General features: G+C 40.1%; 7 protein-coding genes across 27 annotated transcripts; 2 read left to right on the top strand and 5 right to left on the bottom strand.

Moving 5' to 3' along the window:
* The first annotated feature begins 28,538 nt into the window (after positions 1–28,538).
* Positions 28,539–44,113, top strand: spag1b (sperm associated antigen 1b). Of its 7 annotated transcripts, XR_014117065.1 has the most exons (20): positions 28,539–28,659; positions 29,059–29,214; positions 29,330–29,489; positions 30,896–31,003; positions 31,101–31,174; positions 31,302–31,414; positions 31,592–31,697; positions 32,403–32,533; positions 33,633–33,739; positions 33,996–34,125; positions 35,007–35,312; positions 36,285–36,384; positions 36,688–36,840; positions 37,900–38,036; positions 38,284–38,425; positions 39,513–39,639; positions 41,882–42,061; positions 42,307–42,373; positions 42,553–42,636; positions 42,788–42,927. XR_014117065.1 is itself a non-coding variant. In XM_035530903.2 (19 exons), the coding sequence occupies exons 2-19, from the start codon at positions 29,069–29,071 to the stop codon at positions 42,929–42,931; spliced, it is 2,694 nt and encodes an 897-aa protein (XP_035386796.1). In that variant the 5' UTR covers positions 28,539–28,659; positions 29,059–29,068; the 3' UTR covers positions 42,932–44,113. The 7 variants fall into 7 exon arrangements, 6 of the variants coding, with proteins under 6 accessions (XP_035386796.1, XP_081553035.1, XP_081553037.1 ...); XM_035530903.2 differs by having other exon boundaries at positions 42,307–42,636; positions 42,788–44,113; XM_081696909.1 differs by having other exon boundaries at positions 42,307–42,656; positions 42,788–42,923.
* A 1,034-nt stretch (positions 44,114–45,147) lies between these two features.
* On the top strand, positions 45,148–46,406 carry malsu1 (mitochondrial assembly of ribosomal large subunit 1). 2 transcript variants are annotated; one of them, XM_027005901.3, is made up of 4 exons: positions 45,148–45,515; positions 45,679–45,803; positions 45,942–46,023; positions 46,110–46,406. In XM_027005901.3, the coding sequence occupies exons 1-4, from the start codon at positions 45,233–45,235 to the stop codon at positions 46,259–46,261; spliced, it is 642 nt and encodes a 213-aa protein (XP_026861702.2). In that variant the 5' UTR covers positions 45,148–45,232; the 3' UTR covers positions 46,262–46,406. The 2 variants fall into 2 exon arrangements, with proteins under 2 accessions (XP_026861702.2, XP_026861701.2); XM_027005900.3 differs by having other exon boundaries at positions 45,149–45,515; positions 45,631–45,803.
* Positions 46,407–47,918: 1,512 nt separating this feature from the next.
* Positions 47,919–55,415, bottom strand: khdc4 (KH domain containing 4, pre-mRNA splicing factor). Of its 2 annotated transcripts, none has more exons than XM_027005934.2 (14): positions 55,268–55,415; positions 54,247–54,418; positions 53,889–54,020; positions 53,314–53,393; positions 53,057–53,109; positions 52,781–52,944; positions 52,116–52,327; positions 51,970–52,030; positions 51,800–51,857; positions 51,496–51,695; positions 50,914–51,045; positions 49,428–49,537; positions 49,188–49,276; positions 47,919–48,556 (listed from the first exon to the last, which is right to left on the bottom strand). In XM_027005934.2, the coding sequence occupies exons 1-14, from the start codon at positions 55,294–55,296 to the stop codon at positions 48,333–48,335; spliced, it is 1,716 nt and encodes a 571-aa protein (XP_026861735.1). In that variant the 5' UTR covers positions 55,297–55,415; the 3' UTR covers positions 47,919–48,332. The 2 variants fall into 2 exon arrangements, with proteins under 2 accessions (XP_026861735.1, XP_081552808.1); XM_081696682.1 differs by lacking the exon at positions 55,268–55,415 and adding an exon at positions 55,116–55,241.
* A 2,365-nt stretch (positions 55,416–57,780) lies between these two features.
* zbtb7b (zinc finger and BTB domain containing 7B) lies at positions 57,781–79,101 on the bottom strand. Of its 5 annotated transcripts, none has more exons than XM_035530461.2 (4): positions 65,419–68,506; positions 62,003–62,997; positions 61,382–61,910; positions 57,781–58,258 (listed from the first exon to the last, which is right to left on the bottom strand). In XM_035530461.2, exons 1-3 carry the CDS (start codon positions 65,479–65,481, stop codon positions 61,391–61,393), a joined length of 1,578 nt encoding a protein of 525 aa, XP_035386354.1. In that variant the 5' UTR covers positions 65,482–68,506; the 3' UTR covers positions 57,781–58,258; positions 61,382–61,390. The 5 variants fall into 5 exon arrangements, with proteins under 5 accessions (XP_035386354.1, XP_035386355.1, XP_035386356.1 ...); XM_035530462.2 differs by lacking the exons at positions 57,781–58,258; positions 65,419–68,506 and adding exons at positions 76,064–76,160; positions 78,760–79,101 and having other exon boundaries at positions 58,268–61,910; XM_081696628.1 differs by lacking the exon at positions 57,781–58,258 and adding an exon at positions 58,269–60,370 and having other exon boundaries at positions 65,419–68,505.
* A 3,806-nt stretch (positions 79,102–82,907) lies between these two features.
* Positions 82,908–97,689, bottom strand: LOC113574794 (uncharacterized). 2 transcript variants are annotated; one of them, XM_081696756.1, is made up of 10 exons: positions 97,532–97,686; positions 95,592–96,085; positions 91,688–92,006; positions 91,443–91,553; positions 91,083–91,244; positions 89,325–89,543; positions 88,521–88,667; positions 87,244–87,484; positions 86,866–87,030; positions 82,908–86,777 (listed from the first exon to the last, which is right to left on the bottom strand). In XM_081696756.1, the coding sequence occupies exons 2-10, from the start codon at positions 96,029–96,031 to the stop codon at positions 84,286–84,288; spliced, it is 4,296 nt and encodes a 1,431-aa protein (XP_081552882.1). In that variant the 5' UTR covers positions 96,032–96,085; positions 97,532–97,686; the 3' UTR covers positions 82,908–84,285. The 2 variants fall into 2 exon arrangements, with proteins under 2 accessions (XP_081552882.1, XP_035387065.1); XM_035531172.2 differs by having other exon boundaries at positions 95,592–97,689.
* An 11,070-nt stretch (positions 97,690–108,759) lies between these two features.
* On the bottom strand, positions 108,760–122,575 carry cyp11c1 (cytochrome P450, family 11, subfamily C, polypeptide 1). Of its 5 annotated transcripts, XM_081696223.1 has the most exons (11): positions 119,784–122,575; positions 119,495–119,564; positions 117,028–117,226; positions 116,378–116,533; positions 115,000–115,214; positions 114,314–114,517; positions 113,892–114,121; positions 113,448–113,614; positions 113,193–113,271; positions 112,467–112,706; positions 108,760–112,281 (listed from the first exon to the last, which is right to left on the bottom strand). In XM_081696223.1, exons 2-11 carry the CDS (start codon positions 119,505–119,507, stop codon positions 112,141–112,143), a joined length of 1,644 nt encoding a protein of 547 aa, XP_081552349.1. In that variant the 5' UTR covers positions 119,508–119,564; positions 119,784–122,575; the 3' UTR covers positions 108,760–112,140. The 5 variants fall into 5 exon arrangements, with proteins under 5 accessions (XP_081552349.1, XP_026861730.2, XP_081552347.1 ...); XM_027005929.3 differs by having other exon boundaries at positions 119,495–122,575; XM_081696221.1 differs by lacking the exons at positions 119,495–119,564; positions 119,784–122,575 and having other exon boundaries at positions 115,066–115,214; positions 117,028–118,380.
* A 127-nt stretch (positions 122,576–122,702) lies between these two features.
* clk2b (CDC-like kinase 2b) lies at positions 122,703–134,053 on the bottom strand. 4 transcript variants are annotated; one of them, XM_035531174.2, is made up of 13 exons: positions 133,861–134,052; positions 132,537–132,748; positions 131,843–132,092; positions 129,371–129,461; positions 128,713–128,779; positions 128,462–128,578; positions 128,143–128,309; positions 126,629–126,723; positions 126,140–126,269; positions 125,939–126,021; positions 124,286–124,365; positions 123,836–123,926; positions 122,703–123,540 (listed from the first exon to the last, which is right to left on the bottom strand). In XM_035531174.2, the coding sequence occupies exons 2-13, from the start codon at positions 132,746–132,748 to the stop codon at positions 123,364–123,366; spliced, it is 1,560 nt and encodes a 519-aa protein (XP_035387067.1). In that variant the 5' UTR covers positions 133,861–134,052; the 3' UTR covers positions 122,703–123,363. The 4 variants fall into 4 exon arrangements, with proteins under 4 accessions (XP_035387067.1, XP_035387069.1, XP_035387068.1 ...); XM_035531176.2 differs by having other exon boundaries at positions 129,371–129,458; XM_035531175.2 differs by lacking the exon at positions 133,861–134,052 and adding an exon at positions 133,475–133,818.
* Positions 134,054–144,179: the final 10,126 nt, after the last annotated feature.

The following is a 144,179-nucleotide window of genomic DNA, read 5'->3' as shown; positions in this document are numbered from 1 at the left end:
AAAGAGTATGTGAAGAGAAAATGACAAAGTATATTGTGTGCTATGCTGAATGGACATTTATGTTAAAACGCTGAAACTGCATATTTCATATTATTCAACAATGGCCATATGTTCCTCAAACATCTTACTTTATTCAGTGGTGCTGATGAAGTCCCAAAAACTTCAAAGAGCTGTCTGCTTGCTGTTTTCTGTATTAGAGGTAGACCCAAACCATATATGAAGAGAGACTAAGATACTTTAAATTTGTGAAAATTCATAGCATTCATTGAGATTATTCATAAACATATTTTTCATAAATGTTATATTGCAATTAATAACTTTCAGTACCTTTTTTTGGTCTTCACAGCCTCCGCTTTCTTAACAATGCACTGAGGTCCAAGAGGTGGACTCATACAGTATATGAAGAGAAAATGCCAAATGACCATTCAGAATAGCACTTGCCATACTTTAAATAGTTGATAATTTTTTTTTATCAACTAACATTTAGTAAAGCACATTTATGTACATATCATGTTGTTATTGACTCTCTTTGATTAACTTTCTTCATCATAAAAAGCTGCCTGTGTCCTATAATCATGTACTAATCATGTTCCAATTCCAATTCAGAATCCAAAATCGGCACTTTTATACATGCTTATACAGTCACACACACACACACACATACATACATATCTATACACAGACTCACACATTGTTTTGCATCGGACTAGTGCTGAAGTCAAACCTCACACAAGTAAACTATGCACTCCTGTTGTAGTCTTGCACATTATCCTACTTGCTGCTAGAGTACTGTACTAAACCAGCACTGTACTCTGAACTTTTCTGGCTGATACTGGTGACTGCTATGTTCAGTGTAGCATGTCACTGACTCCTATGCCCAACTGACTTTACATATTCCCAGTACTGTGTACTGCACTAAATAATTGCATTGTCTACTCATTTTGTATTTGTCCTGTTCTGTATTTATTATTGTTTATTTAATGACATTTTTGCAATATATTGGACTGTTTGCACTTGTGTTGCATGTTGTCTGTTGCACTGTTGTTTTGTGTTGCACCATGGTCCTGGAGGAACATTGTCTCGTTTTTGTTGTGTACTTGTATATAGCTGAAATGATAATAAAAGATTTTGAACTTGAACTTGAAATAGTATGTCAAGACAAAGTGCCAAATGACCAATGGGTAATTAATGTCTTCCTTACCTATTTTGTATTCAAGGTCTCTGATACAGTTTTCATTTTTACAAGCTTCCTATTTGATATACTGATCTCACTGAGGTAAAGTTAGCAGAGACCTTGGAGATAAGTCATGAAATCTATCAACTTCTCAGTAATGAATATTTTGCCCTCAAATCACAAATTGTATTCGACAAATTTACCTTTTTTGATTTCACAAGCGTTGAGCTTTCCATCTTGAGGTTCTTGATGTGGACTCAAGCAGCATGTGAACAAAACATGAAGAATGGTCATAGAGAATTGCACTTAACTTTGTAGAGGGCATTCGGAACTTTCATAGTATGATTCACTACTCAAGAATCATGACATTCTGATTACCTTTGCTTTGGCGTCCCAAGGTTTCTCCTTGCCCACTACGTTTCTGGAGTTGGGCTCAAAGAGTATGTGAAGAGAAAATGACAAAGTATATTGTGTGCTATGCTGAATGGACATTTATGTTAAAACGCTGAAACTGCATATTTCATATTATTCAACAATGGCCATATGTTCCTCAAACATCTTACTTTATTCAGTGGTGCTGATGAAGTCCCAAAAACTTCAAAGAGCTGTCTGCTTGCTGTTTTCTGTATTAGAGGTAGACCCAAACCATATATGAAGAGAGACTAAGATACTTTAAATTTGTGAAAATTCATAGCATTCATTGAGATTATTCATAAACATATTTTTCATAAATGTTATATTGCAATTAATAACTTTCAGTACCTTTTTTTGGTCTTCACAGCCTCCGCTTTCTTAACACTGCACTGAGGTCCAAGAGGTGGACTCATACAGTATATGAAGAGAAAATGCCAAATGACCATTCAGAATAGCACTTGCCATACTTTAAATAGTTGATAATTTTTTTTTATCAACTAACATTTAGTAAAGCACATTTATGTACATATCATGTTGTTATTGACTCTCTTTGATTAACTTTCTTCATCATAAAAAGCTGCCTGTGTCCTATAATCATGTACTAATCATGTTCCAATTCCAATTCAGAATCCAAAATCGGCACTTTTATACATGCTTATACAGTCACACACACACACACATACATACATATCTATACACACACTCACACATTGTTTTGCATCGGACTAGTGCTGAAGTCAAACCTCACACAAATAAACTATGCACTCCTGTTGTAGTCTTGCACATTATCCTACTTGCTGCTAGAGTACTGTACTAAACCAGCACTGTACTCTGAACTGTTCTGGCTGCTACCGGTGACTGCTATGTTCAGTGTAGCATGTCACTGACTCCTATGCACAACTGACTTTACATATTCCCAGTACTGTGTACTGCACTAAATAATTGCACTGTCTACTCATTTTGTATTTGTCCTGTTCTGTATTTATTATTGTTTATTTAATGACATTTTTGCACTATATTGGACTGTTTGCACTTGTGTTGCATGTTGTCTGTTGCACTGTTGTTTTGTCTTGCACCATGGTCCTGGAGGAACATTGTCTCGTTTTTGTTGTGTACTTTTATATAGCTGAAATGATAATAAAAGATTTTGAACTTGAACTTGAAATAGTATGTCAAGACAAAGTGCCAAATGACCAATGGGTAATTAATGTCTTCCTTACCTATTTTGTATTCAAGGTCTCTGATACAGTTTTCATTTTTACAAGCTTCCTATTTGATATACTGATCTCACTGAGGTAAAGTTAGCAGAGACCTTGGAGATAAGTCATGAAATCTATCAACTTCTCAGTAATGAATATTTTGCCCTCAAATCACAAATTGTATTTGACAAATTTACCTTTTTTGATTTCACAAGCGTTGAGCTTTCCATCTTGAGGTTCTTGATGTGGACTCAAGCAGCATGTGAACAAAACATGAAGAATGGACATAGAGAATTGCACTTAACTTTGTAGAGGGCATTCGGAACTTTCATAGTATGATTCACTACTCAAGAATCATGACATTCTGATTACCTTTGCTTTGGCGTCCCAAGGTTTCTCCTTGCCCACTACGTTTCTGGAGTTGGGCTCAAAGAGTATGTGAAGAGAAAATGACAAAGTATATTGTGTGCTATGCTGAATGGACATTTATGTTAAAACGCTGAAACTGCATATTTCATATTATTCAACAATGGCCATATGTTCCTCAAACATCTTACTTTATTCAGTGGTGCTGATGAAGTCCCAAAAACTTCAAAGAGCTGTCTGCTTGCTGTTTTCTGTATTAGAGGTAGACCCAAACCATATATGAAGAGAGACTAAGATACTTTAAATTTGTGAAAATTCATAGCATTCATTGAGATTATTCATAAACATATTTTTCATAAATGTTATATTGCAATTAATAACTTTCAGTACCTTTTTTTGGTCTTCACAGCCTCCGCTTTCTTAACACTGCACTGAGGTCCAAGAGGTGGACTCATACAGTATATGAAGAGAAAATGCCAAATGACCATTCAGAATAGCACTTGCCATACTTTAAATAGTTGATAATTTTTTTTTATCAACTAACATTTAGTAAAGCACATTTATGTACATATCATGTTGTTATTGACTCTCTTTGATTAACTTTCTTCATCATAAAAAGCTGCCTGTGTCCTATAATCATGTACTAATCATGTTCCAATTCCAATTCAGAATCCAAAATCGGCACTTTTATACATGCTTATACAGTCACACACACACACACACATACATACATATCTATACACACACTCACACATTGTTTTGCATCGGACTAGTGCTGAAGTCAAACCTCACACAAGTAAACTATGCACTCCTGTTGTAGTCTTGCACATTATCCTACTTGCTGCTAGAGTACTGTACTAAACCAGCACTGTACTCTGAACTTTTCTGGCTGATACTGGTGACTGCTATGTTCAGTGTAGCATGTCACTGACTCCTATGCCCAACTGACTTTACATATTCCCAGTACTGTGTACTGCACTAAATAATTGCATTGTCTACTCATTTTGTATTTGTCCTGTTCTGTATTTATTATTGTTTATTTAATGACATTTTTGCAATATATTGGACTGTTTGCACTTGTGTTGCATGTTGTCTGTTGCACTGTTGTTTTGTGTTGCACCATGGTCCTGGAGGAACATTGTCTCGTTTTTGTTGTGTACTTGTATATAGCTGAAATGATAATAAAAGATTTTGAACTTGAACTTGAAATAGTATGTCAAGACAAAGTGCCAAATGACCAATGGGTAATTAATGTCTTCCTTACCTATTTTGTATTCAAGGTCTCTGATACAGTTTTCATTTTTACAAGCTTCCTATTTGATATACTGATCTCACTGAGGTAAAGTTAGCAGATACCTTGGAGATAAGTCATGAAATCTATCAACTTCTCAGTAATGAATATTTTGCCCTCAAATCACAAATTGTATTCGACAAATTTACCTTTTTTGATTTCACAAGCGTTGAGCTTTCCATCTTGAGGTTCTTGATGTGGACTCAAGCAGCATGTGAACAAAACATGAAGAATGGACATAGAGAATTGCACTTAACTTTGTAGAGGGCATTCGGAACTTTCATAGTATGATTCACTACTCAAGAATCATGAAATTCTGATTACCTTTGCTTTGGCGTCCCAAGGTTTCTCCTTGCCCACTACGTTTCTGGAGTTGGGCTCAAAGAGTATGTGAAGAGAAAATAACAAAGTATATTGTGTGCTAAGCTGAATGGACATTTATGTTAAAACGCTGAAACTGCATATTTCATATTATTCAACAATGGCCATATGTTCCTCAAACATCTTACTTTATTCAGTGGTGCTGATGAAGTCCCAAAAACTTCAAAGAGCTGTCTGCTTGCTGTTTTCTGTATTAGAGGTAGACCCAAACCATATATGAAGAGAGACTAAGATACTTTAAATTTGTGAAATTCATAGCATTCATTGAGATTATTCATAAACATATTTTTCATACATATTATATTGCAATTAATAACTTTCAGTACCTTTCTTTGGTCTTCACATCCTCGGCTTTCTTAACACTGCACTGAGGTCCAAGAGGTGGACTCGTACAGTATATGAAGAGAAAATGCCAAATGACCATTCAGAATAGCACTGGCCATACTTTAAATAATTGATAATTTTTTTTTATCAACTAACATTTAGTAAAGCACATTTATGTACATATCATGTTGTTATTGACTCTCTTTGATTAACTTTCTTCATCTTAAAAAGCTGCCTGTGTCCTATAATCATGTACTAATCATGTTCCAATTCCAATTCAGAATCCAAAATCAGCACTTTTATACATGCTTATATAGTCACACACACACACACATACATACATATCTATACACACACTCACACATTGTTTTGCATCGGACTAGTGCTGAACTCAAACCTCACACAAGTAAACTATGCACTCCTGTTGCAGTCTTGCACATTATCCTACTTGCTGCTAGAGTACTGTACTAAACCAGCACTGTACTCTGAACTGTTCTGGCTGCTACCGGTGACTGCTATGTTCAGTGTAGCATGTCACTGACTCCTATGCACAACTGACTTTACATATTCCCAGTACTGTGTACTGCACTAAATAATTGCACTGTCTACTCATTTTGTATTTGTCCTGTTCTGTATTTATTATTGTTTATTTAATGACATTTTTGCACTATATTGGACTGTTTGCACTTGTGTTGCATGTTGTCTGTTGCACTGTTGTTTTGTCTTGCACCATGGTCCTGGAGGAACATTGTCTCGTTTTTGTTGTGTACTTTTATATAGCTGAAATGATAATAAAAGATTTTGAACTTGAACTTGAAATAGTATGTCAAGACAAAGTGCCAAATGACCAATGGGTAATTAATGTCTTCCTTACCTATTTTGTATTCAAGGTCTCTGATACAGTTTTCATTTTTACAAGCTTCCTATTTGATATACTGATCTCACTGAGGTAAAGTTAGCAGAGACCTTGGAGATAAGTCATGAAATCTATCAACTTCTCAGTAATGAATATTTTGCCCTCAAATCACAAATTGTATTCGACAAATTTACCTTTTTTGATTTCACAAGCGTTGAGCTTTCCATCTTGAGGTTCTTGATGTGGACTCAAGCAGCATGTGAACAAAACATGAAGAATGGTCATAGAGAATTGCACTTAACTTTGTAGAGGGCATTCGGAACTTTCATAGTATGATTCACTACTCAAGAATCATGACATTCTGATTACCTTTGCTTTGGCGTCCCAAGGTTTCTCCTTGCCCACTACGTTTCTGGAGTTGGGCTCAAAGAGTATGTGAAGAGAAAATGACAAAGTATATTGTGTGCTATGCTGAATGGACATTTATGTTAAAACGCTGAAACTGCATATTTCATATTATTCAACAATGGCCATATGTTCCTCAAACATCTTACTTTATTCAGTGGTGCTGATGAAGTCCCAAAAACTTCAAAGAGCTGTCTGCTTGCTGTTTTCTGTATTAGAGGTAGACCCAAACCATATATGAAGAGAGACTAAGATACTTTAAATTTGTGAAAATTCATAGCATTCATTGAGATTATTCATAAACATATTTTTCATAAATGTTATATTGCAATTAATAACTTTCAGTACCTTTTTTTGGTCTTCACAGCCTCCGCTTTCTTAACACTGCACTGAGGTCCAAGAGGTGGACTCATACAGTATATGAAGAGAAAATGCCAAATGACCATTCAGAATAGCACTTGCCATACTTTAAATAGTTGATAATTTTTTTTTATCAACTAACATTTAGTAAAGCACATTTATGTACATATCATGTTGTTATTGACTCTCTTTGATTAACTTTCTTCATCATAAAAAGCTGCCTGTGTCCTATAATCATGTACTAATCATGTTCCAATTCCAATTCAGAATCCAAAATCGGCACTTTTATACATGCTTATACAGTCACACACACACACACATACATACATATCTATACACACACTCACACATTGTTTTGCATCGGACTAGTGCTGAAGTCAAACCTCACACAAATAAACTATGCACTCCTGTTGTAGTCTTGCACATTATCCTACTTGCTGCTAGAGTACTGTACTAAACCAGCACTGTACTCTGAACTGTTCTGGCTGCTACCGGTGACTGCTATGTTCAGTGTAGCATGTCACTGACTCCTATGCACAACTGACTTTACATATTCCCAGTACTGTGTACTGCACTAAATAATTGCACTGTCTACTCATTTTGTATTTGTCCTGTTCTGTATTTATTATTGTTTATTTAATGACATTTTTGCACTATATTGGACTGTTTGCACTTGTGTTGCATGTTGTCTGTTGCACTGTTGTTTTGTCTTGCACCATGGTCCTGGAGGAACATTGTCTCGTTTTTGTTGTGTACTTTTATATAGCTGAAATGATAATAAAAGATTTTGAACTTGAACTTGAAATAGTATGGCAAGACAAAGTGCCAAATGACCAATGGGTAATTAATGTCTTCCTTACCTATTTTGTATTCAAGGTCTCTGATACAGTTTTCATTTTTACAAGCTTCCTATTTGATATACTGATCTCACTGAGGTAAAGTTAGCAGAGACCTTGGAGATAAGTCATGAAATCTATCAACTTCTCAGTAATGAATATTTTGCCCTCAAATCACAAATTGTATTCGACAAATTTACCTTTTTTGATTTCACAAGCGTTGAGCTTTCCATCTTGAGGTTCTTGATGTGGACTCAAGCAGCATGTGAACAAAACATGAAGAATGGACATAGAGAATTGCACTTAACTTTGTAGAGGGCATTCGGAACTTTCATAGTATGATTCACTACTCAAGAATCATGACATTCTGATTACCTTTGCTTTGGCGTCCCAAGGTTTCTCCTTGCCCACTACGTTTCTGGAGTTGGGCTCAAAGAGTATGTGAAGAGAAAATGACAAAGTATATTGTGTGCTATGCTGAATGGACATTTATGTTAAAACGCTGAAACTGCATATTTCATATTATTCAACAATGGCCATATGTTCCTCAAACATCTTACTTTATTCAGTGGTGCTGATGAAGTCCCAAAAACTTCAAAGAGCTGTCTGCTTGCTGTTTTCTGTATTAGAGGTAGACCCAAACCATATATGAAGAGAGACTAAGATACTTTAAATTTGTGAAAATTCATAGCATTCATTGAGATTATTCATAAACATATTTTTCATAAATGTTATATTGCAATTAATAACTTTCAGTACCTTTTTTTGGTCTTCACAGCCTCCGCTTTCTTAACACTGCACTGAGGTCCAAGAGGTGGACTCATACAGTATATGAAGAGAAAATGCCAAATGACCATTCAGAATAGCACTTGCCATACTTTAAATAGTTGATAATTTTTTTTTATCAACTAACATTTAGTAAAGCACATTTATGTACATATCATGTTGTTATTGACTCTCTTTGATTAACTTTCTTCATCATAAAAAGCTGCCTGTGTCCTATAATCATGTACTAATCATGTTCCAATTCCAATTCAGAATCCAAAATCGGCACTTTTATACATGCTTATACAGTCACACACACACACACACATACATACATATCTATACACACACTCACACATTGTTTTGCATCGGACTAGTGCTGAAGTCAAACCTCACACAAGTAAACTATGCACTCCTGTTGTAGTCTTGCACATTATCCTACTTGCTGCTAGAGTACTGTACTAAACCAGCACTGTACTCTGAACTTTTCTGGCTGATACTGGTGACTGCTATGTTCAGTGTAGCATGTCACTGACTCCTATGCCCAACTGACTTTACATATTCCCAGTACTGTGTACTGCACTAAATAATTGCATTGTCTACTCATTTTGTATTTGTCCTGTTCTGTATTTATTATTGTTTATTTAATGACATTTTTGCAATATATTGGACTGTTTGCACTTGTGTTGCATGTTGTCTGTTGCACTGTTGTTTTGTGTTGCACCATGGTCCTGGAGGAACATTGTCTCGTTTTTGTTGTGTACTTGTATATAGCTGAAATGATAATAAAAGATTTTGAACTTGAACTTGAAATAGTATGTCAAGACAAAGTGCCAAATGACCAATGGGTAATTAATGTCTTCCTTACCTATTTTGTATTCAAGGTCTCTGATACAGTTTTCATTTTTACAAGCTTCCTATTTGATATACTGATCTCACTGAGGTAAAGTTAGCAGATACCTTGGAGATAAGTCATGAAATCTATCAACTTCTCAGTAATGAATATTTTGCCCTCAAATCACAAATTGTATTCGACAAATTTACCTTTTTTGATTTCACAAGCGTTGAGCTTTCCATCTTGAGGTTCTTGATGTGGACTCAAGCAGCATGTGAACAAAACATGAAGAATGGACATAGAGAATTGCACTTAACTTTGTAGAGGGCATTCGGAACTTTCATAGTATGATTCACTACTCAAGAATCATGACATTCTGATTACCTTTGCTTTGGCGTCCCAAGGTTTCTCCTTGCCCACTACGTTTCTGGAGTTGGGCTCAAAGAGTATGTGAAGAGAAAATAACAAAGTATATTGTGTGCTAAGCTGAATGGACATTTATGTTAAAACGCTGAAACTGCATATTTCATATTATTCAACAATGGCCATATGTTCCTCAAACATCTTACTTTATTCAGTGGTGCTGATGAAGTCCCAAAAACTTCAAAGAGCTGTCTGCTTGCTGTTTTCTGTATTAGAGGTAGACCCAAACCATATATGAAGAGAGACTAAGATACTTTAAATTTGTGAAATTCATAGCATTCATTGCCATTATTCATAAACATATTTTTCATACATATTATATTGCAATTAATAACTTTCAGTACCTTTTTTTGGACTTCACAGCCTCGGCTTTCTTAACACTGCACTGAGGTCCAAGAGGTGGACTCATACAGTATATGAAGAGAAAATGCCAAATGACCATTCAGAATAGCACTGGCCATACTTTAAATAATTGATAATTTTTTTTTTATCAACTAACATTTAGTAAAGCACATTTATGTACATATCATGTTGTTATTGACTCTTTGATTAACTTTCTTCATCTTAAAAAGCTGCCTGTGTCCTATAATCATGTACTAATCATGTTCCAGTTCCAATTCAGAATCCAAAATCGGCACTTTTATACATGCTTATACAGTCACACACACACACACACATACATACATATCTATACACACACTCACACATTGTTTTGCATCGGACTAGTGCTGAAGTCAAACCTCACACAAGTAAACTATGCACTCCTGTTGCAGTCTTGCACATTATCCTACTTGCTGCTAGAGTACTGTACTAAACCAGCACTGTACTCTGAACTTTTCTGGCTGATACTGGTGACTGCTATGTTCAGTGTAGCATGTCACTGACTCCTATGCACAACTGACTTTACATATTCCCAGTACTGTGTACTGCACTAAATAATTGCACTGTCTACTCATTTTGTATTTGTCCTGTTCTGTATTTATTATTGTTTATTTAATGACATTTTTGCACTATATTGGACTGTTTGCACTTGTGTTGCATGTTGTCTGTTGCACTGTTGTTTTGTCTTGCACCATGGTCCTGGAGGAACATTGTCTCGTTTTTGTTGTGTACTTTTATATAGCTGAAATGATAATAAAAGATTTTGAACTTGAACTTGAAATAGTATGTCAAGACAAAGTGCCAAATGACCAATGGGTAATTAATGTCTTCCTTACCTATTTTGTATTCAAGGTCTCTGATACAGTTTTCATTTTTACAAGATTCCTATTTGATATACTGATCTCACTGAGGTAAAGTTAGCAGATACCTTGGAGATAAGTCATGAAATCTATCAACTTCTCAGTAATGAATATTTTGCCCTCAAATCACAAATTGTATTCGACAAATTTACCTTTTTTGATTTCACAAGCGTTGAGCTTTCCATCTTGAGGTTCTTGATGTGGACTCAAGCAGCATGTGAACAAAACATGAAGAATGGACATAGAGAATTGCACTTAACTTTGTAGAGGGCATTCGGAACTTTCATAGTATGATTCACTACTCAAGAATCATGACATTCTGATTACCTTTGCTTTGGCGTCCCAAGGTTTCTCCTTGCCCACTACGTTTCTGGAGTTGGGCTCAAAGAGTATGTGAAGAGAAAATAACAAAGTATATTGTGTGCTAAGCTGAATGGACATTTATGTTAAAACGCTGAAACTGCATATTTCATATTATTCAACAATGGCCATATGTTCCTCAAACATCTTATTTTATTCAGTGGTGCTGATGAAGTCCCAAAAACTTCAAAGAGCTGTCTGCTTGCTGTTTTCTGTATTAGAGGTAGACCCAAACCATATATGAAGAGAGACTAAGATACTTTAAATTTGTGAAATTCATAGCATTCATTGCCATTATTCATAAACATATTTTTCATACATATTATATTGCAATTAATAACTTTCAGTACCTTTTTTTGGACTTCACAGCCTCGGCTTTCTTAACACTGCACTGAGGTCCAAGAGGTGGACTCGTACAGTATATGAAGAGAAAATGCCAAATGACCATTCAGAATAGCACTTGCCATACTTTAAATAGTTGATAATTTTTTTTTCATCAACTAACATTTAATAAAGCACATTTATGTACATATCATGTTGTTATTGACTCTCTTTGATTAACTTTCTTCATCTTAAAAAGCTGCCTGTGTCCTATAATCATGTACTAATCATGTTCCAATTCCAATTCAGAATACAAAATCGGCACTTTTATACATGCTTATACAGTCACACACACACACACATACATACATATCTATACACACACTCACACATTGTTTTGCATCGGACTAGTGCTGAAGTCAAACCTCACACAAGTAAACTATGCACTCCTGTTGCAGTCTTGCACATTATCCTACTTGCTGCTAGAGTACTGTACTAAACCAGCACTGTACTCTGAACTGTTCTGGCTCTTATCGGTGACTGCTATGTTCAGTGTAGCATGTCACTGACTCCTATGCACAACTGACTTTACATATTCCCAGTACTGTGTACTGCACTAAATAATTGCATTGTCTACTCATTTTGTATTTGTCCTGTTCTGTATTTATTATTGTTTATTTAATGACATTTTTGCACTATATTGGACTGTTTGCACTTGTGTTGCATGTTGTCTGTTGCACTGTTGTTTTGTCTTGCACCATGGTCCTGGAGGAACATTGTCTCGTTTTTGTTGTGTACTTGTATATAGCTGAAATGATAATAAAAGATTTTGAACTTGAACTTGAAATAGTATGTCAAGACAAAGTGCCAAATGACCAATGGGTAATTAATGTCTTCCTTACCTATTTTGTATTCAAGGTCTCTGATACAGTTTTCATTTTTACAAGCTTCCTATTTGATATACTGATCTCACTGAGGTAAAGTTAGCAGATACCTTGGAGATAAGCCATTAAATCTATCAACTTCTCAGTAATGAATATTTTGCCCTCAAATCACAAATTGTATTCGACAAATTTACCTTTTTTGATTTCACAAGCGTTGAGCTTTCCATCTTGAGGTTCTTGATGTGGACTCAAGCAGCATGTGAACAAAACATGAAGAATGGACATAGAGAATTGCACTTAACTTTGTAGAGGGCATTCGGAACTTTCATAGTATGATTCACTACTCAAGAATCATGACATTCTGATTACCTTTGCTTTGGCGTCCCAAGGTTTCTCCTTGCCCACTACGTTTCTGGAGTTGGGCTCAAAGAGTATGTGAAGAGAAAATAACAAAGTATATTGTGTGCTAAGCTGAATGGACATTTATTTTAAAACGCTGAAACTGCATAGTTTATATTATTCAACAATGGCCATATGTTCCTCAAACATCTTACTTCATTCAGTGGTGCTGATGATGTCCCAAAAACTTCAAAGAGCTCTCTGCTTGCTGTTTTCTGTATTAGATGTATACTCAAACCATATATGAAGAGAGACTAATATACTTTACATTTGTGAAAATTCATAGCATTCATCGCCATTATTCATAAACATATTTTTCATACATATTATATTGCAATTAATAACTTTCAGTACCTTTTTTTGGACTTCACAGCCTCGGCTTTCTTAACACTGCACTGAGGTCCAAGAGGTGGACTCATACAGTATATGAAGAGAAAATGCCAAATGACCATTCAGAATAGCACTTGCCATACTTTAAATAGTTGATCTTTTTTTTTATCAACTAACATTTAGTAAAGCACATTTCTGTACATATCATGTTGTAATTGACTCTTTGATTAACTTTCTTCATCTTAAAAAGCTGCCTGTGTCCTATAATCATGTACTAATCATGTTCCAATTCCAATTCAGAATACAAAATCGGCACTTTTATACATGCTTATACAGTCACACACACACACACATACATACATATCTATACACACACTCACACATTGTTTTGCATCGGACTAGTGCTGAAGTCAAACCTCACACAAGTAAACTATGCACTCCTGTTGCAGTCTTGCACATTATCCTACTTGCTGCTAGAGTACTGTACTAAACCAGCACTGTACTCTGAACTGTTCTGGCTCTTATCGGTGACTGCTATGTTCAGTGTAGCATGTCACTGACTCCTATGCACAACTGACTTTACATATTCCCAGTACTGTGTACTGCACTAAATAATTGCATTGTCTACTCATTTTGTATTTGTCCTGTTCTGTATTTATTATTGTTTATTTAATGACATTTTTGCACTATATTGGACTGTTTGCACTTGTGTTGCATGTTGTCTGTTGCACTGTTGTTTTGTCTTGCACCATGGTCCTGGAGGAATATTGTCTCGTTTTTGTTGTGTACTTGTATATAGCTGAAATGATAATAAAAGATTTTGAACTTGAACTTGAGATGGGCTCAAACAGTATTTGAAGAAAAATGATAAATACCAATTTAGTCACTATGCATTTTGGAACATAATGCCACTCTGTATCAAATTGTATTTAATAATCTTACCTTTTTTGCCTTCATAAGCTTTCTGCTGTCCAACTTGAGTTCTTGCGGTGGTCTCAAGCAGTATGTGAAGAGAAAAGGATGAAAGGCCATTAAGAATAGCACTTAACACTCTAATTATGTATTATGGATTTTCACTGTACGAATCACTCTTCATGAATTTTGACATTTTCCTCACATATCAATTTATATTTAACAACTTTGATGACCTTTTCTGTCTTTACAAGCTTTGCATACCGAGTTACTGAAGCAGACTCAAAATGTGAAGCATCAGAGTTAGGCTCACACAGTATGTGAAGAGAAAATGACCAATGACCAGACTTAAAAGCACATAACATAATGCAATTCAATATTCTTTTCATTTATAGTGCACAATCACTTCATGGTAATTAACATTTTTCCTTAGAAAATCGAATCAATGACTTACATGCCTTTTGCCACCTTCACAAGTTTTCTGCGTGACATACTGAGCTACTAGATTTGTAAGAATGATAGGAGAAAAAAAATCACAAATCATTATTTAGAAAAGCACATATCATACTGTCAATAACTTTATCAGCAGTTCTGTTAAATAACGTAATGCGCTTCCTAGTCGGGTTTCTGTTCTACAGGATTCTACAAGTGACTCCTAAAGTAGATCAACAACATTATGTCATAATGTAGAACTTTAATTCTCTACCATTCTAATCAAACAACATTAATCAAATTGTAAAACAATTTTCAGTGCGCCTGGAAGTCATTTCATTGTATCAGGAGCCTTCTTCCACAGGATATTTAACATGTGTACAGTGTTTATAGCAGACAGAGGAAGACTGTTTGAACTATTAATATTACGACAATTATGACATTTGTGTAATAACCATGCTTTCTCTCTCTAAGTAGTCCTTCTCTTAATGAAAAATGTAACTGTTTTCCATTATATAACTGTGTCCTTTGTACTGTTTTAAGAACATTTTCCTCTCATTTAGAAATATGCGGACTAAGGGGTCAGGTGAAATTAATCTGATAGAGATGTTCCCACCTATTATGGATTAAAAGACAATTATCCCCTATCCCCAAATATCAATATCTCAATATGCTCCTGAGTTCCAGTTGTTTTATCTCCCTCTTTCTTTATTTACTATAGTGTTGTAAGCTAATTCGAGGTAAATGCCTGACAAAGTGTCACGATCAGTCCCGCCCAGGTTCCGTGTTCAGTGTTTTCCTTGTCGTTTGTGTTTTTTAGTTCTGTTCCTTAGTTTCGTTTTCTCCACCCCTTGTTTGATTGCTTGCACCTGTCCCTCATTTCTACCTTTGGTTCTTGTATTTAAAACCTGTCTTGAGTCCTGTGCTTTGTCTGTTGATTGTTAGGCTTCATTGTCTTTATGTGTTTGGTTGTTTCGGTGATTTTGCAAGCCATTAAGTTTGTATTCTGTGACTTTGTGTTATCTTAGCCTCTGTATTCTCCAGTCTTTGTTATAGCCTGCTTCCCGTTTGCTTTCGTGTACTTTTGCTTTGTGTTTCCTAGCTTTCGTGTATCCTAGCCTTTGGCTTGTTAATCATGTATCCCTGTATACTCAGTGTTGGTGCTTTGACCATGGACTAATCACCACTATTCATAAAGCATTATTCATAAACATATTTTTCATCCATATTATAATGCAATTAATAATTTTGAGTACCTTTTTTTGCTCTTCACAGCCTCCGCTTTCTTAACACTGCACTGAGGTCCAAGAGGTGGACTCATACAGTATATGAAGAGAAAATGCCAAATGACCATTCAGAATAGCACTTGCCATACTTTAAAACGTTAACACATTTTTTTTATCAACTAACATTTAGTAAAGAATATTTATGTACATATCATGTTGTTATTTGACTCTCTTTTAACTTCCTTTATCTTAAAAAGCTGCCTGTGTCCTATAATCATGTACTAATCATGTTCCAATTCCAATTCAGATTCCAAAATAGGCACTTTTATACATGCTTATACACAGTCACACACACACACACACACACACACACACACACACACACACACACACACACATACATACATACATATCTATACACACACTCACACATTGTTTTGCATCGGACTAGTGCTGAAGTCAAACCTCACACAAATAAACTATGCACTCCTGTTGCAGTCTTGCACATTATCCTACTTGCTGCTAGAGTACTGTACTAAACCAGCACTGTACTTTGAACTGTTCTGGCTGCTACCAGTGACTGCTATGTTCAGTGTAGCATGTCACTGACTCCTATGCACAACTCACATTACATATTCCCAGTACTGTGTACTGCACTAAATAATTGCACTGTCTACTCATTTTGTATTTGTCCTGTTCTGTATTTATTATTGTTTATTTAATGACATTTTTGCACTATATTGGACTGTTTGCACTTGTGTAGCATGTTGTCTGTTGCACTGTTGTTTTGTGTTGCACCAAGGTCCTGGAGGAACATTGTCTCGTTTTTGTTGTTTACTTGTCTATAGCTGAAATGACAATAAAACCTCTTTGAACTTTGAACTTTAGATGGGCTCAAACAGTATTTGAAGAAAAATGATAAATACCAATTTAGCTACTTATGCACTTTGAGTACAAAATGTGAAAACTCATGACATCAGTCACTATGCAGTTTAGAACATAATGCCACTCTGTATCAAACTGTTTTTAATAACGTTACCTTTTTTGCCTTCATAAGCTTTCTGCTGTCCAACTTGTGTTCTTGCGGTGGTCTCAAGCAGCATGTGAAGAGAAAAGGATGAAAGGCCATTAAAAATAGCACTTAACGCTCTAATTATGTATTATGAATTTTCACTGTACGAATCACTCTTCATGAATGTTGACATTTTCCTCACATATTAAATGATATTTAATAACTTTGATGATCTTTCCTGTCTTTACAAGCTTTGTATACCAAGGTAACTGAGGCAGACTCCAAATGTGAAGACAAAATGCCAAAAGACCAATCAGAAGAATGCACAACACTTTATAGCTGCACATAATGAACAATCACTTTATTTCCTGTTTTATACTGACAAGCAGCTTGGTACAGTAATTCAGTTGGACTTAAATAGTATATCAAGACAAAGTGCCAAATGACCAATGGGTAATTAATGTCTTCCTTACCTATTTTGTATTCAAGGTCTCTGATACAGTTTTCATTTTTACAAGCTTCCTATTTGATATACTGATCTCACTGAGGTAAAGTTAGCAGATACCTTGGAGATAAGTCATGAAATCTATCAACTTCTCAGTAATGAATATTTTGCCCTCAAATCACAAATTGTATTCGACAAATTTACCTTTTTTTATTTCACAAGCGTTGAGCTTTCCATCTTGAGGTTCTTGATGTGGACTCAAGCAGCATGTGAACAAAACATGAAGAATGGACATAGAGAATTGCACTTAACTTTGTAGAGGGCATTCGGAACTTTCATAGTATGATTCACTACTCAAGAATCATGACATTCTGATTACCTTTGCTTTGGCGTCCCAAGGTTTCTCCTTGCCCACTACGTTTCTGGAGTTGGGCTCAAAGAGTATGTGAAGAGAAAATAACAAAGTATATTGTGTGCTAAGCTGAATGGACATTTATTTTAAAACGCTGAAACTGCATAGTTTATATTATTCAACAATGGCCATATGTTCCTCAAACATCTTACTTCATTCAGTGGTGCTGATGATGTCCCAAAAACTTCAAAGAGCTCTCTGCTTGCTGTTTTCTGTATTAGATGTATACTCAAACCATATATGAAGAGAGACTAAGATACTTTACATTTGTGAAAATTCATAGCATTCATCGCCATTATTCATAAACATATTTTTCATACATATTATATTGCAATTAATAACTTTCAGTACCTTTTTTTGGACTTCACAGCCTCGGCTTTCTTAACACTGCACTGAGGTCCAAGAGGTGGACTCATACAGTATATGAAGAGAAAATGCCAAATGACCATTCAGAATAGCACTTGCCATACTTTAAATAGTTGATCTTTTTTTTTATCAACTAACATTTAGTAAAGCACATTTCTGTACATATCATGTTGTTATTGACTCTTTGATTAACTTTCTTCATCTTAAAAAGCTGCCTGTGTCCTATAATCATGTACTAATCATGTTCCAATTCCAATTCAGAATCCAAAATCGGCACTTTTATACATGCTTATACAGTCACACAAACACACACATACATACATATCTATACACACACTCACACATTGTTTTGCATCGGACTAGTGCTGAAGTCAAACCTCACACAAATAAACTATGCACTCCTGTTGTAGTCTTGCACATTATCCTACTTGCTGCTAGAGTACTGTACTAATCCAGCACTGTACTCTGAACTGTTCTGGCTGCTACCGGTGATTGCTATGTTCAGTGTAGCATGTCACTGACTCCTATGCACAACTGACTTTACATATTCCCAGTACTGTGTACTGCACTAAATAATTGCACTGTCTACTCATTTTGTATTTGTCCTGTTCTGTATTTATTATTGTTTATTTAATGACATTTTTGCACTATATTGGACTGTTTGCATTTGTGTAGCATGTTGTCTGTTGCACTGTTGTTTTGTGTTGCACCATGGTCCTGGAGGAATATTGTCTCGTTTTTGTTGTGTACTTGTATATAGCTGAAATGACAATAAAACCTCTTTGAACTTTGAACTTGAGATGGGCTCAAACAGTATTTGAAGAAAAATGATAAATACCAATTTAGTCACTATGCATTTTGGAACATAATGCCACTCTGTATCAAATTGTATTTAATAATCTTACCTTTTTTGCCTTCATAAGCTTTCTGCTGTCCAACTTGAGTTCTTGCGGTGGTCTCAAGCAGTATGTGAAGAGAAAAGGATGAAAGGCCATTAAGAATAGCACTTAACACTCTAATTATGTATTATGGATTTTCACTGTACGAATCACTCTTCATGAATTTTGACATTTTCCTCACATATCAATTTATATTTAACAACTTTGATGACCTTTTCTGTCTTTACAAGCTTTGCATACCGAGTTACTGAAGCAGACTCAAAATGTGAAGCATCAGAGTTAGGCTCACACAGTATGTGAAGAGAAAATGACCAATGACCAGACTTAAAAGCACATAACATAATGCAATTCAATATTCTTTTCATTTATAGTGCACAATCACTTCATGGTAATTAACATTTTTCCTTAGAAAATCGAATCAATGACTTACATGCCTTTTGCCACCTTCACAAGTTTTCTGCGTGACATACTGAGCTACTAGATTTGTAAGAATGATAGGAGAAAAAAAATCACAAATCATTATTTAGAAAAGCACATATCATACTGTCAATAACTTTATCAGCAGTTCTGTTAAATAACGTAATGCGCTTCCTAGTCGGGTTTCTGTTCTACAGGATTCTACAAGTGACTCCTAAAGTAGATCAACAACATTATGTCATAATGTAGAACTTTAATTCTCTACCATTCTAATCAAACAACATTAATCAAATTGTAAAACAATTTTCAGTGCGCCTGGAAGTCATTTCATTGTATCAGGAGCCTTCTTCCACAGGATATTTAACATGTGTACAGTGTTTATAGCAGACAGAGGAAGACTGTTTGAACTATTAATATTACAATTATGACATTTGTGTAATAACCATGCTTTCTCTCTCTAAGTAGTCCTTCTCTTAATGAAAAATGTAACTGTTTTCCATTATATAACTGTGTCCTTTGTATTGTTTTAAGAACATTTTCCTCTCATTTAGAAATATGCGGACTAAGGGGTCAGGTGAAATTAATCTGATAGAGATGTTCCCACCTATTATGGCTTAAAAGACAATTATCCCCTATCCCCAAATATCAATATCTCAATATGCTCCTGAGTTCCAGTTGTTTTATCTCCCTCTTTCTTTATTTACTATAGTGTTGTAAGCTAATTCGAGGTAAATGCCTGACAAAGTGTCACGATCAGTCCCGCCCAGGTTCCGTGTTCAGTGTTTTCCTTGTCGTTTGTGTTTTTTAGTTCTGTTCCTTAGTTTCGTTTTCTCCACCCCTTGTTTGATTGCTTGCACCTGTCCCTCATTTCTACCTTTGGTTCTTGTATTTAAAACCTGTCTTGAGTCCTGTGCTTTATCTGTTTATTGTTAGGCTTCATTGTCTTTATGTGTTTGGTTGTTTCGGTGATTTTGCAAGCCCATAAGTTTGTATTCTGTGACTTTGTGTTATCTTAGCCTCTGTATTCTCCAGTCTTTGTTATAACCTGCTTCCCGTTTGCTTTCGTGTACTTTTGCTTTGTGTTTCCTAGCTTTCGTGTATCCAAGCCTTTGGCTTGTTAATCATGTATCCCTGTATACTCAGTGTTGGTGCTTTGACCATGGACTAATCACCACTATTCATAAAGCATTATTCATAAACATATTTTTCATCCATATTATAATGCAATTAATAATTTTGAGTACTTTTTTTTGCTCTTCACAGCCTCAGCTTTCTTAACACTGCACTGAGGTCCAGGAGGTGGACTCATACAGTATATGAAGAGAAAATGCCAAATGACCATTCAGAATAGCACTTGCCATACTTTAAAACGTTAACACATTTTTTTTATCAACTAACATTTAGTAAAGAATATTTATGTACATATCATGTTGTTATTGACTCTCTTTGATTAACTTTCTTCATCTTAAAAAGCTGCCTGTGTCCTATAATCATGTACTAATCATGTTCCAATTCCAATTCAGATTCCAAAATAGGCACTTTTATACATGCTTATACACAGTCACACACACACACACACACACACATACACACACACACATACATACATACATATCTATACACACACTCACACATTGTTTTGCATCGGACTAGTGCTGAAGTCAAACCTCACACAAATAAACTATGCACTCCTGTTGCAGTCTTGCACATTATCCTACTTGCTGCTAGAGTACTGTACTAAACCAGCACTGTACTCTGAACTTTTCTGGCTGATACTGTTGACTGCTATGTTCAGTGTAGCATGTCACTGACTCCTATGCACAACTCACATTACATATTCCCAGTACTGTGTACTGCACTAAATAATTGCACTGTCTACTCATTTTGTATTTGTCCTGTTCTGTATTTATTATTGTTTATTTAATGACATTTTTGCACTATATTGGACTGTTTGCACTTGTGTAGCATGTTGTCTGTTGCACTGTTGTTTTGTGTTGCACCAAGGTCCTGGAGGAACATTGTCTCGTTTTTGTTGTTTACTTGTCTATAGCTGAAATGACAATAAAACCTCTTTGAACTTTGAACTTTAGATGGGCTCAAACAGTATTTGAAGAAAAATGATAAATACCAATTTAGCTACTTATGCACTTTGAGTACAAAATGTGAAAACTCATGACATCAGTCACTATGCAGTTTAGAACATAATGCCACTCTGTATCAAACTGTTTTTAATAACGTTACCTTTTTTGCCTTCATAAGCTTTCTGCTGTCCAACGTGAGTTCTTGCGGTGGTCTCAAGCAGCATGTGAAGAGAAAAGGATGAAAGGCCATTAAGAATAGCACTTAACGCTCTAATTATGTATTATGAATTTTCACTGTACGAATCACTCTTCATGAATGTTGACATTTTCCTCATATATTAAATGATATTTAATAACTTTGATGATCTTTCCTGTCTTTACAAGTTTTGTATACCAAGGTAACTGAGGCAGACTCCAAATGTGAAGACAAAATGCCAAAAGACCAATCAGAAGAATGCACAACACTTTATAGCTGCACATAATGAACAATCACTTTATTTCCTGTTTTATACTGACAAGCAGCTTGGTACAGTAATTCAGTTGGAGTTAAATAGTATATCAAGACAAAGTGCCAAATGACCAATGGGTAATTAATGTCTTCCTTACCTATTTTGTATTCAAGGTCTCTGATACAGTTTTCATTTTTACAAGCTTCCTATTTGATATACTGATCTCACTGAGGTAAAGTTAGCATATACCTTGGAGATAAGTCATGAAATCTATCAACTTTTTAGTAATGAACATATTGCCCTCAAATCACAAATTGTATTCGACAAATTTACCTTTTTTGATTTCACAAGCGTTGAGCTTTCCATCTTGAGGTTCTTGATGTGGACTCAAGCAGCATGTGAACAAAACATGAAGAATGGACATAGAGAATTGCACTTAACTTTGTAGAGGGCATTCGGAACTTTCATAGTATGATTCACTACTCAAGAATCATGACATTCTGATTACCTTTGCTTTGGCGTCCCAAGGTTTCTCCTTGCCCACTACGTTTCTGGAGTTGGGCTCAAAGAGTATGTGAAGAGAAAATGACAAAGTATATTGTGTGCTATGCTGAATGGACATTTATGTTAAAACGCTGAAACTGCATATTTCGTATTATTCAACAATGGCCATATGTTCCTCAAACATCTTACTTTATTCAGTGGTGCTGATGAAGTCCCAAAAACTTCAAAGAGCTGTCTGGTTGCTGTTTTCTGTATTAGAGGTAGACCCAAACCATATATGAAGAGAGACTAAGATACTTTAAATTTGTGAAAATTCATAGCATTCATTGCCATTATTCATAAACATATTTTTCATACATATTATATTGCAATTAATAACTTTCAGTACCTTTCTTTGGTCTTCACATCCTCGGCTTTCTTAACACTGCACTGAGGTCCAAGAGGTGGACTCGTACAGTATATGAAGAGAAAATGCCAAATGACCATTCAGAATAGCACTTGCCATACTTTAAATAGTTGACAAATTTTTTTTATCAACTAACATTTAGTAAATAACATTTATGTACATATCATGTTGTTATTGACTCTCTTTGATTAACTTTCTTCATCTTAAAAAGCTGCCTGTGTCCTATAATCATGTACTAATCATGTTCCAATTCCAATTCAGATTCCAAAATCGGCACTTTTATACATGCTTATACAGTCACATACAAACACATACATACATGCATACATACAAACATACATACATACATACATACATACATACATACATACATACACACACAGACACACACACACACACACACACACACACACACACACACACACACACACACACACACACACACACATACATACATACATATCTATACACACACTCACACATTGTTTTGCATCGGACTAGTGCTGAAGTCAAACCTCACACAAGTAATCTATGCACTCCTGTTGCAGTCTTGCACATTATCCTACTTGCTGCTAGAGTACTGTACTAAACCAGCACTGTACTCTGAACTTTTCTGGCTGATACTGTTGACTGCTATGTTCAGTGTAGCATGTCACTGACTCCTATGCACACCTGAATTTACATATTCCCAGTACTGTGTACTGCACTAAATAATTGCACTGTCTACTCATTTTGTATTTGTCCTGTTCTGTATTTATTATTGTTTATTTAATGACATTTTTGTACTATATTGGACTGTTTGCATTTGTGTAGCATGTTGTCTGTTGCACTGTTGTTTTGTGTTGCACCATGGTCCTGGAGGAATATTGTCTCGTTTTTGTTGTGTACTTGTATATAGCTGAAATGACAATAAAACCTCTTTGAACTTTGAACTTGAGATGGGCTCAAACAGTATTTGAAGAAAAATGATAAATACCAATTTAGTCACTATGCATTTTGGAACATAATGCCACTCTGTATCAAACTGTATTTAATAATGTTACCTTTTTTGCCTTCATAAGCTTTCTGCTGTCCAACTTGAGTTCTTGCGGTGGTCTCAAGCAGTATGTGAAGAGAAAAGGATGAAAGGCCATTAAGAATAGCACTTAACACTCTAATTATGTATTATGGATTTTCACTGTACGAATCACTCTTCATGAATGTTGACATTTTCCTCAAATATTAAATTATATTTAATAACTTTGATTATCTTTCCTGTCTTTACAAGCTTTGTATACCAAGGTAACTAAAGCAGACTCAAAATGTGAAGCATCAGAGTTAGGCTCAGACAGTATGTGAAGAGAAAATGACCAATGATCAGACTTAAAAGCACATAACATAATGCAATTCAATATTCTTTTCATTTATAGTGTACAATCACTTCATGGTAATTAACATTTTTCCTTAGAAAATCGAATCAATGACTTACATGCCTTTTGCCACCTTCATAAATTTTCAGCGTGACATACTGAGCTACTAGATTTGCAAGAATGATTGGAGAAAAAAATCACAAATCATTATTTAGAAAACCACATATCATACTGTCAATAACTTTATCAGCAGTTCTGTTAAATAACGTAATGCGCTTCCTAGTCGGGTTTCTGTTCTACAGGATTCTAGAAGTGACTCCTACAGTAGATCAACAACATTGTGTCATAATGTAGAACTTTAATTCTCTACCATTCTAATCAAACAACTTGAATCAAATTGTAAAACAATTTTCAGTGCGCCTGGAAGACATTTCATTGTATCAGGAGCCTTCTTCAACAGGATATTTAACATGTGTACAGTGTTTATAGCAGACAGAGGAAGACTGTTTGAACTATTAATATTAGGACAATTATGACATTTGTATAATAACCATGCTTTCTCTCTCTAAGTAGTCCTTCTCTTAATGAAAAATGTAACTGTTTTCCATTATATAACTGTGTCCTTTGTATTGTTTTAAGAACATTTTCCTCTTATTTAGAAATATGCGGACTAAGGGGTCAGGTGAAATTAATCTGATAGAGATGTTCCCACCTATTATGGCTTAAAAGACAATTATCCCCTATCCCCAAATATCAATATCTCAATATGCTCCTGAGTTCCAGGTGTTTTATCTCCCTCTTTCTTTATTTACTATAATTAATTAATTTGTGTTGTAAGCTAATTCGAGGTAAATGCCTGACAAAGTGTCACGATCAGTCCCGCCCAGATTCCGTGTTCAGTGTTTTCCTTGTCGTTTGTGTTTTTTAGTTCTGTTCCTTAGTTTCCTTTTCTCCACCCCTTGTTTGGTTGCTTGCACCTGTCCCTCATTTCTACCTTTGGTTCTTGTATTTAAAATCTGTCTTGAGTCCTGTATTTTGTCTGTTGATTGTTAGGCTTCATTGTCTTTATATGTTTGGTTGTTTCGATGTTTTTGCAAGCCCATAAGTTTGTATTCTGTGCCTTTGTGTTATCTTAGCCTCTGTGTTCTCTAGTCTTTGTTATAGCCTGCTTCCCGTTTGCCTTTGTGTACTTTTGCTTTGTGTTTCCTAGCTTTCGTGTATCCTAGCCCTTGGCTTGTTATTCATGTATCCCTATATACTCAGTGTTGGCGCTTTGACCCTGGACTACTCACCACTATTCATAAAGCATTATTCATAAACTTATTTTTCATACATATTAAATTGCAATTAATAACTTTCAATACCTTTCTTTGGTCTTCACAGCCTCAGCTTTCTTAACACTGCACTGAGGTCTACAACTCTGATTCTGGATTTGCCCTGAATAACTCTCACTCTTTATTCTACTTCATTCACATGCTCACCTCTGGGTGCCAGCCCTGAGCTTTTCTTTCTATAGATAATTCTGTAAAGATTTATATTTCTCAACCTGTTAGCTCACATAGTAACTGCAGGTCTAATTTCCTTTGTAAGAGATGTAACCAGCTTTATAAATACAGCTACATTTATAAGGCTTGCTGATCAGTTTGTTGAACACCTTCACACCATCAGAATTAAATATTTCTTTTCCAGGGACAAGGCATTTCAATTACCAATGAAGGTCCATGGCATTCAGTTGAATATTGAGGACATCTGATGTCTGTTCAAGGTTCTGTCGGAAAGTCAGTGTAACACATAATGCCCTCTATACTTGCCGTAAAGCAGTGTAGAATAAATCAAAAATATACACAAATATTCTCTTTACCAGCATGAATTTCATCAGCAAGCAGAATGCCAGAGCTTGTGGTCAGAGGATAGAGGATTCCTTCCTGCTAGACTCTGCAACTGCATGCCCACTAACTCACACAGATGGCTTTTCCTCATCACCCAGAATGTTTTGTTTGCTTCATAGTTTCTTTTCAGGTAATTAATTGTGCTTCTCACTGAATTTCCTTTAGTTTCTCACCCGAAAACTCAATTAAAAAATGGCTTGAAGTTGTATTATCAAACAAAATTGACTAATAATAGTCAACCTCTTTTTATAGTTTTGTTTAATATACTGGATTTGCTGGTTTTGTCTTTCATATGCTGGTTTGTCCATGTCCTAGTACATTTTTATTTTTTATAATGGTCATCATGTTGCCACCAATGGGGTCTCCTCCCTATAATCCTGTCCTCCTCTGTGGAACAGCAGCCTTGCTTAGCGGAGCTAGTGTTCTCCTCTTCAGACTCACAGTCCACCTTTCCTTAGCCACATGCTTAGTTCCTCTTCACCCCGAAGGAATTACAGATGTTAGTTTAGTAGTGTAACGTGTAGTTTTGACTCAATGAGGCTAACGCGCTCAGTGGAAAGGAAAAAATATAAAATAACACCTTTAGCGGTGAGAATACTACACTTTAATACTAACAAACAGAGCAAAAAGAGAGCAGTACAGTTTTGGCCGATTATATTAAGTCTGCAAACATTATTTTGAGGGAAATCTCTCCAGAGCATGAAAGACAAGCCCCTTCTCGTCCCTGGTCTATCTGCTCTTTGTTATAATGGATAGGTTGGGGAAACATCAGTCAACCCCAAGTCATCTGATTGGTCAGTTCACTCAAAGGCTGGTCGTTCTACCCAGAAAACTGGCCCGCAAAATAAAAGGATGCTGGGAAGTCGAGTCCTTTACACTCAGTATAAATATAATAAAACAAAACACACAATAAACAGTAAGGAGTTTTCCTTTTTTAAGGTCCTTACACATATGTAAACTATTAATATATTTAAAAAGTGAACAGTAACACAGCAGTGTTACTAAAGAAACAACATTTGGTGTTCCAAAAGATATAAATGAGCCAATAGACGAGCTCATAAAACTGCATAAGGGTTAAGGGCCTTGTATAGTCTAAAGCCTAGACATTCAACCCATATCAGCTATTTCATTGGGTAGGGAGATTAAATTAAAAAAATGTTTTCCCTTTTCAGTAAAGTCTAGTACTGCCCTTTCATGGTGAATGTTTTGAGTATTTAGTGCTACGAATAGGGCAGTAGTTAAGGTACTATTAAACAGAAGGTTGCCAGCTCAAGTCCCACCTCTGCCTAGTTGCTTCTGTTGGTCCCTTAAGCAAGGCAATCTCAAGTTCTCAAATTGTATTCAGTCATAAATGTAAGTTGTTTTTGGGTAAATGTAGGGAAGTAACTTTATGCCAGTGATATCGCTTAAGCACTTTACCATATCTGCTATAGTTTCTTACTCTGGGTCACTATGTGGTATGGCAGAGTGTTTGTTGCATCAAGCAAGCCACAATAAAGTGTCATTCCTTCTCAGGGGTGACCACACACAGTTCACTTGGACACTGAACCAAGTATGGCCTATATTTTTATATCAGTCCTGTCTCTAGTCCTGCAGTGGGAAAGACTGTAAGATGTGGAGGATGTGGAAAAAGCAGCTAGGGGTACCCTCTGCCTTCAAGAATGTAACCCTGTGTTAATCAGAGGGGAAGAAACATGTGATTAGAAACAATGACATGCCTTGTGCAAACTTGTTGAGGTCTACAATGTATCAGATTATGTGTCAATTATTATTAGTCCATTGATGACTTATTATTTATATTCATAACTATTACTGCTAATAGAGAAAGAACGTATATTGTGAAATAAAGTCTTGAATTGCAAGAAAACGTTTGTAATTGCCTGCACATTAATGGAATGGAAATATTTTTAATAGACCAACAAACAGCCAAACAGCCCCCCCCCCCCCCCCCCCCCCGGCTTTCTGGAATACCCACCAGAAGGTGGCTTTTGTTTTGAAATTCGTTCTTACGATCTCTTACCGTAATCCACAATATATACACTCTAAACCTAACCGCAAAACAGCGTGGGATTTATCTTGATCGTGATTTCCAAAGTGTAGGTTGGCTTAGGATAAATGCTGGACAAAAATGCAAGAAAGAGGTGAATAAAGAAATGACTTGAAATAGTCTGTAAGAATAATGTGCATTTTTCTGTCTTTCCCTTTGCATTATTGCATGAATGCTATTAAATAGTCTATATAATACCTTTGTTTCGTTCTCTGCTGTCTTTCGGACTATATGTAAAAGTAATGTTTCTATGTGATTTGTAATAGGAATTAAAAATTAAAAATAGGCTATAGCGTCCAAGTGGGCTGTAAGAAGTCAATTATAGACAATAGCATAATTGCATTAACCATTCTCATAAATAAAATCAAATGTAGCTGTAACGAGGACAACATATATCAAAGTGAATGAAAAACATTGTATGATTTCAGGCTAATACATTTAAAAACGTGATGAAAGTTATCTATAAGTGCTTTTGTAACTCAGAAACCGGTACGTTCCGCCCATCTGGAGTTGCCATAGAAACGTAATGCGTCGGCAAGGATATAGTTAGATATCTTAGATAATCTTAGTCAAGTTAGACTTCTTTGTTTGGGGAAATTAATCTATATTGCAAAGCTCTTTTATTTACACACATGTTTGTGTAAACTCGGTAAGTTTAATGTCCATATATAGACATATATCGATATACCCTACACTTATTCAAAAGCTTTAGCTGTTCTTAACTAGCTAGCTAATTAACTAGCTAACTAAGGTAGTTAGCATAGCTAGCGTCAGTTAACTCATTTGGTTAACTAGCTAAGCTAGCTAGATATGTTATGTAACTAGCTACATAGATGCATCGTTTCCTGGAAAGCTGTTTCTCCAGATCGCCTGGTGATCCGGGGGCTTATTGTGCTTTGGTTTAGAGTTTTAGTGCAATAATTATCCGTATGTAGCTAGCCATCTTTTAAAATTTGACTAAACAGGAACATCTTACGAAAATCTTTGGGTATAATACTTTAGCTTCCTGCCTGTATATCTTCAGATCTGGCTTTTCTCATGCTGCTAGGATAGGTAGAATGAGCTCCGAGGCTGTGTCCTGTCTCCTCAATCAAGAGTCAGCCTTTACCAAGAAACAAGAAGTTCCTGTCGAACATCTCGACTATGGCTACATTGAAAAATGTGTCGACCTTAAGTATTTGGAGAAGATACTAAAGGTTCTTAGGTACTCGGTTATCTTTCTGTTCTGCCATACCTTAACTAAATTGACTCCTGCATATCAGGGTTTTATTTTGAGTATTTGATGATTGTTTTTTTTTTTTTGTATTATTTGCTCTCAGGTCAGGCAAAGAAGGTATATATCCTCACCTGATTGAATTTTGTGAGAAGCACATAGAGAAACTGGATCCCAAAAGTCGCACCCTAAGGAAGCAGAATGCTCCAGCTACAGCTGCTAGTTTCTCTAAGGATGAATGGAAACAGATCACTGATGACATACAGGTAAATATTGTTAATTTGGACACCATTTGTCACTTAAGGTCTAATGTGTAAGGTCAGCCAGCTAGTAGTACATTATACTGAGTATTAAATAATTGCCAAATAATTAAAAGAACACTGTAGCATTTCAACACTCTGCCAACCACAAATGTAGTATATGGTTGATTACTATGCACAAAAACTGTAATGCATTTCCCTGATATCAGAAAAGAATTTTACTTACTTGAAGCACAGAATTTAAATCTTAATCATTTTTGTTTGTGAGAGGTGCTTAACTGGCTGCAGAAAGAGACAGTAATATAGTGGTGTCAGGTGTATGAATATGGATTATCCGGATGGCTTCTCCATTTATTTGAATGATTGGCCAGCAGAAGACTGGTTGTCGCACAGGAGTGGCTGTAAACCAGTCAAATGCAATCATCAGGTTGATCACCCAGATATCCCATATGGTTATTTTAAGTCGCATGAGGTTGGGGACTACTGTTGTACCATAATAAACTTGCCTTAGCCATCGTGCAAGTTTCCTGACCCATAGTTAACGTCAAGTCAGTATGTCAAGGAGCAAACTAAATGGCCAAAGTTAGTGGCTGGATATCTTTGTATACATTGTGGAAAAACCCAGTGTCTATACAAAAGAAAAACTCAATGCATGCATCTTCACACATACAAATTTGTACTTTGCAGTCATATCCAGGACCTGAATAACAAGATTTGTCAGATGTTTTTTGTTTATTATGGACTGACATACTGCCAAATTAGTGACACAGACATAAAGTCCAGCTATACAAAGGCTATTATAAACAAGTCAAACTACATACTGCTGATGAACTGCACTTGTATTCATTGTTATTTTCATTGTTTAATGTACTTTTGAACAATGTAAATCACTAAAACTAATGCTACTACTATCTAGGTGTATGTAAAAACGTTTATAGGTCTATTTCATGCTGTAAAGTAAACCAGTCTGTCCATATCATAACTTGTAGCCATAAACATGTGCATTTTAACTCATTGTCTTTGATGACTGTAGTCTATAAAATGAATGTCTTTTTTTCCATTCCTATTCTGGCATCCAACAGCACAAGGAGACATTTGTTTGGTTGTTATTCAATGGCATCTCTCATTTTACTTAACTTGTTTCTGCTGTTTTTTTGCCACCACAATGCATGCACATCTGCCAGTGATGTAACCTTGACATCCTCTCAAAATTGTTCTAAAGATAATGTTGTTGTGTTAGCAGTGTATAAGGCCTAGTTTTTGAATAGGGCTCTTCATTGATCATTCACTGTGAAATTTATTTCAAGACTTTTTATCTGCAATTAAAACTCTGGCCCTAAAATGAGGCTTAGGCACGTGTTTATCACATTTAAAAACTGTAGCAAGGCCCTATGAAACCGCTCTTTTTATAGATGTGGGAGACAGACATCAAAGTAAACGAAATAGACCTCAGGCAGCCACCCTTATTCAGTAATTCTGGAAATATCCCACCAGTGCGAGGATATAACTTCTCAGTTCAGGTAAAATTATGATGATACTAATTATGAAAAACAATTATATATTACTAATGTTTGAAAAAGTATAATGAGAACTATGATTTACCATACATTTCCACAGAAAGCATCCAATGCTAGAATACAAAATAATTCAAAAAGGTCACCTCTCCCTCAAACATACAAGGACTGGGACAAGTAAGTCTGAACTAATTCTGCACCTGTCTTTAGGATTGGAAACATGATTGGAAAAACATGCATGTAAAGGCACAATGCAAAATGTTATCAAGTATTTATTTATTTATTTATATATTTATTTTCCCAGATTTGATGTTGAAAAAGAGTGTGCTAAAATTGATGAAAGTGTCACAAAGAATTCTTTTCCTGCCATTGTCAATCACAGTCTGCCAAACATCAAAAGGATAATTGACACAACAGGTGGATTTATATATAATTTAAAAAAAATATTATTTGTTTAATTGTAATTTGTACAGGAGAATAGTTGTTACCACACAAAAATTAGATATTATTTCACCCTTTTGTTCCCTTAAATATGTTTTTACATCATCCTCTTGTTAAATGTGAATGATGAAATGTTTTGTTTACATACTTCAGCACTCACACGGCAGGAGAAAGCTGTTTTAGCACACCGTGAGAAGGACAAGGGCAATGATGCTTTCAGAGCAAGTGATTATGAGGAGGCTGTGGCCTTCTACACTAGGTGAGCTTAAGTCATTTCGAGTTCATTATGAGAGGCTTCTTTAGATTAAATGAACACTTAACAGACTTTCAGTAATATTCCAATGATGTAGCAATACTGAAGCATCTGAATACATTCAGTATTAATGTTTATACTCCAATGAATTCAGTTGTTTGTTTGTTTTTTTTACATTATTTGGAGCTCAGTGGTTAAGGTACTTGACTTGTAATCGGAAGGTTGCTAGTTCAAGGCCAACCACTGCCAATTTGCCACTGTTGGGCCCATGAGCAAGACCCTTAACCCTCAATTGCTCAAGTAAATCTGAACAAGTTCATATCTGTAGATGTTAAACTGAACATGTAACAGGTATAATATATTCCATCTTATCATACTCAACAAGCTGTTATAGACATGCTGTTAACATTCTGTAACTAGATTTTAACTATATTTTGGTCAGGATTAGAGCTACCGTGAGGGTTAGGATTAGGCTTGAGGTTATAGTTAGTTGGAACAATTCAAAGGTCAGACACCAGCGATCTGAGGTAAACCTTTAAACTTTTGAGTAAACTTAACTGCAATTGTTTCCAGACAGTAATTTATGGCAATGTTACACATCATGATTATCAATCATCTATAAAGGACTATTCAGCATAGTTTTACCTCAATTCCTGCTTTGTTTTCCATAATTGTGTTTTGTGTGGTACTCCTGGTGTGGTGTGTCATCAGAAGTGTGTCCTTCCTGCCAACGGCTGCAGCCTATAATAACCGGGCCCAGGCGGAGATCAAACTGCAGCGATGGCATGATGCAATGAGCGACTGTGAGAGGGTGCTGCACCTGGAGCCTGAAAATACCAAAGGTGCCTATGTGCTACAACACCATCAATAAAGTACAGGGTCAGAGGTCATGGCTCTGCACCACCTTTCAGCACTGCTCTTCAATGATGTGTCCTTTCCATGGGTCATGTATTTGTGAGCTTAAACAGTAACACTGGGCTCTGACTGGTAACAGTAATACTGGGCTCTGACTGGTAACAGTAACACTGGGCTCTGACTGGTAACAGTAACTCTGGGCTCTGACTGGTAACAGCAACTCTGGGCTCTGACTGGTAACAGCAACTCTGGGCTCTGACTGGTAACAGCAACTCTGGGCTCTGACTGGTAACAGCAACTCTGGGCTCTGACTGGTAACAGCAACTCTGGGCTCTGACTGGTAACAGCAACTCTGGGCTCTGACTGGTAACAGTAGCACTGGGCTCTGACTGGTAACAGTAACAATGGGCTCTGACTGGTAACAGTAACAATGGGCTCTAACTGGCAACAGTAACTCTGGGCTCTAACAAAATAACAAAACACCAACTTGTGAGATACACTAAGGACATCATTTGACAAAAAGAAGACAAAACAAAGAACATGCAACAAAATATTCACTTAAATAGAAGTACTGAGTACAGCAGTACATTTAACAAATAACAATCAGTGGTCTATATCATAGATTATACAAGATAATATTTTGTGTATACTAACTTTTAGTGCTGCTGTAGCTGTAGTGTAACAGTGTGAATGTCCCATAGCTGTGTGTGACACTGCGAATGTCCCGTAGCTGTGTGTGACACTGCGAATGTCCCATAGCTGTGTGTGACAGTGCGATTGTCCCTTGGCTGTGTGCGACAGTGCGATTGTCCCTTGGCTGTGTGCGACAGTGCGATTGTCCCTTGGCTGTGTGCGACAGTGCGATTGTCCCTTGGCTGTGTGCGACAGTGCGATTGTCCCTTGGCTGTGTGCGACAGTGCGATTGTCCCTTGGCTGTGTGCGACAGTGCGATTGTCCCTTGGCTGTGTGCGACAGTTAGAATGATCCCTAGCTGTGTGCAACAGTGCGAATGTCCGGTATATGTGTGTAACAGTGGGAATGTTCCGTAGCTGTGTGTAACAGTGCGTTAACTGGTTTGTTGTGAAGCTCTGCTGCGCCGTGCCACTGTGCACAAACACCTGGGGAACCTGCTCATGGCCCATGATGACCTCACTGTTGTGATGCACTTGGAGCCACACAATGTGACTGCACAGGTGGGACTCTTCCCACAACACTATCTACATCATAGCTTACTGTCTGTTTAATACTCTGTAGATCATAGTTTACTGTGTTTCATACTGTCTAGATCATATCTTACTGTGTTTAATGCTATCTAGTCCATATCTTACAATGAACTGAATGTGTGCCTGAAACTGTGCTTTACATAAATAACAGTCATATATTCACTATTCTGAAAGGGCATTTTAATCTGTGTTACAGATGTTTAGGGTTAATATGATTGTTTTACAGAGTCTCCTGAGGGATGTCAGTAAGAACATAAAAGTCGACATGCAGGACAAACCAAGCAAGAGCACAAAGCTTCTCATCCAAGAAGTGGAAGAGGAAGAATATGATGAAGATGAGAGAGAAATACCAGATAGTAAGAGATAACATATGATAATGATGATCCTTTAGAAGCTACTTCTCACACAGGCCAAAGCATATTTTAGAATTTTAACGGAATTTATGCTTTTGTTAGTGAAAATATTTTCAAATATTTCAGATAGGTAGAAAGGGAATATTTCAATCATAAAGATATCATTGGATCTGGAAAAGGTCATTAGCATTGGAGAAACTCACTGGCACAGGCACATGCAGAAGTAAGGGTCATGGATGTCACTTTCCGTACTTAGTGGGAATCTATTTCCTAGAAACATAATTTGAACCTAATCTATCAAACTTTTCTAACTCTAACCCTGTTCTGACCTTGTTCTAACCCTGACCTTGTTCTAACTCTAACCTTGTTCTAAACCAGTTCTAACCCTAACCCTGTTCTAACTCTGTTCTAACCTTGTTCTACCCCAACCCTGTTCTAACCCTAACCTTGTTCTAACCCTGTTCTAGCCTTGTTCTAACAATTTTCTAAACATAACATTTTCCATTTCCATTTCCATAACCGTGTTCTAACCTTATTCTAATCTTGTTCTAACCCTGTTTTAACCTTATTCTAACATTGTTCTAACCCTAACCTTGTTCTAGTCCTGTTCTTTTCTCATATTAAGCAAGTGTGGTAGGGGCCTGCATCACTGCAGTGTTTAAGTTACACCATGTGATTTTCACCCCTTTATTTGAAATTGTTCCTGGAACTCCATTTGCAAAATGCCTCTCTTTAATCCCCTGCTGTTATATAATTATTCCAGACACTCTCCACCCCTTTATCGTAAATGTATTTCTCTCTCTCTTTCCCTCTCTCCCTCTCCCTCTATCTCTTTCCCCTTTCCATCTCCATCTCTCTCTCCCTTCCCTCTCTGCCTCTCTCAGATGATCAGACTGTTGTTCAGGAGGCAGTAAGAGGGGACATGGGTTGGGACAGACAAAAGGTGCAGGCAGAGGGAGTGACAGAGACTGTGAAGGAGGAGGGCCTTACCAGTGACACCACAGCTCAGCAGGATGGCAGCAATATGACTGTCCCTGCTTGGGCCACAGCAGAGCGGAACTGTGTACCTGGAGCGCTCCCTCCAGTAGTGGCCCAGCTGAAGAGTGAAGGGAACCAGCTTTTCAAGATTGGACAGTTTGTAGCTGCTCTGGAGAAGTACACGCAGGCAATTAAAAAGTTCACAGAAGCAGGTACACACACACACACACACACACACACACATCCAGATCTGCCCTGGGATATGCTAGTATTACTCTCAGACTGTCATACACACAAACATACCTACACATGTTTACACGCACACACGCACCAACCCACCCACCCACTTACAGCATTTAGCCGACGCTTTTATCCAATGCGACTTACAATTCTGACGGAACACAACTTGAGCAATTGAGGGTTAAGTGTCTTGCTCAGGGGCCCAACAGCAGCAACCTGGTGGTGGTGGGACTTGAACTGGCAACTTTCTTTCTCTCTCTCACACACCCTCACCCCCTACCTTCAGATGCATTTGGATATGCTAGCACCAAGTCTCTACCTCACACACACACATACATACATATATATATATATATATATATATATATATATATATATATATATATATATATATATATATATATATATATATATATGCGCGCACATAGCCATGCATACACACACTCACACATATAAAAACACAGACACACATCCACACACACACATGCATGTGCACATTCACATACCTCCAGATCTGCTTTTTGGATGTGTTGATACTGAGTCTCTACATCGTACACGCCTATAACAACAAGTGCACACACAGCCATGCATAAACACACACACACACACAGAGACAAACATGACCATATGCACACAAATACATGCATACACAGACACATATGCACACACACATAGATCTGCCCTTGGTGCGGTTATGTTCCTGCACTTATAATTTAACATTTGGTCTTATTTTCTTGCCAGGGCATGTTTCTAGAGAAAAAAATACGAGTGAGAATTCTACTTCCATATTCTCTAGTGAAATAGACTTCCATATTCCCTATAGAGATGGACTTCCATATTGCCTAGTGAGATAGACTTCAATGTTCTATTAACCTTGCAGCTCCTGGTTTCATCCTGCCTCCTTTTGTTTCCATTTATCTCTCCTTATCCATTTTCCCTTCTAGGCCTCAGCAGTCCAGAGGATCTGTGCATATTGTACTCAAACAGAGCTGCCTGTTACCTGAAGGGTGGCAGCAGCTCTGACTGCATAGCAGACTGCAACAGGTGAGTGCTTAGCTGCACGACATGGACCAAATACTCTAACCCCTGACCCCGGTCCTCTTCTATCACATCCTTCCCAACTCCTCACTCTAACCCCTGACCCCTAAACATATGCCCATAATAACTATTAGCCACAATAAACCTGCTCATAAATATGAGCCATAATAAATCTTCCCATAATAGCTATGAGCCTATAACTATGCATAATAACTATACATAAATGCTTCTTAACCCTGTGAGGCCCCAGTGGAGTACCAGTTCTCATTTGAGTTTTGTCTTATTCTGTTGTGTGGTTCTTTGTCTCAGAGCCCTGGAGCTGCAGCCATTGAATGTGAAGGTATTACTGCGCAGGGCGATGGCATATGAGTGTCTGGAGTACTACCACAAAGCCTACATGGACTACAGAAACGCCCTGCAGATCAATAGTAGAATTCCTGTTGCCCACAACAGCATCAACAGGTAGAGCCCTCCCCTAACACAAACACGCACGCACGCACAAACACATCACAGCCCATGAATTACAGACACATCCCACACACACATCATAGCCCAAGAATTTCAGACACATCACACACACAAACACACACACACACATTCACGGCCCAGGAATTATAGACACATCACACACATATCATGGCCCACAAATTACAGACACAACCCACACACACACACAAACACACACACACACACACACATCACAGCCCAAGAATTACACACACATCCCACATACACACACACACACACGTTCATGGCCCAAAAATTACACACACATCCCACATACACACACACACACACACACACACCACAGCCCATGAATTACAGACACTTCCCACACACACATTATAGCCCAAGATTTTCAGACACATCACACACACACACACACACACACACACGTTCATGGCCCAAGAATTACAGACACATCCCACACACATACACATATTATGGCCCACAAATTACAGATACAACCCACATACACACACACACACACACACACAAATAGGCACATGCTACACATACATCATGGCCTGCTTCACCCATCACAGCTCTCACAGTCCTCACACACACACACACACACACACACACACACACACATAAAACATGTCACAAATATAGCCATTTTTAAAGTAAAATGATTATGGTATTATGTATATATACTGGTAATACTGTATTATGCATTAATACAGTATGGGTAATAGAGTATTTTATTTTGGATTGTGAAATTTGAATTACAACCTTATGAACTATCTACTGCTGCTCTCAAATGTAAATAGCTAAATAATGCTAAATAACTACAGAATATTCCACAATAATACGAGTAAATATAATTTTCTAAAAGGATTTATATTAACTCACTTAATAAAAACATATATATCAGCAATACCTTGTAGATGCATAGTTAGACTATAGTCCAAGATTCCTTTTAAAGTAAACTTTTGAAAAAGTAAAGATTTGTATGTCAATTGCACATTTGTTCTGTATATTTGTGTGTGTGTGTCTGTGTGTGTGTGATTTGTAAAGGATTACTCGCTTTCTAGCAGAGATGGATGGTCCTGACTGGAGGCAGAAGCTGCCAGTCATCCCACTGTTGTCCAGGAGACAAGCTCCACCCTCTGCACAGTTAGTGACTTGCACACAAGGACAAACACAGGAGGCAGGTCAGTATCTACACATCACATACACCACACACACTATATTATCTCTGTCTTGGAGTGCATGGCCATAACCCACCTACTGATAATAAATATTATTATATCTGTGAAAAGTTGCATATTACTCGGTATGCAGGAAAATATCTATTTAATATGTTTAGAACGTGTTCCATTATTATTGACTTTAAAAATGCAGCAGTTGGTAAACTGAAGCTGTTGGACTGCTGAGATTAAGACTGAGTATGTGTTTCAGCCAGGACAGCAAAGGAAAGCTTCACTTCCATGAAGAAAGAAGGAGATGAGTTGATGAAGAATGGCCATTACCAGGAGGCAACAGTGAAATACAGCAAATGCCTTCAAATCCAAGCAGATGAATGTGCTGTTTATACCAGCAGGTACAGTTTAACGTCAAAAGAAGAATTTAATCCCGAAGGTATTAGTATCTCATATGTAGAGATAAAGAATTTTGAACTGTTACATTGGGTTTTGAGCTGTCAGGGTGCTTATTATACTGGTTTTGCAGAATAGTCAGTGTAGTCTGGAAAAAGATCAGTGTTCCTTTGCATCTCTGTCTTAGAGAGAATGTAGCAGTTCTAAACACCTTTTCTTTCATTTCCTGCTTTCATATACTGGACAATAATTTGAGTTAAATCAAAGTATGATGACAAGCAGGTTACAAAATTATATATGAGAGAGAGAGGGAGAGATTTAGTTTATATAGGTCTATACATATGGGAAAATGCATTACTAATAATCAAATTTAAAGTATCAAAAAATAAATAAAAATATAAGAATACAAAGCCACCACTTTAAAAACTAATAATTAAATGCTAATAATGCAAATGTGCTACAGCAACACAGGACTGACTTGATGGACCTCACTATGCATATCATGTTTTAAACTCAGCTGACACTAAGTTTAGCATTAGGGTTAAGGTAACTGTCCCTAGGGTAAAACCAACCTGGTGAACCAGTATTACGCCTTGATGACCTCTAACCCCAGCAATGAAGCTAAAGAGGATTTTATGTTAACATTTTTCCACAGAATGTGGTAAAACTTTCAATCATAATTCACACAATAAATTAAGGATGTGTGATATTGTTTTCATACAAAACATTCATACAAAAAGTGTTTTTTTTAAGAACAAATGATGAAAATCTCTTTCCAATTAATCTGTAATTACTGTATAATGGCTATGTGGAGTAATCACCTGTTCGCTCAAAGCAAGCGCCAAGCTTCTCTTTAGCACTGTGACATTCATCACATCTGTAAGTGTAAATATTAGTCATAATAAACTTACCTAATAGCTATTAGCTATAATAAACTGCTGTAGATTGGTCTGAAGTGGTCTGGAGTCACTACATGTTGTCTCATTGCATGGCAGTCTCAGGGTCAGCCTCAGGCTATGTGTTTTCATATGAGAAGACAAAAGAGCTGTGCTGGGATCAGAGTGCATTGTAACTGTTCTTTTCCTATCACAGAGCTCTCTGCTTTATTAAACTAGAGCGCTTTGCTGAAGCCAAGCAAGACTGCGACTCTGCCATAAAACTTGAGCGTTCCAATAAGAAAGCCTTCTACAGACGTGCCTTGGCCCATAGGGGCTTAAAGGTAAGAGAGCATTAAAGTTACTCCCTGTACCTGTACATTCATTTTGCATGTAGGGTCACATCTGATTCAGATTCAAACACTCATTCCATCCTATCGCTAATCCTAACCCAGCAGACCTGATTGAATACATAATACCTACAGTCATAGTGTTTTGGAATTATAGAATCATATGTGTGGCTTAGTAAATTGGAAACACTATGATAACATATTTTGCATTTTTCTAACTAAGTTAGAAAAAGTTATTTTTACATTCAAACTGGAGAGAAAATTTCAGATGCCTTTTCCCTGCAACACGGCTATAAGATATGAATTAAGTGTACACTACAGTTTTTCTTTTTATTAGATGCTTAAAATTATAAGCATCATTCACTGATTTATGTAGGGTTACCTAGTGTACTTACAGTACAGCACAGCAGTACAGTGTAGCAGAGTACTGGACAGTATTTTATTATATACAACATTACTTAAGTTTGTTTTGAAATAACTCGGTACATTTCCACAATACTAGGTTACCTGGCATTCGAGAATTACATGACTGGTTAGGGTTAGTGTCAACCCAGTTAGAGATATGGTTAGTGTCAGCCCAGACAGAGTTAGGGTTATTGTTTGGGTTAAGCCAATTAGTATTAGGGTTAAGCAAGTTTTTAACAGACACTCCAAAAGTGTGCATTGGTATATGATGTGTGTATATATACAGTTATGTGCAAAATAAATGCAGTCTAACATCACTAATGTATTTAATTAATGATTTTGGCAGAAAAGATAATACAACATGGGAAAAAATTCACGACTAGGTGTAGCTGAGTAAAGGGCAACCAACAGAATCAACAGTCATAACATGCACACTGCTAATTGGGTGTAATTGACTCATTTAATGAAAGAGGCGTGTTCAAATTAATAGCAGTGTGGAATTCAATTAGTGAGGTCATTCATTCTATGAAAAAACAGGTTTCAATTATGGCCCTTATTTAAAGAAGGAGGGCAGCAAATGGTGTACCTGCTGGTTTTAGCCCTTGCTCAGTGAGTAAATTGGACCATTCCATTCATTGTACCGAAGAAGAAAGAACTTTGATCAAGAAGTTGATTGGAGAGGGGGAAACATATAAAGAAGTGCAGAAAATAATTGACTGCTCAGCTTAAATGATCTCAAATGCTTTAAAATGGCAAACAAAACCCGAAACACGTGGTAGGAAAAGAAATACTACCATCTGCGTAGATCATAGAATAACAAGAATGGCAAAGAAACATCCGATGATCAGCTCCAGGGAAATCAAAGAAGATCTTCAGTTACCTGTGAGTACTGCAGCAATCAGAAGATGCCTACGTGAAGCCAAACTATTTGCGAGAAACCCTCGTAAAGTACCATTGCTGAAAAAAAGACGTGTTGAAAAGGTTACAGAACACATTGACTGGCCTAAAGAGAAGTGGCACAACATTCTATGGACAGATGAGAGCAAGATTGTTCTTATTGGGTCTAAAGGCCACAGACAGTTTGTGAGATGACCCATAAACACTGAATTCAAGCCACAGTTCACTGTGAAGACTGTAAAACATGGAGGTGCAAGCATAATGGTTTGGGGATGTTTCTGATTCTTTGGTTTCGGACCCGTTTATCGCATACCAGGCACCATGGACCAGTTTGAATATATCAAAATACTGGAAGAGGTCATATTGCCTTATGCTGAAGAAGAAATGCCCTTGAAATGGGTGATTCAGAAGGACAACGACATCCTGATTCCAGACAAACAAGATTGATGTTATGAAGTGGCCAGCCCAATCCCCAGACCTCAAACCGATTGAGAATTTGCATCGAAAATGCTGTTTTTGATGCAAAACCCAAAAATGCAGAAGAACTGTGGAATGTAGTCCAGTCATCTTGGCCTGGAATATCTTCGCAGGTGTCAGATCTTAGTTGACTCCATGCCACACACATGTAAAGCAGTTATCAGAAATAAAGGTTATACAACTAAATATTAATTCAGTGATCAACAGAAAAGATAAATCTGTAAACAACTTTTAGTTTATACCGTAAATGTTCGAGATTGTAGATGAAAATTAAGACACTGCTATTTATTTGAACAGCCCATTATTCTTTTTTCTTAATTTTCAGTTTAAAAATTGATATTTCATTCATGTTTTCATTTGGAATTGAATGTGCAGTGCTTCCAGTGCCTTTGTGTATATGGACATAAGTGTGTGTGTATGTGTGTGTGTGTGTGTGTGTTGGGGTGTGTTTGAGTAGGATTATGTGGCATATATCTTAGATTTGCAGGAGGTTCTACATTTAAATGCAAGTGTGCAGGGGACTGAGTGTGAGCTGGCAGAGGTCACGGTCCTGCAGGCGGAGGTCATGGCCATGTTGAGAGAACAGCACGACATAGGATTTCCCATAAAGCCTCGCAAGAGCGTAGTTATCACTGAGGTGGGTAAATGGTCCTACTGCACTACCTACCCTGCAGACAAAGGAGACCAAACTACATACCCCTGCTATTCAATTATGGAGTTACTCTGTCCCATGGATCATAACTGGTAGCATTCACTGGTAGCATTTCAGCTTGGTTGAATTCCCCAGTCAGACTACTTAGATGCACAATACTACCCTGTGCTACTCAGTCCATCTGGCACATTCCTGGACCCTGAACACCTGGTCCATCACTGTCTGTGCAGGTGGAGTGGGAGGATGATGAGAGAGAGGCAACAGAGAGCAGCTGGGAGGCAGGGCAGAGGAGCAGTGGTCAGTACATGAACCTGCAGCCGTCCAGCGTGTATGAGTTTGGCCAGGTGCTAAATGCAGCTTGTTCACATAAAGACACTGCAGCCTGTGCTCAACTGCTTTGCAGTATCACACCAGCCAAACTCCCCAAGTACATCAGCACACATCTGGATGCACATACCCTCAGTTTCATCTTTCAGGCATTGGACCTGTTCCTTCTGTCATCTGAGCCCAATCTGGTCTACCAGATCCTCAGTCACCTCCACACCACTGAAAGGTTCTCGGTAAGAACCTGAAACACTAGGTGAACATGTGTGCTTTTTACCCTGCAAAGCTGTTCACTTAAGAGTCTTATGTAAGCAAAATGTTCTTTATGATATAATTTATCTTTGTTGCCTTAACAAATAAAGGTAACATGAGTATGTCTGTATGCAGGTGGTGCTGATGCTTCTGGATTCAGATGAGAAGAGGCAGATGATAGAGCTGTTTAAGCACATGTGCTCTGTGGAGAGTGAGCTGTTCTCTCAAAGTGACATCCAAAGTCTGGAAAATAAATACATCTGCATGAAGCAGTATTAACAGAGATCACACTGGACACAAAACAAACAACAACACAGACGCAACACAACATATTCAATTCCAGACTCAACACTACATACTTAACAAATAAATGCAATACCACAGACTGAACACAACAAACTCAACACCACAAACTCAATACCACAGACTCAAAACAACACAACTAGTCCAATCCTGCACAACCCAGTAGAGCACAGCCAAACTGTACATCCATTCTGAGACTATTGCAAGTACATGGTCCCTGGATTCTGCATAACATAAGACCATTTGATTACAAATATTAAGAGATATTGTGAGACAAAAAATGCCTGGTCTGGCAGAATCTTACTTAAATACTTAAATCTGCCTTCTGGTTTTGTAATGCAAATTGTGTCACATTATGAAAAAGGGGTTTTCTGATGACTAGATTATGGAGTTGCCAGTATCCGCACCCAATTTAAACCCATTTGACAATTATGAATATTTCTGAAGCAGCATGTTTATTCCGGTAGACCTCAATACCAGTGCAAATTTATTCCAGTGTACATCAATACCAGTGCAAAGATGCTCTCTGGGTGCCAAAGTAACATCAGCAAGGACACAATACATTTTTTTTTTTTTTTTTTACTCACCAGCACTATAGATTTGACTATGAAATGAAAGGATCCTATGTAGGCAAATAGATAGGTATATTTGAACAATGTGCATTCAATTTGGGAAATATTATTTTAATCTTGTTTGAAACGTCTTATGTCATTTGCATAAATAAGTGTAAAGGCATTGTCCAGTATAATATTTGAGAAATTATTTTTCTGTTGACCTTGTGTTTTGGAAATTTAAAAAGGGGAATACACTGAACAGTGATTAAACTCAAACAGCAATGTCAAACCAACAGAAAAGGGTTACTATTACTGACAAATTGAACCTTTATGAATTCCATAGTTTGAAAACTGGCACTGGAAATCATTCTAAACCCCCTGTATATTAAGTATTACATCCTATTTTAAGTATTACATCAACAAAAGCTTTTACAGGTGTTTACAAAGATATATCTATTGGAATGTTAATGTAATACTTTATTGAATTCCAAGTATATAAACATGCTCCATCTTAAATTTGCATTGCTGTCAATAATACTTGTGCACACATTTAGGTCCACTTCCAATCTCATTACTTTATTAAAAAACATCTTTCTTATACCTATACCCACTGGTCAATTTATTATCTATTTTAATGTGCATTTTACAGTTAATGTACAATTAGATCTTCAGTTACCATTCACACTGTTTCAGCCCCCCTCTACCTATTTTTCAACACAGTGCATATTCGAAACTCAGCAGGGTTATGAGCTCCTCACTGTAATGTAACTGTAATATTGTAGGCTACACTGGAAACCCAATATTTGTATACCCTGCTTGCATGTATTAGAGCATGTGTCTGAAGAAAAAGACTTATAATCTGAATAGGTTTGTAGCCAACTAAAACACAAATATTATTTCTTATTTTGTATTTGTAAACATCTTAGTAAACCTAGTAAATTAGTCTATGTTAATGCTATAAAAACTGGAGAGTACATTGAATTCTTCATATTTTATGTAACCTACATTTCATTTATTTGTAACAACTCTAGCTAGAGTTAGGGTTAGGGTTAGGGTTAGAAAAAAATCGGTCACTTTAAATCACTCAACTGACTACAATATTATGTCTGTTTGCAAATAGACTAGCACAAACAGATGTCACAGGGGTGCTATTCTCAAAAGTGGTATTCCAGAAAGTGGATTTAGCAACTAACCCAAATCTGTTAACTGGGAGTTTATGGAAAATCATGGTTTTCTGTTTCAAAAACTAGACTCAGAATAAATGTAGGTTATTTGCTATGGCAATATACGCTGTGAAGCTAACCTGTTATCTAGCAGGTTTACTGGGCATAAATCAGTTAACTGTCACAACACTGGCTGAATCTTGAGTGGGAACATATGACATGTTAAATCCTGTTATCAGCACTTAGGGGATGGTGGATTTGGTAGTTAACCGAGAACGTGATCCAGTTAAATTAAATCTACCCAGAGTTGACTGACTTAGATCACTGAAATTTTGATCCAGTATTCGACAACCCGGGTATGTCGGGTCGAGTTAATTCAACCCAGAGTTCAGGGTTAAGTTAAAGGTTTATTGAACCATGGTCGCACTCCAGGCCGCTTGAGGGCGATATCTACTTCAACGAGGAGCTCTTGACCATTTTGAATTTACACAGAAGAACCTTTTTAGGAATAAACCATGTGGCAATGATTTAGTTTAGATCGAATAACTGAATATACAGAAATGAATACGATCCACTGCTCAAAATGTGTTTTTTCAAATGTCTTAAATCAGGCCTTTTTAAGAAGGAGGAATGCTTTCCATGGAGGGTTGCACTGGAAGGTTACGAATATGCAAAGTTTAGGTTTTCCACATAAAAACGCACATCGTTCTAACAACCTTTCCTTGTACAAAAAGCTTCACTTTCCAGAACAAAACAGTTGGTTTTGCACTAACGGCAGCAATACGTCTGTCAGTGATCCCTACTTTACAACGTCTGCATACACAAGACCTAAACAGCAGCACAGTAAGTAACTAAGTTAACGCTAGCACAGGAGAACTGACAACAGTTTACACCAAACCTCGCCATCCGCTGTTTGTAATTCTGTGATCGGTGTCCCTTTATTGGGTTTGTATGATAGGTCGGGACGTTTTTAACATTGACGTGCTGGTGTCTCTTCTTCGGCAAGAGAATGCTGTAGACATGTGCGTGATCCGTGTGCCGAAAGAGCTCAAATACGCGGAGCATTTCATCGTCGTCAGTGGTTCATCAACGAGGCATCTCAAGGCTATGGCTCTGTATGCCATCAAAGTGGTAACAGTAATCAATAATCTTTAATCATAAATATTGTAAGCAGTACAGTTCATAACATGGGTAAAGAAACATTTGATAGCTAGTCACTGAAGCAAATGAACCAAACTTTTTGAAATATTTGTGCTTTTCATATATCAGTACAAGTTTATGAAAAGAGACTGTGATCCGAACGCGCTCATAGAGGGCAGGGATGCTGAGGACTGGATGTGCATCGACTTTGGTAGGTATGACCTCAAACATGAGCATTAAGCGTCACTGGTATAGCCTTACTTACGGCCCTGGTACAATAATGAACACCCCTTGCAGGTGCTATTGTAGTGCACTTCATGCTGCCCGAGACCAGAGAAGTCTACGAGCTGGAGAAACTCTGGACCCTGCGGTCTTATGATGAACAGCTGAGGGACATTCCTCCACAAATGTTCCCTGCTGACTTCATCTTTGATGCTGAAACCAAGTAACACAATGAGGGGACTGCTTATGTACTAACAGGACTGTTGACAGACACATCTGTTCACTATATATGCAGCTATTATATCTTAAATGTAGACAGATGAACTATTGTTTAATAACATGTTCAATAAACATCAGAATGTGTAAAACGAGTATTTACTGTGTGAATTTGGATTGCATTCTGACAATGGATCTTTTAGAAATGGAGATGTACAGGGAGAACCTGTTTTAAGAACCATATTACTTAAAACATTAAATTGTAACCTTCCATAATATCTCAAGATCATTGACTTTTATCGTTTGCTAACTGAGAAGCTCAAGTATGTGTCTGTTAAATCTAGGTGAGATTGTGTCCTACCCAGGAGCGCCGTTATTCTGCCGTGAGTGCAGAATGCGTCAGTCCTTACTGCAGTAATAGATCACATTACAAACCTCAGATCCCTCCAGTGGTTACCCATATCTTTCAATTCCTAGACTAGTACCTTAACCACTGAGCTACAACTGCTACCTATAATTAATTGACAATCTTGCTACCACCAAAAAATAGCTCCAACTGCACTTATCACAACTAAATAGATCTTAGGGTCTGTTACTTTCTTATATTTTAATATAAAACTTTTCTCCCTTGTAATTCTAGAATGTTTTTTATTTTATTTTATGTGCATCATGCAAAGAACTTTGTCAATTTAAATGGTAGTATACAAATAAAAGTCTATTGCATAACTTTAGACAAAGATACACAGAGGTGCAAGTCAATCTGATGTCTGTAAACTATGGTATGTTCTTCCATCTTTGATGCCCCCAATTCCAACCTCTGCTGCTCACATCACAGGTCATGAATTCACCCATTGCTATGACAATATGTTTTGTATTTAAAAACCCACCTGTAATTAAATGTCCACCTTCCAGGTAAATAGCAAGGTTTTTGTCCAGAATATCCTGATCAGTACAGTTCCCATGCAATCTTTCCCATTTACCCAAGTGAAAATCATTGCCATGTAGTTCATACTTTTGCGGTGTGTTTCAGTCTAGGATTCAGCAGTGACACATTTCTCAGCATCTTAGTTAAGGGTATTTCTAGACTAACTTTTCTGTGCAAACAGCTACTTTTCTGAGACAACTAAAGCACACAAAGTTGCTATGGAAAAGAACATCTGCCAAATGCCAGAAATCTAAATCTTTATTTTTTCCTGTCTGATGTGTCAGAATAATTGTTCCTAGCTGATGATGGAACTGTAGATTTTTATTTTTCCATTAGAATATGAAACTTTTAGTTTAGACAGCTCACTGAGAAGTAAAGCTTAGACTTAACTGTTAAGTATTTAGGACAACAGAACCCCAATATATCCTAGCATCAACTACCGTTAAGCTTTCATGTAGTTACACATCATAAGTGGAAAAATTCTGGTTAAGTAAAGAGGTAATTTACTGGACTCCTGAATGGTATACACAGGACAGTCTGTATATGTACATTGTTTATGAACAATTAGAATTAATTAGAAAAAAATAGGTCCCCTGGGGCTTCAAATGTACTCTGTGCAAAAGGTAACGTTGTTCTATCACATGTAAAAGACAAAGTTCTTAAAACTGGTAATTGTTAATACGAATATGAAGACAAATGTTTTTTTTTTAGCAAGACACAAAATAAAAAAAAAAAAACTTACATCAGGTAAAAATGCATTTTATTAGAAGAGAACAGGAAGGAGGACTGAAAAGTTTACATGACAGCAGTACAGTTCCAAGTCCCTTGAGCAAAACTACTATTTGTAATTTTGCAAGTACATACACAGGGAGTTAGTGGAGAACTATACAAGTCCATGACTGATCAGCATAGACAGGGACAGATTACACGATGACAGGAAGCACAACCTCCGACCCTGTTATATCAGTTCCTCCTCTTCACTGAGCATCTCTGTCTTAATCTCATTCAGCTAGTCAGATTTGAACAGGCTGAACAAAAGAGTAGGTTTGCTGGGGTTCAGACACAGCCTCACAATGGACTGTGTACTACAGAACAGGCACTCTAAACACAAGCTTCAAACAAATTGGGAGTTGGTGTGTGTGTGTGCGGTCCTCGTCTTATGGTGCCATCCAAAAAGGCATAGGCTGTTGTGGTTGTGTTTTGGGGCGTGTGGTAGTAGCTGTCGGGCCTCGATGTGCTCCAGAAGGCCACCCTGAAGGGGGAGAGCCAGGGTCCATATTACCTGACCCACAAACTTTCTGGGAATTTTGATCTTCCTCTTCATCAGAGGAATCTCCAGCATATGATACCAGCCCCGTCTTCAAGCGCTTCACTGGCAGCTCTGTGGGAGAGGGAGGGAAAGACAAACAAACACACAACAGCAAGAAGAAAGGCAATGCATTCAAAGCAATGTTTTTCACAGGTAAAGGGAACAGGCACACAATGAAATGCATGCATAGCGATCATCAGCACAAGCGAGGGGTTTTGGTGACGATTGGAGACCGGTGGTCATTGGTCGGTCGGTGGGGGCAATATTCAAGCCATCCAATCAGGAAGCAGAACGGAACATGGCCACACCCCCACCAAAACCGAACACGAATGTCCAGCATCCCCCAGAGGGTCATGAAAAAGAAGAAAAACACAGAAAAAGAGAGAGAACACAAAAAGAAGAGAGACTCCTGTTAGCAAGGCAGCTAAACAAGCAAACAGATGTTCCGTCAATCTGATGAAGTCATCAGAAAGGGATGGCTGGCTGCTGCCAAACGCCAGTCAGAGGTTGAGAGAGGAGGAGGAGGAGGAGGAGGAGCCACAACATTCCAATCACATCAATGTAGTTTAGCTGAACCACATCTTCATCAATACGACTGTCTGAACACCACCAAACAACTCACTTTTATCAGTATGCAAAACACAAGTGACATTACTGAGGCACCATTGGGAACTTGTGTAAAGTAGAGGAGTGTGTGTCTTACCCAGAGAGGGTGCCACACCCTTCCTCTCCTCACTCCTCAGCACTCTCACTCCGTTTACCGGCAGGGCAGGGGGCGGCATCAGCTGCCTACTGCATAGAGAAAGAAAGAAGGTTCTCTTTATATTGTGCATTCATGTACGTGCGCGCGCGCACACACGGAGTAGAATGCTCCCAAAGCAACCTGGGACAGGTATAAGGATAGTAAGGACATGTAGTAAGGACAGGTGTAGCTGTGTCCTACCTGTCCCTATCCTGGGAAGTCACACAGGGAACAGCAGGTGAAGGTCCTGAAGATTCTGGGCTGCCCAGGGCAAAGCCTGCACCTAAATTAGTCATATGAATGGGTCCATGCTATGAGCAGAAAAACACACAACACCATTAACACACATTCCTTCTTACTGATATAACCCCTCAAAGTCAACTGTACAAACAAGTCAGTTCCTGCTGTGCTATGCTCCACAGTCACCATGCAGTATATTTCTGTTTGGCATACTGGTCCTGAGAGTCTGGTGCACTTCTGTGAGTGTGGCGTTGTAGAGGGAGAGCCAGTGCACTGCCTTAAGCACTCAGGCAGGAACTGTGCTGCTTTAACACTCAATAAATGAACTAAAGAAGAGATTAAATGACTGAGAAATTGCCAATTAAAGTCTAAAAAAACAACTATGATGAGATTTTGGTCTGTTAGCAGAAAATAAGAAACTAAACAGAAAGATCTAGGATCAAAAAACACTTTCGACAGGTTTCGACTGCTTGGAGATGAACAATCATTCTTAAATGCACTGCTACAAAACTATAACATTTTATAATCACCATAACACAAATCAAGTTCTTTACTTTAGCTAAAGTCATTCATTAACCATCAAAGCTGCATAATTGTGTATAATTAAAGCATGATATTAGGACGACTTATAGAGCAAGTGAACTGAAATGTGCTATGAGAGGTCTGAGATGTGAAATTAACAGGACTAACAATGTGTAAGGCCTGTAGCCTACAGAACCGCAGGCCTACTCAGGTAAGGGCCACAACAGGTGCATATACACTGTCCTACTCAGGTAAGGGCCACAACAGGTACATATACGCGAGCCTACTCAGGTAAGAGCCACAACAGGTACATATAGACTGTCCTACTCAGGTAAGGGCCACTACAGGTACACAGATGTAGACCAACATGGTCATGCCCCCTTTATGCACTTCATGCTTATATTTAATTTTTATTTCAATTTCATCTCTTTAAATCAAATGACCTATTTAATTTGTACAACATCTTAAATAAGATTTATATTTGTGCTGATTTATATTTACATTTATATATTGTATGTAAATGTAAAACTTGCCTTGTGTATGAAATATGATCTATACCTGCTGTATAAAAAAGCTTGGTGTTGTGTGAAATATAATTTATATCTGCTGCATAAATAAACTTGTCTTGTCCTGCCACAACAGCTTATAATAACAGATCTCTGTAGTTTAGTCACTGCCCAGTACAAAATGTATGTGCAGCATGAATGTACACATTTAAAATGCTTTGACTTTTACATGCTACGTTTTCCATATATTAACCCAGCACCCCTACAGACATATGCTGAATACTGAATTAGTTTTTTTATACACATGCAAAATGTGTTCAAGCCTACAGCAGTTTGTAAGTGTAAAGAGTTTAAAGAATAGCTAAAAAAAAGGAAGACTTAAAAGAGAACATTAAGAAGATTTGAGAGAACATTCTTACCTGGTATCCAAGCAGGCCGCTGTCTGTCTCGTCAGGCGTCTCTTCAGTGAACCGCCGTTTCTGAGGGGCAGGGAGCGGGGCTGCAGGTTTGAGGGGCGGGGCAACAGATGGGAATCCTGCAGGAGGGAGTGTCTGACAGACAGTGTGAAATAAGCTGCCAATACTATTTAAAGTACAAGTCAATAATAATTACTTTGATCAGACTGGTATAATCATTGAGTGGTATAACCATTCACTGAGTAACCACTGAAATTAGACAAACACTGGTGTCAAGCGTAGAAGTTGGAAAATATTTTCAGTTGATTAGTCCTGGAAGAATTAACTGTAATACAGACTGCTCAATTGATTGGTGAGCAAATGTATCCGTGCATGGCCTAGGGCGTATTTACACTGGAACACAATGACTACTCCACATATCAGGGAATGTAACCTGACTGGGTATGACTGAGTTCGTTATAATAGGGTTAGAATGTACCCATACATCAGTTCTAAAGCCCCTCTCCATTCAGTGCTATTTGCATATCCATATAAATCCATATATTAAAGTGGTGTGTGTGAGACAGGGAGCGCGTTCTCCATTACCTGTGGTAAGTTAGCTGGTGCAGGTGCAATGGGGTATTGGGCACTAGGGGGCAGAATTGATGTTGGAGTGCCTGGTGGCACAGTTGGGGGGGGCAGTGAGTAGGGAGGGGGCACAGGGGGAGGGTAGGAGGCCTGAAAACCTGTGGATGGGCAGTACGTTGTCTGGGGAGGCATCCCATTCACAGCAGGTGGAACGAAACCTGTCAGATATGTAGAGATGCAATCATGCAATAAAATATTAAACTCTTCTGCACCCCGGTAGTGTAGTGGTGGGAGTTGTGGGGAAGAGGGGAGGTGTGGTTACCTTGTGTGGGCATCACTGTACTCATCTGGCTCAGGTAGCGAGAGTACTCTGCATGCACCTACAAGCACAGCTTACCAAAATCAGAACACAGCAGCCTGGAACTCATGAATATCATCACATCATGACATTATGCAGGTGTGTGTGATGGTCAAACTGACACATGTACTCACTGTCTGCAGGAGGTTTTCACACAGTGTTTTGGCTGCAGCAAGTCCCTCTGGTTTGGGGTGACTGGAAAGGACACTGCTGTGAGTTTAACTGGCTGAGATGCATTAGGGTTAACCCCAACCCATTCTGTCTTAAAGTGGGCGCTGACCTGACGTAGATGTACATGGGCTCATAAGCTTCTCTCCCAGAGGCAGGCTCCAGACACCCAGAGCCTCGGCCCCGGAGGAAGACCTTGGCTCCTGTCTCAGCCTGGATGTGCTGCAGGTAGGTGCAACCTGGACCCTCCACACGCTCCTTCACTGAGAAACCCTGGAGAGCATGCTCTAACCCTACAAAGAGCTTATCCTGCACATAGTGCATCTAAGAGACAGACAAAAAAGCAATGTTCAGACTGAGAAGCAGTGTTCAGAAGATGTAGACAAAAGAAGCATCTCTGTCAACTTAGACAAAAGATCTTTTTTTTTTTTTTTTTTTGGTCCTCTTAATAACACATTTTAATAATTAGAGAGAGATGCAGAGATTAAATGTTTGCTTACAGAAATACAAAGAGGAGAAAATAATAAATCACAAAGCAACACAAACTGCAATGACACAAAGCCACTACACAAAAACCACAATAACAGTCACAAAAACAGACAACATAAAATGGAAAGGCAAGTACATGTTGAATTCTTTTATCGATTAAGAAAACTTCTGTTTAAGGACATTCAGACTGTGCCTTTAATATTATTAAGCATTGTTTTTAAACAACTAAGCATATTCACATAACTGTGTGCATAAAAGTCCAGCATAATTATATGTGCATTCACTTACCCCACCAGTGAAGTGTGGTTTGTGTCCTGCAGGGGGCAGTGTTGGGGGAGGAGGGCCAGGGTGGTGGTATACAGTGACTGTGGCACCACTGTAGGATGTGCTGGAGCTTGTGGCAGCCTTTACTACCCCATTAGTGATGAGTTCCTTTATCCTGTTCACTGCTTCTACAGAGACCAACACACAGACGCAGAATACCAGGTCTTAGAGACTTAGAGGCTCCAAGAATCTTTTGAGTAGGCAGAGTGAAGCATTAAAGGTTAGATTCATGGCACTTACTGTCAACGAGTTCCCTAGTTTGCCCTTGAACATGGAGATAGAGAGGCCGATCACTAAGAAAACAGACAGAAAACATTAGCATCATCAATCACAGGCCTACATGACATTTAATTAATAAATTAACCCAATAAGAGCACCACACCTACAAGGGAAAACAGCCAGCACAACCGCAATGCACCCCACCACAAACAGCACACAACATCCAGATGCAGAAATATTAGAAAAATGTTTTTTTAAGTTCTGAATAACAGACATACCTAGGCAATGCTTTGGCTTTCTCCTCTGATGTCATGTATCGCCCTCTAGTGGACACAGCTGCACCACTCACCCTGCTGATCTAAACACACACAATACACATAGAAAGAGGTTTCGTAAGATAACAAGCACAAACTGAGGTTGAGCAAGGTTACAAGATAGAGTCCAACCAAGTTTAAGCAAGATGCTGCTACTCAAATAGAGTTCAGTAAGACCCATAGATTTTAACAAGACTACACCTTGCTTAACCCAAACAACTACACTCATCATGATAGTTAGTAAGCACAGAGAGAGACCCCAAATTTGTAAGTGGGAGATCATGCTATCTGAGGAAAAGCACAAGTTAAATGAGTAAAAGAGAAAAGCCTACGTAGGTAGCATAAGTTACAGTGCAACATAGTGGTTGGAGGCACCTTCTCATAACGAATTGTTTACATTTCAGTAAGGAAGACTCAGAAACAAATTTGGACATGTAACCAGCCACCTAACACTACAACCCCTCCTGCTAACAACAATAAAGGAAAAGGGGTATTAGATCACACAAACAAATGTGTTGCAGTCAAGGAGTGATCCTGACCTCATCCTGAGTTTGTCCACGTGTCAAGAGGTTCCGACAGGTGAGTGGAACATCATTTATCTCCACCTCTGCCACCACTAGATCATCCTTAGCTTTTGCTACTGGCATGGGTTTCCCACCAGCCCCTACACCCTATGGAGTTGATATTATATTAGATTCTATTATATGACTATATAGTAGAGATAGAACAGTGATATTACAGCAGATATTATTATACAGATATTATAGTAGAGCTAGTATAGCATAGATACTATAGTAGAGATACAAGAGATATTACAGATATTACAGTATAGCTATACTCATATGGTATATTCCATTTATTGTTGCTGGGACAATATCATGCACATGTTAAGCTGACCTTCTCCACAGGTCCAGGTGCAGCAATCTGGGAGGGCTTTAGCTTGCCCTTGGCCACCAACATGGCGTTGATCTTGGCAGCTACAGCAGCGGCAGCATCTAGGGCACCTGTGGGGGCAGCGCCCCCCTCGCCCACAGACCCTGGGCCTGCCTGGTCCCATTTACTCCGACGACTTATTGCATGAACGGTGAGAAACAAACATAGTAAACAGCATTTACTCAGTGTATTACAAGACCAAAGGCTTTTTTGCTGAAGGTTTATTTTATTGCAACACTCAACCACTGATGCCTTGACTCAGCGCTCAGTTCGTTTTTACATTTGCATTCGTATAATTTAAATCACGGACATTATACAGCAAAAAGTACTGGATAACGAGCAAGTAAAATATAAGACTAAAATAGGCTTTCACTACTAACATACGAAAAGCGAACTTTCCCAATTACAATTAGACCACAAATAAACAGTCTGTGATTATATTATGTAACTAACGCTCGTGCATGTAGCCAGTAAGATATAAACAAAAACTGGGTTCATGCAGAACATCCCGCTAGTGCTAGCTACACCTCTGTCGTTTATTTGAAACCTTAGTAAGTCCAAACGGAAGCTCGAAATAATGAGAGAATTTGGAAACGTATAATCGTATCAACTATAAGTAGCGACACAGACCTAAGCAAAACAAACCATAAATCCGCACCGCGGGTTCAACGTCACACAGGCCGGACAGGTAGCGTTAGCCTATCTTAGCTTAGCCAAAACGAAGCATTGTTTTGGGGTGCGTTTAACGCCGATTTTATGCACATGAACAGTTTCGCTGATTAATTTGTTTCTCAAAAAATATAAATAATAAAGCATTTCTTAAAGAGTGCCACCTTGTTTTCAACGCTGTCAAACAGCATGCTGGCTAATACTACTCAGTTAGCACAACAGGTCCAGCTAGCTGTCGAGCTACATCGCCATTACTGGACATGAAATGGAGACATTATCATAGTGCTTCACTAATAAGACAAATCCTGTCGCTCACCCGCCGCTCTGGGTTGCACCAAATGACATATATTTATTATTCAATTAAATTCTCTTCAGTATAAAATCCAAGATCAACAAGATTTTCTCGTTTTAATTGAGGCTCAGACAATATATTGTTGATATACTTCCGATACCTAGCCCAAAGCAGTGATTCAAAATAAAAGTTCTCATAAAACGCGTTAGATATTTTGTTAAAGGGCAACACCAACGAAATTACAGAAAATGTAATATATATATATAATCTGGTAGGTGATTGTGTATTCTGTTTATCATTTATGACTGTAGACAACAGAAATGTCTCTTTGCCAGTACATTTGAAGAAATGATTTGGGTTCAAGTCACGTGCCATGAGGTATGGTTTAAAGCCTTAATTAAATTCTTAATTAAAAGCCTTAATTAAATTTAAATTCTGTGGTTAATTTGAGAAATGTAATAATTTTATACTGAATATGGGCAATTACCTGGCAACGTTTTGTAAGGGTTGCTAACTTGGCTAGATAGCTAACTTGCAAAAGTTACATTACTTGCTAAGTAGATGGATCTTCCACTAATTTTACAGAAACCATTTCTGTACCCTATTGGACATTAGGATTAATAATCCTGAAGCATCTCCACGTCTCTTGTTTTACTACTATTGTAATGAAGTATATTAATGTTACTTAGCTGCTATCTTAATGTTGCATATTACTGTTACATTGCTACTAGCGTAATGTAGTATATTAATTTTAGTTAGCTGTTATCTTAATGTATTATATTAGTGTTACATAGTTATAATATAAATATAATATAGTATATTTACATAACTGGCCTTCCCATGACTGTGTCACCAAATAAGCGGAAGTTAAATCAAACCCCGAAAAGAGCACCTGAGCCATTAAAGTATGTTGGGGAAGTGATGGGTTTTACCAAATCAGAGTGATTTGTCTGTGTTGCTAACTGGCTGAAGCTTATTTATCAAATATCACAGATTTCAAGGCTTTTAAAATAGATACATTTAATTAACACTTAACTACATAGTGAGGTGAGATAATTAATTTAACCTCATCACGATATGCTGCAATACTAATCTAATAGCCGACCTTAATGACTGAGTGGTAAGAACCAAACATCAGAAGACGGGGTTAGGCTTCATTTTCTGTCACTGAGATAAAAACACGTATCAGTATTTTGACACTGCTCACTCCAGAGCGGCATGATAATGTTAGTTTAGCAAGATTCTGGAGCCTCAGACAACTTTTAAAACAACAGTACACAATGTTCGCAACTCCAATGAATCAAGTAATATCGGGGTCTTATATTTAAGTTGGAATCAGGGTCAGAAGGTGACCTTCTGCAGCTCAAAATGCATTAAAATGTAATGTAGAAAGTGTCATGTCTAGACTTTGATTTTACCTCTAAACCGCATATTAATATTACTAAAACTACATTATATAATTTAAGGAATATAGCACAAGTGAGAATGTGTTTGCAAGATGCTAAGAACCTGAGTCATGCTTTGGTTTTTTTCTTGACGACTATTGTAATGGATTTCTCATAGGACTTCCTGCAACTACAACATACCAATCTCAACTTGTACAATGTATATATGGTTAATAAATTAGTAGTTTTATGGAAAAGCGTTTCTTTTTCAAAAAATATACAAGGGGCCAGTCAAACTGGGGGCAGACTGGGTCTCTGGCCATGGAGAGGTTACGGACTATGTGAGGGGGTTGTGTATGGACTGCTCATAAACTAGGGTTGTTAAAACAGCAGATCACGAGTTTGATCCCAGATCAACTCTGTCCAAAAGGTCCTGTTTCTCTGGAAACCTTGTGTACTTCACTACAATCTCTACATCTTTTACTACAGTATACTAGAGTTACTCACATAGAATATACTTCAAATATATAAACATATAACCACACTCACTAGCCACTTTATTAGATACACCTTGTTAGTCCTGAGTTGGACCCCCTTTTGCCTTCAGAACTGCCTTAATTGAGTATCTTGCAGTTGCTGCAGATTTATTGGCTGCATATCCGTGTTGTGAATCTCCTGTTCCACTACATCCAAAGGTGCTCTACTGGATTGAGATCTGGTGAATGTGGAGTGGAATACTCTGGGCTGAGTGTTGGATAAGAAGTGCACTACTCTCTGAGCTGGGTGTTGGATGAGTAGTGCACCACTCTGCGAGTTGTGTGTTGGATGTGATTTCTGTGAAATGGTAACAGTGCTGTGGGTTTCCTGCCAGTATCTTTGCAACATTCAATAATTTACATTTATGGCATTTAGATGACACTTTTAGATGACTGAATACAACTTGAGTGATTGATGGTTAAGGGCCTTGCTCAGGGTCCAACTGTGACAACCTTCTGATTACTAGTCAAGTACCTTAACCACTGAGCTACCACTGCCTACCACTGTTTGTTTGTTATACAAGTGACCAATTGTTGCACCAGTTATTTGTTTTACTCTGGCATTGGTTAAAAATGTTATTTTTAATATTTTTATTTGGAATGCCAACAGAAAACATATGCAATAAAATTTTGTAATAGTTCTTCGATTAACGGGTAACAAGAAAACATTCTAAGAAAGAGGGGTTAGGGTTATTAAAGGCACTGAAAAGGTTTTACATCTTTTTAGCCAAGTCAGTTATGAAAAACGGATTATGATTAGACTATAATTAGACTAAGGATAGATCAGCCTAATATCTGGTATCTTCTTACAGTATTAACATTAAGGCTCTTTAAGAAATCATGCACAAAAACATCAACATGAGTGTATAGAAACACCAACACAATAAGTCGTATGACTTTGATTCAGTACACTTCCAAAAAAACCATTTAAACCCTTTAAAATTCATGTAGATGTAAAGTTTTAACTAGGTCAACACAGTTCTCAAAGCTGTTGCATTCGATTAGCTCTGATTGCATTTGGAAAGGTTCCTGCAGTAGAGCAACACGGCGCGTTTCCTTCAGCTCTGTGGAAGGGTTCAGGTCTCAAGGACTCGCTGTAAAGAAAATGCATGCAAGATTTTCACTAAGAGTCTTTTTTATTTACTTTTATCTTTACAACAGAAGAAATGAACACCAGGCAAAAATGATCATTTACTAATGAGTGAAAAAGATTCCTGTTAACACAGGAAACATCCCTGATTTGGGCTCTTACATGCTTTCCCCTTCACCCCAGCCAAAGCAAACACTTACGCTGTTCCTTTCATTGCTGGCAGTCTTGCACACACATACACACAGGCACACACACACGTGTATATAATATTAACACCCCTTTCCCCATCTCGTGGATAAAATGCACAAACCATAATCTTTAATGTTCACTGCTTCATTATAAACCTGTTGTTTAATTTGTACTTTAAATATTAGATCAATTTCACCTTCACTCAAACCAAAAGCGTACCAAAGCATATTTGTAAAGTAATATTCATCAAAAAAAGAAAAGTGAACTCAGAGAATATAAGAGGTACATTTGTAAGGGGTGTTAATATTTTGGACACAGATACATAATGATCTCACAATATATTTACATAATCAATTGCATAATCATTTTTAGTGCATTGCTCATTATTTCCTGAGAAGAGTTGTATAACAACAACAACAACAACAACAACAAAAACAAAACAAGGCAGCTTGACCCTTTTTTATTAAGCAATGATTTAACTGATTTAAATCTGGTTAAAAACCTGAACTGTACATCTATGATGCATGTGTGCCGTCTGTGCCGTATAGATTAAACCCTTTGTTTTCAGGGGAATTCACAATTAAATGAGAAGAGTTGACTAGACATTAATAAATAATGGAATGTGTAATGAAAGAAAAATATTCATTAGTAAGTTCTAACTTTTGAACAAATAAACCTGATCTGCAATGGTCTACTGTGGTCTAACCCTAACTCTGACTCTGCAGCACTGTGGGTTGGCTTGTTTGAATTCACTTTAATTGTATTTCTAAGTCAAAGCAGGTTTTAGTTTTATTTAATAGATTTGAACTAGTAAAACAAACTTTCTAGGTTTTGTTTAGAAAAAAAAAGTGATTTTTTTAATTTAGGTGTGACTAAAGCAACTAAATGACAAACCTAAACTTCTAAAATATCTGAATCTGAAACAGCGTAAACTACATTACTGCCAGAATAAGAAACTAACTTATTGTCATGGATACTGCACCATAGTTTTTATATAACAATTTCCTCCATGAAAGACAAGACCTTAGTCCCTCATCCCTGAGAATGTGAGGAAGAGCACAAGCAAGGGAGAAACATTTCTCCACTATTCCTCACATCTCCACCATTCCTCACATCTCCACTATTCCTCACATCTCCACTATTCCTCATTTCTTCTGTACTGCAACTAGGAGGTGCTGTCCAATTGAGTATTTAAGGGAGCACAACACAGCATATAGAGGAAGTGTAGTCAGAATAAACCAAATAGCATATGATAATTCATTCACCATCTAAGTATCTCATGCTAAACCTTTACTGGTCTTTTTTTTCAGACGTCATGTGATATCTAGAGCACCAAAGCCTCTAAAATCTAGAGTGCAATGTCTAGAGCACCAAAGCCTCAGAGTGTAGAGTAACCCTAACCCTACATTATGACGTCTAAAGTACCAATGCTTCTAGAATCTATAACAAAATCTCTAAAATCTAGAGTACAATGTCTATAATATCAAAGCCTCTTGAATATAGAATATGAAGTCTAGAGTACAAAAGCATCCTGCCAAAGAAAAGGTCCAAGTATATTGTGCATTGTGAATGTACCAAAAAAGAAGGCAAACTGGAGTGTATGCATTCAGCATACAGCGACAAAGCTGTGAAGAGAGGCTGCTTTCTCCCCTAGACACGCTACCTGAGGCCAGTGCCTAGAAGAGGAGGGGGTTGTGAGGGTTCGTCCTGGGCTGCTCGTACCTAAATCAAAACAGCTGCAGCTGGTCACCACATTGAATAACAGGCTCCAGGCTAGAGGATGACTATGGGTGAAGGGGGGAAATAACCCAACAGTTTCACTGGGAAAGTCCCAATAAATATTAATCAAATAAATAAATAAATACACAGAGTGCTTCGTCCCATCCTGTTCCATCTTCCCCTTATTCTCCTGATATCAGCTCCGACTCTGGAGCACAGTAGAAGACCACAAGCATTAGAAGTACTTAGACATAAACCACAACTCCCACACAAAAATGTAAGAAGTAAACAAAAGCAACAAAAACCAAACCCCCTTTTCCTGTCTTGCATTAGTTTTCTGTAAAATGTTTTCAAGTAAGCAATTAGGGCTTGCAGTATTTATTTTGAAGGGCAGGTCCTTCTGTGAAAGATGTGATGAATGATTTGGTTTGATGATTTATTCATTTGGAGAACACAGTGGAAAAAACTCCCTTTAAAAGACTTATCTGTCTCATCTGCACAATAAATCTTTGGTATACAAATTTATATATTTAAGTACTTGCTATTTTATGCTTTTAAGTTTGTTTTGACTTAAATAATAAGCAGCTTCAAAAAGACAGATTTCTTTCAGAGCACTGAGTACAAATATATGTTCTTGGAAAAGTTTAGAACTGAAGATATCATGCTGAGAAAAAGTTGATTTTTTTTTCCACCACTAGATGACAGCATTCTACCATAAAGTCTCCATCTCATCTCCATGCTTTCATACTCTACCTCATCTCACATTTTAATTTTGCATAGCATCAGCAACAACCTTCACCCCTGCTTTGCAGAATATATTACCAAAATAAATCTATTTTACATATATTTTTTCCCATTAAGCAATAAGATTACGTTTTAACACAAACTGGCAACTTAAAATATAATAAAATCAAAACATAAAAGAACATGACAGAAAAAATTCTAATGACATTAGAAAGGAGGACAGTCAGGAAACCCGTTTTTCCTTTTTTTTGTTAAGTTTCTCTTCAGTCTGTGCTGTAAGCGCTCCTAGTCTCCTCTGTGCCATGAGGAAGACAGTGGTCATGATGAAAATTAGGGAAAGCACAAAAGGTGCTACATTCCCAGATACAACCTCCACGATGCCTTTGTGTTTGATCTGCACACACACACACACACACACACACACACACACACACACACACACTGCGTGGGCACACATGCACGCGCATATACCCACCAACAAGAACTATGATTCCTCCTCTTCTCCGTTTTCCTCATCTTCCTCTTCCTCTTCCCACTGTGGCTGTGTGAACAGAGTGTGGCCAGCACCCCTGCGGCTCTGTGCAGCTCTCCAAAGGAGGCTGGGGTAGTTCATGCCCCCTGGGCCCAGCAGGGAGGCTCCGTGTGTGGCCCCTCCAGAGCCCACTGGGCCCTGCTGAAACGGGAACTGGGAAGCTGAGGATGATGAAGGTGCTGAAGGCTGGTGCAGGCAGAGCGGAGGATCAGCCGGAGGGGAGACATGTGCCTCAGGCCCCCGCCGTGGTCTGCGTGGCTCCAGGCAGCTGTGGCCCTTACGGTGGCGCTGCAGGTGATCCTCACGTGCGAAGGCCTTGTGGCAGAGGGGACACTCATAGGGACGGTCGCCACTGTGCAGGGACAGGTGGTTCTTCAAGTCGTAGGAATGCAGGAAGCGGGCGGGGCAGCTGGTGCAGGGGTATGGGCGCTCGCCCGTGTGTTTACGCATGTGGATCTTTAATTTGTCATTCCTGCACAGGGAGTGAAAAGACAGTCATGGAACAGCTTGTATAGGAAACAAAAACCACACCATCACGTCAAAAAGCTGAAGTCTTGTACGTACCGTGTGAAGCGCACACCGCACGCAGTGCACTGGAAGGGCTTCTCTCCTGTATGTGTCCTCATGTGGCGGGGAAGCTTTCCTGCACCATGGATAATTTTCTGACAGACAGGACACTGCTGAGGTGTCTGAGACTTCCTCTTTCTAACACCACCCTCTACAGCTCTACCTACTGCCATTTCAGCCTGTGGAGGGGTGTGGTGAGATGCAACTGGCCCCTGCCCTCTGGACTCCTCATCCTCTGAAGGAAGGTCTTCAGGTGGTTGTGGTACTGGTGTTCTCATCACCAGAGGCCAGTGTGCACTGCCGTTCAGCACTGCCCCCTGGTGGCTGCTTCTCACAGCTCCATTCTGCCCTGCAGCTGGTAGGGGCTGTTCCTCACGCTCAGGTGTAGGGTTAGGGTCAGGTGTAGGTGGCAGGTCGTACTCAGGTGTGTGCTGTTTGATGTCAGACCGCGTGTCCCCCCAGGCCGGCCGCATGGGCGAGGCTGTCTTTGCTACATTGCGACGGTCCTGTTTCCTGCGTGACGTGGCCCGCCGGGCATCCTCAGCCGGGCTTGGCGTTTCCTCAGCTGCCTCGCCCAGAATGTGGCGGCAGGCATCAGCTACACACTGGATGCCAAGCAGCTGGGCGCCCTCCAGCACCTCCCGCATGCCAGAGCTGCGGATGGTCAGTGTGGCCGTGTAGGCGAACTCCAGCAGAGCGTCTAGTGCGTCTGGGGACACACAGTCCAGCTGGCACACGCTGCAGCTCCCACCCACACCCTCTCCGCCCTCTCCACCCTCCACGCCTTCCTCTGCCCCAAAAAGCCGCCGGAAGTACAGGCTAACGGCTGCCATGACGGAGCGATGGGTGGGGTAACGGGCTCCCCGGGAGGTAAGCGTGAGGTCACATAGAAGGCCCGAGCGACGCTGGGCATTGAGACGAGACAGGAGCTCACTGCTGTGCTCCGGGAAGGGGATACCAATTAGACCGTCCTCTCCTGGAGACATTGCCACCTGCATGCAGAGGGAACGCACTTAAAGCTAGGTCTGAGTTAGCTTTAACGTTAGCCTTTAACGCTAGGTCCGAGTTAGCATTAACACTATCCTTTAACGCTAGGTCTGAGTTAGCATTAACATTAGCTAAAGCGTAAACTCAGACAAAAAGGTATGAGTCTGAGTTTCACTTTTACTCTTTTCAAAAACTCATTAAACAATTTTAAAATCTTTAAAATTAAGTAAAATGGTGTAGCGATAACTAGTTTCAGAGAAACGTCTTCCCAGCAAGCCCCTCCCACTCACCAAATTCTTATGTAATTCCCCACTACCCCTGGTGTGTTTACTCAGGTACCATCAGGCAGAGAAAGACCTGGATAGTTCCTTTGTGAATACTAGCTTCTGAAGTAGTGCTCCGGTAGTTCACCTGGTAGAGCAGGTAGAGCAAGTTATACTGATAAATATATTAAATCATTCTGGGTAAGAGTAGCTGCCAAATGCTGTAAATTTGAACGTGAGTAACCCTCGGGCTGTCACATCCTTTATGTGAAACGCTGTCAGTTAGGTGCATTCTATCTAACCGCTACTACTATGACAAAATGGACAAACACACCCCTTCTCCCCCACGATCACTCATTCATTCCTGGTCTAGTAAAACCACTCTTAGCACTTTTATTATGACACTGTTCACACTTACTTTATTAAAATGTTTGCCTTCACCCTGTCTTTCCATCTAATTTCAGAATGCCTTGCTCAAGTGGTTACTAAAATTTGTCTGCAAGTGCAGGTTACCCATCTTAATCCACTATTGCACTACCCATCTTAATCCATTCTGCAGCAGCCCTTTAGTTGCCAACCCAACAATAAAAGAATAATCACTGAACTTGGTTGTGTTTGCTTTCCAATATATAAATACTAGTTATGTAGCAACACTGTGCTAAAACCTCTATATAATGATTAGAAAATACTTTTGACATTTATTTCAATCTGGCACATAAATATGACAGCCATGTGATGTTCATGTAAATAATGAATCATCAGCCAATGGAACTGTATCTAGGAAGACAGATCGGACCAGCACGGGGACCTCAGGTGTAAGTCCAGACCCATGAAGTCTTCAGGTTTCCACTGACCCTCTTAACCATCTAACCCTAACGCTAACCCTCTCCTAACCCTGACCCTAATGCTCATTTCCCAACTAGCTGATTTACTAAATTGCAAAAATTTGGATCTGACTCTCCATAAATATATAAAAACATTGTAAAAATGTATAAAACCATTATAAATATATAAAAATACAGAAATATAGAAAAACACTGGGCATTGAGATGAGATTACATATTACATATTACATAATTACATATAAAGAAACTATGCATGCTTATATGTCGGGGGGGGGGGGGGGGGGGGGGAGGGGGTAATGCAACACAGACACAAGGCAAGTTATGCAGTAGAGAAGAACATTTATATGTTTCCACTCCAGAATCATACTGCGCATGTTCTAAGAGGTTTTAGATCAGAGCTCTCTTCTAACCCAGACTAAACAGGGCATGTGTTACCACAACAGCTCAACACACTACATTTTCTAAATTGACAAGGTTAAGATCATCATTGGTTTAGACTTGTTACAATACATTAGTCAACACAAATTCAGTCAGAATAATTGCTGTTTAGGGCAAGAACCATACACAGACTCAGGCTAGTTACATCCAGCAGTTATGGCACAAAACAAATGCAGCGTATAGAGATGTATGTAGCATGTATGCATGAGCTGTTATATCACCACTTGTTTTGATATAATGTGTGTTTCCTCATCCAACCCGCCCCCCTCCCCTTTCAGTTCTGCAGAAGTGCACACACCTGAGCCTGGAACTTTCCACCAACAACCATCCACTGCACTACTTCCCTTTAGCAACCGGCAGCCCCTCTCCAGCCCATAATACTGCCCCACAGAGCAACAGGGACCTACTCAACAACCCAACATCAACACACCTGAATAACCTGCTCCAAAACGCGCACTCGCTCCCTCTCTTTCACGAACACACACACACACCCTCTCACACTCCCTGCTTCTATATCTCCTTCTAGGAGTGAGGTTTCTTTGGAACAGGTGTGGCACTTCTGGTGGTTCTGGTAATATTACACAAAAGAGTGCGGTTCAGAACAGAAGAGTTCATTCTCTATTTCTCAGTGTCACATGAGACTGTATCACACACATGGTCCAAACACATGCTGAAAACACACCTTAGCGTGAGCGCTCACTCCCAGCCTCTTTCTCTGTCCTATTCACATTCATACACGTTAGGCTAAGCCTCTCATGCTCTATCACACATGCCCATCACCACGGAGGCGTTTCATACTGAACACTGACCAAACATGCCACAAAGTCCGAGTCAAACCAAAGCAGCCCACAGAGGGGAGAGCTGGGCGGGCGGAGCATACCATTCTGCCAGTCATGGAGAACCGTGGTGCTGTGAGCTGAAGACCTGATGGAGGGTGCGTCATGGCATTTGTCTTCTCTGCTACTCTTCAGCTTCCTCTCTCTCTTCCCCACCAGTGGAGGTTTTCTCACGCTTTTCTCTCACTCCACTCTGGGTTCACCTGCCTTCACTCTCCTACTGCTGCATCGCTTTGAACATTTGGGGTTATTCACCCTCTAACAGGGATCACTGACTTGCTTTCTTTCTTTCGTTGTTTCTTCTTCCTGTCTTCTGAAAAAAGGTGTTTGACGAAGACTAGCGGAGATGGAGAGATACCCCTCCCCCCTCGCCTACAGTCCCTCGCTCCAAATACATCAGCTCGTTTCGAAACGATCACAAGTTTCCGAAAAACAAAATCCCTCGACCTCTGCGTTGACTGACACTGACACTGACTGACACACACACACACACACACACACACACACACACACACACACACACACACACCACCCTATAGCAGGAAATACCGTTACACGGCAAAGGAAAGATGTGCACCAAGGTGCCGGAGTGGATCAACTACAAAGTACATTCGGCAAACCAAACTAAATCTAATTTTTCATTTTCCGCCACAACCAAGACAAATGGACGTTGTGTTGGTGCTAGAGGTGCATGACGTCAGCACTAACGCTTTACCTTTGACCCTTTAAATTGAACATGGCAACTTGCCAGCAATGTCAGGGTGAATCCTGTGCAACGCAGTGAGCACAGCCGCTGTGAGCTGCAGAGGTTAGGGATTAGGGTTTATGGATTAGATTTTAGGGATGAGGATTTTAAGGATTACATTTTAGGCATTTGGCTCAGAGGTTCAGCAATGGGTTAGGGTTCAGGGATCAAGGGCTAGTGCTCAGGGGTCTAGGGTTATGGCTTCGGTTGGGGGCTGCAGATTGGATTCACAACTAGAGGAAGACTGATGTTCTCCTTTACTCAAAGCATCAATATGCATGCACCTGTCACAACACTGAGCACCATTCATTCACAATGACGCTCTGTATGTACATTGGTTTAAAAATGTATTTTTAGGTTATGACATTTACCAACACAAGTATTAACTGTACACACATTAATTGCAGGTTAAAATAAAAATGCTTTGTTCAGGTTTCCTGTGGAATTAATGTAAACAAATAAATAAGAAAAAAAAAAGTGAAAAGTAAACAAACAAAAAAGAATAGCAACTAAAAATTGTTTCAAACTAAAGATAGGACCAAGACAGGATTAATCGGCTGTAGGGATGGGTGGGTGGGTAGGGGGGTGTTAGTATTAACTATGTACTATTAGGGTTTAGTGTTAAAGTTAATTTATATCTTATAATCGCCAGTGTTAGGCCCAGTTAAAATTTTTACATTTATCCTTATCCTATTAATTTGCTTAAATTATTCAGAATTCAAATACATAAATGGGGATATGTGGTTGGTGTGTAAATATATTACTTTTTGCTACTTTCCTAATTAGGAATTCCTAAAGATATTCAGTGTTAGTTCTGGAACCAAACTCAAAAGGGTATAAGTGGAACACAGAAAAGAGAGACATTTTTAATATATGTGCTGGGAGGACGTGATTGTAGCGTAGACAATGGAAGAAAAAGAAACTAAAAGACGGGTCACAGCAGAAACAAACAGAAACTAATACACTCCAAACTATATGCAAAATATACTACAAAATATAATGTAAACCTGATGTAATATTTCTGACATTTATTCTTGATTTTTTGACATTGAGCTGCAAAGTGATACAAATTCCCTTTTGGGTTATGAAATAGTAAAAAAAAAAAAAAGTTAAAAAAAAGTTAAAAAGTTTGCTTGGAATCATGCTAACGTCATACACATCGGGTCTGAGTGAAAAACTCATCCACACTGTTTAGTGATTACACCACACACACTTTATTACCCACTTCATTAGAATCATCTACGTTGCACCTACATTCAGTGGTCAGTGTATGAATTACAGTCATCTTTAGTACGTGTTTCTGTTAGATACTATCTACCCCATTCATCACTGGTCAGTTTCTGATCACAGGACCTCTGCTGAGTAGATATTATTGGAGTGATGGGTCATTCTGAACACAGGAGTAACAGGTTATACTGGCATATTCAAACACAGCAATAACACTGATATAGTATTGCGTATTGCACTGGTATAAGTAATATGAGGCACATCAGCATTAGTACTGGACTGAGAGTGGTGCCTCAAACAGCTCTGTTGTCAAACTGACTGATGAAGAGTTGGATGAGGAACTTTAAGAGTCCTGAAAACCCAGAATAATCAGGATTAGGGTTCAATATCAGTGAACTATATGCTGAATACTGACTTTAAATGTTTTAGTCCATATACATACTGTCATTATTATCATAACCCTGAATGTGTTATGTTACCCTCTGTCATAGCCTCTGTTTTGAGTGACCTGGTTTTGACTAAAGAGCAGGTGTGAGCTGGATGTTCATCTATACAAAAAATGCTATAGAAGTACTGTTTACATTTCAATGCTAAATGCAGCTGTAAATACTGTTCATATTTACGTTGTAAATGAACAAATGCAAATTAAAGGCAATTTGCGACCGATGCGTTCTCCATATAGGTGGCACATCAGATAATAAATAAATAGAAAGAACATGGTCATACATACATACACACACACACACACACACACACACACACATTATATATATAGATATATATAATGTGTGTGTGTGTGTGTGTGAGAGAGAGAGACCACATAACATATGACAGGGAATGATATCACACTGCTTTAATCCTCTCCAATCTCAAAACAAGCCAAACATCTAAGTGCACAGACCCTGACAACATCACTACTCTATTTGGCTCTACCCAGAACTGTCAGGTCTAAGAGACAGATGTGTTATGAGTGAGCTAGTCTCAGCTTAGGTTGTTGACAAAATGTCTAAGCCATAGTGAACCCTTTTCATATTATTTCAAATAATTACAGAAAATAATACACAATGAAAAAAATAATATTACTCAAAAATAATATTACTCAAAAATAATATTACTGCATCAATTAATGCAAAAAGTTATAGGAATAATATTTTGGCAAAAATCAATACATAAGATTGATTAAATAATATTACAGTAACAATTAATAAATAAGATGAAATTAAGGTTAAGGTAACTTCATGGAAATTGAGGGTCATTACACATACACACAAAACAAAGAACTAGAAAATGTGTTTATATATACATATATATACATACATACATACATACATACATACATGCATATACACACACACTATATAATACACACATATATACATACACACACACACACAAAATATATATATATATATATATATATATATATATATATATATATATATATATATATATATATATATATATATATATATATAAATAAATAGAGAGAGATGAATATCTGTAAACAGTACTGTCATGATCCCATGACCTCTACACAATTTTTTGTGGGTTTTTTTTTTTTTCATTTTTCTGTTTGGTTAGTTTTGACAGTAAGATTTTTGACATCCCCCACTACAGTGGTCAGTGTATACATTTCCAGGGAAAGGTATATGATCTTTATCTTGATGGGAAATTTATAGAGTCCTCAATTTATACATTTCCTGAATTTACCATATATTTATACATTTCCTGAATTTACCATATAGATATATATCTATATATCTATCTATATATATATACATACATACACTACCCCCTCAGGTTTGATGACACCTAGCTTTTCAAAAAAATGTGAAAATATTTTCTGTGTCTGCTTGCAACAACTTAACATAAAAAATAAACTTGGCTCATCTTTAATAAGAAAACAAGAACGCACAGTATCATACATGTAAATATTTGATATATGTGACAAGATAAACAATTAAAAGTATGCACTCATTAACCAGACCATCTTAGCAGTTATAACTTCTGCAGACAGTTTCTTTAAACAAACACTCAGTTTCCATCCACTCCACTGTGGTGCACATATTTTCACTCAATGCAATGAATCACAGTTGAAAGAAAAAACAATGTGATTATTTGTCAAAACCTTCTCTTAATACCATGAAAGACACTAATGAAAATGAATATGAGTGTTACAAAATGGAATCAAAACACTGGAAAATATCTCTTGTATATGCAAAAGAAATATATCTTTTTAAATAAAAAAAACCAAACAAAAAACAAAGCAGCTGGTAACCCCCAACTCTCCACTGGCAGGATATTTGTTTATCAATATAAAGCAAGTTTTTCTGGCAATCTTTAAAGTCTGGGATGTCCAAGTGTCACAGACGATGACAAATCCTTGTCAAGGGAAGATATAAACTTTAAACCCCAATTACTGTGACAACCTGACAGACAATACATTCTATTCCAAAATTACACAAAATCATATTAAACTATAATAAAACTTCTAAATCCTCCACGAGGACCCTAAGATTATGTTTTTATGTCAGTAACTAATATTGAACAATATCTCAGAAACATATGGATAGGGAGTGAGGTGAATGTTTTGACAAATACCAGCTGTAGTAATATTGCATGCAAGTGACTGCTGATGTGGTTGGCTTTACCTCAGCAATCATGCTCAAACATCATACCTCATTCCTCACTACATGGACTGATCATTTTTCATCTTCTGAAAAATGTACAAGCAACTCTCGAGAAACAAGAAGAAATAGATTTGGTATCTTTGTTGAGAATCTCCAAAGCTTTAGCGTTAAGGTCTTTCATTTCTAGGAACTAGACACTTTGACCCAATATATATATATTTTAGTATGTGAGATTTTTTTATGGCTCCTGAGCACTGGAGTCACAACTGCATTAATGCTACATGAAATGTGAATCTTGTGAAACACAAAACACCTACAATGAGGGTATTGCAGTTCTGCCCTAAAACTAAGCAATTTCTTCTGAATAGCAAGTACAGTAAAGATGGCTCAACGCTAACAAGAAGCACCCACACACTCACACCCTCTCTGTCTCCGTCTCAAACATTTGGAGTCTTTGTCTTTTCTCAATTTCTCTTAGTCACTCATCTCTAGTCCGTTATCCCCCGTTTATGGCCTGCCATGTTGTACTGTTTCAGCCTCGATCAGAAACCGCACGTCCCGGAGCTGGCGTACTCTCAGAAACAAGCAAGTTTGGATCTTACGAATGTCACCCATTTTGAACATGTTCATTCCAGCACGATCCTCTAACAAGGAAACTCAACACACTGGAAATGGGTATAAAGGGCAAAAATTCCACTGTCAATCCTCAACAGAACTGTGGGTAACATTTCGAAGTTGAAAATGTGAAAAGAGGATAACATGTAAAAATTAAAACCCAAAAATAAATAAATCAAAATTAACCAAGATGTGTGTTTAAGTTTTAAAAAACTCAGGGGACACAAAGAGCAAAAGCACAATTGAGAATAAAATGTTTCTGTTTGCCTCACAACGGATACTGTCCTCCCACTCCTCTCTGAACAGATCACATCGCCTCTCCCTGCCGACAATATGGTTTCCTAGTCCTTCACACTATGAGATCTATGACCGAAAGAAACCATCTACTTCTACCCACATTTAAGCTCTGAGGGTTGATATTTTAAAAACACAAAACACTCTAAACACCTGAAAGGAGCTACACTACACTACCATGTGATTAACACACACACACACACACACACACACCTTAATTCATTCTGTAGTTGTTTTTTTTGTCTCTTGCACACAAACTCTTTTCCTCTCTCACTGTATTTTGCATTTTTCTTTCTTCATCTCCGTTAGGACTTGTGCACTGCTTTGCTGCACACTTGTTTTTGGGTTTGTGTTCTAGATCTGCTGTGTCTTTGGTGCTGTTCCCACTGTCCTGAGCATCCAACATACATCACCAGCAACACAGAAATGGAGGAAAAATCTGAACACAATGACTTTGGAAAAAGATCTTTTAGAAAACTAATTCTGCCATAAATATCAAATATCATTTTGTGAGTTAACGAATCTCCAGTGAATTCTGACATGATCACGGTTCTTTCCTGGGGAAGGAGGGGCATGTAGCTGTTCTACAGTGTCATGGATTCACACTTGGTAGCCTACAGCATGAAACAAACATGGAATTATACACAACCTATAGAGCTGTATTTGAAATGCAGTTGGGAGTTTTTCAAGGATTTTACAGACCTCATCATCCTGGTAAAGATGACCTCTAACACAGTTACAGCTAGCACAGCAACAAGGTCATTTTCTTTATAACATTTACAACTTACAAATATACAGCATTTACCACCAAGTAAAGAGACAGCCAAAGACGTGACACACAAAGACATAAATTAAAGACAAAAAAACTAAAGCTAAAAAAATTATAGATGTGGCAGCCAAAAAAGTTCAAAGATTTCATTTAAAAAAACAAACAAAAACAAACAAACAAACAATTATCGCTGTGCTCACATGATGCATGACTGTCATTTTAAGCAGTCAATATCAATTATATCCACTGTAACTAATAACTGAGAAAATGCTAAATACTCTATGAAATGAAATGTTAGTGTGGAATCAAGAGAGTATTTACTTGTCTGCAGCAAGCATCCGGTGCATATCTCTCTTTCAGACACACACACATACACACACACACACACACACACACACACACACTTATACCCAAGTAGCCTTTACAAACCAATAATAAGACTAATCAAATAAGATTATAATTTGTCTCCCAGCTCCTCATCTGAGCTAAGGCCCGATGCCCTAAGCCTGATATCATGGTCAAATTTGTTTTAATGTCCACAGAAGTCTTTTCTAAATAGCAACAGTGAATGAGGTAAAATCAAACAATTGTAACCCACACACACACACAGTTTCAGTTTCCCAAAAGTCCGCTGGTAAGCCAAGGAATGGAAATTTCAAGTCATGCTTCCCTGTTCATAGTGTGTGCTGTTCGTGCTCCTCACACTTCTGCTTTGGTGCTCATTCTGTACCGCAGAGCAGAGCACAAGGCCTTGTGAATGCATGTGTACACGCTCGCATGTGTATTACAATGAAAAGCTTTTGCCATGTGTGTGTGAGTGTGTGTGTTGCAGTGAGGAGCATGTTCCCGTGTGTGTGTGTGTGTTGCAGTGAGGAGCATGTTCCCGTGTGTGAGAGTGTGTGTGTGTGTGTGTGTGTGTGTTGCAGTGAGGAGCATGTTCCCGTGTGTGAGAGTGTGTGTGTGTGTGTTGCAGTGAGGAGCATGTTCCCGTGTGTGAGAGTGTGTGTGTGTGTGTGTGTGTGTTGCAGTGAGGAGCATGTTCCCGTGTGTGAGAGTGTGTGTGTGTGTGTGTGTGTGTGTGTGTGTGTGTGTGTTGCAGTGAGGAGCATGTTCCCGTGTGTGAGTGTGTGTGTGTGTTGCAGTGAGGAGCATGTTCCCATATGTTTGTGTGTGTGTGTGTGTGTGTGTTGCAGTGAGGAGCATGTTCCTGTGTGTGAGAGTATGTGTGCTGTACAGGTAAAATGTGCTTTAAAAGACCATTACAGTGATAGGCAGAATCAGTCAATAGCTGATGCATATTAGATCATCAACACATCCCAGCACCATTACCTGAGCCAGGTATCTCTCACCACTCCATTTTCCTCATGATGTCCAGAGGAAACATTTCAATTTCAGTTATTGGAAACTCAGCAATGCCAGAGTTCACACAGTCCAGGCTCTGAATCGCATATCCGACCTGCCACTATTTACATTCTGAAATGATACAGTTGGCTAGAACTAACACATACAGACAGAGATGCATCTGTGCACACTGTATGTATGTATGATTGAGGAGAGGAGGGGGGAGAGAGGAGAGGAAAGGAGGAGAGGAGAGGGGAGGAAAGGAGGAGAGGAGAGGGGAGGGGAGTTCTCACTCTATACAGTGAGTGAAAGTAGGCCAAAGTTGCTCTGAGGGGTTTTACTGGCAGGAACTTTGGCCGCATTATTTAGCAGAAGTGCAGGTTGTCTTTTTTGTCATTTTTTACAACAGTATCAATCCTCGGCTGAGTTCTGGTCCAGTGGATTGTTTCCAGAACTACAGCGCCATGATTCTGAGTTCAGCTAGGACACTCTGCCATGTATTTCCCTACACACAGGGTTAAGTGAACAGTAGTGTGTGCCAATATGTGCATGTGCTTATGTGTATGCGGCAGAGTTTCTCATGGGATGTTCAGTGTCTCAGCCGAGATGAATCTACTGTATAAAGATTTCTTCAGTGTTGCTAACAGTCCAGTAAGACATAGATGGTCCTGAAAGAATCCAGGCATGTGTCATAATAAGAGCTGAGACAGTAACCCTGTAACCCAGCAGTACTGGACTTATAACCCTACAACAGCACCACTAGGACTAATGATGCAGAAGAATGAGGGGGATGAGAGAAATTCAAGTGAGAAAGACAAGGTGAAAAGGAGAGAGAGTTTAGAGGGGGAACGACAAATCAGGAAAAACACACTAAAACGACAGCAGAGATTTGAGGAACGATCCTGTAAGCCAAAAAGAGCAGGTGCGTCTTAATCTAAAAACAGATGAATTCTTCGAAAACACACAAGAAAGGGCAAAGGTGGGTGGGTGGGGGAGAGATTGCGTACTGGGTGGTAAAACATAGCGAGAGATATTTAGGGGAGAGAACAGACAGGAAAATCAAATCTTAAAAACACAATCTGAATGGCTGGTGGGGTAAAATGAAGGGAAGTTATGTATCAAAGACAGAAAGAACAGCGAGAGAGAATGAGAGAAAGAAAGCAAAGAAAAGGGGTGAGAAATGGGGGTAAAGAAGTCTGAACAGACAGATACAGGGTGAGTGGGAGAGACAGGAAACCGTGCACAGGTGTGTGTGTGTGTGTGTGTGTGTGTGTGTGGAGGGGGGTGTATGTATAGGACTTAACCTGACAATCATTTCATCCTAGTAAAAATTCTATATCTAGACTACACTTCTATTTGTAGATTACACTACTGAACTAAGTCTTTCAAATAGGAAAAACAGCAATGGTCCTGAGTCTATCAGTGTTTGCCTGGTGTTGAGCCCATCAGTATTTGCCTGGTGTTTTGGGGTATATATGAGATACTGTTCTGTGTGTTGTGAGATACAGCTCTAAGTGTTAAGATACTGCTGTTTCTGTTGTGAGGTACTGATGTTCAGGTTCTGAGATATGGCTCTGTACATGCTGGGCTTTATGTGATCCCTAACCCCTAACCCTAGGGGTTTGTGTGATCTGAGCTCTACATTGCCAGATTCTGCTGCACACACAAATACAGTCATCACACAAGGATAAAACAAGCTAGCAAGCCAAGTTTAATAAGGATGCATTTGTGGGTAAATATACATGGTACTTCCAATCACAGAGAGTGGTAAAGGGTCAAAGTTTAACATTTACAGTTCCTAATGGTGTGTAAGGTGTGTGTGTAATTTGGGTTTAAAAAACCTAATGCACATAATGTTTTTGATGACACATACAGATGCATGCATACACACTTCTAAAGACCACTGAATCACTTTGCATAGTGTGTTGCAATGTGTACAAGTGTGTGTGTGTGTGTGTGAGAGGTGTTAGCCTTTCATCTATAGCATTTGTATCTGGTCAACAATTTCATGTCTGCCCTCAAGCCTTTGTGGGAACTGAAGAAGAGATATGTTTCATTACAGCGTAGGGGTCCGGTGCATGTGCATCTGTGTGAGTGCGTGTGTGTCATTACATTAGCTAGCAGATTTGAGCTACTACCCTATAAGGGAGGGTCCTCACAGTTTTGTCTTGTGTGTTCGTGAGATGTTGCAAAACCAACTGATCCTCATCAATTTCCTGTTTCTCCACTCTTTCTCTGTTCTTTGTCTCTTTATCTCTCGCTGTCTCTGTACCTCTTGTAGACCTCTCAGAAGAAACAGACAATGGACTGACAGTCACAGACAGACAAGATGGAACAGAATGAGACGATAAAAAGGACAGCGATGACCTGTGAGAGAAGACAGGAATCTTTTTTGCCAAGAAAATGTTTTTCCAAGAAAAAGCCCTACTGTACGGGACTGTTCTCGTATGGAGAAAAAAAAAAAAAAGGAGTGTCTCTGAAGGACAAGCGCCCAGTCCAACAGAGATGCGCAGACACTAAGGCCTGTCTAAACTATACAAGCATCATCTCATCACATCAATGGAGGAACATGTGATCTTATTGCTGATCAGATACCAGCTCCAGACCCACAGCACAGGATATGTAGTGGACGTTTACGAGCAAATAATTTTATACTGTGACACAATATGTGCGCGTGTGTATGTGCGTGTGTGTGTCTGGTGGTCGGTTGTCAATATGACTGAAACTTAAATCAGAAAAAGGAAATGCCAATCCACTTCCCCTAGTGGGACAGACAGCATATGACGAATCTTGCATTTTCCCACTGCCCCCCCCTCCCCCACCCACCCACCCATCCTCCTGTGGTGCCTCTTCCCCCTCTGCAAGAGCATGAAACTGAAACTCCTAAAGTGTGATCAGGGGGAATTTTACATGGGTCCTTGTGCCCTAATTAAAACATTTACAGGAATGTGTTGGGGTGTGTGTGGGAGACGGTCTCTCTGTGGTTCAGGGTCTTTTCAGACATACTCCTCTAAAAAGGCAAATCAAATGTCTACAGTGAGAGAGAGAACCCACTATTGTGCTCTTACCTAAAGCCCATAAACTCTCAGCTGCACGCGCTGTTCTCGTCTCCTCTCTTCTCTCTGGCTGCTCTTTCTCTCTCTCAGGATGTTTTTTAAAGGGTTGCTGGGGGAAAGAGAGGTTGAGCTGTAAGCACTAAACACCACGGCAGAACAGCAGTGCACAGGGCTGGTAGGCAAGACCCTGTGGTCCATGTCCTGTGGCACTGATGTGTCTGGACTGTGCACACAGTTGTGGCAGCATCCTAGATTCCTCTGATGAATATGATTAATCAAGGCAAAAATAATCTTCCGTTTGATGTCGAATGTGTTTGATGGGCAAAGCTCTAAACATCAAATTTGGGGAGTGAGTGAAATTCAAACAGCAGAATGCAAATGAGGCCACTCAGGAACAACACTATCCAGGCCTTGACCTGAACATCTAGGATTCAGTGCTCCTCCGTTCCACAGTGAAACACAGCAAACACCTGCTGCAACCCAAACAATCGCAGAACTAAAACCTATTTTAAAAGAGTCCTAAAAATGCTTTCTCTGAGCTGAACAGGCGCCTGGAGCCTGGAGCAGGGTGGAGACGCATGCTCTCCGTATGCAGGGTGGAGACGCTTGCTCTCCGTATGCAGGCAGGATCAGGAATGGGGAGTTGGGTAGCAGAGTGGAAAGGGTTTTAAAAAGGAACAGAAAAGTGTTTTTGCCCCCAACCCCAAACGCGAGCTCCCAGCTACAGAGGAAAAGCCTCTCTGAGAGAAAACCATTTCATTTAAGGACCCTGTGGAACATTTCCACACTTTGTTATTAATCAAAATTAATTATGCAAGCAACCCAACCAATAAAACACATATAAAATACATAAACAAAATAAAACATTTTTTCTTTATACAATTTATTTAGCCCTAATAGAAGTGGTATATGGTCAATAAAAACTAAAAAAAAAAAAAAAAAAGCACCTTGTGATTTATTAGATTAAATTTTACTTTTTTGTTTTACTTTGTTCAGGATCAATGAAAAACACTCCCCATCTTGAGGGCCAGCACATCAAGGCCTATGTGACTAGTCATTTCATTTAGAGACCATTGTACAGATAGAGGTTTCAGATAGTTAATGCACACTCAAATTTTATATTTTTATATTTTCTGATTTAATATAATAAAGCTGCGCTTCTTCCTTGTGATTAGATTCAGCAACCCATAAACAGATCTCAGACAGCAAAAGGCCTACAGCAAAACTCTGAATCCTCCTTCTTCTGTGTTCATATTAACCCTAACCTTCATGTGCAAGCTTAAGTTTCCCACCTAAAACAGCTGCTTCAGGAATGCCTAACCAAAGGTAAACTTATCAACCACTCACACATACATACAAACATATGAGTCTGGTGTCAAGAAAACGGTTTTAGAACTAAATAATAAACAGATGACACGCGGGGCATATTTTAAGCGCACGTGCTTTCAGTACGTCCGCGCTGCATAATTACCGGGGCCCGTTTGTGGTGTAACGGCTGAAGGATTTCATTCTTAAAAGGCCCATTTCGGTAAGATGACTGCAGATTTACCGGCTGCAAAGCGAGCACGGGAAGGAACCGTGAGAACCGCACGAGCTGTCTAAATTACACAGGTAATTAAGTTACCATGACAGTGACGGCAGGAGGAGAGACAGACACCGGAGGGGGGTGGGGCTGGCAGCAGGCTAATTATCAAAGAAAACCACCTCTGCTGTCTTTCACAAAAGCGTGTGACCTCTGGAGTTAGACCACATTTCCAGCCCTTTATATTGCATTACTCTGCATGTCGGCATATGTAGCACTACTGAGTTCACTGCGTTTCTGAGAACATCCAGACTGTAAGTCAGGGGCACGGGCTGTCAGCTTTTCTTGAGCCGGTTGAGCGGGTTTAGCCGGTGCACTCCTCTCGTAAGGGAGAGTCAGCAACAAACTTATACGGAGGAAGTAGCACCCTCAACCCGCCTCGTAACTGCCTATTAACTTTTTAAAAACTGTCAAAGGAATGGCTGGCGCTGATGTAACATCGCCCATCGAAAGATGCCCCTACCAACAACAGAGTGGTGTAATAACGCACAAGCAGGAAAGTTCAGTCACAACTGTAGGAGCTGGAACGCCGATGATCCTTCACGACCGTTGGAAACTTTTATTGAGAGGGGCAATAAAATTTATATTTATATTTATATTTATATTTATATGAACTTCACTGGTCTACACGAACAATCCAAATGAAATCACTCCACCAACACAACGGGAATGCAGGCTAATAGATATCCCACGTGAAGTCCTCTTGTGCGTGAGATCATGTAGGTTTGGAATGTCAGCCAGTTGCTATAATTAGCTGCAGACTGTTCGGAGGTCGACCGAACCGACTCACCTGTCCCGCCGGGTCGAAAACCCGATCAACGTAGGAAAAATGTTCTGCAGTACATGTAAAGCATAGAAATACAACCCTTTAAAACGACTGTTATTTTGTCAATATGACACGAATTATTTTTAAGGAATTAAAGGAGGAAATTATTACAAGCACGTCACACGGGAGTTACCGAATACCCGTGACGTGCTTAGTCCTCCAGTGACCCCAGTTAGAAGGAGCTGGTGATGAAAGCGGATGAGTGCTAAGAAAACTGCCACTTTGCGCCACTTCTGGAAAACCTGAAAAGTAATGACGTTTGCCTTTTTCAATTGAAACGGTAGAAGATAAGCGCTTTACCTGAGTCTATGTCACCTGAGTTGTTTCTCCGCGTCCCACCTGACCGGTGCTCGCTTCCTGAATTCACTCTGCGGCTGTACCACCCCTCGCGCCCCCCCTCGCGTGGGGAACACCTTTCCTCAACCCGGCTCGCGGTCTCCAGCTCCTCTCCTGAGGTATTCCCAGTCGCTCTGTGTCCACTCGATTTGACTGCCAGCCTTTACCAGACCTGGTTCGCTCGACCCCTGACGGACCGCCGGTCTGCGTGTTTCTCTGCCCCCCCTCCTCCGGCGTCGCTGGCCCGCTCCCGACTCCCAGCTCCTCCTTACGACAACCAGGAAGCGGCTTATCCTCCTTACAGCGCGCGGCGGCGGATTGGTTCGGGCGGGCTGCGGAGGGTTGCTGGGGTGGGGATGCCAGTAGGGAGGGGGGAGGGGGGTTCGGCCAGCGCGCGATAGGCTCGTGTAGGTGTCTGTCGCTGCGGGAAGGGAGGGTGTGCATGTGCATGCCCGTGGAGGGCCATTGCGTTGCCGATATGAAGGACATCTAAAGGTGTCCGTGCAGCTGGCGTAGCTGTCAAAATGAGCGCGCATGCGGCGTCTGTTAGCAGAATACAGAACTGGCCGACAATCGGCAGCTGTGAAAATGTGTCTGAAAAAGTTTCATTTTTGATTGCGGCGAAGTTACTGAAGGGCCGGTAAATCGACCACTGCAAAAACTGAACCCACAGCTGAGCGTGAGCGTAAAAGACGCAAATAGAGCTTTGCTAAACCTGACGGTTTTCTCCTGCTGAATGAACTGATATCGCGCACTAACTGCTCACACACCCCATGTTTAATTCATTACAGCTGACCGAACTCTGAATGACTGTCTTTATCAAACAGCCATTCTCAGACCCCCGACTTGTAAGTCTAACTGAAAAATTGAGGTATATGGTAAGAGTATTGTACTACAATGACTATCCTGATCTGAATCCCATAATGTATGTTTGGTGGACTACAATGTCTATCTCGGGGCCTTTATGATAAATATGTCAAAAGCAGCACATATACACACGCTCACTCAAAAAGGTGTCATGAATAGGTTTGATGGTAAAGGGATGTCTATACTGTAAAATGATTCATGCTTAAAAACAAGATGAGACACTGCAGAAAAAAAACTAGTGAACAGAGAATGCAAAGTGAGAGAAAGAAAGAGGAAGAGACAGAGAAAGGAGACACACGCACATTTCCTGTTTGAAGTGGTTTAGCTTTTAGAGACTGGAGGGGATCACCTCACTGTCACAATCTAAATTATGTGTTTGTGTGTGTGCACAGCCTTATACGTCACTCAGCAGACAAGTGCAGGGGAGAGAGAGAGAGAGTGTGTGTGTGTGTGTGTGTGTGTGTGTGTGTGTGTGTGTGTGTGTGATTAAAGCATCCTGTGTGTGTGTGGGCTTGTGTGATTAAAGCATCCTGTGTTGTCTCTCCTCCACTACCTACCCACCCCTTGCCAATCTCAGCTTCTGTTTGCTACTGTTAGAGCTACTGTGTAAGAGAAGAGCATCTCTCTTTCCCTTTCTCTCGCTTTCCTGCTCTCACACCTTTTTTTTCTCCCTCGTTATCTCACAGTCACTTTTCTCACTCTTTATCTCTCATGCTTTATCACTCTCTCATGCTTTGTCTCTCACTCAGATCTCTCTCTCCCTTTCTCAGACTTTTTCCCCCCATCCTCCTATGAGGTGTTACTATCAGTGTAAGTACTGAAATTTCATTTCATTTCATTGATGTGCTATCTTGAGCTCATATTTAAATCTAGAATTAATTTGATATTTGACACCATCATGTGGCTAGAACTGGTAATGCAAATTCAGTTATGTTACACATGCATTAATAGACTAGAGAATCGACCATTCTTATTTTGCTCTTATATTAGAGTTGTATTATTACCTCATTGGAAGGATCTATGAGTACATCACTGCTGCACATTGCTACTGGCAAAACCTCATGCAGTATTTGTTTGTTTGTTTATGCATTTCTTGTTGTCCACTGTTAAATGATGGGCGATGCGAGGTGGTATATTCTAAAGACTTCTGCACCAGGTGAGATAGAGTCTGTAAGATGGCAGTTCTGCCACATGCAGCAGGGTAAGAACCTGACACAATTACCCTTTACCATAGAAGCTTAACTTTGGTCTAAAGTGAAATACACATGGAGATGCTTAACCTTGGTCTAAAGCCAGCTCACTGTGATTAAACCATGCCAGAGAGAAATACCAGTTTGTCAACATGGTTCAATACATCACCTTCTGCCCACAAAGCAAAAACACCATGTAAATTAATCACCAGATGGTAATATGTCTGTCAGATAATATGGTAATATGATAATATGTTAATGTGGAAATATGCACATTCATCTGTCAGACAACCTTGTGTCCACTTTTATTTACATATGTTTGTTTATTTGTTTATATATTTATAAATGTTTATTTGTTTATTCACATACATACATGTATTTATTTATTTATATAAGGTTACTAATTTATGTGTTCATTTATGTATTTATTTAAATACATTTATTAATTTATTCACATACATTTATTTATGTACATGTTTATTGATTTACACGCTTGTATATTCATATACATTTATGTTTATGTATTTATTTACATGTTTATTTATTTATTTACACATGTCAACATGGCCAGCTTCAGCTGCTATTAATAAACAAATAAACACCTCTAACTTTCTTCATTGCAGAAATAAGTGTTCTGTAGTTTCCCCAAGACCTACTAGGAAGGGCAGTCTGTCCCACACAGACCTGCATCAGAACAGGACAGAGTGTGAAGCCCTGTGGCCAATCAGAGTGTAAAGCTCTGTGATCAATCAGAATGTGAAGCTCTGTGGCCAATCAGAATGTACAGCTCTATGACCAATCAGAGTGTAAAGCTCTGTCTCCAATCAGAGTGTGATGTTCTGTGGTCAATCAGAATGTAAAGCTCTGTGGCTAATCAGAGTGTGAAGTTCGGTGGTCAGTGAGAATGTAAAGCTCTGTGGAAAATCAGAATGTACAACTCTATGTTCAATCAGAGTGTAAACCTTTGTCACCAATCAGAGTGTGAAGCTCAGTGGCCAATCAGAATGTAAAGCCCTGCGGCCAATCGGAATGTAAAGATCTGTGATCAATCAGAATGTAAAGCTCTGTGACCAACCAGAATGTGAAGCTCTGTGGCCAATCAGAGTGTGAAGCTCAGTGTTCTTTTCCTGCTCCTCTGGCATACACCTTTTGTTCCCTCAACTGGTAATAGGTCAAAAACATTGAAATGTATGTTCACACAAATTACAAATTTATTTTCAACAAACACAATGAAATAAATTTTAAAATAATTAACATATATATGATTTGGAATTCAATTAAAGGCAAATACAATTATATTTTTGAAATAATAGGCATGGTGACATTTATTAGAGCAGTAGCTTGATTAAAGGAAACATGGAAACTAAAAGGTCATGGAGGTACTAGAATCATTAGGCCTATAAACAATATAATAAAAACAATTATTTTAGGATTAATTAGCTTATTAAGTAGTATTTCAAGTAAAATATACTGATCCAAAATATATAGATACAAACTGTAATTATGATTCATATCCAGTAGAAACTTAAAAAGTCCTTAAAATGTAAATAAATATATTTAAATGTATGTTTCATTAAGTTAAGGATTGCCAAATCTCTTCCAACATCTTGACAACCACTCTGGAAGGTTACTAATCACCTACCTGAGGGTAGTTTATTTCAATTAGTTAATGTCTGGCCACCCATACTGAATTATGGAGCAACGATTCTTCCAAGTGGCACTTTGAGAGGACCAAACCTGCAGAATGGTTAAATGACTACATCCAACCTAAAAAAACACAAACTGGGACGAATATTGTATACTGTATACATATTCTATTCACTGTATACAGTAATACTGTTTACTTACTGTATTCATAGCACTGCACTGGATGTCTGCACTGGAACATGGCCCTGGTTACACCCAGAAAGTGTGGATTCACACACTCAGCTAACACACACAATCTCTCTCTGTCTCTCGCAGGCAGGTAGGCACGCACACACGTGCACACACACGCGCACACACACACACCCTATACACATTTACACACAAATATAACATAGGGGAAGCAACATACTGATTCTAAATTTCTTTATTCTCCTTAAAATCGCCCTTACATCATGAATTCTGTTTACATAACATCATCAACATCCTTCCAGAATTATTGTTAGAATCACACACTGTTTTTGCTGAAAAGCTAAAGCTGTGATCTAAATAAAAATAAACAATTTGGTCCTTAATATGCAGTCTAGGCATCCTGGCTTTAGGGGTAAGAAGAGAGTTTATCTGCACAAGACATCAAAGAACAGGATGTAACAAGAGAGGGAGTGCAAGAAAGAGTGAGAGAAAAATATATATAAGGACTAGGAGTGTGTGTGGGGAATAAGTGTGTTGGGGGTGTGTGTCTGTGGGGGGTGGGGGCGCTGACAGCAGCAGTTTGACAGATCAAAGCTGATCACATAGCAGGAGATGAACAACAACATTAATCTTGTGTGTTTTACCAGACAGATAGAAGCCCATATTTACAGAGAACTAGATGACCTCTAGCACTGTACAGTTACTGTGGAAGATGAAAGAATTTAAATACAACACGAAAACACATTTAATTATAGCAGATGAGGGTTCTAGAGCTGTATTGTCCAAAACTAACACCAAACACCTGAGACAAGAATTTACTAGTGGATGCCTCCTAATAATTTAGATTTACGTAATCTTGTACTGTTATTTCAGACATATTTTGTCTATTTATAATTAATAAGTAGTGTTTATATTATGACATTTTTGTGAACAAAATGTGACAAGAGGGAATGAAACTGGAAAATAAAAGACCATAAACAGAAAGGTAATTATCACCTGACTTTTCTACAGTGCCATATTAGTGGTGTAAAAGTGGCAGTGGTGTAGTGTGGCAGCTGTGTAGAAGTGGCAGTGGTGTAGTGTGGCAGTTGTGTAGAGGTGGCAGTGGTTTAGGGTTCCTTTTCTAAGCCAATATGTTCCATATTTTAGGTACTTTAATTTTGCCTGATGCTATTTGAGAGCTTGGGCAGACATGGGCTCGTAACTAGGATTAGTTAGGGTTTATGAACATTTATGAACATTGCTTATGAACATTGCTTATTAACATGTTCCATTGGACTGCAGCTCCAGCTGATTTAAAAAGAATACTTGCCACTGCTGACAAATAACCACAGTAGCACTGTGCACATCACTGCACCAGAGAAGGTGAAGACAGAGGACCATAAAAATGAAAATGAATGTTCATGGAACCTGTTTCAGACTCAGAGACCGCATATTTAGTGGACTCCAGAGGTTCGAATTGATGGAGCTGCCATGTGTTTTAACATCTTTCCAGTTCTGCTACCTGACCTGCCCCTACAATCCGTAACACACCACGTGATCTCTGACTCCCGACCCTCCCGCAATGTCCAAACCGATGGTTCTGGCCTGTTCGTGCTTACATGTTCGCAGGAAGTTTGTGTCTCAGTGCATCAGATTCCCTCTGTACTATGCTGGTGTCCTGTTTCCCCTCCTGGGTGGAGGCAGGCTGGGCACCTGGGGCTGGAGCTGGGGGAGGGGTATCAGGTTTTGAGGTGGACAGAGATAGTACGCCTGAGGAAGCTGTGCTAAAGGCTGGGGTCTGAGTCGAGGGGGGGTTTGGGGCTTGGAGAGTGGGGGTCTCAGGCTGAATGAATATAGCTGTACCTGTAGCTGGGCACTGGGAAAATTTGGGAATTTGAAGGGGGGTAGAAGTTGCCTTTTGTGGTGGAGTTTGGATAGATGTAGTTGTTGGGGTTAGGACTGGGCTAGAGTTGCGGGTTTGGGTGGTGTTTGGGATTGGTATGGGAGTGTGGGTTTGTGTCTGAACTGCTGCTGTAGTTTGGATGTGGAGTAGCACTGGGGTTGAAGTGGGAATCTGAGTTTGGGTATGGGGTGGAGTGCGTGGAGGTATGGTTGGAGTTTGGGTTGGGGTCTGTGTAGGGCTTTGGCTAGGTGGGGTTCGGGCCTGAGAGAAAACAGGAACTTGTGTGTTTGGAACTGGAGCCGAACTCAGGACAGTAGCTGCTAGATTTTGGAATGGAGTTGAGGTTGGTACAGTAGCAGCTGGAGTTTGGAATAGAGCTGGAACTTTCACTGTGCTTGGAATTTGGGCAGGGCCTGAGATCCGAGTTGGAGAAGGTGCTGTAGTAGAAGCAGAGGCTTGAGTTTGTGTAAGATTTGTAATAGGGGTTTGAATTGTGGTAGGGCTCCTAGTCTGGGTAGGGGTCTGCACAGCTGAGTGTGTTGGGGTCTGAGCAAGAGTAGGAGTTCCGGTTTGGATGGGGGCTGGGATTGGAATTGGTGGTTGAGCATGAGTAGGAGTTTGAAGAGGAGTTGGTGTCCGGGTTGGTGTTGCTGCTGCAGTGGGAGGTGGACTGGTGGTGCAGGATAAAGGAGAGGGCTGGGGAAGTGTTTGAGGGAATTTAGAACGAGGGCTCTGAGGTGCAGAAGACCCTGAGGAAGAGGATGCATGCAGGGCGTGTAAAGATGAAGATGAAGATGAAGGGTGGGAGGGGGAGGTAGGTGAGGCCTTGCTGCTGTGTGTTTGGAGAACTGCCAAAGAGGCAGATGTAGGGGGCAGTTCCAAGGATGACGAAGCAGGCAGAGGTGAGGAAGAATGAGAGGACGGCGCCTGAGGGGAGGAAGAGTGAGAGGGCGGAGCCTTAGCAGCAGGCTTTGGCCGCTGGGTTTGGGGGAGCCCTGGGGCAGAAGAGGTGTTAGAAGATGAGAGAGGCGTGTGTTTGGGGGAGGAAGAGACAAGGGTCACAGGGGCAGAGGCAGGTGGTGAGGTAGGTGGGGGGGCAAGTGGTGTTGGCTGTGTGTGCGTGAGTGGAGAGGGCAGCGGAACAGGTGTGTGTGCAGGTGGCTTCTGGACCTGGGGAGGGTTTGAGCTCAACACGCCAGCACTTTCCCCCCGTGCAAGTTGTCCTTGTGAAACCAGGAAGGGGGCGGGCAGTAAGTTACCCCCAGAGGCTTTTCGATGGAGGGGGGGGTGTGGCTGCACACCTGGCCAGCCACGGTGGGGCAGTGTGGGCTGTGAGGCAGACAACAACCTGGCCTCCTGTGTCAGACGGCCCAGCGCTGGCAGACCCTGCGTGCTGCCCCCACCAACGTGCCGCATTAGAGCCTCTTTCGCTCCCTTCTGGCTGATCCGCCCGTCAGACAACACAGCTGCCATGGCTGGGGAAGGGGGTGTGGCCTTATGGAGAGGTGATGTGGTAGCCCCTCCCCCTAATGTGCCACTCATCACTGAGGGCTCTGTGTGGAGGCGGAGACTATAGTGCAGAGCTCTGCCAGTTTGGAGTGGAGTGGGTACTGATGATATAGGAGGGGTTTTGACAGCTGCCCCTGGCAGTGGAGCTCCTACCACAGTAGGAGGGCCAGCTGTAGAGGGGGAGGGTGTAGGGGTGATAGAGGCTGGCACGCGAGGTGGGAGCCCACCCATCACTCCAATGAGAGAGCTGAGTGATTGTCGGGGGTGCAGGATGGGGGGGCGGGGCGGGGAGACAGGACAGGCTGAGGGCGAAGGCGAGATGGGCAGCGGCGAGGGCAGGAACATGCCCAAACCATACTGCTGTACAGGCTGTTGTAGCGCAATGGCTACGTTGGTGGTGGCCGCTGCTGTCTGCAGGGGAGCGTGGACCAGCGGAGCCCAGATCACAGGCCGCGGGTGTGGGGACATGCTGCCCTCCGTGCTGCCTCGGTTGCTGGTACTGACGTCCTGCATGGTAGGCATACTGTCGTGTTTGACAATCTGCTGCACCAGGATACTGTCACAGGATCCAGCCCCACCTGGCCCCGCCCCTGGTCCCGGCCCTCGCCCCGTCCCACCTGGGCCACGCCCCAGACTGCTGCCTGCCACAGACCCCCCTTGAGACGTCTTTCGTAACAGGATGGAGTTCTTCTTACCTGCAGATGAACAAAGAGATATAAGACACCGCAGTGATCTGCAATTAAGGTAACAAAAAGATTCACCCAATTAGGAGACAGACAATACCAATGCGGTTCAGTCGGTCGGCTGCTACAGTTTCAAAGGCCCGCCTCATCATTGGGTGCTCCTCCAAGACCTCGTTGAAGCTGTCAACACTGAGCGAATAAAGGCGACAGTACGTATCAGCTCTGACACTCGCTGTCCTCCTGCCTCGGGTCAGCAGACAAATCTCTAAGGGAGAGGGAAAGGCACACAAACACACAAACAGAAGAACACTTTGTCTTATAGAGGACAAATGCTTAAGAGTCCTTAAGAGTGTGAATTAACCAAAGCAGAGCCTTAAAAACAGAAAACAACCCATGTCCTAGTATCCCAATCATGATGTATTATGTATTAGTTAGTAAATTATTTAACTTTTTATGCAAGTACAATGTCTAATCTCACCTCCAAAATATGACCCATCACTGAGTTTGGTCTCCTTGTTGCCGCGGGTAAGTACGCTGACCCTCCCGTGCTGAATGAAGTACATCTTACGTCCGACGGTTCCCTCTCGAATGATGAAGTCCCCTGGCTGGAACACCTCAAAGCGCAGCTTGGTCAAAACAGCCGTCACAAAGTTCGGATCGGCGTTAGCAAACAGCGGCATGTTGGCCACCAGGCTGCGGCAGTTAAAGCTCACAATCTCCTGTTCAGAAGCAATATGTACAGGACCGGTTTCATTGCTGGGTCAGGAAGTTGGGATGACAAACTCCTAAAGATGAACTATACAAGTCTACAGTATCCCGGAAGTCACACATGTTAAGTTTTAATCTTTCAAAAAAGATTTCAGACTTAAAAAACTAAAGACTAAAGTGTGCATCAAAAAAATTGAATTAAAATTAGAATTGCCACTGCAGTGAGTGAAAGTGGGAATAGACAATTTTTTGCCTCATAAAATAACATTATTTTTGGAAATAATACCCATTTTCAATCAAAATTTTGGATCATCTCATGAGTCTAATTCTTCTTGAATTAACAGTTGCTCAAACCACAGCCATTTTCTCAGGCCATCTGGCCCCTTCCTCCAACACACTGGCCTAAATGTCTTTAACACTATTGTCAAAACACAAATCCACAAATCATCTCTATTAATATCTTTATAAAAACAAAACAAAACATGCAGCTTATAAATGTCTATTGAGGAAAATACTTTATATAAAAATATTTACCCTGTTCAAGAGTATTATTCATGAATGTGACCAAAGTCTTTAGGAATTAAGTTCTAAAGGAATTATAAGATTTTGTGATGATCCCCAAACTCCATAGACATAAATGTAAAGTCAGGACATAAATATAAAGTCAGGATATAGATCAGTCAGGTTACACTGAGCTTGCTGAACTGTACTCAGCCAGAGAGCAAGACAAAGCCCTGCTGTGTATGTGTGTGAGTGTGTGTATGTGCATGTGTGTGTGCATGTGAGTGTATGTGCGTGAGTGTATGAGTGTGTGTGCGTGTATGTGCATGCATGTGAGTGCGTGCATGTGAGTATGTGTGTGTGTGTGTGTGTATGCGTGTGTGTACATGCATGTGAGTGTATGTGTGTGTGTGTGTGTATGCGTGTGTTTACATGCATGTGAGTGTATGTGTGTGTGTGTGTGTGTGTGTGTGTGTGTGTGTGTGTGTGTGTGTGTGTGTGTGTGTGTGTGTGTGTGTGCGTGTATTATGTACTTGGGTAACAAACCTCCTTTAACGGGTCACTCAGCTCTCCCAGGATATTTTCTTCATCAAACATCTTTCCCTGGTAGCGATGTTCATAATACTCATGGATCTTCTGTCTGACGTCGGCGGGGAGTTTATGGAAGGACATGTACTGCTCCACTTGCTTATACTGCAAGCAACCCAGCACACACAGCAGCCAACGTCAGCCAAGCACCATGAGGACATTACAGCAGTGCCACCTGTCCCACAGGTGTTGCGACCAGGGGATGAGGGCCTGACATAGACACTGAATGAAAGTAACAGACCAGCTACAGAATATTCCTTTATGGGACCATGACTTCATATTATTTAATTACAAAGGGAAATGCACTAAAACTGCTTAGAAGTTACATTAATCTAAAGAAGAACAGAACAGATCAAGAGATCACACAATCAAGTTTTCCCTCTGAGTGAAAGAGAACCTACAATGAAAACTAAACATACATATACCCATCCCTCCCTCCATCCATCCATCCCTCCCTCCATCCATATACCATTCCCTCCATCCATACATATGCCATCCCTCCATCCATCCATCCATCCATTCATACATACACCCATTCGTCCATCCATACATATACCCATCCCTCTATCCATCCATCCATCCATACATACATACATACATACACCATTCCCTCCATCCATATATACCATCCCTCCATCCATCCATCCATACATACATATACCCATCCCTCCCTCATCCATCCATCCATACATATACCCATCCCTCCAGCCCTCTATCCATCCATACATACATATATCCATCCATCCTTCCATCCATAGTCACCTTCTCCTGGTACTGGCGGCGGGAAGAGTCCAGGGACTGGATGAGTGCAGTGGCGTGGCCGATGAACATGGCGTAGCAGGTTGCTCCCACGATCATGCTGAGCATAGTGAGCCAGACGTCCGTCATGCCCTCGGGCGCCTGTGCGCCGTAGCCAATACACAGCATGTGGCTCATGGCCTTGAAGAGGGCGTAGGAATATTGCACCCCCCACGAGTCGTTCTGGACACAAACAGGGGGACATCGAGCTGCCTCAGACTGGGTGGCATCAAGCTGCCTCAGACGTTGTGACATCGAGCTGCCTCAGTTGGGGCAGCATTGTGCTGCCTCAGTTTGGACATCAGGAACAGAATCGCTGATCTCATTACCACTACATTACCACTGCACTATGTGGTGCTACTTTATTAAAAATACACTGTGGACTCCAACTCTGTACCAGTAGTGGGTTTCTCACCACAGGAATGCTCTTAAAAAAAAACCTGAAAGAAGGTTATCAGCTGTGGTCCCAAACACACAAACTAATGCGTGCAAAGTACTTATAAAATACACCTATAAGACAGATATAGTCAAAATAGTGTGTACATAGTAAGTGCCTCCAACGGCATGGGTGAAGGGTGTATCTTTCACGTCAGTGGAATCTACGTTATTCTGTAGCTTCATGCTGTTCTAGCTGTGAATGGAAAGGTAAGGAACCTGACTTGTGAATGAAGGCCATGGTGTGATCAGGAGAAGAGACTGGGGGAGGAGGGGGCAAAGACAGAGACAATCTCTGGGGAAATTCTGAGCATCACCTGCCTAGCAACTGTCACTATGACAACCTCAGTGGAAACCCAGCAGTAGCATGACTCAGCGACTCACTCAAATGGTGCAGTAGCTTGTGTGTGTGTGTGTGTGTGTGTGTGTGTGTGTGTGTGTGTGTGTGTGTGTGTGAGGGTTAGGGTTAACCCTGTGTGTGAGGCGGAGAATGAGTGTGTGTGTGTCTGTGTGTGTGTCTGTGTGTGAGGTTGAGAATGTATGTGCATGTGTTTGTATATGGTTTGTCATTTGTATCTTAAATACTATGAGATACTATCTGTTTTTACTATCTAATGAATTTCAATTTCAAGATTTTCAGCAGTGACCAAAAACACATATAAATTATAGGATGTAGAAGACAAAGTAATGGTAACACCACAAGTACAGCTGCTCAATTACAATTACAAAAGAAAATATCCAGTTCAGTCATGTTAGACTGAATGGCAATTAGTAGTATGCATCAACTGCACAATCAAAAATAAAACCCTACCCATAACCCCTAAGCCATAACCCTAACCATAACACCCTGGGCCTTACCCCTAACCCTAACGCCTAACCCTAATCTTAATTCCCAACCCTCACCCTTTATTGTGTGTACTCTACCATTCCTCCACATCTCCCACATCTTAATATCAGTCAAACCGTACAGAGCATAGTGCATGTTGTTGGGTGTTTTTATAAAATGCACTACATACACATACAACACAGTATTGAACAGGCTGTTTGTACATGCACACACCCACAACACACACACATACACACACCCACAACACACACACACACGCACATACCAGACATGCTGCTAATACCTGAAGCAGCTTATGTACACATGCTGTGACAATAATATTTGTGCATAACTGATGTGACCTGAAAACCAGCCCCCCTATGCATCTACAAACTCCCCTGCAAAAAGACACACATATCCAAACACCCCCCCCACACACACACACACGCTCGCTCACTCACCACCATGTTGTTTTTGAAGACCCAGCAGTCCGAGGGGAAGTCTTGCAGCATGGGTACCAGGAACTGCAGACAGCCATCCCAGTGACACAGCAGCAACATCATACCAATCAGGTTCACAATACGCACCATTGCACTCGCAAGGTCATAGGTCATGTGGAAGATCTGAGACACAGAAAGAACTTCTGTAATGAACCCAAAGCTGATCCCAACCTCTTGCTAACGCTCTATGTCTGGTTGGATTACTGGCATTAGCCCTCTCTCCTTCCATCTGTCACTCTTTCCCCATTTGTTTCTGTCCACACTCTGAGACCTGCCCCCTCACCTCCTCCCACTGTCCCCCTGTCCAGCCTGTCCCCTCACCTCCTCCCACTGGTGGATGTATCTGATGAGTCTGGACAGCCGTAGCAGACGTAGCAAGCTCAGGATCTTGGTGAAGCGGACGATGCGGAGAGCCCGAGCTGTGCGATATACCTGCAGAGCAGAGAGAGCAGAAGGTCGCAGGCTCCACCTTAGGGTGCAGAAGGATGGACACGCAAGGTTTTAAAGATCACAGGACTACCTCAGATCAAAGGACTACCTCAGACTACCTCAGATCATAGGACTACCTCAGAGTCCAGCCGAGCCTCCAAGTCCACCATAAGGAAGATATAGTCCACAGGGATGGAGGAGACAAAGTCCACCAGGAACCAGCTCTTCAGGTAGCGCTGCCTGATCGCCTTCGGATCAAGCAGGATCTCTGTGCTGTCCTCTTTTACAATGCCTGTGCGGAAGTTTAAGACCAGATCCACCAGGAAGAGTGTGTCTGACACCACGTTGAAGATGATCCATGGGGGGGTGTTCTCATCTTTGAAGAAGGTGATTCCCACAGGCAGGATAATAAGATTCCCCATCATCAGTAAGAGCATGAGAAGATCCCAATAAAATCTGAGGGCAGGGGAGGAGAGGAGAGAAGAGAGCTTAAAGCCTTGTAGTAACCGTCATTTCTAAACAGGACAGTCTGTGCTTACTGGCTTAGGGCTTTCCAACAGGGGTCAGGGAGCTTTTTGTTCAGAACCCTTCAAGGAATCATCTGGAGACTCTTTCCTCTGCCCTAACCTTTACCCATTTTGTCTGCACTTGGACACATTTGTTGCAGAACCCACCCCCCCTCCCCCCCTACACACACACAGACAGATCTGTTTCCCACATTCTTTCTGCACAACACACTCTCTCTGCTTGCAATCAACAGTAATGAATACTATACAGTTTCCTCCTTCTGTTAATGAGGCGTTAAAGCAACATGCAGTGATGATACTGCACTGTAACTGAGTAGATCAGCATTCACACTCAGAGAGGGAGAGACTAAGTTATTTATAACCAATCTCAAGTACACACAAAATACAAACGAATAAACCCAGTAAGACACACTTAATGTAGGTTCTCTTGAATATGCACTAGAAAATATGACACAGACACATGATGTATACCATACACACGCATACACACACACGCATAGACATGTGCACACCCGCACACAGGCACACATGCTCATGCACACACACTTGTGTGAACATATGTGTAAACATTTGTGCACTGCTCCCAGTGGTCCTCTAAGCAAGAACACATCAGATTTGCGAGAGACAAATACCACACCCCTGAGCAAAACCACACCCCTTGAGAAAGCCACACCTCTCACCAAAACCCCACCCCTCAGAAAAGCCACAACTCTCAGGAAAGCCACACCCCTGAACAAAGCCACACCACTGTGCCTTTGAAATCCCAAGCTGCTCTTTTGAAATTCCAAGATGCTCTATTTGGTACATTTGCATTCAGCACTGTACTTGAGCACTCAATGATAAAAAAAAAAGTCACCTAACAATGTGAGGTGCACAAACTCAGTGTTACTCTGGATTCTGTGAGAGGTTCACACTCCCATATCCAGAGCAAAACACACAAAGGTCACAAGACAACGGTGACATTACCAACTAGAGCAAAAAAAAAACCCCAAAAACATCACAGCATGTTTCTCACTCAAGAAAAGGATTAGAGAGATTACACACAAACACACACACACACACACACACACACACATATATATATATATATATATATATATATATATATATATATATATATATATACACATACACACACATATGTACATGTTCACACACATACACACACAGACACACATATATATACCCCCCCACACACACACACAATACCTCCAGCAGAAAGCAGCAGAACACCCAACTATAGACCTCACTATAGACTCCTGAGTGTGTATAGTGTGTATAATCTTCAGTATGTGTAGTGTGTATACTCCTGAGTCTGTGTAGTAAGTGTCCTCGTACTTCTGAGTGTGTGTTTTAAGTGAAAGGTGTTTTGGACACTGATGAGGGCAGCTCTAGACACTGATCTACACAGTGTGAACAGCCCTAGTGTTGCTCTGACTGCACAGAGACCATGAAGGTTAATCTCTTCCTCCACATTTGCTCTCGGCAACACTGAATTTAGGCCACAAGACTCACATCATACACCATATCACTGTGCCCCCCTCCCCCCAACACACATCAGTACAGTCAGTAGGAAAATGCTGTCACACAGGCCTGTCACTCTATTTATCTATCTTATCTCTCCTTCTCTCCCTTTCTCTCTTTCCTTCTTTCTTTCTCTATGTATTCACTGTGCTAATTTGAGGATATTTGAATTACAAGCTACACATGCATTCAGTATATGTAATAAAACAATATGGATAACATTAAAAGTAACTGCTATGCAGTTGGTATAATAACTGCAGTCTTTTGCAAATTCATTAGATTGCAATTATAAGGGTCACCAGTATGTGGCTGTGGCAAGCATGGATAACATGCAGTACTGTTTTACTGTGTCTCCTGTACTGTTTTACTGTCTCTCCTGTAGGGAGGGAACAAGGAAGATGGAGAAAGAGAGAAAAAGAAAGAGAGAGACACCCCACTAAAATTGATCTCTTCATTCTGATATTCAAAGATGCTATTCTTTGAAGTGGCTCATGTTATTGTTACTGTGTCTGGTTCCACTCCACAGGTTACCCTATAACTGAAGACCTGCATTTAAACCCTATAGCATTTAAATTGTTAAACACACAGGACCCGATTCCAGATCATAACGCAGGTAGTCTCATAGCCAAAGCAGGCGGTCTCACACTAACACAGGCTGTCTGTAACCAACACATTCAGTCTCACACCAACACAGGCAGTATAAAATCAACCCAGACAGTCTCACACCAACACAGACAGTCTCACACCAACACAGGCAGTATCACATCTACACAGGCAGTCTCACATCTACACAGGCGGGCTCACATCAACACAAGCAGTATCACATCAGCACAGACAGTAACATATCAACACAGACAGTAACACATCAACATAGGCAGTCTCACACAAGTGCAGGTGGTCTCACATCAACCCAGACAGTCTCACACCAACACAGGCAGTATCACATCAACACAGTCAGAATCACATCAACCCAGGTGGTCTCACACCAGCACAGGCGGCTGTTTCTGCAAAGGTTCTCAGATCAAATTTGGCAAATTCATTGCTTAATACTGGCTGAAGTGTGCTTCACTAGGTTAATGTGCTTGACTATGGTTAGTGTGCTTGACTAGGTGTTTCCTCATTTGCCAACAGTGTACTAGGCTGCAGTAGAGAGCCAATAAGCATGTGGCACAAGTTAAGCAACATGAATATTATATTTATTATTAATAATGAAAATTAATATTAAATTGAACTTAGGTTTTGACTCTTTGTAAGACACACATTCATATCAGAGCAAATAACCTAGTGATGAATTAACTTTTTGTATCCAACTAGACACTATAGGGTTAGGACTGTTTTTGTTTGTTTGTTTTGTTCTGGAGCAGATGCCATTTTAAAATAAAGCAAAATATAGTAATTCTTCTATTGCTTCTGTATAGTGGTAATGGCGTATATTGGTAAGATGACTTCTGGAAACACAATTAAACACACCCATCCACCCATGCTTACACTACTCTCATAGTCAGGCTTCCTAACCCCAATCCTAACCCTAACCTCTCTAACCCTAACCCTAGCCTCTCGAACCCTAACCCTAACTTCTCAAACCCTAAGCCAACCGCTCTCGAACCCTAACCATAACTTCTCTAACCCTAACCTCTTGAACCCTAACTCAACCCCTCTCGAACCCTAACCCTAGGGTTTTACATCTTTCTTCTGTCTTGTGCATTAGTTAATTCTTTTCCATTGAGATGACACTCTATCGTATCTCACATCTCCTTCACGTTCATTCCTCTCCACTTCTCTCTTCCTCCATCTCTTTTCCTGACTTAACACATTCACCCTTCTCTAATCCACTCATTAGTTTGCGTCAGATCTGTCTTCTTTACTACTCTCACCATTCATCCATTCATAAATCACTCATTATCCACAATCTAAACCACATTCTCTACCTCCCTCCCTTCCTCCCTGTCCACATGCATCTGTTCCCCTCCTGCCCTGTCTCGCCCTGTACCTGAAGTCGCTGTAGGGGTGGATGATCCAGACTCCAGCACTCTTCAGCCTCTCCTGCTCCAATGCTACGGCCTTGTGACTGCCGAACATGCGCAGGGAGAATTTGTTGACCCCAGGCTGCAACATAGCACCAAACTGCCTCTGGATGAAGGTAGACTGGTTGGAGTAGCTGTAGTCCTCTCCGTCCAAGCCCAGGACAGCCTCAGGGGTCCCAGCTGCCGTGGTGGTGGTGGTCTCTGGTCCCGTCGCCACCACCACCACACCGGTGCCGGAGGAGGACGTGGAAGCAAGTGCAGCACGCGATGCTGCAAATCCCACAGAGCGGCTGGGGGCAGGTCCAGAAAGGGTGGGGCCAACAGGAGGGGGCAGGGGGATGGGTGTGGTGGGCGTGCCTGCTGCTGTGCCTGGCCGGAATGGACCACCATCCCGTGAGGAGCTCATGATGGACAGACGACGTCGGCCAGCCCCCTCACCCCGCTCCCCCTCCAGAGAGGCCTGCGAGAAGCAATAACCAGGAGACGGCAAGCTGCTCTTACTGCGCCGCTTCTGGTCTCCGTTACGTCCCGGCCGAGCATCTCCAGAACCACCCACAGAACCGCCCACCGCCCCATCCATGTCAGTGCCTCGAGGAGGTCAAACACACAAGCACTCACACATACACACAACCATGCACTCGGGCACGCCCACACACACACACTCTCAGGTGACTAGACTGACCTTTTACACTGCCTCACAACACAGTGAGGATATGAACCATCCCTGCGTACACAGAGAGCAGACACAGACGCTGACTGAGACCTCACGTTTTTGTTGTACCGGTAAGATCACAGATTTACTTTATCCAGACTTAGCAGCACGAGCAAATTGCGCCTCGTACCTCCGCTCTCCCGCCCAGCTCCTCCATACTTCTCACCTAAATGCCCTTGGAACAAACCAATTAAAAGGCGCCTGCAAACCTGCCTCTTAAGGAAAATATGACGACTGCGTGAATGTTGTGAGTTTGTCCTTCGCTGCGGAGACCTCTATCATTCCCTTTCCCCCACGTCCTTGGAGCGTGTCGCTCCGACAGAGGCCCACTCTCTCTCCTGCTCATCCGTCCTCGGCGATGCGACGCTGGGCATCTTTGCACCAAATTCCCGCTCTGTCAAATGAAAGTGCACGCGACCCTATACACGTTCAGCTGCCCGTTCTTTAGTATTCACGCGGATAACGTTCCCCGTCGGCTGAATGTATTTTATTAAGTAAGAGTTAATTTCAAAAGTAGACGACGTAGTAGTTCTGTGACATTAATATTCCGATGACAAGGACATTTGATTCGTGTGGAAAGTCACATCGTCTGTAATCGACACACATACGCTAACTCACACGCGCTCTGATTCATACAGACACGCGCAGAAATAGACGCATATAAACACGCTTTTACACACATACACGCATCAAAAGGCAACAAGCAACACGGAGCATAGGATCATGGACATTACCAGACGGCAAAAGAGAGTCCGGTGGTCCACGTTAGTGACGCGCTCAGAAAGCAGGCGAGGTATTTTCCCATCGTAAAAACCCAAGAGACATCACCATGACACGCAACAGGGTTCCAGCGAAAACACGAAACATAAAAATTAGCCACCAGACGGAGATCTTGAACGGGTATCAGACGGAGCTCCGTTATCCTTGCTACTTTATTCTGTTCTTTTTTTTCTCCACATCACGCGCACAAACCGTTTTGTTCTCTGCTCTTCCTCACGCGACTGTTAGCCAACCTAATAAGACCCTCTGGTACAGAATCTATTTGTCCATGTCCAACAAACAAATATTCTTCTGTAACCATAACCAAATCCGTCATACATAACACTTGAAGTCTCTAACAATATCAACTTGTTGAACGCCAGTTTTATCTATTATTAAAAAGACAAAATCTTGATCTGGAGAGGGAGCGCTTACTTGTGAAAGCTTCTCGGGTACTGCAGGGAGTGCAAGCACGCGAATATAAAACTAAATTAATAAATAAATAAGGAAACGGTCTAAATCCAATCGTCTTGTTGCCATGGCAGCCGCATCCCTATCACCCATCCCCAAGGCCGCGTGCCCGACCGGCGTCAGACCCCGGCAGCACAGGTATGAGTCTCACGTCATTTCACCAATAGAGAAACGGAAAGTGAGAGAGGAAGAAAAGAGACAAAGAGAGATATACGCAGAGACATAGAGAGTGAGACACACACACACACACACACACACACACACACACACACACACACACAGAGAGAGAGAGACAGAGACAGACAGAGAGAGAGAGATGTTTTTAATTAGTTTACAACAGTGACAGTAGCTCTGGATATCTGGATGATCTCAGAGGACAAAGTACAGCCACTGTGAATTAAAGTAAAAAGAAAGAAGACAAAAAGGTAGAGTCCCCCAACATGAGGTCTCACACATAGCTTAATCATACAAGAAATGTCATCTCTGCTTTCAATGGCATGTCTCATCCAATACAAAGTAAAAATAGTAGCCTTATTATCTGACAATGGCAGGTCAGGTATAGTCTGCTGAAGTTTAGTAAAAAGACAGCAAGCCTAATTGTAATCAAATGCAGAAACTTTTATCTTATAATGCCATGTCTAACACACACAACACTAACAATTATCACACTAAAATAGTACACTCACATAATACACTAACATAGCACACTAACACAGTACACTCATATAGTACACTGACACAGTAGATTAACATAGTACACTAACACAGTAGACTAACATAGTACACTAACACAGCACACTCACATAGTACACTAACACAGTACACTAACACAGCACACTCACATAATACACTAACACAGTAGACCAACACAGTACACTAACACATTTAGACTAACACAGTACACTAACGCAGCACACTAACATAGCACACTAACACAGTACACTCACATAGTACACTGACACAGTAGACTAACACAGTACACTAACACAGCACACTCACATAGTACACTAACACAGTACACTAACACTGTACACTAACACAGCACACTAAATATGCACATTCACTATGGGCAGGTGCTTAAAGCAGCCTACACCGAGAATGTGCTAATACACAAATATTATACATATCTCTTTAAGGTGTGATTACTGTGTGATTAGTAGCTTTAATACATGAGCTATAGAAGCGTAATAAAGCTTTAATACATTGGCTATAGAAGTGTAATAAAGTTTTATCACATCAGCAATCGAAGTGTAATAAAGCTTTATCATGTCAGCTATCGAAGTGTAATAAAGCTTTAATACAGCAGCTATAGAAGTGTAATAAAGTTTTAATACATCAGCTACAGAAGTGTAATAAAGCTTTAATACATCCTGAGTTCAGTATAGCATAGAGATCCTTGGCATAATTTTCCTTTGGATTGCCAATGTGTATGTTAAAAAATAAAATAATTAAATAATGGTCAACAAATGGAGGGGGTGGAGGTGGAGATGAGGCAGTAATTGAGGGTGGAGGGGAGGGTCTGAGGGGTGGAGGTGGGGATGAGGCAGTAGATGAGGGCAGGGGGTGGGGGGTCTGAGGAATGGAGGTGTGGTGTCCCCAGGAGCTGATTAGCTCCATCCATGTCAAGGCTCTCATCCACTTGCAGCTCTATCAGTATGCCCACAGTTGGAGGAAGATGTCACTGGGGTGGTAAAATCCACTGATACAATGAAGTCCTCAGTGTTTTTACCAGTGTGTTGCTACTAATGGGGGGATAAATTGGGCACCAAAAAAAATTAAGTTCTCTGTCAGAGTTTTGGCACCCCTATCATTTGTAGTCCAGATCTCCTAAAAAAAATTCTTCCCATAAAACAGTCAATAAAGTTCAGGCTGTTTGACCTACAGCTTTTGTCTACCCAAGTGATTAATCCAGGTAGCCATGAGAATATATTTGATTTCCAAGCAGACAGAGGACAACTGATAAATGTTTGAATGTTGACTAGGTTATTAAAGTCCATTTTAAATAACTCAGACTTCTGTTTTCTTGTGTCATTCTTGCTAACATGCTCAATAATTGTCAGGACTGATGACAACAGATGGAGTCAAGTGCAGTAATACAGAATTTAATAATAAAAGGGGCAAGTGGTAATCAACAAACAGGCAATAGGATAAATCCAGAGGGCAGATGACAAGCGAACATATCCAATAGGGAACAGGCAACAGAGTAAATCCAGAATGTGGGCAGAATAAACAGTAACCAGGATAACATACTCAATGGCTCAGGAATGTAAGGCAGGCAAACGAGACTTCACAATGACAGACCGAACAAACAGCACATTTACAGGGAGAAACAGAGAGAACAAGACACAAGTGAGACTAATAATCTGGGGATTTGGATCAAACAGGAGTCTTGTGGGTTTTGCAGTTCATTATGGGCTGTGTCTGTTCAGAATTTTTGAGAATAGTCCACTTCACTGTTGTGTGGTCAGCCAGTGTTGTTGGCAGCTTTTCACTAAGATCAGAGATTGTGAGTTTCTGATATTTCACACCCAGAATCCAGTAAAATTATACCTGGCCTGGACCAACTCTGTAAGCCTAGTATGATAACTCAGAAGGTTTGAACAGGAAGTTTAGAAAAATCCCCTCATCAATAAAGTAATAAAAAAGCATTCAATGTGTGTAGTTTTTCTGTGTTTCTAGGGCAAGAGTCCATATGCAAATAAAGCCAGAGTGGATTTTAGTGTGAAAAATGAGTTGTCAAATTGAGCAAAAACTAATTACAAAACTATGTATTATATCCCTAAATAAAAGTCTTACAAAAATGGATGATCTTTAATCAGTAAAAACTTTCATCTATTAATATACATGTGTGCACTCATTTAATATCAGTTAGTTGTGGGTGTGGGTGTGTGTGTGTAGGTGTAGATGTGTTCGCTTGTGAGTGTGTTCTGTTGTTAAGGGTCACACATCCTCCTGTGGAGGTGGGTGTGCTCTCCCTTGGGTGTGAGTGTGTTTGCCTTTATGTAGTGTGTTTACCATCCTGTGAGTGTGTTTACCTTTGTGTAGTGTGTTTACCTTTGTGTAGCACGTCGAGAGCAATGAGTCTATCATCAATGTATATCCTGCGCCATGTCAGTCCTGCGCTGGACAGGCTGGGGTAATCCACCCACACCTTTCTGCCCCATGCTCGGCCATCTGGGATAATCCACCAACACCTTTCTTTCCCCCACGCTGGGCCGGCTGGGGTAATCCACCCACACCTTTCTGCCCCATGCTCGGCCATCTGGGATAATCCACCAACACCTTTCTTTCCCCCACGCTGGGCCGGCTGGGGTAATACACCCACACCTTTCTGCCCCACGCTGGATGGGCTGTGATAATTCACCCACACCTTTCTGCCCCACACAGCACAGTCCACAGTATAAAATCTGTACAGGTAGATAAAACATATTTTCTCCACATGTACTGCTTTCCAATTAATGCAAATTTTAAAAATGTAAAAAAAAAAAAAAATTAAAAAAATTACATTTAAAAAAAGTTATTTTGCTTAGGAAAATCCAAAATCCCCTAATGACCAATCTGTGTACATGATCCCAACTCACAAACATAGCCAAGGTACATTTAGAGCCAGTAGAAGTGGCTGGTACTCCAGTATCTTTGCAAAGTTTAAACTTCTTTCATTCTTAAGTCAAAATAACCTCTAACAGAAATGCTGTCTTAACTCTAACCCCAACCCTAACTAATCTTAACCCTAACCCTAAACTTAACTAAGCTTAACCCTAACCCTAAACCTAACCTCTAACAGAAATGCTGTCTTAACCTGAACCCTAACCCTAACCCCAACCCTAACTAACCTTAACCCTAACCCTAAACCTAATCTATAACAGAAATGCTGTCTTACACTCCTCACTTATAATTAAAACATCAGGCCTTCTGGCAGCTGTATCAGAAAATGCATCTTCTGATTACACACCCTGAAACTGCTGCGATTTTATTAAAGTGTACAGAGACTGCGGAAAACAGATGATAAATTCTTTCATATTATCTCCAAAATCCTTTCTTACCTAGAAATATACATGTCTATAGAAATAACAACAACAAATAACAAGCACACCCACACACACAAAAACACACACACACACCCCTAAACTCACACACCTACCTACACATAAACACCCATGCACTCACATGTATAACCATCTGAAGCTGCCCATAGCCTGGGCGTAACTTTGGACAACCAGTAGTTCTCAACTCATGTTTCAAATCTAACCCGGTCTTGCAGATTTCTTCTTTGTAACATATGAAGGATTTGGCCCTTTCTCATGCAGGAAGCTAGCTGTCCAGGTGCTTGTGCAGTCTCTTGTAATCTCAAAGCTCAACTACTGCTACACACTACTTGCTGGTCTTCCTCTAAGAGCCATCAAACCTCTACAACTTGCACGAATGGTCTTCAATCCATTCAATCCAGTTCACACGTCACTCCACTGCCGTGTTCCCTTCAGTGGCTTCCAATAGCTGCACGCATCAGATTTAAAACCTTGATGTTCACCTACAAAGCCAAAAATGGACCAGCCCCTCCATACATGATGTCAATGGTCAAAGTCGATCACTACTTTGAGTACTTCAAACCTTAAGTACAAGTTGACTTGAAACACCAGGCTTCAAATCTCTTGAAAGACAAGCATGGAGACTATTCTCTGTCCTGGCTCCCAGACGGTGGAATGAACTTTCACTTGCTCTTCGAGCAGCAGAGTCACTTGCAGTCTTCAAACCCAGACTGAAGACTCATCTATTCATGGAAAATTTAAATGAACACTGACCGTGCTCCTATGTTGACTAATTAAAACTCTAGTACTTATTGTAGGGTATTGTTTATTACACTGATGTTGACTAAGTAAATGACAAAGCACTTTTGTAAGTCGCTCTAGCTGAGTGTCTGCCAAATGCCATAAATGTAAATGTAAACGTATAACCAAACACATAGGCACACGAACACACTAAAACACACGAAAACCTATGCACACACCACATTTTAACTTCTTTATAAGTGTAGAATTTAAAATACTTATTTTAAAAGACTAAATTTTATTAAAAGCATGAATTATTCAGTATAATTTAAGATGGATGAAACAGGCTTTCTTTCTCTGTCTTTCTCTGTCTCCTTTGTCTAGTCTGCCGCAGAGTGTATATGAATACAATGGACAGAATAAAATAATAAAGAGCAAACCTCTTAAAATGACACATGAACTGGGAGTGGCTTGAAGAAACCATTATCACAACAGCAGAAGAACTCACCGATCGTGATGATAATTGCAGTGCTGTGGTAACGGTGAGCGGTAAGGAGGCGGACCCATGTGCGGAGAAGAGCGAGATTTATTAGGGGCAAATCCAGATTCAGAGTCGTTAGGGTAGTGCAAGGTCATAGAGCCAACACGAAGAGTTCGAGGATACATGATTATACAAACAAAAACATACGAAGGCAAACAGGGGAAGCAGGCTATAACAGAGGCTAGGAAGACCTAAGAGGCTAAAAACACTAAAGGCTAGGAAAAACAGTCAGACTAGGATACACAGAGTACAAACTTATGGGCATACAGATACGGGCTTTCAGACATTCGGACATTCAAACATCCAGTGAACAGCCAAGACACAGGGAACAAGACAGGATTTGAATACATGAACTTAACAAGACTAGAAACGAGGGACAGGTGTGGAAAACTAAACGAGGTGCTGAGAAAACAAAACTACAGAATGGAACCAAAAAACAAAACAGGGAAACCATGGAACAGGGAAGCCAGGAGGGACTAACTGTGATAGCTGTTTGACTCATGACACCATGAACACCTACACATCTTTTCTTCAGACACATGCTAACTGTGCTGAGTGTGCTGACTGTGGGTGCGACAGTTGTGTATAATAATCAAACACTGTAACATGAGAGGGAGGTGTTGGGTTGAATTGTTTAGTAATCATACATTGTAAGACCAGAGGGGTGTGCTGGGTTGGTGTTGAATATCATGACTATAACTCATTTTTATGACAAATAACTAATATAATTTTTGAACAGTCAAATTCAGTGTAAAAAGGATTTTATGTGACTGTTCATTTGGCAAGATGATTCTCAACCAGTGTTTCCTTGCCGAATGCTCCATTTCTATGCCAGTTTCAGTGTTTGATTGCTACTCAACACCAAATTAATGTTTATCATCACACTGCTTGGATGGGCTGCAGTGCTCTGTAAACATTCTGTTTTCCATAATATACACAAACAAATCCATGCCAGAATGATCATCACTGCCGAGCAGGAAAATAAATTAAACAAAAATGCTTTAGTCATAAATACATGCATTCTGGTATGGCAGCAGGATATTACAAAGCAGAATGTAACTATAGCCATTATAATAAGTAAAGCCTTTGCTTAGATCTGTGGTTAACCCTAATATGCAATATGTAACAATTAATTTTCATAATAAAGGTCATGATCCATAACCCATAACATTCTTGTGCTTTACTGAATATTTTTACATATTTAACACAAGTGTGACAGGTCTTTACTTAATTCAGTGTCCTTTCTGGACACATTTACTGGTCATCTCAGTGTCTTTTCTGAACATATTTACAGGTCATCTCAGTGTCTTTTCTGGACATATTTACAGGTCATCTCAGTGTCTTTTCTGAACATATTTACAGGTCATCTCAGTGTGTTTTCTGGTTTTATTTACAGGTCATCTCAGTGTCTTTTCTGGTTATATTTACAGGTTAAATTAGTGTCTTTTCTGGACATATTTATAGGTTAACTCGGTGTCTTTTCCTGTAAAGCTCCCATACTGTGGAAATGTTTGAGACTCAGACACAGTCTCAAAATTTAAGGCTAGGTGAAGGCTTATGTTCCAGGGTGCCTCACGCCTGTGCTTCATCTGGCTCTTTCCTTTTAGCTGTGCTGCCATAGCTAGATCTACTGGAGTCCATCTTTGCACATTATAGTTCCCCAATTTACACACCATCGTACCTGGACATGCCTAATAATGTATTGTCTCTTTCTGCTGAGGTACACTTATCCCTGATGTCATGATGTTATTGAGCCTCAACCCGTCTCAGCTGCCATGGCTACCTCTACTGATGTCCCCTGCTGTAGCCCACCACACCTCCACTCCAGCCAACTACTTCTCCATTGTTCTCTTGAGGGTTGGGTTTCGGACACATGCACACCATCGGGACAAGACTAGGACTTCTAGAAAACTGGACTAAATATTCATTGCTTATTTTTTCATTTTATTATTATTTATTTACTTTTCACTTAAAATTGTTATTATTGTGGTGAACATTGTCACCCAGAGGAGGATGGCCCCCTTTGTGTCTTGGTTCTTCTCAAGGTTTCTTCCTCAAGCTCTAGGGAGTTTTTCCTTGCCACTGTCATCCTTGGCTTACTCACTGGGGGCTTGGACTAGGACATTTGTAAAGCTGCTTTGTGACAACATCTGTTGTAAAAAGTGCTACAAGACCTTTAAGCTATCAAGACTCTCGCTAAGTGCTCATTCTCTACGAGTCCTGGTGCAGAGTCTGGAGTTACGCAACTCATAGGGCATGAACTAGATAAGCCTCTTACTGTGAACTCACTTATCGCTGAGGTCACGCCTGGATCTGAGGCAGACCCGGCTGTCCATACCCCTTTATCCATAGCCACAGGAACCCCTGCAGTTTCTTACAAGTTTAGTAGTCCCGTGAGAGGACAGAGTAAGGAATGTACGCAGGGAGAATTCTTGCATCCACAGTTGGCCTTCAAGTCATGCCAGTGGGACCCCTTGTTCAAGTAGGGTGGATGTAGCAGTCCAGGGGTATCTCAGTCTGTCTGTCTGTATGCAGGTTAACCAATTAAATCCAGAGTGAGGGAGGTGTCACTCGCTCCTGTTCCAGGTACCAAGGGTGCCCTTCCAGTTCCTGACAAGTCAAATGTCACACCATTTCCAGCTCCTGGTACAGTGGTCATCAGCCAAGACCCTGTATCCAGCATGGCAGATAACTCTCTATCCCATCCCATGTGTCAAAGGAGAGAGGCCACCCGATCTCTTCATGAAGCCAAAGAGGTCACAGAATCACCTGGATCCAGCAAGCAGGTCTGACTAAAGCATCTGAATACAGAACTTTGTTCACAGGCTTGCTCCTGTGTACCAAAGTGGGTGAGCCATGGTCTCTTCCATCTCAGATATGCCTTCCTCAACAGTACAATGGAAAGGTTTCCTTAGAAGGGTTCATTTTACAGAGCTGATTATTTTTCCAGTATGTCCTTTGTCCTGAACCACCTGAGTTTCTTAAATTATGATTTTTACTACAGTTCTTGGAGGGAAAGACCTTGCAGTGGTCCTCATGGAAAATAGAGCTAAGGAAATGAGAACATTGGAAGGGTTTTTCAGCATTAAAGCCTGTTAACCCTCCTGTTATCTCAGACACATTCCCTGCCTCATCTCCTGTAGCCGGTGCTTCCCAGACCCAAGAGAACTCATACTAGTTGGCCAAAGTCCCCAACCTATCAAGATAAGACTTTTATTGCCCATCAGCAGGTTGTTTACACTAAAACGCCCCTTCTGCCTGCATGCTGTTTTGTAGAAACTGACATATACTCAGGCCTGCCAGTCCTCTCGCCTGAAGCTTCCCTGCCTCCAGACCTGTCACCTCATCAGTTTGGTCCTGTTCTGTTTTGTGTCCCTGTGCCTGTTTCTTTTGTTTTGCAGATACTTACCTCCATTTTTGCCTCTGTGCCTGTACCCAGCCCCATTACCATTCTTATATCTGGTCCAAGTGTTTCATTTCCTCTGGTTTCAGTTCCAGTACCTGTTTTCAGCCCCTTTCCTGTGCCTGGCCCTGGCTCAGGCTCTGCTCCTGTATCCACCCCTGGTCCCATCGCAGCTCTTGTTTATAGCCCTTGTCATACCCCTGTTTCTGGTCCCATATCTGTTACTCGGTTTTTCTTTGCCCTCTCCATCCAGAGTGCACTGCATGCTGGGAGTCTCACATTAAATGAGGGGTACGGTCACGCTCCCATCCCTGACCGTCCCCTGTCTCCATGGTTTTGTGTCCACTTCCCTCATTCTTGTTTCCTCATTTGGTTGCTCGTTTGGTTGCTGTTCTCTTTTCTCCACCCAGCTGTTTCTAATTTGTCCTATTTGTCTTCCTTAGTTAAACACTTTGTTTGTCTCCTGTCTTTGCTGGTCATTCTCTTAGGTTCACCCTGAGCTTTCTATTCTTTCCATCCCTGGTTCCTTTGTATTTTCTCAGTCTTGTTATTTCGCTCATTTGGGTGCACTTCCCATGTTTTGGTTTTTCTGTTTAGCCTGGTTTGTACTTCTGTGTTCCTTCTTTACTTATGCTATGTCTAGTTTCATCTGTATTCAAGTAAACTCTCCCTTTGTGTTCGCCCCCAAGCTCACAATCATTAAACAGAGAGCAGAGCAATGTTAGCCAACGTGTTGTCAGAGCCAAGGTCAGAAAACCTGAGATAAAAAATGTAAAAGAATATAAGGCAAATAAATCAAAAGGGTAATACAAACAACAAAGCAAACCAGAAAAGCAGTAAAACTCACAACATCTAAGTAGAGAAACTTCTCAGTATGAACATGCAAACAGGCAAGGCAAGAATTGAAATATAGAGTCTTAGGAATACTAACCAGGAAACAGTTGATTTCAATCAGTATTTCACAGAGGATCTAATGAGCTAAGGATCTCCTATGCGCATGACATCAAGCTTAGTGTGTTGTAATTTTTTTAGTGTATACTACTTGAATGTTACATTACTTGTCACATCATCCAGATACATTTTACTAACCCTAACCTTTTACTGTTGATGATAACTAATTCACTACAGTAGTCAACATATCTCTCTCTTTCTTTGGTGCAAGTATGTGAGCCATTTGCCATTGCTCAATGCTACTGTGCTACTGATATGACACTGTCATAGTTACTTTGCTAGTAATGTGACACTCATAATTACTGTGCTAGTGATGTGTAATTGTGATAGATACTATGGTAGTTACATGATGTTGTGATAGAGAGCTAGTGATGTTACACTGTGATTGTTACTGTGCTAATGATGTGCTAACATTGCCACACTTATAGTTACTGTGTTAGTGATGTGATACTGCGATAGTTACTATGTTACTGATGTGATACTGCGATAGTCACTATGCTAGTGATGTGATATTGATAGTTACTGTGCTACTGTTGTGACACTACCAGTCACTGTTACTGTGCAAGTGATGTAACACTGTGATAGTTGCTGTGGTAGAAATGTGTTACTGATGTAATACTGTGTGGATCGTTACTGTGGTAGTGATGTAATACTATGATAGTTACTGTGGTAGTGATGTAATGCTGTGATAGTTACTGTGCTAATGATGTAATACTGTGATAGTTACTGTGGTAGAGATGTGTTACTGATGTAATACTGTGTTGATAGTTATTGTGGTAGTGAGGTAATATTGTGATAGTTCCTGTGGTATTGATATAATATTGCAATATTTCCTGTGCTAGTGATATAATACTGTGATAGTTACTGTGGTAGTGATATAATACTGTGATAGTTATTGTGCAAGTGTTGTGATACTGTCATAGTTATGGGGTGCTTTTGATTTGGTCACATTTTGAATTTTCTGTGCATCATCACCTAGGGTACACACACACGCGCGCGCGCACACACACACACACACACACACACACACACACACACACACACACACACACACACACACACACACATATCTGCATACTCAATGAAATGTATAAATTGGATATCCTAATCCAAACCTGACTAGCATGCCATCCACATCAGGCCCCCTGTTACCTGCCATAATGAATATTTACTAGCTCTAACCTAGTATACCATCAATACACTGATTACTGTAGAACTAATAAACTGAAGCCTGCTGAATGAGCCTAGGTATTTACCATACCTAACAAGTCTTTAGTTTGTTGGAACCCACTAACATTTGCTGTAAATGATTAGCTAGAAGACAAATGCACCACCCTGAGTCTACATATATATGAGCAACATTGATCTGTGTAATAAGAGATCAGAACACAAACCATAGCTCTCTGTATAATAAACCACATTTAAGATTGAGGACAAAATCATAAAACAGACACCACAGGGAGGGAAAAACCAAGATACAAATTTATTAGCAAATCATACTGTCTCAGAAGCAAACAGGCTGAATTCAGTGACAAAAAGATAATGTACAAGTTTATTTACTGACAAAGGCTACATTCACCATCAACACCAGACAAGATTGATTTAAATACTTTATATTAAAGAATTTAATAACATAGGAATTGTCTATCAAAACCAAAACATCTGAACTTAAAATATACTATATATCAGATTAGCAAATTAAAAAAAACTTCTCTTCAGGGCATTTAACTGTCATTTGAATTAGGTATTTTTCTTATATCTGAGTTTCAGATCAAGAACAAGGTAGTCAGGCTACAGTCAACCAACACAAGACATAAGAAACAGTAAAGATACAGTTATGAGTTTTAGTGCCATCTTATGGACATTTCATTGTATAAAGTTTCCCACTAAAGATCAGAAAACCCTCAGGCTAAACCTATGACCAACATACCAAGGAAGGGTTAGGGGTTAGGAAGGTATTTCCTCCTGTATGCAATGGCCTGCCTTTCCTAAAAATGGGCTATGTTAATGATCAGATCATATACTGAAAAAAGGTACCTGGTGCTAGTAGTTTCAGTGCCTACTGGCTTGCGCTAATGACAGCCCATGTGGTTGGAAGAAAATTCACACATATAATAGAACTAACTAATAGTGCAAACTAAATCCACTTATATTCCTGTCCAGTGTATTCCTATCAGAGCTAACAAGATTTTTCTTTTCTCTGCTGAGCTGTATATCTGCCCTTTTATTTTCTGGTGCTGATGCATGCTTGACCTGAAGGAGACTTCCTGCATAAATGTCCTGACCACTCTTCAGCTGTATCTGATTGGCTTGTCTTCACATCCATCAGACTAACCTGACCACCATGGACCTTGCACCTGATTGGCTCTTTGGCATGTTCCAAGTGCTCTCCTGAAGAGATCAAAAACGCTTCCTGGTTGCCATGGAGACTTGACTGAACAGCCCATCACCACCACTGCTCCTGCTAGACTGTGTTTTGTGTTTACTGTGTGGACTCTGAACTGGTTCTCACGAATAACTGAGTAAGTCTGCCAAATATTTGTTAGTAATTTCTTAAGGATTATAAGATACTATTTAATAGTAAAAACTTAAAAATTGAATTATTTAATTTAAAAAAACATAAAGCAAAGTTTGTCATGCAGTGTTGATCAGAGGAGGATGGGGTCCTCTTCAGAGTAGTGGTTTCTATGAAGGTTTCTTCTTCATGTTCTCAGGGAGTCTGTCCTTGCCATGGTCCCCTTGGTTTGCTCATAAGAGGTTAGGACCTGGATCCTCTCTACATATGACTTCTGCAAAAGCTTTTGTGTGTGCTTGTCTACATTTGTGGCCACGTACTAGTTTCAAACAAACATTACTCTTCCTAAACACTGCATGTGCAACTACAAATGATTCTAGTCATTATTAATTTATTTCCTGTTGTTTTAATTTTAATAATATAATTGTATCCTTTATGCTTGAATCCATATGCAGCTTTATGTCTTTTGCTGGTGCATAAAACACAGTACACACAACACATACCACAGATGACCTCCCTGAGAGGGTGAAGGAAGAAACATGGGAGGAGACAGACAATAAGGGAAGCTATCCTGCCTGGGCCACACTGGACAATGCTGCTCATAAACAAATGAATGACAAACAAATAAAAACACCTTTCCTAGGCAGTAATAGGCACTTCATTCAGTCCGAGACTCGAGTAATAAGTGTCCCTCAGCAACAGTGTCATATTTACACTTGACACAGTGAAGTCACTTATACAACAAAGTAGTTTGCCTACAGATGTAGCATGTACGAGACACTGTGCTTTTAAAATGCCATCAGGTTTCCACAGAATATCATTCTGAGCTGACTCCACATCTCTAGAGCACATACACCATAAACAACAAAAGCGGCTCTCTGTGCAGCACTCATACCTGTATGATAAATGATTTAAAACTAAATGATCTATCAGCAAGGTCCAGGCAACACGACTCTAGAGAAAGTAATAAGATTACAAAATTGATTTGGTATAAAAATGAGTTTGACATTTTAAGTTTTACTGATTTTTCACTAGTATGTGTGCCTTCATCCTGAGAGATTCAGATTAATACCTGCAGTGGTGGGAAAGTTACATAAAACATTTGTAACCAGTCAATATTTTGAAATACTTCAACATTGTCAAGTAATTCCAATTCTTGATTGATTACATTTAAATCACATTAAATAGCATGTATTCTGGATTCTGTAATCTGTAGTAAAATGCATTTTAAAAGTAACCTACTAATTGTTATTTTACCTCTGACTATAATTCTACCTCCTAATGTGATCCACAATCTGGTTAGGTAGTAGTAAAAGGCTTTATGTTGAGTTATTTAAATGTACATTTACGGTATTTAGCAACTTACAAAAGGGCTTTGTAATTTATGCATAAAATACATCCTAGCCAGTACAGTAGGTTAGAGTCCAAGATACCAATGAACTAGAATACTGTTGAAATACAGAGATCAGTGCTGAGGCCTAGAAGTGCAAAATACTTAAGGTCTGTCTTAAACAATGATACGTGCAATAAACAACAAGTACTGGAGTTTGTTAGACAACATCAGTGCAATAAACAATAAATAAGTACTAGTTTCAATTAGCAAACATAGGAGGAGGGTCAGTGGTCCTTTAAATATTCCACAATTGCCTTCGAAGAGTGCAAGGGACTCTGCTGTCCGGACAGCCAGTGGAAGTTCGTTCCACCATCTGGGAGCCGGGACAGAAAATAGTCTCCATGCTTGTCTTCCATAAGACTTGAAGAATAGTGTTTCAAGCCAAGCCGTACTTGAGGTTCGAAGTACTCAAAGTACGGATCTGGCTTTGACCTTTGATGTAGGTGATATGGTACAAGTGATGTAGGTTTGTTTATAGATGATATAGCCATTAAGGTACAGGTGATGTAGGTTCATTCATAGATGATGTAGGCGATATGGTACAGGTGATGTAGGTTCATTTATAGATGATATAGGCATTGAGGTACAGGTGATGTAGGTTCGTTTATAGATGATGTAGGCGATATGGTACAGGTGATGTAGGTTCGTTTATAGATGATGTAGGCAATATGGTACAGGTGACGTAGGTTCATTTCTAGGTGATGTAGGTTCATTTCTAGGTAAAGGCATTTCAGATGTATACACAGCACAGCCCGTGGGGTCTGAATACCACTGTGTAAAATAAAACTACAAAATTAATTTATTTCTATTTCTAAACAATGGTTGAAAATGAGAAATGGTAGATTTCTTCAGTTGTCAGTGTTTAAATTAGCAGCTTTTAAGGTAATGTTGATGAAGGTAGTTCAGATTAAGGTGGAGCAGAATTTTGCTAAAATTTGTATTATTGTGGGATTATTTTGGGTTATTCTGGGAGGTAACTGATTGGAGAATAAGTGTGGTAAAGGTTATTGTGGGCAAAGAGTCTGATTGGAGGATAAGAGTGTGGTAAAGGTTATTGTGGGTGGAGACTCTGGTTGGAGGATGAGTGTGTATTTGGTGTTGATGTCTTCTTTTGATGAAACTTCCAAATGAAAATTCCTCAAAATCTGCAAAACACACATACACAAGCATGGATGAGGCACAGTCCTCTACTAGGTCTGATAATACACTGGTGACTTCATTCAATTTTATCCGTTTCCTCTAGCTTCTTCTTTCATAATTTTTTAGAGATTTATCATCTTCCTCTCATGCTCCTTCCTGATGTCTGACCCTTGACCCCTGTTCTCCTCACATGCAGAAGCAGCAGTTGTATCTCACTCTCGGCGATCCTCCTCCCGACACACTGCCTCGCCCCGAATCCGAATGCCAAGGACCGGAAGCCCGCCCCCGAGCCTCTCTCCATGCTGCTATCCTCAATGCTCCGCCCCCTTCCTGCCTCAGCTCCACCCCAGCGGGAGGGGTCAAAGCACTCTGGGTTCTGAAACACATCTTGGCTCCGACCCAGAGGATACAGACATGCCTGCACCAGGGTCTGCAGGGGAAAACAGAGACTGGCAAACTTATCATAGTTTCACTACACATACCTGCATCTAGTTAACATCACATATTGGATTAGATTAGATTCCTGAAGAGTCATCTATGACCTCATACACGTTCCCCAGTGAGGTGATACATGGGCCAAACAGGTGGATGCTAATATTACAGAATCATGCTCATCACTCCTCTTCAGGTTTCACCACAATTCCACATCTAGATTCATGTTAATCTGTCTATTACATTGAGATCTTGAATCACAACAGTCTGTCCATTACACTGAGGAGGTCTGTCAGGAGTTTACTTTGAGATCCAGACAGACAGACAGACAGACAGAGAGAGAGACAGAGAGAGAGAGCGAGAGAGAAAGATGAGGGCATAATGAGTGTGTGTGAGGGAGAATAAAAGATATTCTAGTAGCTAAGACGCCAGCACTGTGTTGTCCGGTATTTGGTTTGGACACTAGTGAGTTGTGTGTTCTCACCCCAGCAGGTATGCGATAATTCTGCAGCACAATGTCTCGAATAGGATACCTCTGTACTGTGATCCCCACTGGATATAGTCTACAGCAAACAACACATACTGTAACAAAATTCACTTTAAAATATCACAATAGAAGCTTACCATACATGGAACTTTTTAATATTTTCAGAAAGTATTTAATTAGACTCACAGTAAAACAGATACTGAAAACAAATAATCACTTTTGTATGATTTCGCTCTAGTTTCTATGTCCCACCTCAGAGTTTCCTTCATTGTTCCTTTGAGCAGTGGCGCCCCCTGCAGGGCCTTCTGGGGATTGCCTGCTGCCTGTAACCATGAGTCCTTTACTTGTTTGCGTACTTTCTCCTGGACTCCAGGGTTCCGAGCCAACTCAAACAAGGCAAACTGCAAAGGAACTGCTGTCTGAGAGACACACAGATGGACAGACAGACAGACAGACGGAGTGGAGAGAGAATAAGTGGAGGACAGAGGAAAGAGAGAAAAAGCAGAAGCGATATGGAGGGGAGAACGTGAAAATGAGGAGATAACATTTATATTCTGAGGTCTTTTTCTCTTAAACAATATTCTGCAAAATTCATAAAACAAAAAAGCTGAATAATTATAATCCATTTCAATACACTATAATAATTAATCTAATAAATATTTGTTCTAATTGTTCTAAGCATTACGTTTGACTCACTGTGTCGACCCCACCAGCCATCAGCTCGGTAAGATTTGCTCTGATCAGATTCAGAGGTAATTCCCCCCTCTCTATCAGCTGTCCCAGAACACCTGGAAACTGGCATCCTGAACCAGGTACTGACCCACCAGTACCACCTGGAAACTGGCCCCGTGAATCATGTACTGTCCGGCCGGTACCACTACTCTCAGCCTGTAAGCGCTGGTAGCCCCTCTGGATTCGAGCTTCCGCTAAACACACAGATATAGAGACGGACAGACTGATGATGTATTGAGTGATTATGTACATTAGGGACTATGGATGGTGTGATTATTTACAGAGAGACTGTGTGCAGAGTGTTTATGTACATGAGTGATCATGCAATGTATATACAGAATTCTCATTTACAGAAAGGTAAGACGTCAGGGTGTGAAATTGCACACCATGGCTGAAGATGTGGTCCCATGCAGTAGCGTGTTGGGTCCACAGGGGGACATGTAGACGGCGCAGGAGTCGAGGTGGCAGATAGAGGAGGGGCGGAGTTGTGGCCAGCATGCGTTCTACTGCCCAGATAAAGCGCTCAGATTCCCAGGAAGGGTTGGACGAGAACAGACCGATGCGTTCACCATACAGGACATAACAGCTGGCTAGAGAGAGACGACAGAGGACGTGGAACTGAAGTGCTCCTAAATGTAAACAGACTCACAAAGCTCACAACAACAAGCAGTATTTAACCCTTTGTCTGATCTACCAACAGTGTTTAACCCTTTCCTTCTCCTCTCTGCTGATGTGGCTTCACTGGCAGTAAATAAGAACAAACAGGTTGTCAGGAGAGAGAAATGGAAAAAACAACAAACTACAGAGGTGCCAGCAGATGATAATGATGATTGATTCATTGTCTTGATTGATAAGGATAATGATCTTCATGATTGATTAATTGATTGATTGATTGATAAGGGTAATATTCTTGATTGATTGGTTGATTGATAAGGGTAATGATCATTATGGGGTTTGGGGCTCTTTCCTGCTGCTATGAGACACTCTGTTGTTAAGTGCTACTGAGTTAAACTACCTGAGCTGAGCTGAATGGCTTCACTAGACTCAGGGTTAAAACAGCAGAAACATTCACCTTCCAGAGCAAAGCGGAAGAGGTCAGGACTGGGGTCAAGGGTCAGGCTGCGATGCTCGTTCTCACCGTGCCCATCCATTTGGATTTTGCGGTGCAGTAAATGACAGAAATCTCGCGCTACTTCATCCAGCAGGGGCAGAAACCGCTGCACAGCCGAACTCAACATCACCTCCCGGTTCAGCAGCAGCCTGTCAGCTCTCCATTCAGCTCCATTCCTGCACACATGCACACACACACACACTCACAAACACACGCACACAAAAACATGACCATGCACAAATAAATGCACACGCATGCATGCACACACACACACACACACACACACACACGTGTATACAGGCATATATGCCCATATATGTACGCACGCGCACACACACACACACACACACACACACACACACACACACACACACACACACACACACACACACACAAACATTTTTCTCAATTTCAAAGTAATCAACAGAAAGAAATTATGGAAAAAATAATGTGTGACCCTGCTTATGGGTGCAGCCATTAATATAATAATATTTATAATAATAATAATAATAATATTTTAAAACATTTTGGGGGAAAAAAGGTTATGGCTGTTAAAATCATTGATATTCTGTGAAGCACAGGCATAGAGAATTAACTATTTATGGTAAAATCCTTATATATCCTTGGGAATCTATACACAACACCAGAGAATTTTAAAAAAAGAGAAAAAACAAATGTATTAAACTAAACCTCAAAACTTGAGCACATGAAAAACAGATAAATATATCACAGTATACTCTTAAACAAGCTGGGCAATATCTAACAAGTTTGGACCATGTGGGGTGCCATTTAAAGGACAGACCATACAGAAGCTAAGTGACATCATCAAGGTAACTCAGACATGTATATCATTATTTTCTGTTTGATTAGGTTCTCTCTTCCCTGACCTACACTGCTTAATGCACTGCTCACAAAGACAGATCACTACTGCAGAATATTTAGATTTTACACATTTGGCAGACTACAGAGGCAGGCAAGTATATTGTTAGGAGTCTTATTATAGCAGAGAGTGGCTGCCTAGATGGGGAGTGAACCCTAGTCCCCTACAGGAGAGACAGTGCTGTTACTCACTATACTACACAACCCAGAACACACCATCTTACAAAGTCTCAGGAGATACAATATACATTCTGGCAGATTTTAACTTCAGCATAACCTGTAAATTACTTTACTTGTGTTTAATGTAATTAATAACATATAAAGTTATGCCCTTACGAACAGCACTGCACTTATGTGCTAGAACCCTAACCCTAGAAATAAGCGTGTACCAAAAAACTAGGAATGTGCTTTTGGTGTTTATACCCCCCCCCCCCCCACACACACACACACACACACTGACTTCAGGAAGACTCCTTTGCTGTGTTTGCGGGTCTCTCTGTGTGTAGCCCATGGCTGTAGGGTCATACGGCGCGGGTGCAAACCCTCGGAGCGAAATAGTTCCCCAATATCGCCTGGTAACAAGATATTAACACTGCTCTGAGAACCCAGATACTGCCTGGGAGAGGAGGGGGGGGGCAGGGAAAGAGAGAGAGAGAGAGAGAGAGAGAGAGAGGAAGGGATAGAGAGGAAAATGGCCATTACATATTACATGCAGTCTGCAGTGTCATCTCCTCAGTGTTTCTCCAATCTTCTCCATTACATTAAGATTTGTGCAATAACAGCAATGACTCAGTTTCCACTGGCTTAATCAATGTTCTGTATCAATGTTATGACTTGGACCACAATGTAGCACCTTGCTGATAAACAGTTATAGTTTATCAATAGAGACAAAGGAGCAATTAAAAAGAACAGATCTACAATCATGGTGTGGCAGGCAGATAATAAGAGAGTGAGACTTCATTTATCTTCCCAGGAGTCCCAAGCCTTAAGCTGAGAACCAACCAAGAACTGTTTAGTTAGTGTTGGGTTGTGGTACATGTAGATGGGTCTGGGTTAGTGTTAGGGTCTGGTACCTGTAGATGGGTTTGGGTTAGCTCTGGGTTCTGGTACCTGTAGATGGGTCCGAGCATGTTGAAGGTTTTCTCCATGTGTTTGTGTAATTGGTTGAAGGTTCCCTCCCTCCAGAAGCGGAGCAGGTTGATCCAGCCGTTGCTACCTGTATGGGGAATCTCCTGGAAGCCACGCACAGCACCACTGCCCCCAGCGCCCCCCTGTACGCTGGCCCTCATTCCTGTGTCACCTGGCAACCCTGTAGACACGGATAGGGCTCTGTTCACTCTGGAGGAAAACAGGGCTCTGCTCACTGCAGGAGACACCACTGGCCCAACTGTAAGCATATTCTCTCTCTTTCAGTCTCTCAGTCACCCATCACTCTGAACCCTGAGCTGTACATCTGCTGTTGTTCATTCCTCACTCCACCCAGACTATCGTTTGTCTGACAGGATTCTAGATTTATAGTAATAGAAGGTTAAAGTTCAAGAAAAGCACAACAGCTCTCAAAGTCATTCTGTTCCACAGAGAACTCCCTCTCACACACACACACACACACACACACACACACACACACACAATACGCTCACATACACACTCCCACTCACACATGGATTTACACTAACATTTAGCAAAATGCTCTTATCCAGAGCAATTTACAAAAGTGCTTTTATTGTCTACTCAGAAAAGTACCCTCATCTAGTACAAATAGGGTAGAGTCTAAAAATACCCTTAACCGAGATACTGCCAGAAACGTGTCAGTGCTGATACTTGCACTGAGAGACACGATACAATACAATACCAGTCACAAACCCTAACCGTGCTATAGAATACAGCACAGTTCTACTGCTAATACCAAACAAGACAGGTGAAATGCAAATATAAAATCTGTACTATATATAAAAGCACACTGCTATTTGGACAGCCAGTAGAAGTCCGTTGCACCATCTGGGAGCTAGGACATAGAAGATGCCCTACGCATGTCTTCTATGAATGATGGCATTTCAAGCAGAGTTGGACTTGAGGTTCGAAGTACACAAAGTACAGATCGGGCTTTTACAGTTGTCATTAAGTATGGAGGGGCTGGTCAATTTTGGCTTTGTAAGGGAATGTCAAGGTTTTCAATTTGATGCAGGCAGCAACTGGAAGCCAGTGAAGGGAGTGCAACAACAGGGTGACGTGTGTGAACTTTGAATGATTGAAGACCAGCTGTGCTTCTACGATGTGGATCAGGACACACAACAGGACAATTCTACACACACACACACACACACACACACACACACACACACACACACACACACACACACACACACACACACACACACACACACACACACACACACACACACACACACACACACACACACATACACAAGGGCATTTCTGCAGCCCCAGTGCCCTAGAGCTCATGATAAGACTTACTGTTATAACCTAAATGGTCCATCACAGAACAAACTATGCCACAGCTACAAATATCTCATGAAATAAAAAAAACATGACACAAAATGACAAAAGATGAAATAGTTGACTGATGCCCACATGACTCTACATGCATGTGTGTGTTTGTGTTTTATACGATGAATATTCAAGTTAGAAATGCTTCAAAGCTCCTTCTAAACTCCACAGGTATAAGATTTAACCAGCAACTAATGTGAGCATGAACAAAATATTTGTAATGTCAGATAGAAGCCATTAATCGGGAGAGAAATCTTATCTGTCTGAATGAAGGGGCCTGCAAAGTCTCACCATATACACCCAGGAAAGGGTGCAGGATTACATGTTCCACACAGTTAACATATCAGCCCTGTGGCAGAGAGAGTCAGAGAGAGAGAGAGAGAGAGAGAGAGCGAGGAAGGGAGAGAGAGTGGAACAGAGAGGGAGGGAGGGAGGGGGGAGAGAGAGAGAGAGAGAGAGAGAGAGAGGAAGGGTGGATGAGAGAGAGAGGGGGAAGGAGAGAGAGAGGGAGGAAGGGAGAGAGAGTGGAACAGAGAGGGAGGGAGGGGGGAGAGAGCAAGAGAGAGAGAGAGGGAGGAAGGGTGGATGAGAGAGAGAGGGGGGAAGGAGAGAGAGAGAGAGGAAGGGTGGATGAGAGAGAGCGGGGGGAAGGAGAGAGAGAGAGAGGGAGGGAGGGGGAGAGAGAGAGGGAGGAAGGGTGGATGAGAGAGAGGGAGGAAGGGTGGATGAGAGAGAGAGGGGGGAAGGAGAGAGAGAGGGAGGGAGGGTGGAGCAAGGGCTGGGGGGCTGTATGTTGAGTGCACTGAGCTGTTACATGACTTTGCTCTGTTCTGTATGATTGTGCATCCTGGCAACAGGCCCATGTTGCAGCCTAAGAACACACAGCTTACAGCTCTCATCTTTAGCTGGGACTTCAGACTGTACCATCTGACACTATGCTTTAGGGAGTTTTTCCTTGCCACTGTCCCCCCTTGTCTTGATTACTGGGGGCTTGGACTTGAGCATTTATAAAGCTGCTTTGTGACAACGGCTGTTGTAAAAAGTGCTATAGAAATAAATTTGTTTGTACCATCTTGGCTCATTTGCAGGAGACAGCCACCTTCCCACCTACAGCTCTCAGCCTGCTGGTGTGTGATATTCTGGGTAGGAAATGGGAAAGTGTAGAAATTTAGTATGAAAGCAAGACAGGACAAACTAGCAATATATGAAAGGAAAGGTGTGAGCCTCTGGTGAATATGTCCTCACACCAAGCACAAAGGTTAACATCCATAAGAATGAATGGAATTATTCTATCATATTACGCAGTAATGCAATAATCAGACCGTGTGCGCATGTGAGTGTGTGCATGTGTGTATAACCAGGGAGAGCTGGTATTTCCTCCTGAAATGAGCTCTCTTGGGTGCTCACTCTGCATTCTTCATACTCAGGAAGTTCCCCCAGCTACACAGACTAGTTAGGCATCCCAGTTAAGAGTGTCTCACCGAGAGAGAGAGAGAGATTGATTTAAAATTCTTCAGCTGTTTCTGGCATAGTAAAAACCTATAAGTATTTGGAAATAGTACAATTACCATCAAACATTAAAAATGTAGATCATAAGTTTTTAAAGACTACCATTAACAACAGTAGGATCTAAACAATGTGGGGTTCATAGATAATTGGATCACATTCGAGGGCAAGCCTGGCCTTTTAAGGTGGGATGGTATCCAGGGAGGGCGCATCAAAGAGGCTACGCCAACCATCTGCTGATTGCTATGAGACCCAAGGTTCACCCAAGGGTCCATATTGGCAGTGTGTCTGTTCCCCGAGCTAAGCAGAAATACAGAAAACCAAGAAACTCATTTCTTAACCTAATTAGTATTAAAATAAGTGACTCACAGAATACTGCCTGCACCTTTGATTTAAAGCTAGGATTACTAAATGGCAGAGATCTTACTAGAACAAGAAAGTTTGATCACATCATTTCTGTCTTAGCTACTTTATATTGGCCCCAAGTAAAAATGTTGTTTTGATTATAAAATACTTCTAATGGCTTTCCCCATAGTACCTTAGCAAACTCCTAGTGCATTATGACCCACCACGTCTGCTTAGATCAAAAGGTGCAGGCTCTTTACTAGTACCAAGAATATCTACCACAGGGAGGCACAGGGGGCTTTTCCTATAAAGCTCCAACACTATGGAATAACCTTTCTGTAAATGTTTGAGATTTAGACGCAGTTTAGATATTTAAGGCTAGGCTGAAAACCTAGCTGTACAGTCAGGCATTTTATTAAATACTTCCTTTAGGTAAAGGTGTAGATCTGGGTGTCCATGGGCATTGAGAGTTATGGTAACCTGGGATATTATGACACTGTCACACCTCTCTTTTGTCACTCAAGTTTGTTGACTGAGAGCATCAGATTCCTGATGTTCCAGGGTGCCCTATTGCCTGTGGTTCCTTCTGGCTTTTTCCTTTTAGCTGTGCTGCCATAGCTAGATCTTTGCACATTATAGTCCCCTAATTTACAAACCCTCATACCTGCAAATGCCTAATAATCTAGTCTCTTTTTCTGCTGAGGTACACCTACCCCTGACATCATGATGTTACTGAGCTTCAACCCATCTCAGCTGCCATGGCTACTCTCACCACCCCCCAATGTCCCGTGCTGTAGCCCTCCACACCTCCACCTAGCCAACTACTTCTCTGTTGCTATTGATGGACGTTCTCTTGCGGGAGGAGTTTTGGACATGTGCACACCCTCGGGACCAGACTAGGACCTCTAGAAAACTGGACCAGACATTCCCTCTCATTTCTTACTTTGCTCTTTATTGTTACTATTGTGGTGACCGTTATCACCCAGAGGAGGATTGCTTGGATGTGTGTGTGTGCACATCTCACACACTACATGCATATTTGAGAAGTGTGTGCACGTGTCACACTCTACCTGCATATATAAGAAGTGTGCACGTATCACTCTCCATGCGTATATGAGAAGTGTGGATACACCACCGAAAGGCAGAGTAGATTGAGAAACCGAGAGTGAAGTGAACAATAGCAAAAGTGAGAGTGAAAGTGAGACGTAGAGAGTGTACACATGAGTGAAAGAGTGAGAGATGGCTAGAGTGAGAGCGCGAGAGCGACAGAGTGAGAGAAATATATACATTTCTAATCTGAGGTCAGTGGGTCAAACTCCTCTGTAGAGCAGATCATACACCAGAGTTCACTGAAGATCTAGTGTTAGTGCATCTATAGTCCACTAGGAGAGAATAAGAAACATGCATTTTTAAACGGATCCATGGTATTGTGGACAAGGCCTGAGTCTTAATGCTTCAGAGCAACAATGTCCAGTGACTAAAAATAAAAACACTTGTTTCTGCCTGTGAGCACCACACTGCAGAGCGTGAGAGGAGATTTATGGACACTGGATGGACAGGGCCAGTGTAGAATGCTTGTCTCCTGTTAACGTGAAGAAAAATGAAATGAAGAGGCAGAGAGACTAAACTCAGTAAAGGTGAAGAACAGAGAGAGGGGGAGTTGGGGGGCATCTCCATGCATGAGGCTGTTATCAGTGACCCTGCTGGAACAGCCTTGATGTGTCCAACAGGTAAGAACACCATTAATTACCTAAAAAGACACAAATTAGGGCACAGCACACACTGCAGACACTGAAGGAAGCACAAAGTGAGAGAAGGAGAAAGGATGAAACTAAATCAGAGGAAGAGATGAAGACAGAGATAAGCAGAGCGAAAAGCGCAGCAGACATCATTGGGGATCTTTGAGTGACCAGCTGGCAGGGAGCATGTGAAAGAACCACTAAGGGTTGAGGGGTGGACATCAATACTGACCTCAGAGTTAAGAGATTAAACACCTCAAAAGACAGCAAAAGATATCTAGCTGACACACACCTTACTAATTTATCTTATTCCAGGTTCATTTTATATGTATTATAAGTGTCAGTTACTCAAGCCCATCTGTTGCCATACACAAGCTCACAACCATATGAGGCACAGCCGTGTTGTCGGGACACTTTACGTGTTAGTGTCACTGCTAGGTAGAGAGAAGCCCTCATCCCAAACACCCAGTCAACTACGGCCCTATAGTCAGAAACTGACTATCGATGTATGGCTGGACGTTAACAAGTAGTGCTCAGCAACAGATGGACCAGTCACACACTCTTATTTGCACCCACTCACTGAGTGTCACATTCATACTCAAAAAGACTAACACAGGTAACCTGAACCTGAAGGCTATGTTGGTCTTTAAAACAAAGAAAAAAAATCTGCTGTGTGAACACAAAAAACAAAGAAAAATAATTTTATTAGAGACACTTTTGCAGTATTTACATATACATGTCATTTCATACAAAAACAGCTGTTTAAAATAAATACTGCAAATCTGTGAGTATGTACACGTCAAATATTCCTAAATTATACCTATACAAAAGATGCAACTAGACTCAGGGTTGAGAGATTTGAGCATGGTTGTGTGTATGGCTCTGTGAACACGGTCGTAAACTGTAGAAGGATGCTGAAGGCTTCTCTCTCCAACTCCCATACATAATGTACAGTTGAGCTGTCAAACAAAGAACAGTGTATGAGGGGATAGTCAAGCTGATGTGGCAAACTTCAGCCTGACTGGGCCTCAGGGAAGAGGGAGGAGCCGGTCTAAGACTGCACCACTGAACAACCAGCACTGCACTCAGTTAAGATGTACAAGTAGCAAACAAAACAGAAAAGCCTCACATCCACCGTTACCAACCTACAGTCTTGAGTCTCGCTCAAGGATTCGAGTCCATCCCATTCTCAACCAGATCTGTGGGATTACCTCCTCTCCTGTAGTGTGGAGGCCATGAGAAAGAGGAGGAGCAAAGAAGGCGGGTGTCTCACGAAGGACAGGAAGGGAGAGACAGACGAGACAGACAGAAGACACAAAGGTCATCGGCGTGAGACAAAGGCTGGAGGTCACCGGCTAACGTCACGGTTGATGTAGGAGGAACGTTGGCCCTCTTGAAGAGAGGAGAAAAAGGCGTGGTGCAGGCAGGAGGAGAGAGAGAGTCGCTGCTCTGGCTCAAACTCCAACATCCCGTCCAACAGGTCAAACAGCTGGTGGTGGTCAGACACTTCAGACAGCACATATCTCTTTGGGGACAGAAAGAGAGAGGGAGGGAGGGAGAAAAGTCTTACACACTAATGACAATGCTAGCATCTTATACACTTTTAGTTCACACTAAAGATGCTTTTTTAGCAGAACTAAAACCACTCACTATGACCCATTAGAAGCTGGAATTTTAAAGTTGCTGGATGTGTTTTTGACCTGCTTTGAACTCTCAAACACGCACTGCTGTTGCTGTTCGCATCCTTATAGTGTGTGTGTGTGTGTGTGTGTGTGTGTGTGTGTGTGTGTGTGTGTGTGTGTGTGTGTATATATACGCACACGTAGAGGTTTACAGTTCTCACGGACATATCTTCCTGCTGAGGAATTCTCATTCCAATCCAACCTCCCTCGGTAAAAGTACTTCTGCTTCCTGCAGGACAACATTAAGCATCACACACATACCCCCTACATCACATACACCCTTCCCACATTAAACACACACAATCCGACACACACACCCTGCCTACATCTCACACACACACACACGCACACACACGCATACACACATACTTATCCTTGAACTGTAACTATAACACACTAATGAGCTGCAAATCAGGGTCAGGGCTAACCCAGAACATCAGGGTCAGGGTTAACCCAGAACATTAGTTTCCTTTTACTTTCTTACTGGTGTTTTTATTGTATGTTAAATAAAGAAAATAAATGTCGATGTGACTAGGACTGTCTATGTATATGTGTGTGTGTGTGTGTGAGAGAGAGAGGGAAGGGGACCTGGTCTTGCGGATCATTTTGGAGGGAATCGGTCCTTGTACTCTCTCCATCATGGCCAAGTGCTCCATGTTATCATGTGTCTGAAAACAAGGAAATACTGAAAGTTAAACACACACACACCTCCACCACAAACACCAATGGATATACCACAAACACATACATACACGCACATGCACACACACACACACACACACACACACACACACACACACACACACACACACACACACACGATAAACAAACATGAAAAGCTCAAGGACAGACATGACGACCACCTTGAACACAAGCACTGGCAAGGACACACACAAACACACAATCATGTTTAAACATGTTTGAAGGTCACAGACATGTTCAAATGCATATGAAGGACACATATGGGCCAGTAGTGCAATTGCGTTTAAAATTTTTATTTGATATTTAATACACAGCTTCTTCATTAAGTTATGCAGCTGTACTGCCAATTATGCTCCTTCTTGCACAGACATGGGTTTGCAAGCCAAATTCTTATATATTCTGCTAAATGCCGTAAATGTAAATATATTCTGGACATATTAAATGCTACTTAAATGTAACAGATTTAGCACCATCCTGAGTATGTAGGCATGTGGTACTCCTGTGACAGGGTTAAAACGTTACATGCCGAATGAATGTTACCTAACTCACTCAACTACCTCACCTCACTCAGCTACCTGACCTAAGATAACTCACCTCAACTAACTCCCCTAACTCAGCTAACTCACCTCACTAAACTCTCTCACTTATCTGACCTCACTCACCTCAATCAGCTAACACGCCTCACCTAACAGACCTCACTCAGCTAACTCACGTCACCCTGCTAACTTAGTTGCAACCGAGTTCCAGTGTTAATGTTAAACAATATTAATGTTAAGTCCTGTTAAACTGAAAATGTTTATATTCAAAGTGCTGCAGACATCCAAGTAATTAGAAAATGCAAAATACTGTCTGTATTTGAAAGAGCCTAGATTAGTGCTATGTAGTAGTAATATGTAGTAACAGTAGTATTATGTAGTAGTAATATGTAGTTGTAGTAGTAGGAGTAGTAGTAGTAGTAGTAGTAGTAGTATTTAGAAGGCTATTCTGAACACAACCACTGCACACTCATCCTGTAGTAATCATCGCTTTCATCACTGAAGAGACAAATGTTTTGTCCCATTGATAAATCCTATTTGGACAGGATTAAAGTATCAAGATTCATAAAATATGAAGCAAAAGCATTCTGCATCCTATTAGTAAATTAGTGAATTTCCAGCATTTTCCATCCACACAGGATTATGATTAGGGTTTACTGGGTTAGGATTAGGGTTAGGGTTTACAGGGATAGGGTTTACAGGGATAGGGCTTACAGGGATAGGGCTTACAGGGATAGGGCTTACAGGGATAGGGCTTACAGGGATAGGGCTTACAGGGATAGGGCTTACAGGGATAGGGCTAGCAACAGGCTAAGAGTTTGAGATAGGTTTACTGGGTTAGCGTTATGGTTTGAGATAGGGATAAGGTTTACTGGGTTAGAGTTAGAGATAGGGTTAGGGTTTACTGGGTTAGGGTTGGGGAGAGAAGCTGCCTGATCTGAATGGTGTTTTACGTTCATCCCACAGGCTGTGTAAAGCAGCTCCTCCGCACCCTGCACATTACCTGGAAAAGTGTGAATCCCAGATAGTACTCCAGCAGAATGCAGCCAATACTCCAGACATCACAAGGCTGACTCCAGCCAAGCTCTGCTCACATACAACATGGCCAAAGGTGAGGAGCAACGACAGACATCTTACTGTTCTACACCACCTATTACCCCCTCCCCCATCTCCACCACACCACACGCCCCATAACTGATCTTACCCAGAATGACCTCCGGGGCCCGATAGTGTCTGGTGGAGACGATGGCACTGTGGTGTTCATGGTCAAAGGTGGCACTGCCAAAGTCTACCACTCTCACAGCTGTGTTCTTCAAAACACGCTCCTGCCGCTTCTGCACACACACACACACACACACACACACACACACACACACACACACATATATACACATATACATATATATACACACACACACACATATATATACATATACATACACACGCGCACACGCACACACACACCCCCATGTATGTACATATGTATACACACAAATGCATGCTTATACATGCACACAGACATACAGGCAAACCACACACATGCATATATACTCACACATGCAAATACACAAATATTCCACTGCATGTATACATATATACACACACACCCACTCAATAAGATACGCTAAGCACATACACACAGGCACTACAGGACTTTTTCCTGTACATCTCTATCTAACGGTAGCCCTCTGACCTTTTCTGCGTTGTAGAATGTGCTAAACTCAGAGTTGACGAAAAGGATGTTCTCTGGCTTCAGGTCTGTGTGCGTCAGCTTGTTGTCATGGAGAACTGTGATGCAAAAGGAAATTTCTGGTGATGACAACAGATAAGGTAGCTTCCCTGCATGGTGCAGCTACACAAACCCCGAGACACACTCATCCTTACTGTAAACACTGACCCCTTCTGTCCACAGTTGGATTTGACACAGGGCCGTGTTTGCTCAGGGCGCTGGATATGAAACATCTGAAAGCTCCAGAGTCCAGCAGCCAAAACCCAGACGACTCTTATCTCACACGTCAGCACTACACGATTCTGACCTTACAAATGAAGCTTGATCTTATACCTACTGGAATTCCAGGAGTCCAAGCGCATACCTGCTGGACCTATAGTCGTGGCCAAAAGTTTTGAGACAGACAAAAATTTTGGTTTTCACAAAATTTACTGCCTCAGTTTTTTTTAGATCCTTTTGTCAGATGTATATATGGTATAGTGAAGTACAATTATAAGCATTTAATAAGTGTTTTAACGTTTTATTGACAAATACATCCAGTGACATGGTGCTCCGTCATGCTGGAAAAAGCATTGTTCATCACCAAATTGCTCCTGGATTGCTGGGAGAAGTTGCTCTTGGAGGATGGTTTAATACCATTCCTTATTCCTGGCAAAACTTTGAGCAAACCCAGGAGGAGAAGCAACCCCAGGTCTCTGGATGCCTCACTGTTGGATTGACATTGGACTCAACTTTCTTCTCCGGACAATCATTTTTCCAGATGCCCCAAAAAGTGAAGGGGGCTTCATCAGAGAAAATAACTTTACAACAGTCTAATCCCTATACCTCTTGCAGAATGTCAGTCTGTCCTTGATGTTTTTCTTGGAGAGAAGTGGCTTCTTTGCTGCCCTTCCTGTCACCAAGCCATCCTCCAAAAGCCTTCACCTCACTATGTGTGCAGATACACTCACATCTGCCTTCTGCCATTCCTGAGCAAGCTCTGCACTGGTGGTGACCCGATCCCATTGCTGCATCCTCTTTAGGAGACGGTCCTGGTTCTTGCTTGACTTTCTTGAGTGCCATGAAGCCTTCTTCACTGCAATTGAACCTCTCTCCTTGAAGTTCTTGATGATTCCATAAATGGTTTAATTAAATCAGCGGCCTTGTCCTTGTTAACACTTTCTTCCGAGCTAACGAGAAGATCACTGAAATGATGTTAGCAGGCCATTTTGTGGCAGGGCTGAAACGCAGTGGCTGGAATGCAGTAATATTTGTGATTAAAATAATTTTCATGGCAAGGAATGATTTTGCAATTAATTGCAATTCATCTGATCACTCTTCACAGTCTAGAATTAATACAAATTGCCACCATAAAAACTGAAGCAGCAAACTGTGAAAACCAAAATTTGTGTTGAAAAACTGAAGCAGCAAACTGTGAAAACCAAATTTTCTCAAAACATTTGGACACAACTACGCAGAGCATGTGAGAGCATACTTACATTTAACAGCACTGCATATCTGGTAGGCCATGTGACGCAGCTGATTGAGAGGGTATGGCAGGTAGTCATTCTCCTTCATAAAGTCGAAAGTGCTGAGGGCCAGGAGCTCGAAGCTGATGCACACGTGACCATGATAATCAAATGAGTCAAACATCTGCACACACAGACTGAGACAAACAGCAAGAGACACAGTGCACACAAGATTAGACAATGCCACATAAGTTATAACACATTCTAGAGCTGTGCAGCAGGGACAGATTAAGGTGGAACTGAAAGCTGGGTGTGGCTAAGAGCTGGGCGTGGCTGGGACTGAACATACTATTTGTTTTCTGGATCTTTCTCTTTTATCTTCTCCAGGACATTGATCTCCAGACGAGCTGCCTCTTTATACTTCTCCACATTCTTTATAATCTTCAGTGCAACACGAGATTCTCCCCTACACACACAACCATTTACCAATGTCAGACAAAACCATCCCTTAGATAAAATCAGATAGAAGATCAGTCAGTGAGTTGGAGAAATGAACAGCAGGGGTAAGGTGTGTGTGTGTGTGTGTGTGTTGGAACTGACCTGTGATGGTCGATGCACTGCACCACTTTACCAAAGGTACCCTCTCCCAGCAAGCTCACAATCTCATCTGCACAGGACGGACACGCACACACACCCACACACACGCAGGTGCACACATGCAGATGCATGCACGCACACATGCACACATCAGAGAATACATTAATGAAGTGGACCTGAATCCTGACAACATCATGAAAAATAAACATCTGGGGAAATTATCTGAACTCTATTATACTACGCAACACCATGTACCTACACATGCCAACACTACTGACATGTTCTATACAGTAACTCTACGTACATACACTACGTGCCAACACTACTGACATGCTCTATACGCTATCACTACGTACCCACAACTACATGCCAACACTACTGAAATGAGCCCTATATGGTAACACTATGTATACACTACATGCTAACACTACTAACACACCCTACATGCTAATAGTACTGACACATTCTACCTGCTAAAGCACTACTGACATACATTACATGGTAACACTAATGTCACAGCCGGCATGCAAAGACTAGAGACACTCCTTATATGTGAAAACTACTGTCTACATGGTAACATGCATGAAGGCCAGTATGCGTGTTAGGTGGGTGAGCAAGTGTTAGCTACTGTGTGAGGAGAGAGAGGCCTACTCCCACACACATCTGTCCTGTAGCACGTCTCCTGCTCGGTACACCAGGTGACCCTCCTCGTCATCTTGTACAGCTGATGCCCGCATCTGACTGTGACCCTGCTGGGCCGAGACACCCACACAGACCAAAAACACAAATAAAGTAATTAAGAAAAGTTTACAGAAAAATGTTTGCCCTGTCAGTGAGAGTTCACTGGTTTGAGCAACAACAAGGCCATCTGTAGCCCGGAGTCTGAGGGAACAAACTGGCACTGCTCTTTGGGTAGGAGGGACATCATTACACTACCCTGTCAGTCACGGCAACACTAGCCAGTGGTGGAGGTCTGTCACCGTAACACCAGACTGTTGTGGAGGTCTGCGTTTGTGCTTGCTGACGAGGGAAGAATGCACTGAGCAGCCCTTTACCACAGCATGGGTGGCAGGATGGAAGATGCAGTGCCTCTCTTAGGAAGCAGGTGTACTGCACACTCCACGCTTGGGAGTTGTCACGTGACAGGGGAGGCGGGAATTGGGAGAATTGGGAGAATAACTGGGAAAATTTTTTTGAATAAACAGTCACAAAAAAACAATGCATTTCAGTACCAAGATAGGGTTCCACATAGTGAAAATCCAACACAAACCAAACATCTTATATGAAAGAAAGTGAGGGAGATACAGCTGTTATATAGTGTTAAACGTTCTGCATTAGCTTTTCTTCACGGTGATGAAGGAAGGTGACAGAGAGGGAGGGACATTCAAGCAAAACAGTCAGACTGGTACATTAGAGCACAGAAATGATCATACAGTACTGAACAGGAGAGCCTGTGAGCAGAAACAGAAGGAGCTACTCACAGACAGGCAGAAACAGAGGCAGCCCAAGAAACCCCCACACATGGAGTACACGGTCGTCTCCCCCATTTCCCCAACCCACACATTTCCAACTGAGTGAGACAGACAAGGGAAGGAAGAGAGCAGCACTAGCGGGAAAGACGGAGAGAGACAGAGAGAGAGAGAGAGAGAGAGAGAAACACAAAGAGAAACAGAAAGAAAGAGATAAAAAAGAGAGAGATGTCACAGAGAAGGTGAAGGGGGCAGTGAGGTCTAGAGGAGGATTGGGAGAGCTGTGGCTTCTAATTTTAAACACCCACAACCTCCTGGGAAAATCCAGACACCAGTCGATGTTCTGTGAGCTGCGGTCCAGAGATCTTGTTACCTCACTGGGTTTCTCTTACCTTCTTAAGCATCTCTCTTTTACACACACACACACACACACACACACACACACACACACACACACACGCAATCGCGCACACGCACTCGCGCACACGCACTCCTGACTCTCTCGCACACACACGGCTTTCATACACACACTAAACTCACAGACCCGCCCAACTCTCTTTCACAAAAACCACACACCAACACACTTCTCCCTAATCTCACAAATGTATACACACACTTGATGCTCTCCAACACACCAGACTCACACATAAACCCACATATTCTCAATGCTCACACACAAACAACACATACTTGACCCTCCCTCTCTCTCTCTCACACACACACACACAGCACTCTATTTATCAAAAACACACATTACAAATACACAAGCAAAATTCAGCCATGTACTTTGTTAAATGTTATACAAATACACATTCATCTGCATGCCTCATTTTCCAGGTTGGGGTTCCATAATAGAAACACACGCACACAAACTGCACTCAGTGTAGCTCAGTGTAAGTGCATAGGAGAGTTAGCACAAAATGTGCAACAGCATGCTTGTTAAAAGTGAGATAAATGACCATTCAGATAATAACTGTGCTATTGTATCCTGCAACCACTCTATATGTGCTACATGTACATTTGAGCTTGAGGAAGGTGCTATATAAATTAAAATTATTATTATTATTATATTATTATTATTATTATTATTATTATTATTAACACAGCCACTAAAATCAGTACCATTAAAGGATGAATCTTCATCAGCCATTCCTCCTCATACGTCACTGTGAGAGATCTCTATTAGTAATCAGCTTTACACTGGAGAAACCGAGAGGCTTGCTGATGGTTTTGTTGAACACCTCCAGACCATCAGAATTAAGGATTTGTCGTTTCGAGGGTCCAGGTATTTTAATACTAATGGACACTTAATATCCGTTTGCATTGCTAGTTGTAGCTATGGCAACATGAGGAAACAAAGAAAAATAACTGACATACACTCTTGGAACTTTAGAACCCCATGGAATGAATGTTATGATATAAACATCTAATTTTTCATATGGAAATTCAGAGCTCTGAAGGACGTCTGCCTAGAACATCCTGTTTCTCTGGAAACTGTGCGTACCTTGCTACATTTTTTAATATATCTAGTGAGAGGAAGGTAGAAAATAAAAAGAAAGTGAGATGATACTGAGTATCCTGCAGAGAGAGGATTTACTGAGGAAGACGAGGACTAAAAGGGTTAGAGGAGTTAGTGAGGAAGAGGAGGACTAAAAGGTTCTCACCGATGATGAAGGCTGGCTCTGGCTGCGGGAGCGCCTTCTAGAGCGCCTTCTTGTCCTGGTTCTCCTGGGTCTGCGTCTGTGTCCTGGTCTGCTTCCTCGCTCCCAACGCTCCCCTCGGTGGTCAGGCTCACGGCCATAGTCATGGAAACGGCAGGTGAAGCTACTGCGGGTGTAGTAGCTGCTCATCATGCCTCGATCCAAACAGCTGTACTGCAACCACTCATCGCCATAATAATGCCGTTCAGGAAGCCTGCAGTCAGCAGTGCGCACACACGACACCCAGACACAAGCGCACGCACACAGTTATACCCATAACACTTTCCAGGAGTTTGGACAGTAGCAGTGAAACATATATGAGATAAATACCACTGAACCTAAAATTTCCATCATGAAAGTAGTTACACTGTTCAGCCACAGTCAACTTAGATGGTGCATAATCATTCAAAACCATTTTATCCACATCTAATGCGAGATGACAAATTTCCTGCATTACCAACAGACAAGCAGGTAAGGTATTCATCATCGAAGTCATTAGCAGTGAAAGTCACTATTGTTCTATCTGTAGTTAAAACCATCCTGAGTGAAGTTCACAGGGAGACACCTAAGAGAAGGTGGATGTGCCTGTGCATGTGTAACTACACACATGCGTACACAGCACACACACACACACACACACACACACACACACACACACCTCTTGGACTGCTGGTAGCTGTTTTCTCTTGGCTCCTGCCACTCTCTCTGAGCTCTGTGCTCCCAGCTGGCACTCCTGTCCCGCCGATATCCTGGTGACACAGATCGGGGCCGAGTCCTCCAATTGTACCGGCGCTTACAGTTTCCATATTGGTGCCAGTAACTTCCATGACCGCTCCGCTCAGGAGACGGGTAACGAAGAGAGTAAGGCATCTACCAAAGGGAGCAGAATGATCACACATATTTGTCTATAAAGAGATCACTCTTTGGAAACGTGCTGTTGATATAACACCACCAGGCATTTCGAAGGTCTACCACAACACAGGTGGAAAGGACAGAGAAACTGAGATCTGCTTATGTTCAGGTTCAAACACAAAGTGAGACATAGATAATTGTTTTTTACTGCAGAGTTCTACCAAATAACACTATCAATTAGTTCTATCTAACACTGTATGTATGGGTGTACGGGGTATGTATGGATGTAGGTTTTCAGTCATCCAGATCTTGATAGTCTTAAGTGGTTGAGTTGAAAGTAACTGGACTTCTTTTTGGTTCATGAAGACGTTTCACCTCTCATCTGAAAGGCTTCCTATCAGCTTGTAGAGCTGAAGGAGTCCCAGATATGTTAGCTCTAGCGGGGAAATCTGAAGGCTTCTCCCGCAAACATTAGCTGGCTAAAATGTCAGCCTTGCACATTTCATTAGCCACTTAGCTAGCTACATAACAACCTACCTATCGGCTACCTCGCTAACCATCCATGAAGATAGCATTAGCAATTTTATACGAAACAAGGAGCGTTACCCAACTACCTAAGCTTTCGATAAACAGACAAACCCAAATGCACTAAATCGTGAGCGGAGATATTAAAGACCTTTGATTTGCCACTGTGTAAGAAAAGCGATAGCTAGCTAGTTTGCTATATAAATAAACTTGCCTTACCTCTAGTTTATTCACTTCCTTGAATAGTAACGACACAACACGAGCTAGGCTAGCTAACAGCTAACTGCAACTGCTGACTGAAAGCTAAAAAGTTAAAGCTGAAAACCGGCGTCTTGTGATGGGTGTGAACATGTTGAATCACTTTTACTCTGCCTTTGTCGTAACAGATTAACCTACCTAACGCTAGCTAGCGTTTAAACCGGACGTTTAACTATGTCAAAGAACTAATTAATTATTGATAAACAGCTAGGTTAGCTACCATCAATACAGGGAGCTATTCGGTGAATCCTCCTAGCTAGCGATAGCACAGCCCGTCGGTGACTTGGGCAAAGATTGCAAAGGTCTGGAGAATTGGCTTAATCTTCAATTTGAAGGACTTCCTTTACCGTTTTAGCAGCGAGGCCTGTACGCTTATCCCAAAGGAAATCCGTGCTGACGTTTTTCTCTGCAGCTCTTTGAGTTAAACGTCTTGCTAAGTAGCGTTAGCTAAATAAACGCCTCTCCTCCAGGATGTGCATCTACTTCACTTCTAACGATAGCCCCGCTTACAGAAGAGCTCACAGACCTCCCGGAATGGCCATTTTGCTAAGCATTAGTGTAGAACACAGTTGTTAAAGTTATAATCCTTTAAAGTTTATTTATATTTTTATATCAGTTATTGATTAATACCTTATGTATAATAAGTAATTTAAAAACCTTTATTGCTGAAAAACATATAAGTAGCTTAAGGGAAAAATATACAGCTATACAATGTTTAAGGGATACATATATAGTGGTGAAGTCCCGACGACGCCCAGCAGTCGCAGGAGTACCTAATGTAGCCTGGTAGATTGGAGGACTGGGGACATTCTAAAGGTTAGAGCTGTCCCTGTTTATGATTAAGTTCAAAGATAACGGGTGCTTCTAAGAGTTAACACTGCAGTGACTTTTAGCATTAGAGGACCTCAGCTTGTTACTGGAGTTTAAATATGAAAAAAGTCAGGACAAGAGTTCAAGGCCTGGAAATGTTCCCCGCCAAGAGATCAGGAGGACTGCCCACCGTTATTTACACTCCTTGATAACATTAGCCCACCCTTATTTACACTCCTTGACAACACTTGCTCCACCCTTATTTACACTCCTTGACAACACTTGCTGCACCCTTATTTACACTCCTTGACAACACTTGCTCCACCCTTATTTACACTCCTTGACAACACTTGCTCCACCCTTATTTACACTCCTTGACAACACTTGCTCCACCCTTATTTACACTCCTTGACAACACTTGCCCACCCTTATTTACACTCCTTGACAACACTAGCCCCACCCTTATTTACACTCCTTGACAACACTTGCTCCACCCTTATTTACACGCCTTGACAAAACTTGCTCCACCCTTATTTACACTCCTTGACAACACTTGCCCACCCTTATTTACACTCCTTGACAACACTAGCCCCGCCCTTATTTACACTCCTTGACAACACTAGCCCCGCCCTTATTTACACTCCTTGACAACACTTGCCCACCCTTATTTACACTCCTTGACAACACTAGCCCCGCCCTTATTTACACTCCTTGACAACACTTGCTCCACCCTTATTTACACGCCTTGACAACACTTGCTCCACCCTTATTTACACTCCTTGACAACACTAGCCCCGCCCTTATTTACACTCCTTGATAACACTATCCCACCCTTATTTACATACCTTGACAACACTAGCCCCACCCTTATTTAACACTCCTTGACAACACTTGCCCCACCCTTATTTGCACTGCTTGACAACTGTAGCCCCACCCCTTATTTACACTACTTGACACTCCTAGCTACTGTTAAATATATATTAGAGAACACCACAAATTCTCTAAAATAAGAATTGTTTCGTATTTCTTGTAAAAATATAGGCCTCTTGGAATTTAATTCTGATTGATAGAGAGACACCACTCCTTGAACCAAGTGTTTAAAGAAGAGAGTCAATTAAAGGACTCTATGGCCTTGAGCCAAGGTATCTCAGCCAGAGACGATCAGATTAAAACTCTTTTTGGTGCAGTCTTTTTGAAGTCCTTTATAAGTTCAGGGTGTCTAAGCATAGTGTCAGTGTTCAGTGTGAACAGCAGTGAGTGAAGAACAGTGTGTTAACAGTGTGAAGAACAGTGTGTTAACTGTGAAGAACAGTGTGTTAACTGTGAAGAACAGTGTGTTAACTGTGAAGAACAGTGTGTTAACTGTGAAGAACAGTGTGTTAACAGTGTGCTGCTTTCTTCTCCATGCCACTCTTACATTCTTTACTAAAGCCTTTGTGATGATGCTGTAAAATACAAAATGATCAGTTTTTAATTTGAACTGAAAAAATTCTAAAACAGCAAATAATTTTTGTTTTCCTGGAGTTTTTACAGTGTTGTTAATTATTACAGTACATTATTGTGTAAAATGCATAATACTTTTATGCCATATTTTAGATTATTTACATAATTATTTTTAATATAATGTTTTGACACACAATATCTTAATATACTATCTTTTGTTAATTGAATTAGCTGTTCAAGAAATGTGATCAATACTGTGGCTTGATGGCACTTCCAACAAGTGCGTGCTGTCACCGGTGTTTACAAACTTTGAAAGGGTCTTTGCCCTCTTTAGCTAAGTGTGTTTACTAACTGTTTACTAACTAAAAGGGTCTTTGCACTCTTTAGCTAAGAGTGTTTACTGACTAAAAGGGTCTTTGCTTTCTTTAGTTAAGTGTGTTTACTAAATGTGTTTACTAACTTAAAGGGTATTTGCTCTCTTATCTAAGGGTGCTTACTAACAGGTCATGGCTAGTCCATTAACAATATGTGAATCGATTAACTTCAATTAACACAGTAACATTGACGGGAAACATATTTGCACTGTTAGTGTTAGAACACGTAACAGCAGGCAGTAGCTAACTGAAATGGATCCAACATTTCCATTGCTAGCTATCTAATTCCCAGTTTATAATAGTAAGATACACTATTGTCGACTTTTAAAATGGTTGGATAAGAAAATAATTTCATCTGGCTATCAAATAACAAAAAGTAACAACAGGCCAGAGTAATTTGACCATGGACACTAGCACACTGCATTCCAGAGACAAACTGCATCAGACATGGATGGCGCGTGAAAAAGATGATCTGGGAATTCACACTTTATGTTTGACAGATAATTCACATTTTATGTCTGACAGGTAATTCACTCTATATTTTACAGATAATTCACTCTTTATGTTTGAGAGGTAATTCACTCTATGTTTGACAGGTAATTCACTCTTTATGTTTGGCAGGTAATTCACTCTTTATGTTTGACAGGTAATTCAATCTACGTTTGACAGATAATTCACTTTTTATGTTCAACAGATAATTCACTCTATGTTTGGCAGGTAATTCACTCTTTATGTTTGACAGGTAATTCATTCTATGTTTGGCAGGTAATTCACTCTTTGTTTGACAGATAATTCACTCTTTATGTTTGACAGGTAATTCACTCTATGTTTGACAGGTAATTCTCTTTTTATGTTTGACAGGTAATTCACTCTTTATGTTTGACATAATTTACTCTTTATGTTTGACAGGTAATTCACTCTTTGTGTTTGACACGTAATTCACTCTATGTTTGACAGGTAAATCACTCTATGTTTGGCAGGTAATTCACTCTATGTTTGACAGGTAATTCACTCTATGTTTGATAGATAAATCACTATGTTTGGCAGGTAATTCACTCTATGTTTGACATGTAATTCAACCTATGTTTGACAGATAATTCACTCTTCATGTTTGACAGGTAATTCACTCTGTTTGACAGGTAATTCAATTTTTATGTTTGACATGTAATTCACTCTATGTTTGACAGATAATTCACTCTTTATGTTTGACAGGTAATTCACTCTATGGTTGACAGGTAATTCACTTTTTATGTTCAACAGATAATTCACTCTATGTTTGACAGGTAATTCACTCTATGTTTGACAGGTAATTCATTCTATGTTTGACAGGTAATTCACTCTTTATGTTTGACATAATTTACTCTTTATGTTTGACAGGAAATTCACTCTTTGTGTTTGACACGTAATTCACTCTATGTTTGACAGGTAAATCACTCTATGTTTGGCAGGTAATTCACTCTATGTTTGACAGGTAATTCACTCTATGTTTGATAGATAAATCACTATGTTTGGCAGGTAATTCACTCTATGTTTGACAGATAATTCACTCTTTATGTTTGACATAATTTACTCTTTATGTTTGACAGGTAATTCACTCTTTGTGTTTGACAGGTAATTCACTCTATGTTTGACAGATAATGCACTCTGTGTTTGACAGGTAATGCACTTTTTATGTTCAACAGATAATTCACTCTATGTTTGACAGGTAATTCACTCTACGTTTGACAGATAATATACTCTGTGTTTGACAGGTAATTCACATTTTATGTTCAAAATATAATTCACTATGATTGACAGGTAATTCACTCTATGCTTGGCACGTAATTCACTCTTTATGTTTGACAGGTAATTCACTCTATGTTTGACAGGTAATTCAGTCTTTATGTTTGACAGCTAATTTACTCTTTATGTTTGATAGGTAATTGGTAATTCACTCTATGTTTGCAGGTAATTCACTCTTTATGTTTGACAGGTAATTCAATCTATGTTTGACAGGTAATTCACTCTATGTTTGATAGGTAATTCACTCTTTGTTAGACAATTAATTCACTCTGTTTGACAGGTAATTCACTCTATGTTTGACAGGTAATTCACTCTTTATGTTTGACAAATAATTCAATCTATGTTCAACAGGTAATTCACTCTTTATGTTTGACAGGTAATTCACTCTTTATGTTTGACAAATAATTCAATCTATGTTCAACAGGTAATTCACTCTTTATGTTTGATACGTAATTCACTCTGTTTGACAGATAATTCACTCTGTGTTTGACAGATAATGCACTCTATGTTTGACAGGTAATTCACTTTTTATGTTTGACAGATAATTCACTCTGTGTTTGACAAATAATTCACTCTATCTTCAACAGGTAATTCACTCTATGTTTGACAGGTAATTCACTCTTCATGTTTGACAGGTAATTCACTCTGTTTGACAGATAATTCACTCTTTATGTTTGAGAGGTAATTCACTCTTTATGTTTGACAGGTAATTCACTCTTTATGTTTGACAGGTAAATCACTCTTTATGTTTCACAGGTAATTCATTCTTTATGTTTGACACGTAATTCACTCTATGTTTGACAGGTAATTCACACTTTATGTTTGACACGTAATTCACTCTTTATGTTCGACAGTTAATTCACTCTATGTTTGAGAGGTAATTCACTCTATGTTTAACAGATGAATCACTCTTTATGTTTGACAGGTAATTCACTGTATGGTTGACAGGTAATTCACTTTTTATGTTCAACAGATAATTCACTCTATGTTTGGCAGGTAATTCACTCTATGTTTGACAGGTAATTCACTCTATGTTTGACAAATAATTCACTCTATGTTTGACAGGTAATTCACTTTTTATGTTTGACAGATAATTCACTCTGTGTTTGACATGTAATTCACTCTATGTTTGACAGGTAAATCACTATGTTTGAGAGGTAATTCACTCTATGTTTGACAGGTAATTCACTCTGTGTTTGACAGGTAATTCACTCTTTATATTTGACAGATAATTCACTCTATGTTTGACAGGTAATTCACTTTTTATGTTTGACAGATAATTCACTCTGTGTTTGACAGGTAATTCACTCTTTATGTTTGACAGGTAATTCACTCTGTTTGACAGGTAATTCACTTTTTATGTTCAACAGATAATTCACTCTATGTTTGGCAGGTAATTCACTCTGTGTTTGACAGGTAATTCACTCTATGTTTGACAGATAATTCACACTTCATGTTTGACATGTAATTCACTCTTTGTGTTTGACAGGTAAATCACTCTTTGTTTGGCAGGTAATTCACTCTTTATATTTGACAGGTAATTCACTCTTTATGTTTGACAGATAATTTACTTTTTATGTTCGACAGTTAATTCACTCTATGTTTGACAGGTAATTCACTCTATGTTTGACAAATAATTCACTCTATGTTCAACAGGTAATTCACTCTATGTTTGACAGGAAAATCACTCTATGTTTGGCAGATAATTCACTCTTTATGTTTGACAGATAATTTACTCTTTATGTTTGACAGGTAATTCACTCTATGTTTGACAGATAATTCACACTTCATGTTTGACATGTAATTCACTCTTTGTGTTTGACAGGTAAATCACTCTTTGTTTGGCAGGTAATTCACTCTTTATATTTGACAGGTAATTCACTCTATGTTTGACAAATAATTCACTCTATGTTCAACAGGTAATTCACTCTATGTTTGACAGGTAAATCACTCTATGTTTGACAGATAATTTACTTTTTATGTTCGACAGTTAATTCACTCTGTTTGACAGGTAATTCACTCTTTATGTTTGAAAAATAATTCACTCTATGTTCAACAGGTAATTCACTCTATGTTTGACAGGTAATTCACTCTTTATGTTTGACAGGTAAATCACTCTTTATGTTTGACAGGTAATTCATTCTTTATGTTTGATACGTAATTCACTCTATGTTTGACAGGTAATTCACTCTTTGTGTTTGACAGGTAAATCACTCTTTATGTTTCACAGGTAATTCATTCTTTATGTTTGACACGTAATTCACTCTATGTTTGACAGGTAATTCACTCTTTATGTTTGACAGGTAATACACTCTTTATGTTTGACACGTAATTCACTCTACGTTTGACAGATAATATACTCTGTGTTTGACAGGTAATTCACATTTTATGTTCAAAATATAATTCACTATGATTGACAGGTAATTCACTCTATGCTTGGCACGTAATTCACTCTTTATGTTTGACAGGTAATTCACTCTATGTTTGACAGGTAATTCAGTCTTTATGTTTGACAGCTAATTTACTCTTTATGTTTGATAGGTAATTGGTAATTCACTCTATGTTTGCAGGTAATTCACTCTTTATGTTTGACAGGTAATTCAATCTATGTTTGACAGGTAATTCACTCTATGTTTGATAGGTAATTCACTCTTTGTTAGACAATTAATTCACTCTGTTTGACAGGTAATTCACTCTATGTTTGACAAATAATTCACTCTATGTTTGACAGGTAATTCACTTTTTATGTTTGACAGATAATTCACTCTGTGTTTGACATGTAATTCACTCTATGTTTGACAGGTAAATCACTATGTTTGAGAGGTAATTCACTCTATGTTTGACAGGTAATTCACTCTGTGTTTGACAGGTAATTCACTCTTTATATTTGACAGATAATTCACTCTATGTTTGACAGGTAATTCACTTTTTATGTTTGACAGATAATTCACTCTGTGTTTGACAGGTAATTCACTCTTTATGTTTGACAGGTAATTCACTCTGTTTGACAGGTAATTCACTTTTTATGTTCAACAGATAATTCACTCTATGTTTGGCAGGTAATTCACTCTGTGTTTGACAGGTAATTCACTCTATGTTTGACAGATAATTCACACTTCATGTTTGACATGTAATTCACTCTTTGTGTTTGACAGGTAAATCACTCTTTGTTTGGCAGGTAATTCACTCTTTATATTTGACAGGTAATTCACTCTTTATGTTTGACAGATAATTTACTTTTTATGTTCGACAGTTAATTCACTCTATGTTTGACAGGTAATTCACTCTATGTTTGACAAATAATTCACTCTATGTTCAACAGGTAATTCACTCTATGTTTGACAGGAAAATCACTCTATGTTTGGCAGATAATTCACTCTTTATGTTTGACAGATAATTTACTCTTTATGTTTGACAGGTAATTCACTCTATGTTTGACAGATAATTCACACTTCATGTTTGACATGTAATTCACTCTTTGTGTTTGACAGGTAAATCACTCTTTGTTTGGCAGGTAATTCACTCTTTATATTTGACAGGTAATTCACTCTATGTTTGACAAATAATTCACTCTATGTTCAACAGGTAATTCACTCTATGTTTGACAGGTAAATCACTCTATGTTTGACAGATAATTTACTTTTTATGTTCGACAGTTAATTCACTCTGTTTGACAGGTAATTCACTCTTTATGTTTGAAAAATAATTCACTCTATGTTCAACAGGTAATTCACTCTATGTTTGACAGGTAATTCACTCTTCATGTTTGACAGGTAATTCACTCTTTATGTTTGACAGGTAAATCACTCTTTATGTTTGACAGGTAATTCATTCTTTATGTTTGATACGTAATTCACTCTATGTTTGACAGGTAATTCACTCTTTGTGTTTGACAGGTAAATCACTCTTTATGTTTCACAGGTAATTCATTCTTTATGTTTGACACGTAATTCACTCTATGTTTGACAGGTAATTCACTCTTTATGTTTGACAGGTAATACACTCTTTATGTTTGACACGTAATTCACTCTACGTTTGACAGATAATATACTCTGTGTTTGACAGGTAATTCACATTTTATGTTCAAAATATAATTCACTATGATTGACAGGTAATTCACTCTATGCTTGGCACGTAATTCACTCTTTATGTTTGACAGGTAATTCACTCTATGTTTGACAGGTAATTCAGTCTTTATGTTTGACAGCTAATTTACTCTTTATGTTTGATAGGTAATTGGTAATTCACTCTATGTTTGCAGGTAATTCACTCTTTATGTTTGACAGGTAATTCAATCTATGTTTGACAGGTAATTCACTCTATGTTTGATAGGTAATTCACTCTTTGTTAGACAATTAATTCACTCTGTTTGACAGGTAATTCACTCTATGTTTGACAGGTAATTCACTCTTTATGTTTGACAAATAATTCAATCTATGTTCAACAGGTAATTCACTCTTTATGTTTGATACGTAATTCACTCTGTTTGACAGATAATTCACTCTGTGTTTGACAGATAATGCACTCTATGTTTGACAGGTAATTCACTTTTTATGTTTGACAGATAATTCACTCTGTGTTTGACAAATAATTCACTCTATCTTCAACAGGTAATTCACTCTATGTTTGACAGGTAATTCACTCTTCATGTTTGACAGGTAATTCACTCTGTTTGACAGATAATTCACTCTTTATGTTTGAGAGGTAATTCACTCTTTATGTTTCACAGGTAATTCATTCTTTATGTTTGACACGTAATTCACTCTATGTTTGACAGGTAATTCACTCTTTGTTTGACACGTAATTCACTCTTTATGTTCGACAGTTAATTCACTCTATGTTTGATAGGTAATTCACTCTATGTTTAACAGATGAATCACTCTTTATGTTTGACAGGTAATTCACTGTATGGTTGACAGGTAATTCACTTTTTATGTTCAACAGATAATTCACTCTATGTTTGGCAGGTAATTCACTCTTTATGTTTGACAGGTAATTCACTCTATGTTTGACAAATAATTCACTCTATGTTTGACAGGTAATTCACTTTTTATGTTTGACAGATAATTCACTCTGTGTTTGACATGTAATTCACTCTATGTTTGACAGGTAATTCACTCTGTGTTTGACAGGTAATTCACTCTTTATATTTGACAGATAATTCACTCTATGTTTGACAGGTAATTCACTTTTTATGTTTGACAGATAATTCACTCTGTGTTTGACAGGTAATTCACTCTTTATGTTTGACAGGTAATTCACTCTGTTTGACAGGTAATTCACTTTTTATGTTCAACAGATAATTCACTCTATGTTTGGCAGGTAATTCACTCTGTGTTTGACATGTAATTCACTCTTTATATTTGACAGGTAATTCACTCTTTATGTTTGACAGATAATTTACTTTTTATGTTCGACAGTTAATTCACTCTATGTTTGACAGGTAATTCACTCTATGTTTGACAAATAATTCACTCTATGTTCAACAGGTAATTCACTCTATGTTTGACAGGAAAATCACTCTATGTTTGGCAGATAATTCACTCTTTATGTTTGACAGATAATTTACTCTTTATGTTTGACAGGTAATTCACTCTGTGTTTGACAGGTAATTCACTCTATGTTTGACAGATAATTCACACTTCATGTTTGACATGTAATTCACTCTTTGTGTTTGACAGGTAAATCACTCTTTGTTTGGCAGGTAATTCACTCTTTATATTTGACAGGTAATTCACTCTATGTTTGACAAATAATTCAATCTATGTTCAACAGGTAATTCACTCTATGTTTGACAGGTAAATCACTCTATGTTTGACAGATAATTTACTTTTTATGTTCGACAGTTAATTCACTCTGTTTGACAGGTAATTCACTCTTTATGTTTGACAAATAATTCACTCTATGTTCAACAGGTAATTCACTCTATGTTTGACAGGTAATTCACTCTTCATGTTTGACAGGTAATTCACTCTGTTTGACAGATAATTCACTCTTTATGTTTGAGAGGTAATTCACTCTTTATGTTTGACAGGTAATTCACTCTTTATGTTTGACAGGTAAATCACTCTTTATGTTTGACAGGTAATTCATTCTTTATGTTTGATACGTAATTCACTCTATGTTTGACAGGTAATTCACTCTTTGTGTTTGACAGGTAAATCACTCTTTATGTTTCACAGGTAATTCATTCTTTATGTTTGACACGTAATTCACTCTATGTTTGACAGGTAATTCACTCTTTATGTTTGACAGGT

Source organism: Electrophorus electricus, chromosome 14 (assembly GCF_041902795.1).
Source record: "Electrophorus electricus isolate QZ-2024a chromosome 14, ASM4190279v1, whole genome shotgun sequence".
In the NCBI taxonomy this organism is placed as follows: Eukaryota; Metazoa; Chordata; class Actinopteri; order Gymnotiformes; family Gymnotidae; genus Electrophorus; species Electrophorus electricus.
This window is presented reverse-complemented; position numbering and strand designations above follow the sequence as displayed.

What these genes read in the sequence shown, in the direction of transcription:
- spag1b (XM_035530903.2), top strand. Translation starts at nt 29,069, where the DNA reads ATGAGCTCCGAGGCTGTGTCCTGTCTCCTCAATCAAGAGTCAGCCTTT. An exon ending in TGTGCTGTTTATACCAGCAG is followed by an intron (nt 38,426 to 39,512) that starts GTACAGTTTAAC and finishes TTCCTATCACAG; the next exon opens with AGCTCTCTGCTTTATTAAAC. An exon ending in ACACCACTGAAAGGTTCTCG is followed by an intron (nt 42,637 to 42,787) that starts GTAAGAACCTGA and finishes GTCTGTATGCAG; the next exon opens with GTGGTGCTGATGCTTCTGGA.
- malsu1 (XM_027005900.3), top strand. Translation starts at nt 45,233, where the DNA reads ATGAATACGATCCACTGCTCAAAATGTGTTTTTTCAAATGTCTTAAAT. An exon ending in CTCTGTATGCCATCAAAGTG is followed by an intron (nt 45,804 to 45,941) that starts GTAACAGTAATC and finishes TTCATATATCAG; the next exon opens with TACAAGTTTATGAAAAGAGA. An exon ending in CTGGATGTGCATCGACTTTG is followed by an intron (nt 46,024 to 46,109) that starts GTAGGTATGACC and finishes CACCCCTTGCAG; the next exon opens with GTGCTATTGTAGTGCACTTC.
- khdc4 (XM_027005934.2), bottom strand. Translation starts at nt 55,296, where the DNA reads ATGTCATTTGGTGCAACCCAGAGCGGCGG. An exon ending in AACCACACTTCACTGGTGGG is followed by an intron (nt 52,328 to 52,780) that starts GTAAGTGAATGC and finishes TCTGTCTCTTAG; the next exon opens with ATGCACTATGTGCAGGATAA. An exon ending in GCGGCCTGCTTGGATACCAG is followed by an intron (nt 49,538 to 50,913) that starts GTAAGAATGTTC and finishes TTCTGCTCATAG; the next exon opens with CATGGACCCATTCATATGAC.
- zbtb7b (XM_035530461.2), bottom strand. Translation starts at nt 65,481, where the DNA reads ATGACGCACCCTCCATCAGGTCTTCAGCTCACAGCACCACGGTTCTCC. An exon ending in TCTCCATGACTGGCAGAATG is followed by an intron (nt 62,998 to 65,418) that starts GTATGCTCCGCC and finishes CTCTGCATGCAG; the next exon opens with GTGGCAATGTCTCCAGGAGA. An exon ending in TGCGGTGTGCGCTTCACACG is followed by an intron (nt 61,911 to 62,002) that starts GTACGTACAAGA and finishes CTCCCTGTGCAG; the next exon opens with GAATGACAAATTAAAGATCC.
- LOC113574794 (XM_035531172.2), bottom strand. Translation starts at nt 96,205, where the DNA reads ATGGATGGGGCGGTGGGCGGTTCTGTGGGTGGTTCTGGAGATGCTCGG. An exon ending in ACATCCACCAGTGGGAGGAG is followed by an intron (nt 91,245 to 91,442) that starts GTGAGGGGACAG and finishes TCTGTGTCTCAG; the next exon opens with ATCTTCCACATGACCTATGA. An exon ending in TGATGGGTCATATTTTGGAG is followed by an intron (nt 87,031 to 87,243) that starts GTGAGATTAGAC and finishes CCTCTCCCTTAG; the next exon opens with AGATTTGTCTGCTGACCCGA.
- cyp11c1 (XM_081696220.1), bottom strand. Translation starts at nt 117,314, where the DNA reads ATGCTTACAGTTGGGCCAGTGGTGTCTCCTGCAGTGAGCAGAGCCCTG. An exon ending in CTTCCGCTTTGCTCTGGAAG is followed by an intron (nt 114,518 to 114,999) that starts GTGAATGTTTCT and finishes GTCTCTCTCTAG; the next exon opens with CCAGCTGTTATGTCCTGTAT. An exon ending in GGACCACATCTTCAGCCATG is followed by an intron (nt 114,122 to 114,313) that starts GTGTGCAATTTC and finishes CTGTGTGTTTAG; the next exon opens with CGGAAGCTCGAATCCAGAGG.
- clk2b (XM_035531174.2), bottom strand. Translation starts at nt 132,748, where the DNA reads ATGCCTTACTCTCTTCGTTACCCGTCTCCTGAGCGGAGCGGTCATGGA. An exon ending in GATATGCAGTGCTGTTAAAT is followed by an intron (nt 126,724 to 128,142) that starts GTAAGTATGCTC and finishes TTTGCATCACAG; the next exon opens with TTCTCCATGACAACAAGCTG. An exon ending in TGGGATTCACACTTTTCCAG is followed by an intron (nt 124,366 to 125,938) that starts GTAATGTGCAGG and finishes CCTTGTTTTCAG; the next exon opens with ACACATGATAACATGGAGCA.